At 47.6% G+C, this 144,179-nt stretch overlaps 3 protein-coding genes and 2 long non-coding RNA genes across 6 annotated transcripts in view; 2 read left to right on the top strand and 3 right to left on the bottom strand.

Moving 5' to 3' along the window:
- LOC119381886 (uncharacterized) overlaps positions 1-4,167 on the top strand; it is a 35,980-nt gene extending 31,813 nt beyond the window's left edge. The window contains exon 9 of the mRNA XM_037649638.2: positions 4,090-4,167. Within this exon, the coding sequence (XP_037505566.1) occupies positions 4,090-4,167 (78 nt within the window). The remainder of the gene's footprint in view (positions 1-4,089) is intronic.
- A 74,995-nt stretch (positions 4,168-79,162) lies between these two features.
- On the bottom strand, positions 79,163-79,855 carry LOC119381885 (uncharacterized). The gene has a single exon (XM_037649637.1). It carries the CDS (start codon positions 79,853-79,855, stop codon positions 79,163-79,165), a length of 693 nt encoding a protein of 230 aa, XP_037505565.1.
- Positions 79,856-80,790: 935 nt separating this feature from the next.
- LOC119383674 (uncharacterized) lies at positions 80,791-89,210 on the top strand. The gene is made up of 3 exons (XR_005181703.2): positions 80,791-80,961; positions 84,301-84,423; positions 88,975-89,210. It is a non-coding gene; the product is annotated as an uncharacterized LOC119383674 (long non-coding RNA).
- A 4,952-nt stretch (positions 89,211-94,162) lies between these two features.
- LOC119383671 (uncharacterized) lies at positions 94,163-118,301 on the bottom strand. Of its 2 annotated transcripts, none has more exons than XR_005181700.1 (3): positions 118,257-118,301; positions 108,404-108,579; positions 94,163-94,459 (listed from the first exon to the last, which is right to left on the bottom strand). It is a non-coding gene; the product is annotated as an uncharacterized LOC119383671 (long non-coding RNA). The 2 variants fall into 2 exon arrangements; XR_005181699.1 differs by lacking the exon at positions 94,163-94,459 and adding an exon at positions 106,543-106,641.
- Positions 118,302-124,815: 6,514 nt separating this feature from the next.
- Positions 124,816-142,847, bottom strand: LOC119383672 (scoloptoxin SSD43-like). The gene is made up of 6 exons (XM_049412615.1): positions 142,537-142,847; positions 141,245-141,332; positions 132,430-132,605; positions 128,394-128,509; positions 126,552-126,645; positions 124,816-125,096 (listed from the first exon to the last, which is right to left on the bottom strand). The coding sequence occupies exons 1-6, from the start codon at positions 142,816-142,818 to the stop codon at positions 124,926-124,928; spliced, it is 927 nt and encodes a 308-aa protein (XP_049268572.1). The 5' UTR covers positions 142,819-142,847; the 3' UTR covers positions 124,816-124,925.
- Positions 142,848-144,179: the final 1,332 nt, after the last annotated feature.

Raw genomic sequence — 144,179 nt, 5'->3', positions numbered from 1 at the left:
CGGACCGAGCATGAGGTTATGCCATCAAATACCTCGCTACATGAAACGGCGCATACAGGAAAGCCAAATTCCCTCTGTCGCTGGTTCGCGCCCGCCGATAAGCTTGGTCTTTCGTTGGCCAATCGAATAAGCTCTCCGTTCGCCCAATGCAATATACAAGAAGAAGAATCTAGAAACAGCCGTGATCATCTCCTCTCGCCACAGCCACGACGGTAGCGGGATGATTTCAGCGTGACGGACAGAGTGGGGACGAAGTAGATCTGTGTGGGTTTCCTAGATATGTGTGTCCTTTCTTTGCACCAATACAACAGAGTTATGAGGAGCGCTTGTCGGTCTACTTCCTCCCCTTTGTTTCTGTGCGCGCGGAAATCATCTCGTTACCAACTACAGCGCAATTTTCATTGTAGTACGAAAGCCGCGACTAGCATCGCGCCTCCTGTGGCGCGTCTCGATACCGCCGCGGCGAGGCAAGAACGGCCTCGGGCCACATCTGGGCTGCCCTTCTGCCGGCAGGGAGATGCCTGGCGAGCCAGGGGCACACGCATTCATCAAGTGCGTGAAGATCGCAAGCTTATCGAGCAAGTGCAGTCACCACTTTTCAGTCATCACAAATAAAAAATGGGGCAGCCACGCACTAGTCGTGTGAAGTCTGAGCGAACAGCGGCGCTGGTGGCGTTCCCTTCCTCCTCCACCATCATTTCCCATTTCCTACCCCTTGCTATGCTATACTATACGTGGCTGTGCTATGCTTTCTCTCTTTCGTTACCTCTCTATTTCTTTCTCTTTCTTTATCCCCGTTTCTCTCCATATTTCTCGAGTTCTCTCGCCCATAGCAACGCAATCATATGGCTCAAACGTATGATTGACCTGCTAGCGTGGCTGGACAGCGACTGGCACGAAGCTCCCCCTGCGGAACGTGGGTTCGAATACCGCGTCGCGGAGAAATGTTATTTTCTTTTATCACTTCTCCCGCTCCTGTACTTCCTTACTGCTACGCGTTGCTAGGCGTCACACAGGAGAAGCCTTTCATGATGACGATAGTTCTGTGCCTACCCTAGCGCCTATAGCATCAAACCATTCAACACATCACATCGAATCATGCCTTGATGCTCGTGTTTACGCAGTACCTGTACCGCAAGCCGAATCGACTTCAAACATGTCATATCACAGCTGGCTACGACATGCCTTCAGGTTTAGCGCGAAGGAACGACGCAGGACGACAGGGTATACGGCGAAGAGAATGCGCTTCTGTCGTACTACATAGTTTTCAGGCTAATCCTCAGATGTGCAGTACCAAGGAACAAGCCCACGTGTCTCTTTTGTTCAGCATAACACATTGCTACATATTCAAAACTGGATAGCGCGAAATAAGAGGACAAATCAGGAACACTCTTTGTGCTGTTCGTTTTCGCGCTACCCCATTTCGAAGATTAGTAACCAACTAGCCCAACAAGGTATTTTGTTCAGCTTCACTGCTCTCAGGGCGCTCATAGCACACGCAGAAAAGGTGGAAGGCAAGAAAAACACATTTCCTTCCACGTGGCTTCGTTTGCCCATTTGTCGTGGGCGGAAGGTGTTGCTGGTGGTTCGGCGCATCGCTAAATTCGTCGTTGAACCAATGTGTGTTTAGTGTCGCCGACCTCCCTTTAAAAAATGGCGATGCGCGCACTTACCTTGTGCATGAATGGGCGTCTCGGCATCGTGAGATTCGCGTCGGTTTGGGGGCTGCGAAGAAAAGGGACGTCGTGCAGCTGGCCGGCTCGAAGGGGTGGTGGGGGCTGCATACCTGTAGGATGCAGACGGCGCGACATCTCAGCGGTGCACACTGGCTATTTTTCGTCATTTGCGGTGCACAGTTCACATCCAAGGAAGGTCCTTCCGAATTCAGTGCGTTCTTACTGGCGCCTTTTAGCTCAATTTACGAGGAACGTAAATACTCGCCTTACTGCGCAACCAGCAGGAAAGAAGAAGGGAGACAGGAAAGAGCGCGCTCTTGCACTATTTCCTGTCTCCCTTCTTCTTTCCTGCTGGTTGCGCAGTAAGGGCGAGTTTACAAGTATGAACCAACTAGTTGCAAGAAGTTTTGCTGAACATAAATAATTTTAACGAGAACATCTTTTCGTTTGTGGTAGTTGTTAACGGTTAGCTTCGTCTTGTGCGGGAACTGGTAACGCCCAAGTTGAATTGATGACCACAAATGCGGGGAGGGACGGAGTACACAGGACGCGGACAAGCGTACGCTCGAAACTGAATTTTATTCTTCGAAGAGCTCTGCTTCACAACCCTCAAGCACGCGCCGAGGCCAAATAAATAAAAAAAAATCCATGGAACACCACTTAATCAAATCTATCAACCAGAAAGCTATACTCATTCTGATAATAGTCACGGAAGGAACGCTGATACAACGATCACCAAATTTCTGTATGTACATGGCCTGAGGCAGTTGCCGAGAGAGAGAGAGAGAGAGAAAAACTTTATTTGCAAGTGTGTTTGGACCCCCCCGGGTCCTGGACCACTGCGCGCGTCCTACGCCACGTCTACACGGTCATGCCTCTCACCGCGATGACATCGCAGCCGAGTCACCGCAGCAAGTTGCAACGCCGGGTCCCCAGACGAGAGCAGGACCTCCGAGCCCCTTGTCCTTACACTCTTCTGCAAATGCATGCGGTCTCCAGCAATGGTTCACAGGTGCATTTTTTACAGCGTTACGGCACATGCGATCCTGTCCTATTCTGATAGACAAGGCGTGCTCTGCTCGGCGGTCATTAATCATCGGCCGGTTCAGACGATGTATACTTGCCACAGCTCAGCGAATTTTGCACGCAACACCAGTTGAACATTTCATGAAACGCGTTTTGTAAGTGTGTTCTTTTTCGCTATCAGAACTTAGCAGACGACACTCGAGTACAAACACGAGAGAAAGTGTCTAGGAGCCGAAAATACTACCGGTATGTTATGCCTGGAAGTCACCAGAAAGTGCGTACTCCTCGGAGGAAGCCGCGGATTTCGAAGATAGACGTGTCGGTTGAAGGGGAACACGAGCGAGACGGGCCCGTGCTTTGCTGTGCCATGCTTTGCGCGATTTAGCACACAGACTGCCCTCATTTTCTTGTTTTTTTGATGCCTACGTAAATGAGTTATTTCTAGATAAGAGCATCGATTACACCAATTTATGCCGCCGACATTGGGACAGTGTGTTACAGGATGACGCAGTAAAAATGATCTCGTCAGAGCAGCCAACACATTTTGACATAATCTATGTTCATACGCGTACATACAAACGCGCGCAGGAATATACATGAATTAGAGCTGCTGGCGTAGATAACCCGTACCGGAAGTCATATTGCGGTGATGCAATAACAGAGTTAGCATCAAGGAGGAAACAAGTAAGCTTTTTCTACTATTATCTTCGAGAGAGAGAAGTAATTCTGTGATGCTTTTGTTTTGGCTTGTTTGTGGGACGCACTCATACAGATATCTCGAGTCTGAACGAAAGAGAAAGAAAGGCACGGTCTAGAACAGGACGGGCATTAACAATGAGTTCTCATTTTTCACCGACCACGAGTTTATGAAATCTGCATAAGGACTTCGTTGATGGTATAGTTGATGCTTGCTGATCGTCGCAGCGTAGAGAGAAAAGAGAGAATCTTACGTCCCCGTGTCTTTGCATATGCCTCATTCCGCTACGTTATCACCGAAATTATGCCTTGGTCGTAGTTGCGCACATGTCTGGGCATTTGTCGGTTTTGCTCATGGGCGTGGTACGCTATGCCTTGACGGTGTGGGGTTCTACATGTTGTAATAGATCACTGCTAGATAGTTGGTTATCAATGCGAACGACGTGAGGAAATAACGCTGGAGGCTTTGTAAGGTACAGTTGATTTTCATTTAACGTGTCCAGTAATGAACATGGTATGGGGCCTACCTCATGCTACCAAGGTTTGGATGCGAGATTTACTTTCTCATCGAGACAAAAATGTGCCAAGAGATAATGAGATGTGATAAACCGTTGCAAAAGGAGCAGGTAGTGGAGGGCTTCCACGAGAAACTGACCTGTGCCTGTTTCGACTGTCGCTTCTCCCTGTGCAGGAGTCGTGGAGCCCCCCCGTGGCCATCGAAGGTGACGCATTCATGTGGACGGAGGACCTGCGCCGTGCTCCTCCGTGAACAACACGTACGCCAGAGGGCGTAGGCCACGGTCGTCGCAAGAGCGAGGGCGAACAACCAAAGCAGCACGCCCATCTGGTCCAAACCGGCCGAGATGTGCGATCAGAGCTACTGGTCTATGTTGCTAAAACGATTCCTAAAAAGGAAATGGAGGGTCCAACTACGAGAGCCTCGTGCGGCGTGCTGATGTGATGTTGATGATGACCTTATGAATTGCTCACACCCACTCTGGGGGATTGGCCAAAGAAACGAATATTATAGGTAAAATTGGTCACATATGAAAATGAATTATAGAATAGTTGGAATATATTAATAATGCTAATTTTAAAATTCAGAATGACAAAAACCTGATTCAATTAAGAAATTTTCGTACAGCGGTACAGACATCCCGGGACAATAACCTAATAAGGAGGGTCCCAAGGATAGAATATTGGAATTAATGAAATCCAATCTAATTCGAACGCTGCTTATGGCACTTACCCACTCTGGGCATTGGCCAAGATAGTAACTTCTCTTGATAACTTCATTAAGCGTAATAATGCACGAAAGACGGAGTCTGTGACCCTGAGAAGGCATATTCAGATCTTCTTGCCGGTAAGCTATAGAATTAAAAAAAATGTTTGTACCGCTAAGGTGCGGAATCGACAAAGCAACGTTGGCGCTTCCTGATAAATTACATTGTTAGCACAAACCTGGCAAGTCCCACACACATGCGCAGCGCTTCTCTCTCTCCAACAGAACCAGTGACTGTTTTATAAATAGGGCTGTCCGAGAAACAATATGCCCCCAAATTTCAATATTGGCCGCATGTACATTTTGTACAACCTAATCACGGTGTCCCTAAGTAACCCATATTTTCGGTTACTCAGCCTGCTCAATAAACCCGCTGTGCCTTTGTTGCTAATGCTCTATGTGCGGATTGCAGTTAAGTTTTTCATTGTAGATGATGTCCAAATATTGATCTTGTGGAGTAGGCTACTGTTTATATACAATAGAAACTGAAATTGAATCTCTTAGCGGAAACACCAAGAGGATGTTGCACTTTTGCTACATTTAATGACAATGAAATCGACTGCAGCCATATTTCTAGCATATAATGTACCTTTGCAATTTTTTGATGTCATGAGTAAATGCCACCGTCAGCAGCGAAAAATTCGATATCGTCTGCGTAAATGTCGACACAAACATCCTGACAATTTGGAATTGAGCTCAATAATGTATTAAATAATATTGGAGATAGGACTGCTCCTTGGGGAACTCCGAGATTCTGTTTGAATTTAGATGAGGAGCAGCCATCCTTAACGCAATAAAATTCTCTTACTTTAAAAATTCTGCTAACCATTCAGTTATATCTCGTGGGAAATTTAGGCAGTGTAGACTATTCAGTAGAATGGAGTGTCTACACTGTCATATGCTTTAGCTATGTCGAGTGTTACTAGCGCAGCGTATTCCCTTCTTTTTCGCGCAAGCTGTATTCGGCTTTCTAGCACCAGCTAGGGCACACCAAATTGAACAATCAGTGCCAAAACCAATTTGATTTGCTTGTAATATTAACTTTTAATATTAACCAATGAAGAATTTTGAGGAGATTCTATGGTTTCGAAAGGACTGAATGGCTCTTGGAATTCGCGCTTTTATTGAATGAGGACGGACTGAATACACCACAAACAAAGAGGGCTGTGTTTGTGGTGTATTCAGTCAGTGGTTGTGGTGTATGCAGTCCGTCCTCGTAAGATAAGAAAAAGCGCGTATTCCAAGAGCAACAACCAACTAGCCCTGTAGCTGCTCTTATTGACCGAATGCCGCGTGCAGAACGCGCTATTTCTTCCTTGCTTGCTCGTGCCTGATTCTTGGCTCCTACCCACTACGGGGGGACTCGCGTGAAAACTGGCGGTTAATATAAGGATGGATGGATGGATGTATGCGAACTTTATTTTAAGTCCTGCGGTGCACGACTCAACACGCAGCGGGCCGCTCCCACGTTGGGGATATTTTTTTTAATTGAGACGAAGGGTGAGGCATAAATAGGTTGCCTATAGGGTAAAAAAACAAAAAGAATGAAGAACGACTAGTACAGACAGAAATATAAGAATAGTACAATAATATACGAAAAAAAAACACCAGGCCTGCGCAGAACACGCAGCACAGTCACAGCGAAAGCGGAAGAACGGCCTTTTCCAGAGTCCGACACTCTCTTGAGGGAGATATACAAGGCACATGCAAAGGTACCCACTACGCCATAAACCGCCGTAACTTTCAATGAACTAGGGAAGCACCCACTATGCCATTGGTCATCATTCTACGGATAAGCGAGGTACCCGAACACATCTGTAAGGCATTATGTGCACTTTGTGTGGGCTGATGATGATGAAGAATGGTGGCTGAGCCTTTTATAAAGGGTTGGAAGCATAAATGACCCACTCGCTGCGCAATTCGCATTGAAAGACGCCTGGCTGTGTTTACTCTTCTACGACGCTATATGTTACATAAGGTAACACGATTCCTTGCCCGACAGGGCACCTATATAGGTATTAATGCAAAGGAGTTTCAAGGAGCAGCGTCTGCTGTTGTGATGAGAAAACGTCTCTACAGAGATTTACTTGACGTTATGTTGCCTGAGCCGATCTACAGAGCGCTATATCGTGTTGGTGCTGAAAGTGACTTACTAAGAGGGTAAAAATGATGACCGTAGTACGTGCAAGCGCAAGAACATTCTTCTTGCAGCTGCACAGCGGAAACATTGCCGGTAAAACCGTGGCTGCAAGAAAAGGGCTCTTCATCCCGGGGTCGATAGATTGCCTTATCTGGAAGAAAACCCAAGACTATCAAGCACATTTTTTCTTGACTGTTGGGAAGGTGTTTCTGTGGAACATTTTGCAGCGCACCTTGAAATGGACTTGCCAATCACGCCATACGGTATCAGGTTTTTTATGGAAAGTCAAGATGGTGTGCCTTATGACATGTTTATGTTGCTTGTGCTTCACAACGCGCGGCGAACAAGAATCGCTATGCGTCACATAGATAAAGGTGCCGATATGAGCAGGAGTATTTCACAGAGAAAACATTGTATGCACGAGATGTGTACAATTCTAGGGAAGAACGACCGAATGGGTGTTCGTATTAAAGAAGCTGGCTGCGATGAAATGTTAAATAAAACCAGTCGCAGCTAGGAGGTGTTTTTTATCCTGTTAGAAGTGCTTGAAATTTCTGTGTGTGCAAAGGTAGCCTAAAGAGAAACAAAGGCAGCGTGGCTCTGTGGTGAGTACTCGATCCACGCAGAGGGCCCGGGTTCAAATCCTATCTGTTTGTGGTAATTTTTTCTCATTTCATTTTTTCTTATTTCTTGCGATGGCGGTTACGACACCAGCGGCGGCGGCGCGTATCGGCTCTTGTTGTGATTCATAACAGCTTTCGTTTATATACTAAGGGTCTCAAACACGTCACAGTGACCAGTGGTCACGGCGAGAGCACAGAGTGGGTGCTTAGCCAATGGCTAGTCTGTGGCATAGGAAGGAAGAATAACTATCACCACCTGTGTTATCTGTCGCCAGGTTTGACGTCATCGCTTCATCTTAAAAAGCGAGGTTGAGGTATACGGCACCTTACCCGCTGTTAGAGGTGCTAATACTTGGTAAAGTGTAAGATTGGCCGACGTTTCTATTGTAAAGAAGAAGAGTGGCCTCAGCGGCATTGCTCTGCGCCTCAGCGGCATCACCATCGGCATGAGCCCGTGGTTGCTGCGCTTGGCCGAACGCTGCTGACCGCTGCTTGTTCTTGCCATATTCTTTGCCAATAAACCTCTTAGCAAGTGGTGGAGGCTGCTCGGTTTCGATCGCCTTGGAACTTCGGAATCGCGCTCTACCCCCCATCATGCCCAACGACGCAAGTGCCACTCATCCAAGTCCTCCAACGGCATCGCCCTCTCTACTTTGCGCCTGTTCCTTGCGTCTGCGAGATCCCCCCCATCTTCTCGGGCACTGACGACAAGGACGTGGACGATTGGATCTCCACATACGAGCGCGTGAGTGTTCACAACAAATGGGACGACGACTCCAAGTTGAGCTACGTTTCTTTTTATCTGTCGGACGTGGCCAAACTGTGGTTCATAAACCACGAAGCCGACCTTCCTACGTGGTCGGTTTTCAAGACTAGCTTCACCCAGGTTTTCCGACGGCCCGAGGTACGAAAACTCCGCGCAGAAAACGCTTGCGCACACGATCCATCCAGCTCGGCGAGAATTTCATCAGCTACATCGAGGACATCCTTGACCTTTGCAAGCGGGTGAACGCGTCGATGTCCGAAGAAAAAAAAATCAAACATATTATGAAGGGCATTGAAGACGACCTTTCCAAATGTTACTCTCTAAGAGTCCCCGCTCTGTCGTCGAACTGACAGAATTATACCAGAGTTACGACGAGTTACGACGGCAACGTCTTCACACCAGACGTCCTTCGGCGCCTGACGACTCTCTCGCCAGTCTTGGCATCGGAGACGACCACGCTCCTCTGCTGTCGAAGATTCAGGAGTTCATACGCGCCGAGGTCGCTCGTCAACTCTCTTTGATGTCTTGCGTACCACACCAACCACGCAGTTCGGCACCTACGCTCCGCGACTTCATCCAAGACCAGGTCGCGCAAGCTATTCCGCCAGCCCGTGAACCGCCGCCAGTCACTGCACCACTCACGTATGCAGAGGCCGTTGCCCCACCTCTTCACCAGACGCTCCAGCCACCGCCCATGTATTAACCACCGACCGATGCCACACCGGCCGCCTTTTCCGACCCCCCAGCCGCAGCTAGGAGTCTACTCCAACCAATGGCGGACCTACGATGACCGTCCCATCTGTTTCGCTTGTGGTGGTGTTGGCCACGTGGCGCGTAATTGCCGTCGTCGCACAGCTTCTCCTCCAAACATTCGACGAATGCCGTCTATCGCTCCTCAGTTTTCCTCTGCACCTTCCAGCAATCCGTCCTCTTCATTTGGCCCTTATCGTTCATTTGCACCAACCCGCCGCTCACCATCTCCACGCCGTCGCTCGCTTTCTCCGGTGCGTCGCCGTACCGGACCCACCGAGCAGGAAAACTGATGGCCGCAGTTTCCGAGGCACGAACTGCCTTCCTGCCGCCATGCACAAGTCCTCGCCCCTCTCCAGCCAACGTAATTGAAGTGTCTGTCGATGGTACCGTCGTCATGGCACTTGTCGACACAGGCGCCGCTGAATCCGTAATTTCCGCCCAGCTGTGCCGCGAACTCCGAAACGTTCTGACGCCATTATCCGACCTGTCGCTCCGAACGGCGAACGCGCAAAGCATAACACCTCTCGCGGCCTGCACCTCACGAGTCGTCATCCAAGGAATTGTGTATACCGTGGAATTTGTTGTACTGCCCTCGTGTTCCCATGACGTTATATTAGGCTGGGACTTCCTTGCGAATAATAACGCCGTCATTGACTGCTGTCGCGCCGAACTCGAGCTTTCTGCACTTCCAGACGTTGATGCTGCCGAAACCCCCCTTCCTTGTTATAAACTGTCCGTATCCGACGGCACGACCATTCCTCCGTGTTCTTCCATGCTTGTGCCTGTGTCCTGCGCCGCTATTTGAGATGGCGATGTTCTCTTTACGCCCTCTGACCTCTTGATTCACCGCAAATGTTCTTCACTGCCCGTCGCTCGTTTTACTCTCCACAGTGGCGTCACGAAGACGCTCGTTCACAACACACTGGCGTGGCCCTTACATTTGTTCCATGGTGAATGCCTCGGTCGCGTACAGCCGATCGGCACCGTTTATATTTATCACGCTCCGGCTACTTCACTTTCTACGGGCATCAGCGCACTCACTTCTGACCCAGCTGTTGATCAGCCACTCCTTGACGCTTTCCATCGCTCCATCGATGCCGCAACGTCTTCTTCAGAACGAAGCCAGCTGATCGCCCTACTGCAGAAGTTCCGCGCTTCTTTTGACAGCCATGCTTCTGGTCTCGGTCGCACATCGACCATTTCTCACACGATTGACACAGGAGGCCATGCGCCTCTACGGCAACGTCCCTATCGAGTCTCGGCGTCGGAGCGCCATGTTATTGACGATCAGGTTGCTGACATGCTCCAGCGAGGCATTGTGCAACCTTCCAACAGTCCTTGGGCGTCACCGGTCGTTCTTGTTAAGAAGAAGGATGGTTCCATTCGCTTCTGTGCCTACTACCGACGTTTAAACAAGATCACCCGGAAGGACGTTTATCCGTTACCGTGAATCGACGACGCCCTCGACTGTCTGCAGGGAGCAGAATACTTTTCTTCGCTAGATTTACGATCTGGGTACTGGCAAGTTCCCATGGAAGCATCTGATCGCCCGAAAACAGCATGTGTCACCCCTGACGGATTATACGAATTTACTGTCATGCCTTTTGGCCTATGCAATGCCCCCGCCACTTTTGAGAGGATGATGGACACTATTTTACGAGGCCTCAAGTGGAACACATGTTTATGCTACATCGACGACATAGTTGTCTTTTCCGCCGATTTCAACACCCATTTAAGTCGTCTCGAGCGCGTTCTCACATGCCTCACTGACGCAGGACTTCAATTCAACCTAAAAAAGTGTCGTTTCGGCGCTCGACAGCTCACCATTCTTGGACACGTCGTATTGCGGGATGGCATCCTTCCAGACCCAGCCAAGCCTCGCGCAGTCGCCGATTTTCCTAAACCGAATCACCTCAAGGAGCTCCGAAGTTTTGTCTGCTTGTCATCGTATTTCAGACGCTTCATTCGAAATTTCGCCTCCATATGTGCGCCCCTGACGGACCTACTTAGCGGCGACAAGGACCTTTCCGCTTGGTCACCAGCCTGCGACGACGCCTTCACCAAATTACGCCATCTGGTAACTTCGCCGCCCATCCTCCGCCACTTCGATCCTACCCGCTCCGACGGAGGTCCACACTGATGCCAGCGGCGTCGGACTTGGCGCTGTGCTCGCGCAACGAAAAACAGGCCTTCATGAATATGTTGTCGCCTACGCGAGCCGAACTCTGACGAAAGCCGAGGCTAACTACTCAGTTACAGAGAAAGAGTGTTTAGCCATTATTTGGGCCCTTGGAAAATTCCGCCCTTACCTGTATGGTCACGCATTTGACGTCGTCACTGACCACCACGCCCTTTTTTGGCTATCCACTCTTAAGGACCCCTCTGGACGACTTGCTCGCTGGGCCCTCAAACTTCAGGAGTACGACATCCGTGTTATTTACAGATCCGGTCGCAAGCACACGGACGCTGACGCCCTTTCTCGCTCACCGGTATCGGATGACGGTGCTTGCCTATCTGTCCTTGAGCCTGCACTTGCATCTCCCGCCCTACGCAACATGACGGCGGAGCAACGGAAGGATCCCTGGATCAGTGATCTCATCGGCATCCTTTCTGATCCCGTCACCTCTTCGCCGTCTCGTGCTCTCCGCCGCCAAGCTTCCAACTTTTGCATTCGGGATGACCTTCTTTATCGACGGAACCACCTTTCCGACGGTCGCAAGTGGCTTCTTGTGATACCGCGCCACCTCCGTGCTGTTATATGCGATGCTTTCCACGCGGACCCACAGTGCGCGCATGCAGGCCTCTTCAAGACATACGCTAGGCTTTGACTCCGATTTTATTGGCGCGGCATGTATAACTACGTACGGAAGTTCATTCGCTCGTGTGCTCAGTGCCAACGACGAAGGTTACCTGCCGAACAAGTATATCCGGCATAACCTCTTCCCTGCCCTAGTCGACCCTTTGACCGTGTTGGCATTGACATATAGGGACCGCTGTCATCAACTTTAGCAGGTAACCGCTGGATTATCGTTGCGGTAGATCATCTGACGCGCTATGCCGAAACAGCCGCACTGCCGACTGCCATAGCCCGTAACGTTGCCACGTTTCTGTTGCGACATTTCGTTCTGCGACATGGCACCCCTCGCGAGCTCCTAAGCGACAGAGGGCATGCCTTCCTTGCCGACGCTTTGAAGGCACTACTTGACGAATGCCGAATCATGCACCGCACAAGTACAGCGTATCATCCGCAAACGAACGGCATGACAGAGCGCTTCAACCGTACTCTTGGCGATATGCTATCAATGTACGTCGCCTCTGATCATTCAAATTGGGACCAAGTTCTGCCTTTCGTCGCCTACGCTTACAATACTGCGGCACAAGCTACTTCTGGATTTTCTGCGTACTTTCTTCTATACGGTCGAGAACCGTCCAATACGATTGACACCATTGTTCCATATAAACCTGACGTGTCCGAAAGTACTCCCCTCTCCGAAGCTGACGACATGCTGAACATTGCCGCCATCTTGCCCGCTCCTTTTCTACCGAGGACCAGTGGCAGCAGCAATCCCGTCAACCTGGAGACCATTCGGCACCCACTTTTTTCCCCTGGCTCTTTATATGGCTTCGGGTACCCGCTACCGCACCCGGCCGCTCCGTAAAACTCGTTGCCAAATACCTCGGACCATACCGCGTTGTAGAGCAAACGTCCTCCGTCAATTACCTCGTGGAGCCCATCACACCATCGGCAGATCTACGCTACTGCGGCCGCGAACTGATCCACGTCTCTCGTATTAAGCCGTACTACGACCCAATCGTTCTGCTCTCACCCTAAGCCGCCAAGATGGCGCCTTTTTCTGCGGAGGGCGATTGTAAAGAAGAAGAGTGGCCTCAGCAGCATTACTCTGCGCCTCAGCGGCATCACCATCGGCATGAGCTCGTAGTTGCTGCGCTTGGCCGAACGCTGCTGACCGCTGCTTGTTCTTGCCATATTCTTTGCCAATAAACCTCTTAGCAATATCTTTGCTTTGGATTTCCTATCTGTGGTACGCGCTAATACTATACCCTGAGATATGCTCACATTGCATGAGCTAGTTGTTCCGGATCGCGAAATTTTCGCGTGAACCGAAAAACGATTGAAAAAGTTTCGGTTTCACTCCGGAACGAAATAATAAATAACGTTTCGGTTACGTTCTCGTTCCGGTCAAAAATGTCGTTTTTTTCGTTTTTTGTTTTCGGTTATGGTTCCGTTCCGACACTCTCTTTCTGAGTATACCGAATACATGAAAATATTAAGAAGTATAGGAGAGATACAAACAAGTATAAAGTCGAAAGTTATTTGCTTCTTAAAAAGAAATTACTCATCAAAAACGCGTCAAAATATCGACGCCGAATATATTTTCTAGCATAACGAATACACCTAGATATTCACATGACCGATTTGAGGAACTGTTATCAGAAAAGCCGTTTTAAGCTCAAAAGCAAATTACTCATCAAACAGACGTCAGAAAAACGCTATTCAAAATATTTCTGAGTATACCGAATACATGAAAATATTAAGAAGAATAAGAGAGATACAAACAAGTATAATGTCGAAAGTTATTTGCTTCTTAAAAAGCAATTACTCATCAAGAACGCGGAAAAATATCGACGCCGAATATATTTTCTAGCATAACGAATACACCTAGAGTTTCAGATGATCGATTCGAGGAACTGTTCTGACAAAAGCCGTTTTAAGCTCAAAAGCAAATTACTAATCAAATAGACGTCAAAAGGACGTTGTGCAATATATTTCTGAGTATACCGAATATACGAATATATTAAGAAGAATGAGAGAGCTAGAAACAACTGTAATGTCGAAAGTCATTTGCTGCTTAGAAGGGAATTACTCATCGAGAAAGCGTCAGAACATCGTCGCCGAAAATATTTTATAAGATAACGAATACACCTAGACATTCTGAAGGACGCGAATTGTTTGTGTAACTGTTGCCACAAAAGCCAAGTTAGGCGCAAAGACAAATTACTGATCAAACATACGTCGGAATTATGAATGTTTCAAACGTTCTGTGATTCCGAATAACGACGGACACGGAACTGAGGCTCTATTTTCCTACTAGAATAGTGTACACGTCATCGGGAACTCCTTTTTGCAAGTGGCCGACTTTGTGTTCTTCTGACATTGTAGCGCTGACACCTTGCATATCCTTGATACTGTTTCGATATATGTGGTGCAAGTCTCACCTGGTAGCTGGCCTCGTTGCGCGGTGTTTGTTCAGCGCGCTTCATCTTAGCAAATGAGTCGCAGAAACAAGCTTGAGCTCTTCCACGAAAAAGTTCCCCCGTTGTAGGGGTGTCCTCGTGGTTCTCAAAGCACACGGGTGCGGTGTCGGTCACAGAGAACACCCCGTTGGAGAGTTAGCGGCTGAATCCCACCCGTTGGACTTGCTCACTCGCTTGCAGCCACGCGTCGACATCTTCTCGCGCTTTTCCTTGGAAGGGCGGTGGGACTCGGTAGTATTCTAATGTACTCCATAGCATTCTGGGGGAAGCTGCTGCTCTGGGAGCGTCTTCTTCGGGCATGTCGAAGGCAGTCGCGCTAGATAGTGGGATCCCGTCAAGCCGACGGCTTTGACGAAGCTGCAGCATTGACGGTTCCGTCGTTGTAAGCGCGTATTCCGCACCTCCACTGCTCTGTTATCCTCGAAGTAGACATTTAAGCTTGAAAGCGGCCGTTTATTTGGTCGTGAAGGTGAGCACATGAGTGGACGGTTTCCTAGTGATCACTTCCTCCTCTTCTCCCTTTCTAGCCCAGAGAGTCAAGCACGTTCACATCTCTTCGTTTTCCTTGTCCATACGCACAACAACATTTCTGCGTATACCGAATCCCAATTGAAAATTTATCGATCATGTGGAATGGTGGCTTCCACCATCCATCATTTTGGTGGATTATGGCGCTGGAAGAGGGTAGCATATGGTGTATGCTGGATGCTGGAGAATAAAATTGCGTGAAACGGCTCTGCAGCGTCAGGACCATCGTGCCTAGCTGTCACTCATAAATAATTGTATTGAAGGCGATGTAGAAAGAATTAGTACAAAAAAGAAAAAAAAAAGCTGTATGGAAAAAAAAATCGGCAGATCCCACGCCTTGTGGGAATCGGTTTCATGCGAAGCAGTCAGCGAGTGCTTCTGCGCTCTATTTTATGGTTTTGAGTCAAGCGTTACGTTGTGGATCGACGTGTTCTTCTAAGTGTAGTAGCTGTGTGAACATCGTGGGCTTACCAGGCACGTTGACAACACTGGCGTTTAAAGGGTAACTTATGGTGCGACGTAATGTCAGCCCTCACATTATAGTACATAGGCCAGTATTATCGAAACTAAGTTCACTTTATCCTGCACTCATGTCAATATCATATGTAACCTTCGTTAAGGTATTCTCGCGGAGTCGAGCAATGCTTCCATATAGCTTGCTGAATCATAAGAATAAAAATGTAATGTTTATTAGAATGCTACAAAAGAGGAGCCAACACTGTAACAACAGACGTCAATCTGATATGACGCCGGTATCGTCGGAGTACATATGCAGTGTTTATTGCTTTCTTGTAAAATTAGATATCCAGCACCACAACCACAACTGACGTTGCATCGACATTACGCCTGCATAGGCTGTTAATAGACTTGGCAGGGCTCTGCGGTAGAATGCCTGATTGTCACTCAGAATACTTGGGTTCGATTCCTGCTGGGATCCTAATTTTTATTCTTTCCATTCGTCGGGTCCACGCGGTCCATGTCGGTTTTTCTTAACGCTCTCGCATTTAAATTACCAATGCCTGTTCTCGCCGTTCCTGGGTAGATATAAACTGCCAATCACCTGTGGCACATGCCGGTAGACCACGGCCCGTGGTAAACGGGTATGAACCATACGTGTCTGGAGGAAAGGGTTTGACGACGTAAGCGACAGGATTTTCACGTTCTTAATGTCATGACCCGAGAGACATATTCGTATAATCCTCGTGCCCTACTATGGCAATTTTGGTCTACACCAAGTTAAGGAGGCGACCATCCAGACATAGGCGGCTAGATAGATAGATAGATAGATAGATAGATAGATAGATAGATAGATAGATAGATAGATAGATAGATAGATAGATAGATAGATAGATAGATAGATAGATAGATAGATAGATAGATAGATAGATAGATAGATAGAAGCGCTCAAAGTGCCAAGGGTTCGCTAAGAAATGCTTCGCATAAAAACAACCGCCACTAGGAGGCGAACGTGCGACCTTCGGATCCCCAACCGAGTACTTTACCACTACGCCAAGCTGAATTTTTTTTAATGCCTGCTTTTGACAAGTACCAAACAAACAGAAGAGGAAACGCTATTTACAATACAAACACTGGTTGCGTAAAAAGAAAGAGCGATCGACAGGAAAAAAAGGGAAGGGCCCTACTGGGACTAATGAGGACACTCTAAACGTCCTCCATTTGTAGAAGAAGCTATACACGATCAAACTAATCGGGAAAATGTTCGAGAAGTTTTTGTTCTTCAACAAAACGGGTGTTATGCTTTCTCTGAAGTATTGACGAGCCGGACGGGCGTCCACATCAGTGTGGCGCATGGCCATCCTGCATTTCCATATGCTGTGGAGTGTAATCAACATTATTAGATAAAACGGTGTCCCGTCATCACGTTCAACAGAGAGATGCCGAATTCCAGTGGGGTCTAAGGGGGTCTTTTTTGATGGTACGCTGCAGTACGTCCCATAAAAACACGGCGTCCCAGCTGTCGAGGAACATGTGGTCTGCGTGATAGGACGAGCAAATGTAATGGATGGGAATCGTCAATATTTTCTAAAGCAACTGCCTGTGAGCGATTTTTGGTCAGTAAGATTTGGTATGTGTTCCAGGTCCTTCACTGTTCGAGAATTATTATGAAAAAATTTCACCGTGTTCTTGGAGTGTTCCTGGGGGGGGGGGGGTTCAACATGCGAAAGGACAAGCCGGACTAATTTGTTCTTGCGAGTTAGAAATGGAGGGCTGGGATTGACACACCTCTTTTTGCGCCAGATTGCCGATCGCTTTCTGTTCTTATGCAATGTACAGGACCCTTTTCTGTGCACTGTGTGCCAGCTTCGCCTGTGAAACGGCTGCCGAACATTGTTGCATCTGCGAAATATTTGCCTGGAAGCTTACATGGATTTCTAAAAGAAGTAGTTTAACTAGTAACTTTTTGTCCGCTCGCTTTTCGCTCGATTATCTTTCCACTGTGGCACGGAATAAACTGTACAAAGACCTTTGTGACGTTGTACTACCTGTACCACTGTATAGAACCATGTACCCTGGGGGTCGATGGAGAAATGTACTAAAAAGGGTCAAAAGAATGATGGTACCTGCAGGAATAAAAACATTCTTCTTTCCACTACATTCAGGTACATTTCTAGTTAAACCCTGGCTGGAGGAAAACGGGATGTTTGTGCCATGGAGAACCGATTGCTTAATATGCAGAAAAGTAGAAACGCCACGCTGAAACGCGGTTTGCTTTCTGTCGAACGACTAGTGAACCTACTAATACACCGTTTGCCTTCAGTTTTCTATGACGCGATTTTGACCTCCTACTAAAGTGTCCATAGTTAATAAACGCAAAGACACATGCTGCCGGTAACGAATGGCACGTCGATAATGGCAGCAGCGCTAACGTTCTTTTACAATTCCCAACGTAACTCCAAAAAATATCAAGTGGACCGAGGAGCGGGTATAGTTTACTGGCAGTTACTGCCAAGTTTAATCGCCGTTTCTCGGTTTTTACAAAGGGCGACATGTGCGGAGGTTTTATGTCGACTCTAATCTCATTCAATAAATACGCGCGTACAATTGTCTGAGCGCTGTGGTTTTTTTTCGCGCAACGTGCAGCGCGACCGTGCCATCGCACTGATCTGACGCTGTATCATTAGGTACATTTACATAAGAGCTGGGCCCAAAACGAGTGCAGGGCATGGGAAAAATATATTATCATGTCGGTTCAGTAAGGCGTACGAATCGACAATTCTATGTTCTCGCATATGTGTCAGAGAAGTGCCGGCGAGTGCGACCGGCGGCGGTCGGTGACCGGAGGCGTTTGCTGGAAGCGCGTCGCATCGATGCTCATCGCTTCTTCTCCGGATACCGTACACAAGAAAAAATGCTTCATTTAGGTTAGGCGATGCCACAGCTGTTCTGTAAAGTGATTCGTACTCATTGGAATTGTGTATCCTGAAACCCAGAAGTGCCAATGACACGTAGACGGACTTGGTTGGTACGCTATGCCTAACCATTGGTGGAAATCATGGTGGTAGAATATGATGATGGAACTCAAAATTGGTGAGGCTCATCTCGACGCAGGCCGAAGGTAAAACTTTGCGCATTCTAGTTTCGCATGCATTTTCACTGTAACGTTAATGTGCCGCTGAGGTAAGTGAGTGTGCAAGGATTGCCAGAGTTGCGTTTCTAGCGCGGTGGTATCAATCGGCGGCTGTTTTCTGGTCTACCCGCTGGGAGGGGCAATTGCGCTGCCAGAGATAATTTCCTTGTCAACAAATGCACGGCGATGTAACACAGTTACTCTCGCTGTTTACACCGACACCTCTATACTTGTGAACATCACAATACAGCAACGCATAGCGGATGTAAACCTGATAAGTACGTGCGCAAAATGTAAATGTTCACGGCTACTGTGTTCCACAAAACTTGATGTGGTCATTGACGCCGAATGAATAAAAAAGGCGTGCTAGAAAGTGTAATGATCGGCGTTGGCTTCTTTGAATTCTAAACATATTTTCGGCACAACCAACAGGAAACCATTAGAAATGACAGTGATTTCACATAACGTCACGTGCACTTCCATCACGCCACCATCATCCACCTTGCTTCCATCATGCCACCGTCATCGAGATTGTTCACCAAGCCTTCCGCCAAAACATGTTTCGCATTGCCACCATCAACCAGCATTTTCGACTTAACACCAAAAAAAAGAAAGCTCACCACCACCGTCTGCCACCATTTTTCCACCCTCGCCATCATCAGCCATTATGACCACCACAGCTTCCACCATATCCGCTATTCTTTCCACCATGTCCAGTATTGTTACCACCATGTTCTACAGCAATTTTAGCTTACACCAACCCAGGATTTTTAATAGGAACACATAAAAATATTGCGCATAAAAGAGAAATAGAAATAAATGTAATGCCGAAAGTATTTTCCTGCTTACGAGGAAATTACTAATCGAGAACGCGTGATGACATCGGCGCCGAATATATTTGTAGCATAACAAATGCACCTAGATATTCTGAAGGACTTGAACAACTCGAGTAACTGTTGTAACAAAAGCCATTTTAAGCTCATAAGCAACATTACTCACCAAATATATGCCGGAGGTATGCTGGCCAATATATTCCTGAGTATACTGAGTACTTGAACATATTCCTAAGAATAAGCGAGATTAGAACAAGCGTAATGTGGAAAGTAATGTCCTGCTTTCAAGGGAATTATTCATCCAGAGCGCTTCAAAACAACGGTGCAGAATATATTTCCGAGCATAACGAATACGCCTTTATATTCTGACGGACACGCGCAGTTTGAGTAACTCATAGGGCGAAAGCCATTTTTAGCTTAACAGCAAATTTCTCATCAAAAACGCGCCTCAAGAACGCTGGCCAAAAAATTTCTGAACATACTGAATACATGAAAATATTCAGAAGAATAAAGCCCAGTCGGCGAAAGCTCTGCCGGACCATCAATAAAGTTGTTACCAACCAACCACAAAATAAGGGATATCCAAACAAGTATATTGTGGAAAGTCATTTCATGCTTTGCTAGAGTAACACTAATCCAAAACTCGACAAAAGAACAGCGACGAATATTTTTGCCAGCATAATGAATACACCTAAATATTGTGAAGAAGAGGAGCGATTCGATTAACTATAATAACGAGAGCTATCTTATGATCACAAGAAAATTACTTATAAATTGCGCATTAGAAGAACAGTGACTAGCCTGCATAAAAAGTAAATTAGCTGGCGAATTCCAAACAACTTGTGAATTCGTAGACTGTCTGTAATGGCAATATTTTTTACGTTCACAAGAAACTTACTTTTTAAGAGCTTTTCCCAGCGAGTTTGGTTAATTTATTTTTCAGTGAGCATTGCATTTGCATGAGAAGTTTCTAGGGGAACACGCGATTGATTTGAACAATTGCAGTGCCAGAAGTTATAAATGTTTCACGTCATACTTCTATCCCACTTTTCGAATTCAGGCTTGTGCATACCTGAAGAGAACAGCTTAGCTTAGCTTTAATTGGATGTTACTATGCACGCGTAGCGGCATGCCTACTTTTACGAATGTCATAAATTATGGCACTGACATTCCGTGCTGTCGCTACTTAAACTACATCGTTAAATAATCATGAGAGCGTGAATGCAATTTAACGTATAGCTTCGTAGGGCTATATAAACCTAGAATAGGTACCGACCACGGCAGGTCTCGTGTGACTTCAGTCTATACCAGAAACATTACCAGATATCCCAAATGTAGTCCCAACTATTCCTCACCATGCCGTGTCTTTGTACATTGGCTCTATTGTCGATTATTGCGCTTGACTGTAAGTAGCACTCCTACGCCGCGTCAACTTTTGGAGGGTCAGTTGAGGAGGAACTTTGTATTTCTTCGCGTGTCTACATTTTCTGTTGAAATAGCGTCTTGTATAACTGTACACCGTGAAAACATATCTCCCTCGCGTAGCCCGGACATCATACCTGAGAATACAGGTTGCATATTCAAACAGTCCTAAACTGTTCTTTTTTCTTTGCGCTAACGTGGCGATGACGAAACCCGTGTTTTGTGGAGAGAAGCTAAATTGTATGAAAAGCTCCCTTCACGCACAATTTCTAAGCCAAAACGCAAAGAGTGCATTGCTGTAATGAGAAATGCAGCTTCGAGCGTTGTACATCGATCGCTGGAAAGAGAACCTAAGAATTAAAAGAGAAAAACACCGTAATTTCTCAGATTTTTTTTATGTATCGCGCTGCGCGCTGGTATGCGGCACACTCTGAAGCTGGATACTGTCAGAAAATGGGCTTTTAAAATGATATTGACAATTTCGTTCATGTACAGAACGTAGTTATCACTACGGAAGGAACGCTGCGAAAGAACAAAAACACAAAAAATATTGAGAAGGCGAAGCGGCACTCGGGGCCCTATTGAAGGCGAAGCGCACGGGGCCCTCTTCAAGGCGAAGCTCAAGCGCCCTCGAAGTTTTCGGCATAGGCACCGTACAGTCGAGTTTTCCAGTGCGACTGCAGTGCGAGAACGCAAAGCCCAGCGGATGAAAAAAGAAATAATGAGACGGGGTCGGTAAAAATGGAACGCGATGCGCGCGTCTCCCTCTCTGCATGAGTGGGCGGATTGTGGCCGGGATACAAAAGGGACGCGTGAGCGTGCGTCTTTTCTGCGTGCCCCTAACGGCCAACGTCAGTGAACTTAGGACGAGCCAGTGCGTGCAACGCAGCTCCCTCCGGTCTGTGGACGGTTCCTATTCTTACGTTTCGTGATACTTTAGTTGACTAATGGTGAGCAGTGGGGTTTGCCCAGTTTCTCTGGCACATAAGTTTTCGCCCGCGGACACATCTTCCGTGAAGCAAACGTGGGTAGAGTGCGGTTCGTCCAATCTCTGGTAGCGGCGCCCGCACAATGGCCTTCATGTGTCGTGGTATATTGCTTGGTTTAACATTGTGTTTTGTCGCGCTTCCGAAGCGGACCTCATAGGCCACGTAGAAAGATGCGAATGATTGAGTTGAGATGTAGTCCGCCAGGTTTCGCAACGATCCCAGCTGCTGACAAGAAAACTGTCTACACTTTTAATGAACTATTTCAATTATTTTGCATTGATTATTCTGACAGTTGAGTTGCCCTTACCTTAAAGGTACCATGCAACACTTTTCCAAGTACGCATCGAATGGCTTCTCTAAAGGAGTTAATTGCCTCACAAATCGACCGCCGCATAAATTTTTAAAATCCGTCAGGTACGAGCGGAGTTAGAGATTTGTCGCACGCTGTAATTGCTCTTTCTCTTCTCTCGTCCCGACGAACGCTGTGGAAGCTAAGCAGCGAGGGTTGCCACGGGCGAAAAAAGTCACGTCACGCACGCACACATCATGATATTGCCACCTGGATGATGAACTGCGGCGAGCACGAGCCCGCATCGAGCAAAAGCAAACGAAGAAGTCGTTTGGGACAGCGCGCGCTCTCGCTCAGTCTTTGTTGGTTTTGGCGCGGCCATATTATTAGACCTGCGTCAGTCTTTCTGCCAGCGTGGTATTTCTTGCCCGGGGACCTCCTTTTCGCACGTGACAACTGGTGGAGGTGCTGGGTAATCCCAGCCAATGGTCCTAACACCTCCTGGTAGCCCTGTACCTGCAGTGACAACACCTGTCCACCGGGCCAGCCGAAGAATCCGAGGATTGCCCCCCGAACGTGAACCTCTACCCGAGATGACGTCAACTGCACCACCCGAAAGCGGTATGGAAGGCACTTCAACTGCTAACTACACGCTGCAGAAGCCACGAGTACCGAGGGTGTTCCATGGCTCCGTCTTAGAGGACGTCGAGGACTGGTTGGCTCACTTTGAACGCGTCGCTGATTTCAACGGGTGGACCGACGCCAACAAGCTGAGGAACGTGTACTTCAGCCTCGAGGATGGCGCTCGTACCTGGTACGAGAACCGTGAACCCTTCTCGACGTGGAGTGTGTTTTGCCGTCAGCTGCTGGCAAGTTACGCTAATCCCGATCGCCGTGAACGAGCGGAGCGGGCCATTCAGTCGCGCATTCAAATGCCGAACGAAAGCGTGATGATGTACGTCGAGGACATGACGAGCCTCTTCCGTCGTGCTGACCCGGCTATGGCAGAAGATAAGAAGCTGCGTCACTTAATGCGAGGAGTTAAGGAGCAGCTCTTCGCTGGACTCGTCCGAAGTCCCCCGAAGACTGTGGCGGAGTTTTTAACCGAAGCCACGACCATGGAAAAGATGCTGCAGCAGCGGTCAGCTGTGTACGACCGCCAGATCAATGTCGCTTCACCGATGGGCCAGATTGGAGCTGCCGGCAGTAACATCAATATCGAAGCTCTCTGCGACCTCATCAGATCAGTGGTACGCGACGAGCTACAAAGGATTCACTGCCCGCCTCAACCTCCTGCTGCAGGATCCATCTCCAGCCTCATAAGGAGCGAAGTACATCAGGCTCTGCAAGTCCCGCTTTCCAGCGATGTTACCTCGCCCGAGGTTACCTCGACCCGGACGGAGTCCCGACGTCCATCGTACGCCGAGGCTGTGAGCCGGTACATTCCTACCCCACCGCGCTTTGTACACCCTACGCCGCACGACACACTTCCGTCAGTGCAACCGATCCAGCATTTCGAGAATCGGCAGCCGCTCCCTAGGAAATCGGACGTATGGCGCACACCGGACAGGCGGCCGCTGTGCTATCACTGTGGTGAAGCCGGACATGTATACCGCGAATGCCCATATCGCCGCCTTGGACTTCGGGGTTTCGCCGTCGACTCGCCAAGGCCAAGATTTGGTGAAAGACCGAGAGCGATCGAGGAATACCTGTCCCAGCAGCGCATGCCACTGCCGTTGCGGCGGCAGTCGCGATCACCGTCTCCAAGACGATCTTCTCCAGATTTCCGGAACTACCCAGTGGCGGCGCCAGCGCGTTCGCCAAGCCCTAGACGGGAAAACTAAAGGCAGCGACCTTCGGGGGCGAGGCCGCTGATAATCGACGTGAGCAAGGCCTCCCATCGACGCAAGTACGGACCAGCAGCAATTCGACGGCGACAGCACCTGAACTCGAAAGCCGACTCTCCTTAGACATACCTGTCGTGCTCGACGGCCGCCACGACGCTAGTGCTTTAGTAGACACCGGGGCTGACTATTCCATCATGAGCAGAAAACTTGCGACGCATCTGAAGAAAGTTGCGACGCCGTGGTACGGACGACAAATCCGTACAGCCGGCGGACACGTAGTCACCCCTCTCGGGATGTGCACGACCAGAGTCGGCATTCGTGGACGTACTTTCCTCTGCAGTTGCCTTATACTTCCTGAATGCTCCCGAGACCTCATCTTAGGCGTCGACTTTCTACGGGAATACGGTGCAATTATTGACCTTCGAGAGCGCACCGTCACATTCTCGACAGAAAGAGCAGCAGAGAAACCCGATGACCGTCATATCAGCACGTTTCGCGTTTCTGCCGACAGCATCACGTTGCCCCCGCGTTCAAGCGTCCTGGTTGATGTCGTGTGTGACGAACTACGTAACGGTGAGGCAGTCGCCGAAGGCAACTTGGCACTTTTGTTTAGCATAGGTATCTGCGCTGCCCGCAGCCTCGTCACGCTTCGCGACAGCCGTGCGACACTGCTTGTGACGAATTTTAGTAATGAGCAGCGGCACCTTTTTCCTCGCACTGCCATCGCTTTCGCCTACCCCATAGAAGACGTCGCTGAATGTTTTACGGCTACATCAATGCAGAGTGGGCTCCAATCGACATCGACAGATGCCTCTTCAGTGCTCGGAAGGGTGGACATAAATTCGAGCCTCTCGGAGCAAGAACGAACGGCACTGCATGAATTGCTGCTTAAATTTCAAGGGTGCTTCGCTTCGTCCTCGAAGGTGCGTCAAACGCCCATTACGAAGCACAGGATTATTACGCACACCGATGCCTCGCCCATTAAACAACAGCCCTACCGAGTTTCGGCCAAAGAGCGTGACGCGATAAATGAGCAAGTCAAAGAGATGCTCCAAGATGATGTTATACAGCCATCCAATAGTCCGTGGTCATCGCCAGTCGTTCTAGTAAAGAAAAAAGACGGAACATTGCGTTTTTGCGTTGACTACAGGAAGCTAAATTGCGTGACTAAAAAAGACGTGTATCCTTTGCCGCGCATCGATGATTCATTGGACAGACTGCGACGGGCCAAGTATTTTTCTTCCATAGACCTGAAAAGCGGATACTGGCAGATTGAGGTTGACGAACGTGACCGCGAAAAAACTGCTTTTGTTACACCGGATGGCCTGTATGAATTCAAGGTGCTCCCCTTCGGCCTGTGTTCCGCGCCAGCGACATTCCAAAGAATGATGGACACTGTTCTCACCGGTCTAAAGTGGCACACTTGCCTTGTTTATCTTGATGATGTCGTCGTCTTTTCGCTCACCTTTGAACAACACCTGATGCGTCTGCAGGCTGTTCTGGAAGCGCTCCGCTCTGCAAACCTCACGCTGAAGCCAGAAAAATGCCACTTCGGTTACAAAGAACTCAAATTTCTGGGCCATGTTGTGAGCGCAGACGGCGTTCGACCTGACCCCGACAAGACCACCGCCGTTGCCTCTTTTCCTGTTCCCCGTGACAAGAAAGCAGTACGTCGCTTCCTCGGCCTCTGCGCCTACTATCGCCGCTTCATCGCAAATTTTTCTAAGATTGCCGAACCTCTGACTCGCCTCACACGTGAAGATGTACCATTCACCTGGAATGAAGAACAGGACACGGCTTTCATCAATCTACGGGAACGTTTGCAGGCACCACCAGTCCTTGCTCACTACGACGAGGATGCTGCCACAGAAGTTCATACCGACGCGAGCAATATAGGTCTTGGCGCCGTTCTTGTCCAACACCAAGAAGGCACTGAGCGAGTAATAGCTTACGCCAGCCGTACCCTCTCTCGCGCCGAGACGAACTATTCTACCTCAGAGAAGGAGTGCCTCGCAGTAGTATGGGCAACCATGAAATTCAGGCCTTACCTGTACGGTCGTCACTTCAAGGTGGTGACCGACCATCATTCATTGTGCTGGTTAGCCAATTTACGAGACCCGTCTGGGCGGTTGGCACGATGGAGCCTTCGCTTGCAAGAGTTTGACCTTACCATCGTCTATAAATCAGGCCGCAAGCACGAAGATGCTGATTCGTTGTCCCGTGCACCTACGGAAGTTTGTGATCCCGACACGGAGGACGACAGCGGCTTCCTCGGAGTTCTCACTGCAACTGACTTGATCGCACGACAACACGAGGACGCCAAGATTCGCGCAATCATCGACAATCTAGAAGGACGCAACACTCCCGTACCACGACACCTTTCTCGCAATCTCGTGTCATTCTGTCTGCGCAGTGGTGTCTTGTACAAGAAAAACCTGAACGGCAACGGGAAAGCCTACCTGTTAGTCGTCCCTTCTGACATGCGAGACGACATTCTTCTTGCCTGCCATGACGAGCCCACATCCGGCCACTTAGGTTCTTCACGAACCCTCGCCAGAGTTAAACAGGCGTACTACTGGCCCAAACTTGCTGCATACGTGAAGCGCTACGTAAAAAGTGCCAACGCCGCAAATCTCCGTCACTGAAGCCTGCAGGCCTGCTGCAACCCATCACACCACCTAGGGCGCCGTTCGATCGAATAGGAATGGATTTACTGGGGCCATTTCCGCTGTCATCTGCCGGTAACAAGTGGATCGTCGTGGCGACAGATTACCTAACGAGATACGCCGAGACAAGGGCCCTACAACGAGCTACGGCTTCGGATGTTGCCCAGTTTTTCATCGACCAGATCGTTCTTCGGCATGGCGCCCCGTCGTGCGTGATCACTGATAGAGGAACAGCTTTCACGGCCCAGCTTATTGATGACGTTTTCAAACTCAGCTACACGAACCACCGCAAGACGACGGCGTATCATCCGCAGACTAACGGCTTGACGGAACGACTGAACAAAACCATCGCCGACATGTTATCCATGTATGTGGACGTTCAGCACAAGACGTGGGATCAGGTCCTGCCGTACGTAACATTTGCGTACAACACTGCCATCCAGGAAACAACACGATTCACGCCGTTCCGTCTCGTCTACGGGCGTGAAGTACAAACCATGCTGGACGCTATGCTGCCACACGACTACGACGCTTCGCTTACACCTGAAGCTGAGCAGCTTACTCAATACGCCGAAGAAGCTCGCCAGTTGGCACGACTCCACATCACGCAACAGCAAACTGCAGATGCCCGCCGCTATAATCTTCGCCATCGACACGTCGAATACCACCCAGGAGATCAAGTTTGGGTATGGACTCCGGTTCGCCGCCAAGGATTGTCCGAAAAGCTCCTGAGTCGCTACTTTGGACCGTACAAAGTGGTGCGTCGCATGAGTGATGTGAATTATGAGGTTGTCCCAGATGGAACCATGTCACCCCAACGTCGAAAGCACTACCCAGAGATTGTTCACGTTCTACGACTCAAGCCGTACTTCACGCGTTAGTGCGACTGTGCCTCGGCCTTCTCATTTTTTTTTTACGAAGTGCCCACACTGTGCCCGTTTGGTCTTTTCTGCTTATGCATGTCCGCTTGCACGAGCATCGGGGCGATGCTTTTTTTTTTCAGTGGGGGAATAATGCCACCTGGATGATGAACTGCGGCGAGCACGAGCCCGCATCGAGCAAAAGCAAACGAAGAAGTCGTTTGGGACAGCGCGCGCTCTCGCTCAGTCTTTGTTGGTTTTGGCGCGGCCATATTATTAGACCTGCGTCAGTCTTTCTGCCAGCGTGGTATTTCTTGCCCGGGGACCTCCTTTTCGCACGTGACAATATTGCGCATTTTTAGGGGCGAAGCTCCTTAAGGCGGCACCCGTTCGTCCCTCGTAGTCGTAGCAGTAGTCGTAGTGCGTAACCATTCTTACGCTTTGACCTCCAAGGTGGTGCCGGTGGGAGATTTTTCCTGTGCGTTGTTGAACAATAAAAAATTCGCAGCGTGCGCGTTAACTAAAAGCCGAATTCTTCTGTCTCTCATTCCCCATTAGCAGCCATTGGCATGTTCCAGTAGGAAACGTTAGTAGAAGTAGAAGTGTAAGTGTTAGCTAAAAGCCGACTTCTTCTGTCTCTCATTCCCATTAGCAGCCATTGTTTACCTCCAAGGCAGTGCCTGGTGAGATTTCTCCTGTGCGTCATTAAACAATAAAAATTTTGTTCAAAACGCCGTTGATTGATGAAATAAACGAACGAAAGACGCCAGATGTTTTGTAAAAGCAAAACGAAAGAACGCCACATGTTTCTAAAGCAAAATGAAAAGACGCCAGCTGCTTAACGAAAGACGCCAGATGTTTTCTAAAGCAATGGTTTTCTAAACAATGAAAATTCACAGCGTACATGTAAAATTAAAGTGAGCTGCAAGTCGTCATAACTCATCGAACCTTTAGTATAAACGCGCCCGATCTCACGTCGGTGATGATGTACTGGGCAGAATTCACGGAAGATTCACGGTTTACCGATGAACCTCCGCAGCTTCGCCCACTCATCATCATTCACTCCGTGGATATGCTGTGATTTTTTCTTCTTGTGCTAGAATAGAATGTGCTGAAGTTATCTTTTTTATTAGTTTTTTTAATTTTGAACTACACGCGTGCCTTTTATGGATATCTGTACTGGTACAGAAATAACGTCCGTCAATTGTTGATGGACGCCGACGTTAAATATTCATGTGTTAAAATAATTTTGCTAATTATTATATAACTTTCTTCCGCCGATTACCAACCCTTTCGCCCTAAAAATAGCTAGGACTCTCAGGTACCTTCTCCCTATTTGTACCCTCTTCGCACTGCGTATTGAATCACTTTAGATTACAAATGTAAGTTAGATCAATAAGGATTCGCATGGGGCTAGTTGGTATGGCAGCGTTATTGTTTTGCTGTGCTGTACTGAAACGCCAGGATAAAACGTGAAGAATAAGGATGCCATATCTCGTCTTTCTGCCTCGTGTGATCTCCTATTACTGCATCTTCATTTTGAAACCGTGCGGCAAACTAGTGCCCCGGCATGTATTTCTATATAATCTCAGAAAGCAACGCAGGACGTCCTCTATTGGCTTCGAAATCGCTAACGCTGAGCACTGGGAGACCTTGTTCTCCAGCAAGGCCCCTCAAAGTCAACCATGGGTCATCCAGCTCGCCGAAGAAGAAGCCAAAACCCAAGCGTTACTGGTCGGCATTTAAGCGAGCAGGGCACAAGTCGCCCGTAGCTCTCAGTGGAGCCGAATACAGTTATTTCTCTTCCTTCCCCGCCTCTGTCATTGTCGCTGTCTCTGCCAGCTCTATGTTTCAACGTTGTAAATGTTTTTCAAAAGATACAGATGCAGAGAACTGAAAACGTCCTGAGACGCACTGATAGACAATGTGACAAACATCCTGAGACGTCCTGAGAACAGCCCCGAGGAAAACACTCCGAGAGACGACGCCTCATTCAGAGTCGCGGGCCACTCCAAGGTGGAGGACGTGGCGGACGTCCAAAAATCGGATCTCAACTTCGAGCTTTTTGATTTGCTTGATCCCACAATGTGGTGGTCAGGCTCGGCTTACCCGCGCCCACCTGGGAGCGGGTAAGCCGAGCCTGACCACCACATTGTGGGATCAAGCAAATCAAAGAGCTCGAAGAATGGCATTTCTGATGACGCGACAGGCTCGCCCAATATGCGAGCGTGCTGTTTATTAACTGCTTGAAAATATATTTGCACGAAATCACCTTACGACGCTTGGGTGAGTTGCTTTTACTGAAGTCCACTGTGTGTCACTGGGTTTTTTAGTTCCGTTTAGTTTAGTTCCGGATACGAAGTCATATCCCCGTGCAATCAACGTCCTCGAGGATCAAGTCACCCCTCTGCCTCGCTCTAGGGTCATCATCTCCGTCACCACTGTAAAGTCTGAATACCTTCAAGGCGTCATCGAGAGTGATCAGGGTATGCGGCGCACCGTGACACTTGCGTCGCAAGAGGCATTGCTCAGTTGCATGAAAGAAAAGGATGCGTGATGCAACGAACATCAGCCAAGAATATAGGAAACTGTGTAGGGGCACGGCGATAGCATACATCAAGGAAATCGTGGCTGTCAGCGGTGATTTCGCGTATTCAGATTTTTATGAAGGTACAGCGATGATCCCGATACCAGAACCACCCTTCGACGTCAACTCAAGTCTTCCCGCATGCCAACAGCAACAGCTCTGATGCATTCTGCAGCAATACAAGGACTGCTTCTCGTCGTCATCAAGGGTGAGACAAACACCGCTTGCCAAGCACCGTATCATAAAGGAAGAAAATGCTCGACCACTCCGTCAGAGTACCTACCGAGTTTCGACGCGAGAACGAGAAGCTACAAGGGACAAGGTAACGAATTGCTGCAGGATGACATCCTATAACCACCGAAGAGTCTGTGGACATCATCAGTAGTCTTGGTGAACAAGGATGAAACTGCGTTTGTGTGTCGATTAGCGTCACGTGAACAAGAAGGTCGTATATCCATTCCCGCAGATAGAAGACGCCTTCAATCTACTTTGTAATGCAAAGTACTTTTCGTCGATAGACCTCAAGACAAACTATTGACAAATTTAAGTCGACCAGAGAGACCGTGAGACGACAGCCTGTATAACACCGGACGGCCTCTTTGAGTTCAACGTCATGGCATTTGGTCTTTGCTGAGCGCCTGCGACGTTCCAGCGTGTTATCGACACAGTGCCGGCTGGACTAAAGTGGCAGACTTGTCTTGTCTACCTGGATGACGTCGTCGTCCTCGCTCCCAACTTTCACTAACACCTCCGACGCCTTGAAACAGTGCTTCGGCAATCAGGTCCTCTAGCCTAACACTCATACCAAAAAGTGTCGATTCACGTACGAGGAGCTCCCCTTCCTACGACACGTCATCAGCAACTCTAGAGTCCACCCTGATCCGCGGGACACATCCGCCATAGCTACATTCCCTCCATCCGCCGGCAAGAGCGGTGCACGTCAATTTCTTGGCCGATGTGCCTGCAGGCGGTTTGTCAAAAAATTTTGCACGCATCGCCGAGCCACTTACTAAAGTGACCAATGCCGACTTCGAGCTTATGTAGGAAGCGGCGCAAGTCGAGGGATTTCAAGATCTGAAACGACGCGTGCAGACGCCTCTGATATTCGCGCACTTTGACGAATACGCCGATACGGATATTGACACCAACGTAAGCAGCGTAGGACTCGGCGCCGTCCATGTGCAGAGGAATGACGGACTGGAAAAGGTTATCAGTTATGCTAGCCGGTCGCTATCCCAGGCGGAAGCCAACTATTCGACAGCAGAAAAGGAGTGGCTTGCCATCATCTGGGCTACATCCAAGTTTTGCCCTTACATCTACGGCAGACCCTTCACAGCTGTCAGCGACCACCACGCCTCGTGTTCGCTAGCTAGCTTGAAAGACCCTTCAGGTCGCCTCGCACGATGGACTCTGAGACTTCCAGAATTCGACATTACCATCGTTTACAAGTCCGGACATAAGCTCTCCGACGCCGACTGCTTCTCCCGTGCACGAGTTGATCCGCCACCGTATGACAGTCTCGATGAAGACAGCCTCTTGGGACACGTACCGACGGCTACACCGTCCGACAGCGAAGCGGCCAGGAGCAGAGAATCCTGACAAAATACTTGGTAGGCAAGAACATCGTTCTACCCAAGGCACTCAGGTGAGGATTGACGTCATTTTTCTTGCAGAACGACGTTCTTGTAAGGAAGAGCTTCTCGCCGGACCGAGCCAACTACCTTGTCGTTGTACCTTGGGCCATTGCGAACGAAAATTCTGCAGGCCCTGCACGACGACCCGACAGCTGGACACTTCGCTTTTTTCCCCGCGCGCTGGCGAGGATACAAGAAAAGTACTACTGGCCACGCTTTAGCGCTGACGTCGCAAGTTACGTGCGGACATGCCGGTACTTTCAGCGACGCAAAACACCGCTGACAGGGCCAGAGGAATTTATTCAGCCAATCGATCCACCTCGCAGACCCTTCGCGAAAATTGGGATGGACTTGCTGGGGCCATTTCCGGCGTGAACGTCCGGCAGCAAGGGCGTTGCAGCTCTGCACTACCCCGCCCGCTACGCCGAAATCAGGGCCCTGCCTAAAGGGAGTGCCGCCGAGGTAGCCAAGTTCATCGTTAAGAACATTTTCCTTTGTGATGGCGACCCAGTAGTCCTCATCTCGGACAGAGGTACATCTTTTACTTCTGACCTAACTCAAGCGAACTTGATGTACATCCATACAAGCCACTGCAGTACCACCGCCTTCTACCCACGAGGGGCTAAATAAGACCATCGCCGACATGCTGTTCAGGTACGTCGACGTCCAACAAAAGACATGGAACGCCATCCTTCCGTATATATTATTCGCTTACAGCACCGTAGTGTAAGAAACAACGCACATTACGCCGTTCAAGCTAGTTTATGGATGGAGCCCCTCGACGACGCTCGACGCCATGTTGCTGACCATCAGTGACGAGGACGGCGTGGACGTTGCGCAATACCTTCAGCGTGCCGAAGAAGCCCGACAGCTGGCCCAACTACGCATCAAGGATCATCAGACGACGGACAGCCGCCATTACAATCCTCGGAGGCGCTTCGTGGAATACCAGTCCGGCGACCGCGTCTGGGTCTGGACAACGATACGCCGACGTGGACTCCGCGAAAAAGTCACAGTTTCGCCGCAAGGGTGAAGCAATGAATGTGATAGCAAGAAACTGATTCTATACGAAGTGAGGCTCGCCAATGGATACTTTCAGTTTCAACAGCGCTACTGTTGCAAAGGCGGCCGAAGCAGCGAAGGCAGCGATCATTCGAGAGCAGTCCAGGCAGCTGCAGGATAGGACGGCATTTAACCGCTACCTTGCTTCACGCAGTGCATTCCACGGCAACGTCCAGGGATCCTGTCCGCATCGAGGCCAGTGCATCTATTCCGCATCGCAGCCACAACACGGTGACAGCCTCGCACGTGTCGGCGCATCAGGATACGCCTATCAAGCTGGAAACAGCGCTGGTGGCTGCGGACAACGCCCCCGAACGGAACCGTGACGTCACCTCAGGGCTATAAAAGCACCGAATTTACCGCGGAAAAGCATCATTCGAGAGCAGTCCAGGCAGCTGCAGGATAGGACGGCATTTAACCGCTACCTTGCTTCACGCAGTGCATTCCACGGCAACGTCCAGGGATCCTGTCCGCATCGAGGCCAGTGCATCTATTCCCCATCGCAGCCACAACACGGTGACAGCCTCGCACGTGTCGGCGCATCAGGATACGCCTATCAAGCTGGAAACAGCGCTGGTGGCTGCGGACAACGCCCCCGAACGGAACCGTGACGTCACCTCAGGGCTATAAAAGCACCGAATTTACCGCGGAAAAGCATCATTCGAGAGCAGTCCAGGCAGCTGCAGGATAGGACGGCATTTAACCGCTACCTTGCTTCACGCAGGTATGTGCTGAGACATTTTTTTAAACAATCGAGTAATAACGCACTGTAGCTCTTGGACTGCTCTCTGGGTGAATTTTGTGATTCTTGTGCAAATTTACTGAAAATGAGTACTGTGAAAAAGCTGGCTAAGGCAATGGCTGATTTGACTGCACGAATTGACAGGAATCACGAAGAGTTAAAGCGTGATATCCACAAACTAATTGAGGGCGAAATGGAATCAGTGAAATCCTCAATGAACTTCATTAATCAGAATTTTGAAGAATTCAAACTGGAAGTAGCTGCAGTCAGGTCGGACAACATTGAACTAAAAAAGAGAACAGCCGCCTGATAAAGGAACTGAAGGATGTTAAAAAAGAACTGACAGCTCTTGCGCAGTACAGTCGTAATTGTAACTTGGAAATCAAAGGTGTTCCAATTAAGGCTGAAGAGAAACTCGGTACCACAATGCAGACCATTTCTACCTGCTTGAACGTAGAAATTAAAGACTCAGATATCGATGTGATACACCGCGTGCCAACTAAAAATAACACAACTACTCCAAACATCATTGTCAAGCTCACTTCTCGAAATGTCAGGGACAAAATCCTGAAAAGGCAAAAAAACAAAGGCTAAACACAAGTCACCTGGGTTTTGATGGTGAAGTGACCCCGATCTTCATTAATGAACACCTGTGCCAAGCAAATAAAGTTCTTTTGGGGCTCGCACTGAAAGCAAAACGAGAAAAAGGCTGGAAATTCACCTGGGTATCTGATGGAAAAATTCTGATGAGGAAATCTGAAAACTCGCGAGTGGTCCATATTATGAGCACTGATGATTTTGCTCAGATCCTGTAAGCAGCTATAATAGACACATCTCGTAAATAACATTGTCATAATGGCTTATAACCTTGATCAACTAGAAGATATACATTGTAAGCAAGATCATTTATCACTTTTGCACTGTAACTTACGCAGTATTGGAAAAAATCTTGAAAGCCTATCGGCATACTTATCGCAGCATACATTCAACTACGACATTATAGCCATAACTGAGACATGGTTAAAAAAAGGTGAAACAGTCCAGCTACCGGGATACGTTACTGTGTCGCAACCTAGACCGGGGGCCACCCGGGGTGGAGGAGTGGCGCTATTTATTAAAAATGACATTAAATATGTTACTTTGCCAGTAAGCTCAGTTTGTGAGTCATATGCAGAAACTATTTTTGTTCAATTAAAATGTGGGGCTAGAATAGGAGTTGTGTACCGACCTCCTTCTTCAAGCGTGAATGATTTTATAACAAGCATGGAAAAAATAATTGTTCCCCTTGTTTCTTCAGATGAACCTATAATTGTTTGCGGTGATTTTAATATTGACCTCCTGAAGCAGAACTGTCATGACTACATATTCCTGCTAGAATCTCTCAATCTAAAAAAAGTCATATCTTCACCGACCCGTATTACAAGCCAATGTGAATCTCTTATCGATCATATCTTGTGCAACTCAGAATTTAATGTTTCAGCAGGTGTTTACGATGTTGCCATTGCAGATCACAACCCAACGTTTCTATTCTTACCTCGAAAATATCTGTCTTCTACACCTAATGCACCAGATAGAAGATCAACTTCTGTAAATTATGCTGAAGTGCGACGATTGCTTCAGTGTGTAGATTTTCAAAAAGTATTTGAATTATGTGATGTGCATGCTCAATGTGAAGCACTTATCCAATGCATTAACAATGCCATTAAGCATTCTACAAGAGTGTATAAACGCCACAATTACGAACATCCCATGTGTCCTTGGATAACTAACACTATCCTGGAAACATTAAAACAGAAAGACTATTTTTACCGTAAATTGAAATGCAATAAATCAAATTCTTATTACAAGGAGAGCTTTAAATACTTTAGAAATAGCTCGGTCAGTATGATCAGAAAATCAAAAAAGCAGTACTACATCAACCTCATTAAGAACGACAGTGGGAACACAAAAAAAATATGGGAAATCGTAAAAGAAGTTATAGGCAAAGGCCAAATACAGAGAACCCAACCGGATGAACCATCGACGCAAGTAGCTAATGAATTTAATCGCTATTTTTCTGACATAGGAAGTAACCTAGCTAATCAGTTTTCATCCTGTGAGCTCGCCCCAGCCCTACCTAGGATAGTTGACGACGACTTTCATTTGGAAGAAATAAGCCATGATGAACTGAAATCAATGATAAATAAAATGCCTTTAAGGAAAGCAGCTGGCCACGATGGTATACACACTAGAATTTTAAAAGACAACGTTGACATTCTCTGCAGTCCCATTTGCCAAGTATTTAATCTCGCGTTTGCTACCAGTTCATATCCAGATATATTGAAAACAGCCAAAGTCATTCCTGTGTACAAATCTGGGATTCGAATCAGCCAGAGAATTACAGACCAATATCCGTTCTGAGTGTCATAAACACAGTTTTTGAAAAACTGATTTCCAAGCGATTGAAAAGTTTCCTAAACGAACACAATGTAATTTGTCCTCAGCAGCATGGTTTTGTATCTAACAGATCGACATCTACTGCAGTGTTAACCCTCTCCCAAATAATAAATTCAGCACTTCATGAAAATAAGTTAGTAATAGGAATATTTTTAGATATTAAGAAAGCGTTTGATACCGTTTCTCACTCCATACTACTGCAAAAACTAGAAAGTTACGGTATCACCAACAACTCCCTTGAATTCTTTTCCAGCTATCTATCCTCACGGAAACAAATGGTAGTAATGGGCGACTATTATTCAACATTCAGCACAGTCACTAGTGGAGTCCCACAAGGATCCGTGCTAGCACCAGTGTTATTTTCAATATACATTAACAACCTCCCTGATGCTCTTCATAGCTCTAAAGCTCTAATGTACGCAGATGACACATCTTTATTATTTACAGGTGACACACTCTCTGCACTGCAAATAGATGTAATGAATGATTTAGCAAGCATTTCCTCATGGTTTGCTCAAAACAAACTAACTTTAAATAGCAAAAAAACTAAATATGTAGTTTTTCGGTCGAGGAGAAATAATGTTGACACCAGCAGCATAAGTATTAGCTTAAACAATAGCCCTATACAAGAAGTGGACACATTTAAATATCTGGGCGTCATTTTTGACCAACATATACATTGGGAAGCGCATATTCAGAATGTGTGCAGGAGAGTCGCGTGCGGATGTTACCACCTCATTAAAGCAAGACAATATTTCCCCCGTGAAATACTCAAATCTCTATACTATGCGTTTTGTCATAGCCATATCAGTTATTGTATAGAATCATGGGGCGTAACTTACAAAACATACCTACAATCTTTACAAAAATTACAGAAAAGGGCATTGAAAATAATTAATCCTAACAGTAACAATGATATAATTCACGATATTTTCCAGACACAGCAAGTGTTATCGCTTAAGGCTCTGTGTAATTATAAGATTTCAATTTCAGTTAATAGCATTATGAGCACTAACTTTCCTATTCCTCGTAATGTGTTCTGTTTTCCGACGCGCAGTACGAGACATGCTCTAAAAGGCAATCTGAATTTACCAAATGTTATAATGTATACGGTGAAAGAGTGATCGAATTTAGTGGAACAAAAATCTGGAATGTCCTACCTTTGGAGGCTAAAACCGCACGTAATTTTAAGCAGTGTAGTAAATTCTTTTTTCTTGCGAACCAGGACCTTTAACATATCTGCAATAACTATTCGGGTGCACTTGTGAAAACCATTGTTCGTTTGTTTGCCTGTTAAGATATGTAATTGTATACCTAACTGTAAATACTGCACTGACCTGAATGTTTTATTATTAACACTGGACCGGATACTAGCCTTTCCTGGCTATCGGTCCAGATATCTGTATAAGCATGAATGTAAGAAAAAATGAAAATAAAAAAAAAGCACTTGACTTGAAACTAGCGTGCTTCAAGTGTCGAGCTGTGACACTTGATAGTTGGCGCTCATCTTCTGCTTGTTCGTTTAGCGGCGTCCCTTGAGCTCGAGTGACTTTCGTACGCTCCGTAACATGAGCGCGGACATCAGGGCGAAAACTTGAAACACCACTCTTCCCCTCACCACGGGAAAACCGCGTGAGCAGACAGTGGAAGAGCAAGGTTCTCCCTGCGCAAATAGAAGAAGGGAGGGCGCGAGCCGACGACTTTTAAATGCGCCCGTCGGGCTCCTAGCGCCATCTCGCTGGTAATGAAGAAACGTTTATAAGCGCCTACCGTCTCCGAGTCCGTCCAGCGGTAGAGGGTGTGTATATAACGCTCGCCGTTAGCTATGTGGAGTATCTGCGTTTCGTGGCGTAGTGGATAGCGCCACTCGCTGCGGAGCAAGAGGTCCCTGGTTCGATTCCGCGCTTCGGAAGCAATTTTCTGAATTACTTTTCTTTGGGGCTTTTATAAATATATACATACTTATACATATACGGTGCATGACGGCGACGGCAAAATCCAGCCGAGACTGTCCATATAATTGCTATCGCAATAAAACTTCTTCGGTGATACTTCGGCCCATACAAGGTGCTTCGACGTCTTGGCGCTCTGGACTGCGAGGTCACACCGGACGATATTACGAACTCTCATTGGTGACGCACACGACCTGAAGTCTTTTATGTCGTGCGCCTTAAACGGTTTTATACGCGTTAGCCAACCTGATGACTGTACTTTTTGCTTTATTTATTATATTTGTTTCTTGGTGTATGTGTATTTTGTCCCCTCATGTCGGGTTTTAATCATCGGGACAATGCTTTTTCAGGGGTGGCAATGCCACGTGCACTTCTTTTTCTTTTCTATGTAGGTGAGCCATTACACGTATATCCTCCGTGTTTCTCAAACCGCGCCCGAATGTCTGGGTAGCTTCCAGATTATTTTAGAATCTTGATAACCGTCAGCGCTCAAAGGCCAACAGTTCAGTTTATTCTGGAACTAGCGCAGCCACCAGCGGTAAGACTGGAATGTTCGATGCCACATTTACAAATGCCAGCGCTCCTAGCCGCAGATCAGATTATCGATGACCGACACTGTTCGCCGCTATGAGTGTACAGCGTGTATTGCTGTATTTTGAGTTTTCGTTTCCCGGGCACAGGTTCGCCCAAATAAACAGTTCCATTTTGAACACGCCGACTGCTGACTTTGTCATCGTCACGACCACGTAGCACTATGCTACCACTTCAAAGCTTAACAAATAGTGTTTAAAAAAGATAAGTGATACAACATATCTGAAAGACTTACAAAGCATAGAAACGCGTCAGCCTCACGAAGGGAAGGCCACCAGCTTCGCTCTTTCACCAATCTCCGCGAAGCGGAGCTCGTTGAAATTTTTTTAGCCTGTTTCTTTTCTCGAGCAGCCACAGACAGGACCAACTTTCCCCAGGGTGGCGATCGGAGATCTCTGTTCGTTCCGTGTTCGTTCTGGCGGTGTTACATCACAAAAGTGGGTGGTCCGCAGCTCTCTTCCTCCGAGAGGAAAAGGACAACCAATCGTCAAGCGGTGAGCGGCGAGCTTTCCGGAAGTAGACGCGCATCGTTTGTCCTCGACAAAGGGACCGAATATTTCAAAACGAAGGGTTTCCGCCTTCTAATAAATACAGTTTTTATACGAAAAGATATTGTTTTTCTTTTCAAGCACAAGCAGTTTCTGAAACAGCAATAGCTTTGAGTGCTGATATTTATTGGTGTTAGTTTTTCTAACGTGCTTGCTATCTTAAGTCGCGCACGCGAAAAAAAAAGAGAAAAGTAGCGGTTGGCGCAGTTTTTCACAATGTCGTCCCACCGGAATGTCTGGCTTGGCTCCGGGTGTCAGATCGTCAAAGGGAGCTTCTGCTGGGTTTTATAAAAGAGCACCCACAGATAGCTACGCCGTCACGCCCGCTGGTGCCGTCGTTCACGAGTGAGGACCGGGACGACACATGGCAAGAGCTGGTAGCGCTTTTGAATTAAGAAGTCCCTGCGCGTAAGAGCACAGCCCAGTGGCAGGCCGTTCGCACTGTTCGTTTGGCTCGCCCCTCAGAGACGTGGTTTTTTCCGGCTTCCGCCAATCGCGTGCGCCGCCAGAATGGGTGCAGAACGAACGGCGCAGAACAGAGATCTTCGATCACCCTACTCGTTATGACGCGATATGACGTCACCAAAAAAGAAAAGATCAAGCAAAAAAAAAGAAATGGCGACACCCCCCGGCCTTGAGTGGCACCTCCCGCTTCAGCCAATCAGCGTGCTTGTTCTTCCCCAGGAGAATGAACAAGCGGAAGGAACAGATCTCCAATCGCCCCCCGGGACATCGTTACCATCGCTTCATCATCTGGTTTTGAAGACCTTGTATTTGATCACCTTCTTTACTGAGACAGTCTTCACTGCTTATTGCTAGCCTAAAAACCCACCCCTTATACAATGCCTGATGTGATGAAAAAAAGGAGGCCTATAATTTAATAGGCTGATTTGTACTGCAAAGCAGTGAAATATGAACAGATTAAGCAAAGATGGAAGTGTAACACGTGTCTGATATGTGGCATTAGAGTTTGGTTTGGGCAGAGCAAGTAGAAACAAAATTTGTTTACTATGCTTGCTCATGCATCATGCTTTTTCAGTACTTGGACTTCCTGAAGTCGTCGCTGTGCCGACAAGGCCAAATGAGCAAGCTCCTATCATTATGGAGAGAAAGGGCCGTGAAAATAGCCAGCGCAATCAGCGCCGTCAGCGTGAGTACTGTTCGGAACGTCAAACATATTGTTGTTGGCTAAAAAAATATAACGTTCTGCATAAAAGCATCTACTGCTGTGTATTTCTACACTTTGCTGTTTTAGAAGAGCCTTACGTTTCCAAATGCAATTACATTGATTTTAGAAAACATAAGTATCGTGCTTTATTTGGCACCTAGTTGGCATTATATTAGCAGTGTTTGTGGGCGCGGCAGCCATACATTACTTGGGTTTCACAGACGCAGTTGTGTCGGTGAGCAGATCTCTTTGGAAGTAAGAACGTCTTTCAATATCATTTATAATTGAACTCTAAGAAATGCGTAGTAAACATTGAAATGCTTACCTAACTACAGCAGTGTATGAACTCGCGAATCACGTCTCGGCAAGCAGCCTTCTCCTCGCACCAACAAATCAACTGGGCAGTGGAGACCACATGTGTAGCTTAGAATGAAAAACCGTAGCGTAATATGAGAATATATTTCTCCCCTAAAATTGTGAGCCGACTTGGCCACAGAGCGCTTCACTAAGCCACGCCTGCATCCATGACATTGCAGAGTGCTTCTTTTAGATGTGAAGCATCTTATAGCGGAGTTCAATCCGGTGGTGGTGGTGGTGGTGTGCGGCGTGACCACCCTTACTGCGCATGCGCAAGCCCTCTCCACACAACTCCTCTCCCTCTCCCATCCCTTCTCCCTCTCCACTTCCTATTTCCCCTCCCCCTCCCCTTTTACCTCTCTCCCATCTTTCTCCTCTCCCATTTCCCTCTCTTCCATTTCTCTCTCTCCCCTTTCCCCCTCTGAAACGCGCGTTCTACATGCCGAAACACTGCTTCGCATCGCCTGATCGTCCCCTTTAGCGGGAGATGGTGTGATTTTTCTCACCGTTTAAGAAGGTTAGGGCACTACGCGGGCTCGTTTTATTTATTACTTGTTTTTTTAGCGCAACATATGCTGACGGCCCCGAAACGGTTTTACTTTTCTCCATTGTAGCGTCGAATTTATCATGCTCAAGACAGCAGTGCAGCGGTGTTCAAAGCCATCATAGCGTTAAAGCACCACTCGTCATACTTCTCAGTTTCCTGTTCGCTATACAGCGGACAGGATTAAAGATTTCTTAAGCGTTCTTCAGTAGACGGCAACAAGGCAAGAACATTGCCGACTATATTTAATTGAAATGAAGTAAAATTAGGGAATTTCTTATTTAGCTTTCATTGCGTACTTTTTCCGTTGGATATATTGTAACTGTGATTAATAATATCGAGTTCCCCTATTCATTTTGCTCCTTAACCATTTGGCTCTATAATCCGCTGCAGCATGAACAATTCGCGACGTGTCGTTCTTTCTGAAATATAATGCTTTCACTAAGTGTCTTTGAGGTGTGTGTATGTTCGTATGTGAAGCGGGATCTTATGTTCTTCAGCCAACTGACACGCAACCTATTAGTAGATGTAAAAGCAAAGGTGGCGATCTCTTGATGCGCTTAGCGGCGGCAACAAAGTGTCCTCGTTGGCCATCTTGTCTTCAAGATCGCATGCGAGAGGGTTGCGGTCGCATTCAGCTGAACTTTTCTCCTCAGCTCACAAACTTCACCTAATTTAGATCATTGTTTGATGGCCGACTGTATTTTTTAGTTACTCGGAAGCTTTCTACGAAGTGTGTCATAAAATATCACTTTTTGGGCTTAGAAAACTACATATAGGCGCTCAGCAACTTCATTCCTTACTGACCGTATGCATTTCATTGCATGTAATGGCACAAAGTCTTCCACATTGTCCATTCTGGAGTAGCATAGGCGTCAGCTACTGGTCGTTTGCTCTTCTACGCATATTCACTGCTTTGCTGAGGACTATGATATATTTAAAAAATGAACTAAAATTATGACACTGCCGTCTCAATAGGCACTTTAGCTTATGTATCGAACTTGGGTAACACGCGGTCAAGGAGCTAAATTTGAGTTTGTGAAGAGCACTTCGCGAAAATCCAACTGCCACTACCTCTTGGTGCTATATTATACCAACATGCCGCTGCAGCCTGTTTCTTCTTTACGCTACATTGGTGTTCACATTATCTATGATGCTAATGCGCCTAGCACATCAGCGGTATCCTTGACAAAGCTAATCGCATGCTAACTTACCTTCGCAACTACTGTTTTGTCCATTCTTTCGAATTGCACTTCTGGAAAACTCTCGTCACATGGATGTTTGAGTAAGCGGAATCTATATGAGATCCATTAACTAGAAACGTAGTTAGCGTAACGGAACTTGTTCAGAAGAACGCTGCAAGCAATATCAATAACAATTGTAACCGTTCAGCAGCTGCTATGAATATAAAAAATGTATTTGAGTGCCCTCACGTGCACGCCTCCGCAGTATTTTCAAGCCATAATTGTATCACAAAATCCATTAGCATATACCACGGCTGCAAATTTTGGTGTACTTTCTTTACCCCCTTTTATTTCACACCGCTTTGGCTATAGTAATTAGGACGGTGTCAACGCACGTGGCACTACTCTTGATCTGTTCAATAATGTCTCATAGCCTTAAGTGTTCCCTGTCAATCACACCCATACAAAACCTCCTTCGTTCTCGTTATTTATTGCTTAACAGTGGATAATTATCGATGTTTATGCGCTAACACAATGTTCACACAGTACATCAGCTGTAGTTAATAATTAGGCAGCATTTTATAACCAGACATGACACCTCTTTGTCTCAGTCACAGCATTGCTTCTCAAGTGCTCTTGGGTCTTGACAATATAAATAAATACACGTTTAAATATATTATTCAATTATTTACTTTCTTTGCGCAGGGTACAGCAGCAATGCATGCCGTGACTGCATTAAAAGACATATCCTAATTGAACGCACACTAAAGTGAATGATAGATTAACGCTGGTGGCTTCCAGTCGTGTCAGTCTAATTTATCCATCAGCGCTTTGTCTGCTCTATCGCATCTTCTTCCGCCGCTTACATCGAAAATTTTGCGGTGAGTATTTTACTGGACATTAGAACACAATACTAACTGGTGTACCCCAGCTATAAGTCCCAACTCTGCAAGTTCTAGGTCAAATATTGCAAGTTCTGAGGCAAGCGCATCTCCACGGCAATATGATGCCCCAATACATGAATGACGAAAAAAGCACCCGCAGAACTGCGCTTTACTTACAGGGCGAATAATTCAGAATACAAAACACTGCGCTTTTTCTGTCAATTTTAAATGTCTGTGCTATATTCGCTTGCATTTGGTGGGATCGGAGGTGTTGCAGCACTTCAAGATGGACACGGCGAGCACGTTGGGCGAGAGAATGCAGGAGTGTCATTCGAAGTTCCCCGGTATTCGAATAGGCACTTCGACATTCTTCAAAAACTGATTTTATACTGTCACGTGAATTGGGCTCGAGGAGCACATTGAGAGAAATGCAAGTATCGGGGTTGTTTGCGCGTGCGCGATGAGCGCGAGACGTCAAATATGACTCAAGGAGAACAAATATTTCTCTCCGAGAGATAGAAGGACAAAAGCAACATTTTGTTCGCAAGGGCGAAGCAATGAACGAGTAGATAGAAATTGGAATGCTATAATTAGCAATGCTTGAAGCTAATTCCTTCAGCATCCCACTTGGCATAACCAAACAAAACCTTAGCATAAGGAAATGCGGTCGCGGCAGTAAGCGCAGTGACCGGTGTGCTGTATACCTCTTTCAGTGCGAACTTAGCGGAAATACATCAGCACATACAAAGGCATGAGCTGTTTGCTATACTCTCTCAAGACAAGGCGCGCGCGGCAACGCCCGGTCACTACCAGTACTTCACAGTTTCTTACGGAGCCAGGCAGCACCCTATCTGGGACCCCTCCTTTCGTGCGGCGGAAGATGGCCGGAGCACTTCCTCTCTGTTTGAACCGTTATCATCGGCTGACACTGCGCATTTTTACTTGCGCACACGACATATAAGGCGTGGGGCCTTGTTATCGCCATTGTACATTGCACAGAACCTCATGGCCACGCCGACGCCCAAGGCAAGAATGTGCATGGAGTGTCCACATAATTGCTAACGCAAAAAAAAATGTTTGACATGTGGGAAGCACGCAGGTGCACATTGAATAATGATGTGATTGCGTAGCTGGCGCAAATGGTAGATTTAGTGAGAAGCGAAAAAAGCAGTGAGGATGCTCGATGAACAGATATGTGGTTCAACAAAACGTGTTGCACAAAATACCCCAGTAACTGCGAGCATAGCGGAGTGAATGAACAAAAGCAAAGGAAACTTGAAGTAGTTCGCTATAGGTCGTGCAACCGCAGTTACTGGCTTCGCTATGTGTGTTAATTTCGTATGCATTATTGACACAGGAATGTGCGGCACATATCGACTAATGAATAAGGCAGAATGAGCCAGGGACAGGTGGCTTGTGGTTGAAATGACGTAATGGCGAAAGAAAACTAAGCGGGAAAAAAGAAGGAGTAGCGGTAATTTTTTTTAACTTTTATGTATATTTGAATTTTTTCTTCTGAATGTCTTCTGAACAATTTTTCTACCTTGCATCGCGTACTTGAACTTCGTCTTTATTTTTGCAAGTCATATTCTATGAGTTGCCTCAAGTTTCACTTTCATATAAATTTATAAAGCCGTCCGATTCTTGCTATTCTCCCGTGTCATTGGTATGAGCCATAGTGACTAGGCGAACAAGGACAGGAAGAAAAGTGTCGCTCTCTCTCTCTGCCGTATGGTATTCTTTACGCTTCGAACATTTGCGCTAGTACCTCACTCTTAAAAAATTACACCATCTCCCGCTAAAGGGGACCATGAGGCGATGCGAAGCCGGAGCACTTGCACGATCGCGTTCCGTTGGCGTTCCTTGGGCATGCTAACGACCTCGCGTCGTGGAACGCGAAGAGGGACGCTACGCGCGTCGTATCTTCCATCTAGCCTGGCCGTTAATTCTCACAGGGCGAGCGGGGAACGCGGCCTACAGGCGGGCCAGAGGGGGGCAGCGTAGGAGAGGAGAGAGAAGGGGAGGGGACGCGCATGCGCTCGAGCTCATCGCGGCGTTGAGCAGGGGAGAATTTCGGCATGTCTAGCCCGCGTTTCAGAGGAAGAGTGGAAAGGGGGAGGGGAGAAGGGGAGAGGGAAAGTGGAGAGGGGAAGGGGAGAGGGAAAGTGGAGAGGAGGTGTGGAGAGGGGAGAGGAGGTGTGTGGAGAGGGTATGCGCATTCGCAGTAAGGGTGGTCAGAACGCACACCACCACCACCACCACCACCACCACCACCACCACCGGATTGAGCTCCGCCTTAAGATACTTCGCATCTAAAAATGATGACTGCAATACCTTACCAAGAAGTTCGGCAGATCCCATGCTTTGTGAGAACCGGTTTGATGCGAAACAGTCAGCGAGTAGTTCTATGCGGCATTTATTTGGCTATGAGCTAAGTTTGACCAGGTGGATCGACGCGTTTTTGTAAGTGTAGTAGTTTTCTGCACATCGTAGGCTTACCAGGCACGGTGACAACATTGGCGTTTAAAGGGTAACGCATGGTCGGACGTTACGTGAGCACTCACGTTAGAGCGCATACGTCAGTATTATCGAAACGAAGTGCACTTCACGGTGCGATGAGTTGAGTATCACACTAACTTTCGTTAGCGTCTTCCCCCGGAGTCGAAAAACGCTTGAATATAGCTTGCTGAATTATAGGAATGCAAATATAATGTTTATTAGACTGCTATAAAAGCGGAGCCAACACTGTAACCATGGACGTTGACATGACATGACGCGTGTATCGTAGGAGTGCATATGTTATAGTGTCTATTGCTTTGCTTAAAATTAGATAGCCAGCACCACAGCCACAACTGACGTTGCCTCGACGTTACTTGTGCATAGGCTGGTTTTCCAAACCAGTTTATAGACCTGGCGTGGCTCTGTGGTAGAATACCTGATTGTCACGCATAATGCTTGTTTGATTCCTCATGGGATCCTAATTTTTATAATTTGCTTTCGTCGGGTCTACGCAGCCGGTGCCGGTTTTTCTTAACGCTCTCACAACTAAATTACCAATGTCTGTTCTCGCCGTTGCTGGGTATATCTAAACTATCAATAATCTGTGGCGCATACCCGTATACGATAACCCGTGGTTACGGGTATGTGCCACACTTGTCCGAAAGAAAGGGTTTGACGACTTACGCGACAGGGTTTTCCCAATATTCATGTTATGACCAGACAGTCATATCTGTCAGATATTCTTACCCTCGCATGTCAATTTTAGTCAGCGCGAAATTAAGGAGGCGATCATGAGAGCACCCAGAGACAGGCGGCTAGATAGATAGATACGTAGATAGAAACGCTGAAATGCCAGGGGTTCGCAAGAATGCGTCGCATTTAAAAAAAACCTTGCAAAGAATGAGTAACTCTATCCTCAGTATGGTATTTCGCGCCTTTTCATCAGTCGCGGCGCGGTGCAATGAGTAGTTGAGGGGAGTTTGGAGTTTAAGCTCATCAGCATAAACAGACTGAATGGCTGTAAGTATATGGTAGTTGGAGATATGGCTTTTGATTGACTCGCTGTATTTGGTTTCTTTATTTCAGAGTCCTCATGCAGAAAGAACGGAGGATCTTGCACGAATGATTGCCATGGACTCGCGAATGACCACTGGTCATGCGGTCCAAATAAAACATGCTGTGTGTATGTGTGATAGAAGAATTCTCCTAGTCAGCATAAATCACACTGCTATCGTTGCTATTGTGTAACTGGAGTTATTTCGAGAGCCGATACACAAACTAATAAAGAAACAACTGATGAGAGTCGACTTTTGTACTTTGATAAAGCATCATTGAGCGCAACTTAGATCAAAATCAAGGGAATATGCCTAAACACAATGAGTCTCCGCTAAAGCCAGATGTAGTCTTCGCAAGAAAAACCCCTCCACGTGAAAAGGGCACATTGGAAGGATCTTCGTTTGAGCTTTTGGTTTGAGCTGGTTGGTGAAGATTAATATTTCGCGAAAGCATTTCGCTGCAAACTAAAACGCGGACACAAAGGAACACAATGAGCAGAATGGGCGCCTCTCCTGTTCATTCTGTACCTTTGTGTCCGTGGTGTAGTTTCCACCAGAAAGTGTTCATGCACATAAGAATGTTTTGCGAATGCGCCACTAGGAAGTCGCCATCAAGGGGAAGAGATACGCTGGCAAAATGCTTCGGGAGTCAGTCAGCTTCGAATACAAACCAGGAGCGTTCAAGTTGATTATTGTGGATATTCGCAGATCTTTGAAGCAAACTGCTCATCAGGACACTGTCGGCGACGCCATCATGCCGCAACAATGAGTTATACGCGATGCGCAGCGCCTATAGGGGCGCCACTGCAAGCCGCGTAGCGGCGGCCGTTGGAACCGCTGGCGGGTCGCGTAGCAGACGCCTCCTTTCACTGCAAGCATTACGGAAGTATGCGCGTGCGATTTGCCGCTTGTGCGCGTCCCAAATAACTACTTTTGCGGCGATAGTGTGCGCAAAGGAGCCGCACTTAATAATGGTGGACATGTGTCCGATGTCACAGCTGTGTTGGACGACAATGTCACCATACGCGACAAGTCTTTGCCACGGACAAGCGTCAACAAGCTTCCCTACGAAGTGGAGCTCATCGTAAGTACACCACTTTCAGTAAGACAGATAACAAGGCAAGTTGGTATGGATCCATAATTTAAACTTTTTTAGCGCTTGTCCTTGTCTTTTGTGCGCGCTAAAAAAGTTTAAATTATGGATACACCACTTTCTTTATAACGTCCCCACCACTAATGCCTGCATGCGTCGACGCGTGAACCAACGTTCTTTTCTCGACACAGTAGCTTCGTTTACGTGCCATGTGTTTATATAGTATATTTTGAGGGAGCGCTGTCGCACCGGCGCATGGATTTCACGGGTGCGGCCACGCGAAGGGTCAGCGTTGGTAAAACTTTGAAACCAGCACGATAAACTTGTGAAAAAATATCTCGGCAGCTTGCGCTAGTGGCACGGGGCTGAGTCACTGCCTAGCTGGTGGTCACCTAGCTTGTCATAGCAGCTCGGCTACGTATTAGCTGGGTGTGTTCAGATAAGAACGTCGGTGCATGTCAGTCGACCCCTTGTAATTTCGCTGAAAAAATATATTTCGTTGTCTATAAGTGAAAGCAGGCGTTCTCTTATTATTTCGACCTTTCTTAAGCGAATTGAGCTGGTTCTTTTGTTCTTCCTTTTTTCTTTTTTAGGGAGCGGGCGAGCGCGGTCGGGCTGCAGAAGCGCCGCTTGTGCCGCCACTCAGCGTATGCGTTATCACGTTACCGACGTGCCACGGGATCCTCTCAGTGGATCCTCTCCAGCCACCTCCTTTGTGAGCCGTACGCAGGCACCGGTGATCGCGTTGCAGTGCCATCATTAGGTAGAATCAGGGGCGTAGCCAAGGGGGGGGGGGTCAACCTCCCCCCCCCCGAAATTTTTCAGTTCTGCTTGCGTATATATACACGCACACATACAAACGCACGCACGAACATACATAAAGTATGGATGAACCCCCCCTCCCCCCTGAAAAAAATTTCTGGCAATGCCCCTAGGTAGAATGCAGCCGATTTCGTGCAGCACACGTGTGATTCCACGGCGCTTTTGTAAAGGAGCCGTCACCTGCCCCACATTCTCTGGCATTGCGCTTCGCGCCATTCATTTTTCAAGAGAGCCTAGGCATCGCGTCTTATCAGTAATAACAACCTCATGTGCATTGTAGCGTCTACAATGCAGGCGAGGCGACCAAGTGTAAACGTAGTAGCGTTCGCTGAAGACGTAGCGAAATAATTGCAGACATAAAAACACGGTAATTGTTTTAACAATGCCGTACACAAAGCGCGATTGCTTACCTTCTACGTCGTACAGGCGTAATCCACCGCTGCCGTCGCTGTCACTCATGAAATAGCACCGGAAACCTGTAGAAGTGCGTTCCTGGCGATTTTTTGTGTGCGTTTGAGCAGCCGACAACGCAGCAGCTATTTTCCGACATCGCTGAGGCCCGACAGAGTCGTTAAATCACGATGAAAACACATCCATCCGTGCACTCGCGTAGGCGCTAGCGGGAACACTGCTCGCCGGTACCCGTCAGCGCTTCCGAGCCGTGGCGGCAGATGGCGTCGTCGGCGCTTTGCGCATCACCTATAGCAGTGTGGCGCATCAGTCGCCAACACAGCGATCTAACACTGAGGCAACTTCTGCGTCTGGAAAGCTTTTGGTGGAACGAGTACTCAAAAAGCCCTAATATTCCACGCCCGCTTCTTCTTTTATTTTGATGTGTTCGAGTTTGACCAGCAAGGACGGTTATCAACGCTCGACGCTGGCCGCGAAGCAGTGTTCGAGAAGCTTCACGATTTTAGTAGATCGTTTTGTTAAGATTGCGCGCCGCACGCGAATGTTCCAGCTTTGTCGAGAGATAACGCCGCCACGAGCGATATTGCTGGAAAGTCCATAGTGCCTGTATAAAAGCCGACGCGCTTGACCGCTTGTCAGTTGATCGACGGACGACGCCCTGTTCGCCGCTATTATTGTACAGCGTGTATTGCTGTAGTTCTAGTCCTCAGTTTCTCGGCCACAAGTTCGGCCAAATAAACAGTTTCATCTCAGACGTGCTGACTGTTGTCTTCGTCGACGTAACGACCACGTGACATCTGGTGGAGGAGCTGCTGCTTCCATGATCCGGACGCCCCCGCGAAGCGCTGACCCAAGCCCAAGCCGCGAGGAGGACGACGGCAAAGAAAACCCGGATCGTCGAGCAAGCCGCAGGCAACAAGGTCTACCGCCAGAGCACGGGCCTCTACCTGAAAAGACCCGGCAAACAAAGATCCTGACCTCGACCACAGCGACGATGACAGACGCTGTGCCGCCCGCACCAATCCTTCTCCGGACGCCCAAGGAGCCGCCAACCTTCCCCGGATCGTCGTTCGAAGACCCGGAAAGCTGGCTCGAAGCCTACGACCGAGTCGCCGTTTTTAATGCCTGGACCAGCGAAGACAAGATACGGCATGTCTATTTCGCTTTGGAAGACGCCGCTCGGACCTGGTTCGGGAACCAAGAGCGAAGCCTGACAACGTGGGGCATTTTTCGCGACAGGTTCCTCACCACATTCACGAGCGTCCTCCGCAAAGAGAGGGCTGAGGCTCTGCTCGAGACCCGCGTGCAGATGCCGAACGAAAACGTGGCGCTCTTCACGGAAGAGATGACCAGGCTGTTCCGCCACGCAGACCCTACCATGCCCGAAGAGAAAAAAGTTCGGCTTCTCATGCGAGCAGTCAGGCAGGAGCTTTTCGCTGGGCTGATGCGGAACCCACCCAAGACTGTCCAAAAATTCCTCTCGGAGGCGACAGCCATCGAGAAGACGCTCGATATGCGCACTAGGCAGTACAATTGCCGCGCATTCCATGACAGCGCAGCAGTTCATGCCCTCGGCTCCGACGACTTGCGCGAAACGATCCGAGCCATCGTGCGAGAGGAGCTGCGAAAGCTCGCACCTTTTGCACAGCCCGAAGTGACGTCAATTGCGGACGTTGTACGCGAGGAAATCCAACAGTCACTGGGTGTTCCTCAGCCGGCACCTCCGCAGCTGCAAGCAATGAGCTATGCTACTACAGCCCGACGCAACGCCCCCCCCCCCCCCCCCCGCCTCGCCCACGTCAAGACGCCGCGCCGCCCCAGCAGTTCCGCCGCCAGGCACCACCGCCGCCACCACCGACGTCATACCGCCCGCCAGCCGGTCAGCAATACACGCCGAGGAAGACCGACGTTTGGCGCGCCCCCGACCATCGTCCACTCTGCTACCACTGCGGAGAAGCCGGCCCCACCTGCCGCTGCCATTATCGACAGATGGGACTGCGTGGGTTCGCCGTCGACGCGCCGCGTCCACAGCAGGGGGAACGACCACGTGACATCGCCGACTATCTGGCAAGAACGCTGTGGACCCCTCGAGGACCTTCCCGATCGCCGTCGCCAGGCCGCTACGCCTCTCCCCAACGCCGACCATACACTGGCCCAACCCGGCGCCGGTCACCTAGCCCCCATCCGGAAAACTAAGGGCAGCAACCGATGGAGGTGCGGTTGCTGTACGACGAAATACCGAAGACCCTCCGCCGCCGACGCCGCCGCCACGACGAAGGCTTCAGGGCACGACGCGAACCCCTGACGACGAAACCTCGCGGACCGAAGTAGACCTGACGACGCAACGTGGAAGCAGCGGAACAAACCGACGTAGCCGTGACCCGACGCCACGACGTAACTGCAACGCAAGACGACGAACTAGCGCCCTCGACGTTCTTATCGACGGCCACAGCGTCACAGCCCTCGTCGACACCGTAGCGGACTATTCTGTCATCAGTGGACCGTTCGCCACGAAGCTGAAGAAAGTTAGGACAGCCTGGGAAGGCCCCAAAGTCGGCACAGCTGGAGGTCACCTCGTAACGCCGGAGGGAATCTGCACAGCGAGACTCGCCATTAACGGCCGGATTTATCCCACGAACTTCGTGGTCCTGCCGCGTTGCCCGAGGGATGTCATCCTTGGTATGGACTTCTTAGGCCTTCATGGTGGAATCATCGACCTCAGGTCTAGGTCAATAACACTGTCCACGGAAAGGCACTACCGCCGCACACTCCGCCAAGAAAGCACGCCTTGAATGAGCTGGAAGACCAGGTCACCATTCCCCCACGCTCCAGCGTCATCATTTCCGTCGGCACTCAGAAATCAGCAGACCTGGAAGGCGTTGCTGAAGGCGACCAGCACCACTTGATTAACCGCACGATTTGCGTCGCAAGAGGAGTAGCAGAGCTGCGGGCAGCGAAAGCAACCGTTATGCTCACGAATTTTAGCAATGAGTACAGGCACGTAAGCAAAGGCACGACGGTGGCCTACATCGACGAAATCGTAGAAGCCAGCAATGCTTTCGGCCTCACCGAATCTCCCGAGCCTACTCCGACGAATAAAGCGCCGCAACCAGCTTTCGACATCAACCCCAGCCTTCAGAAGTACAAACAACAACAGCTCGAAACCCTGCTCTTGCAGTACAAGGACTGCTTTTCGTCGTCGTCAAGAATTAGGCAGACTCCCGTGGCAAAACATCGCATCATAACCGAGGAAAGCGCCAGACCACTCCGTCAGAGCCCGTACAGAGTTTCGACGCGAGAACGCGAGGCCGTGAAGAAAGAGGTCGACGAAATGCTACGCGACGACATCATCCAGCCGTCGAAGAGTCCGTGGGCATCCCCGGTGGTGCTAGTGAAGAAGAAGGATGGGTCTCTACGTTTTTGCGTCGATTATCGTCGCCTGAACAAAGTCACGAAGAAGGACGTGTATCCCCTTCCCCGGATAGACGACACCCTGGATCAATTACACAACGCAAAGTACTTTTCGTCGATGGACCTCAAGACCGGCTACTGGCAAATAGAAGTCGACGAGAGAGACCGAGAAAAGACTGCTTTTATAACACCAGACGGCCTGTTCGAGTTCAAGGTCATGCCCTTTGGTCTTTGCTCGGCACCTGCGACCTTTCAACGGGTTATGGATACAGTACTGGCCGGCTTGAAGTGGCAGACGTGCCTCGTGTACTTGGACGACGTCGTTGTGTTTTCCTCAAACTTCGACGAACAGCTTCGGCGCCTTGAAGTTGTACTTCAAGCAATCAAGATCTCCGGACACACCTTGAAGCCCGAAAAGTGCCGCTTCGCGTACGAGGAGCTCTTGTTCTTGGGTCACGTGATCAGCAAGGATGGTGTTCGCCCGGACCAGCGGAAAACAGCTGCCATGGCTGACTTCCCGACGCCCACCGGCAAGAAGGCCGTACGCCGTTTTCTCGGCTTGTGCGCCTATTACAGACGTTTCGTCAAGGAATTTTCACGGATCGCCGAGCCACTGACGCAACTCACGAAGGCCGACGTCGAATTCAGGTGGGAAACGTCGCAAGTTCAAGCATTTCAAGAATTGAAACGACGCCTAGAGACGCCTGCCATACTTGCGCATTTCGACGAATGCGCCGATACGGAAATCCACACCGATGCAAGCAGCGTAGGACTCGGCGCCGTCCTTGTGCAAAAGAACGACGGATTCGAAAGGGTCATCAGTTATGCTAGCCGGTCTCTATCAAAGGCAGATATCAACTACTCCACAACAGAAAAGGAGTGCCTGGCCATCATCTTTGCTACATCGAAGTTTCGCCCCTACCTCTACGGCCGGGCCTTCAGAGTTGTGAGCGACCACCACGCCTTGTGTTGGCTAGCTACCTTGAAGGACCCTCCAGGTCGCCTCGCACGGTGGAGCCTACGACTCCAAGAATTTGACATAACCGTGTTTACAAGTCCGGAAGAAAACACTCCGACGCTGACTGCCTGTCCCGCGCCCCCGTCGACACACCGCCGCAGGACGACATGGAGGATGACTGCTTCTTGAGAACCATAAGCGCCGAAGACTTCGCCGAACGACAGCGAGCGGACCCAGAACTCAGGGGCCTTGTGGAATACCTCGAGGGCAGGACCACCGTTGTTCCCAAGGTATTCACGCGAGGACTGACGTCGTTTTTCTTGCGCAATGGTGTTCAACTTCTCGCCGCTTCGAGCCGATTCCCTTCTCGTAGTGACCTCGACATTGCGACCAGAGGTCCTCCAGGCTCTGCATGACGACCCGACGTCTGGACACCTGGGTGTTTCTCGCACGCTCGCAAGAATGCAGGAAAGGTACTACTGACCGCGTCTTGTCGCCGACGTAACTCGCTACAAGACCTGCCGGGGCTGTCAGCGACGCAAGACACCGCTGACTAGGCCAGCCGGACTTCTGCAGCCTATCGAGCCACCTCGACGGCCGTTCCAGCAAATCGGGATGGACTTACTGGGGCCGTTCCCGACGTCCAATACCGGAAACAAATGAATCGTCGTAGCTACCGACTACCTCACCCGCTACGCCGAGACAAGGGCCCTACCCAGAGGCAGTGCAGCCGAGGTAGCGAAGTTCTTCGTTGAGAACATCCTCCTGCGTCATGACGCCCCAGAGGTCCTCATCACCGACAGAGGTACGGCGTTTACTGCTGACCTAACTCAGGCAATACTGATATACAGCCAAACAAGCCACCGCCGTACCACAGCGTATCACCCACAGACCAATGGCCTCACCGAGCGGCTAAACAAGACCATCGCCGACATGCTGGCCATGTATGTCGACGTCGAACACAAGACGTGGGATGCCATCCTTCCGTATGTAACCTTCGCATACAGCACGGCCATGCAAGAAACGACGCAAATGACGCCGTACAAGCTGGTCTACGGAAGGAGCCCGACAACGACGTTCGACGCAATACTACCAACCGCCACTGACGAAGACGATCTCGACGTTGCCGCCTATTTGCAACGCGCTGAAGAAGCTCGACAGCTCGCCCGCCTGCGCATCAAGAACCAGCAGAGGGTCGACAGCCGTCACTATAATCTTCGACGACGCCACATGGAGTACCAACCCGGTGACCGTGTGTGGGTCTGGACGCCGATACGCCGACGTGGGCTCAGTGAAAAACTTCGGCGATACTTCGGCACATACAAGGTGCTTGGACGTCACGGCGCTCTCGACTACGAGGTCGTCCCGGACGGCATTACGAACTCCCAGCGACGCCGCGCACGACCTGAAGTCGTCCATGTCGTGCGCCTTAAGCCGTTTTTTGCGCGTTAGCGAACCTGGGGACTTTACTTTTTCCTTTTGTAATTTATTTGTGTATGCACTTGTTTTTTTTTCCTTTCCATGTTCTGTTGCAAGCCTCGGGACGATGTTTTTTCAGAGGGGGGCAATGCCACGCCCGCTTCTTCTTTTATTTTGATGTGTTCGAGTTTGACCAGCAAGGACGGTTATCAACGCTCGACGCTGGCCGCGAAGCAGTGTTCGAGAAGCTTCACGATTTTAGTAGATCATTTTGTTAAGATTGCGCGCCGCACGCGAATGTTCCAGCTTTGTCGAGAGATAACGCCGCCAGGAGCGATATTGCTGGAAAGTTCATAGCGCCTGTATAAAAGCCGACTCGCTTGACCGCTCGTCAGTTGATCGACGGACGACGCCCTGTTCGCCGCTATCATTGTACAGCGTGTATTGCTGTAGTTCTAGTTTCTCGGCCACAATTCTAATTTCTCGGCCACAAGTTCGGCCAAATAAACAGTTTCATCTCAGACGTGCTGACTGTTGTCTTCGTAGACGTCACGACCACGTGACAATATTGTGGCGGGGTTGCAACTGTCACTACTGTGAGGTGTGCAAATAATAATAATAATAATATCTGGGGTTTAACGTCCCAAAACCACGATATGATTATTAGAGACGCCGTAGTGGAGGGCTCCGGAAATTTCGACCACCTGGGGTTCTTTAACGTGCACATAAAGCTAAGTAGACGGGCCTCAGACATTTTCGCCTCCATCTAAAATGCAGCCGCCGCGGCCGGGATTCGATCCCGCGACCTTCGGGTCAGCGGTCGAGCGCCATAACCACTAGACCACCGCGGCGGGGCGAGGTGTGCAAAGAAGATGCAGAAGACGTGCCGGTGTTCTCGAAAATAAGAGCCTCCATCTTGACTGTTGGACTATTCTATATTGTAAATAAGTTATAAATATATTCGGAACATTTTGGTGGAGGTCCTGGGTACCACAAAAGACGGAACTCCGCAGCGGACGTGTCCTGGACAGTCCCAATATTTCCACAGAAAGCAACACTGCTGCTGCCGCTTCGACCGTGACTCAGTACAGCCGGTACAGCCGGTTGTATTGACTCAACCGCGCGATCCCGGTAACTTCTGCAGCACTGACCACGTTGATGGCGATGACTGGATTGCGAAGTACGAGCGGTTTGCAGCTGTTGACCGGTGGCGCCCTACAATGATGATCGCCAACGTTGGCTTCTACCTCTGCGGAACAGCAGGCGCGTGGTTTCAGGCTCATAGGCTGACCTAACCAGTTGGGGTTCCTGTAAACAGAAGCTTCGCGACCTATTTGGCAGAGCCGTCGGATGCAAGCGGGCCGCTTCTAAAGAACTCTCCTGTCGGCCACAAACATCGACCGAATCATACGTCTCCTACATCCTTGACGTCCTGGTCCATTGCCGCCCTGTCGACACCTACATGACAGAGGATGAAAAAGTGACCCATTTGGTCAAGGGAATTGCGGATGATGCTTTTAATTTACTCACGTCTAAAGACAGCTCAACTGTGGGCGACATCATCAAAGTGTGCCGCCAGTTCGAAGAACTGAAGAGTTGCCGCATTGCCCAGCATTTCATACGACTTCCGAACACGGCCGCTACATCATCCTGCGAAGATCTTCAGCCGCCATGTGGTCAACCGCCTTCCAACGAGAGCGTAGTTGGCATCGTACGCCGAGAAATCGAGGCGGCGTCACCACCATCTTTCCTGACGCGGCCATCTGATGATGCAGGACTAACGATCTCGTTTATTCAGCAGGTTGTGAGGGAGGAGCTTGCAAACGTCGGACTACATCTCACTTGTTTTTTGGCTATCGACGTGACGACAACCACCGGCCCCTGCGGTCTCCCGCTCGTGATTGTAGACCATACGATGAGGCTCCTGCGACCTCGGTCCGAAGCTCCAGCCGTTCGCCGTCCCCACACGATCGTCGCTCCCGGTCACCTCAGCACCGTCGCCATTCGTCGCCCCGCCCTACTGGACGCCGATACTGGGAAAACGGAGCAATGCAGCTCCCGGAGGTGACGCTGCATTCGACCCCCGACCTGAAAACCCTCTGCTGACCCTCACTACGGACCAAAACTTGCTTGCTGTGGAAGTGGATGGTCCGCCTGTTACTGCCCTCATTTACACCGGCGCACACATTTCTATTATGAGCTGTGATCTCCGTGCACGAATACATAAGGTCCTTATGCCGCCCGAGTTTCTATTTGTACGTGTCGCTACTGAATGAACTCCGGCTGTGCTCGGAATGTGGACGGCACGTGTGAGGTTTTCCGACCGCCAGACGTCCGTTCTGCTTCATGTTCTCGCTCATTGTCCTCATGATGTTATCCTTGGACTCGATTTCTTGTATAACCACTCTGCTGTCATTGACTGCTCAGCAGGTGTTGTATCACTTGCCTGCGCCCGCCGACGTGTCAGAGGTGGTTCAGAACAAACTTTCGTGTGCTGAGGCTGTTCGTCTGCCACCACAAGCCCTAACTTGCGTCGTTCTTGAACCATATCCCAGTGTACCGGATGAGGATTTGGTGGTCCCTCCCTCACCCAGTGTTTTACTGGCCCGCAACGTCTCCTCTCCGTACACAGTTCTAATTGTTACAGCGAACCAGGCGTGCCTTCCGCTTCCGAACTTCGGATTTAGCCAGCCAAGGCATTGCTCTCGCTACTCTCAAGGTCGCACGAGTGCCAGATCTCATCGGTGTCACCTGAACTGCCCGCTGTAGTCTCTCCGAACCCGCATAGAGTCGACGCAGTCACCTCTTCTAAACTGCACAACAACATAACCAAGATGATTGCCTTAGACCTTTTGCCCTCTCATGTTAAAGCCCCCGGGATCTCCTTATGACCTACTGTGGTATATTTGACTTTGACGATAGGCCCTTAGGTCAAACCTCGCATGTCAAGCACCGCATAGATACCGGAGATGCAGCTCCATTTCACAGGTTTCCTAACTGAGTTTCACCATGAGATCGTAAAATTATTTACCAGGAGATCGACAAGATGCTCACAAAAGGCATTATTGAGCCGCCTTTGAGTCCGTGGGCTTCACTGTGGTCTTTGTAAAAAGAAAGACAACACCTGGCGTTTCTGCGCGGATTATCGGCAGTTAAACAAGATCACCGAAAAGGATGTCCACCCGCTTCCTCGTATCGATGATGCTCTGCCTTTGAGTCCGTGGGCTTCACTGTGGTCTTTGTAAAAAGAAAGACAACACTTGGCGTTTCTGCGCGGATTATCGGCAGTTAAACAAGATCCCCGAAAAGGATGTCCACCCGCTTCCTCGTATCGATGATGCTCTAGACTGCCTTCATGGTGCTACTATTTTTCTTCGGTAGACATCCGCTCTGATTACTGGCAACTTGCCGCAGACGACCTCGACCGCGAGAAGACCGCCTTTGTAACGCCTGACGGTCTCTACCATATCAGAGACACGTTGTTCGACTTGTGCAATGCGCCGGCCACGTTCGAGCGGATGATGGACACGCTTATGCACAGTTTTAAATGGGCTATCTGCCTCTGTTACCTGTACGACGTCAGCGTATTGGCCCCTGCCTTTGAGTCTAACCTCGACCGACTTTCCTCAATTCTTTCAGTGTTTCGTGCGGCTGGGTTACAAATTAATTCATCGAAATGCCACTTTGGCCATCGCCAAGTTGCTATCCTAGAGCATCTCTTCGACTCATCTGGCATCCGACCTGATTCCGACAAAGTTCGCGCTGTCCTCGATTTCCCCGTACCAACTTGTGCCAAAAACGTTCGATGTTTTGTTGGCGTATGTTCCTATTTCCGACAATTCGTCAGAAACTTCGCAGATATTGCACGCCCCCTCACTGATCTTCTCAAGAAAGATGTGCAATTTTGGTGGGGTCCTGACCAAGCCAGTGATTTTTCCCGCCTCATTACGCTACTCACCATACCGCCGATCCTCGCCCACGTCGACGCGTCCGCTCCAACTGAAGTCCGCACCGAAGCTAGTGGTTACGGTATTGGCGCTGTGATAGCTCAGTGTCAATCCGGTCATGATAGAATTCTTGCGTATGCCAGCCCGCCTCTTTCCCCTGTCGAACGCAATTACTCTATTACTGAGCGCGAGTGCCTGGCGCTTGATTGGCAGTTAGTAAATTCCGCCCCTATTTATATGGTCGACCTTTCACTGTTACCACAGACCACCACGCTCTATGCTGGCTTGCAGCTCTCAAGGATCCAACAGGGCGCCTAGCTCATTGGGCTCTGCGCCTCGAGGAATTCACGTACACAGTGTTCTACAAGTCCGGCTGTTTACACCAAGGCACCGACTGCCTTTCTCGGTACCCCCTCGACGCTCCAGACCGCGTAACGGATGACACTTCCAACTGAGTTTCCACGCTCTCCGCTTTCGGCAACATCGGTGACGTGCAACAGCGTGATGCGTCCCTACGAGATCTAATCACCAGCTTGAATACTGACACGACGGGCTGTTCGCGTCGCATGTTCGTCATCATAGACGGCATCTTATACCAGCGGAATATGCGCCCAGTGGTACAGGAACTACTAGTTGTAGTACCCACTCATCTCCGCTAGACCGTACTCCAGCAACTAAATGATGTTGCTTGAACGTACGACCGCGTACGCCGATGCTTTTTCTGGTCCGGCCTTTGCCGTTACGTACATCGTTATGTCGCAGCTGCGAGTCATGCCAACGCCGGAAAAGGCCAGCTGTACACCCCGCTGGGCTCCTTCAACCTATCGACATCCCCGCTGAGCCTTGTTTTGGTGTCGGACTCGACCTTCTCGGTCCTTTCCCTCTTTCGAACACCGGTAACAGATGGATTGCCATTGCTACTGATTATTCGACCCGTTTTCCCATTACGAGACCTCTCCCGAGCAGCTACGCTACAGGCGTCACAAACTTTTTCATACAAGACATCATCTTACATCACGGCACTCCTCGTCAACTTATCACGGACCGAGGTCGCTACTTTTTATCCAAGGTATCGAAGACCTACTTCGCTCTTGTGCAACCAAGCACAAGCTTACGACGGCCTATGATCATCAAACGAATGGACTCACAGAACGTTTGAATCGCACGATCACTGCAATGTTCGCCATGTATGTTTTGACTGATCATCACGACTGGGACAATGCGCTGAACTTTGTCACTTTTGCTTACAACAGCTCGCGCCACGACACTGCTCGATATTCTACCTTTTCCCTTTTGTATGGAAGAGAACCGACCTTGCCGTTCGACACGCTCGTACCCACCCCTGCCCACCTGTCCACCGAATATTCTCGCCACGCTATTAGCACAGCCGAAAAGGCATGTCAGATCGCCATCGACGCTTTTTGTACTCGCGATTCCATACATATGACATACATACGACAGTTGCCACCGGAACGCCCGCTTCAATCCAGGTGACATCATTCTCCTGTGGTCTCTGCCTGGGCATGTTCGCCTGGCCGAAAAACTTTAGCCCAAGTACTCCGGCCCCTACTGTGTGCTACGCCAGGTGACATGTGATCTATGACATCGCCCCTCCTGACCCTACAGCGCCCTCTACATCTTCAAACGTCGTCCACGTCGCTCGCCTGAAGCCGTACTTTTCGCCCACCACCTGCTAACGAGCGGCGAGTCGGCGCTTTCGCCTTCGGAGGTCGATGTAGCAGGGTAGCAGCTGTCACTATGGTGAGGTGTGCGAAGAAGAGGCAGACGACGTGTCGGTGTTCTGGAAAAAAGCAGCCGCCATCTTGAGTGCTGGACTATTCTATATTGTAAACAAGCTATACACAGAATCGCAACGGTATCTTAAAGATCGTGGGGATGCCTAAACTTCATAATTTCAAACCTTTGTTGCATGCGTTTGCATTTGTATGGTTGATTCTCTCTTTCAGGAGCTTCTTAGCTGTGTTCAGGCGGTCACCTGCGTTTGATGTACTTGTTCGCATTACATGACAGGCTTTCGGAGATTATTAGTCGAAATCAATGATTAATCGAAAGAAATGAACCGGCTGTTCCGCCACGCTGACCGCAACATGCCTGAAGAGAAGGAAGTTCGTTTCCTCGTGCGAGACGTAGACGAGGAGCTCTTTGCTGGACTTACGAGGAAGCCACTGAACACTGTCCACGAATTTTGCTCGGAGGCAACAATGCAAAAGACGCTGGAAAGGCGCACTCGGCAACTCAATCGCCGCTCGACGCCACGCTACGTAGATATTTAATCACCTGCGCGAAACCATCCGAGCGATCGGGCGGGAGGAACTGCGCAAGCTGTTAGCCTCACCACAGCCTTAAGTGGAGTCGATCGCAGACGTCGTTCGAGCAGAAATCCAGCAGTTGTTGGGTGTTCTTGAACCGCCGCTGCCGCGGCTGCAAGCATGAGCTATGCTGCTGCAACCCGACACAACGCCCTCCCCCCTCCCGCGCCCACGTCAAGACGCCGCACCGCCGCAGCATCACCAGGACGCTACCACTCACCGCTACACCCGCAGTGCAGAAGCCCTACCCGGGGCTCTTCCGCGAGTCCATATTTGGAAAACTGATGGCAGAACCGATGCAGGTGCTTTTGCTCTACGACGACATACCGACGAAACCATGCGAAGACGCCGCATGCCGAACGGGGCTCTGACGAAACTTCGCAACCCAAAGGAGACACAACGTAAAAGCAGTGGGACAAACCGACGTAGCCGTCCTCCGACGCCGTGACCTAACCGCACGCAAGGCAGAGAACTAGCGACCGTTCTCGTCGAACAAGGTCACCGCTCTTGTCGATACTAGAGCCGACCGTTCCTTCATCAGCGAGTCGTTCGCTGCGAAGTTGAAGAAGTTAGGACTTCTTGGGAAGGCCCCGATATCCCGACCGCCGGAGGCCATCTAATAACGCTATCTGGAGTCTGCCCAACAAGTCACCATCAACGAGCACACTTATCCTGCGAGCTTCGTAACCTTGCAACGTTGCTCCAGGGATGCCATAATTTGGCATGGACTTCTTAAACCATTTCGGCGCCGTCGCCGTCATCGACTTAACCCAGTCGATAACTCGATCGCCGGACAAAGCGACACCGCCAGATACGAACCCATGTCAACGTGCCTTCAACGTCCTCGTTGACACCTAAGCAGGGGCGTGGCGATTGCGTACATCGAAGAAGTGTTGGCAGTGAGCAATGCGTTTGCCTTTTCAGATTGTGACGAAGCTACAACGACGGCCCCAATGCCTCAGTCATTTTCCACGTCAACCCAAGTCTTCTGGCTCGCCAACGGCAACAGCTCCGATGCATTCTCAAGAAATACAAGGACTGTTTCTCGTCGTCATCGCGGGTCCGACAAACGGCCCTTGGTAAGCACCGTGCCATAACGAATGTAAAAGCTCGACCACCCCTTCAGAGTTCCTATAGGGTTTCGACGTGAGAGTGGAAGGCCGTTAAGAAACAAGTCGACGAACTGCCACGCGTCGACATCATCCAGCCGTCCAAGAGTCCGTGGGCATCTCCCGTAGTGTTTTACAGGAAGAAAGACGGAAGCCTAGGTTTCTGCGTCGATTATCGTCGCCTCAACGAAATCAGAAGAAGGATGTGTACCTTCTCCCACGGATAGACGACGCCCTGGATCGACTGCAAAACGCGAAGTACTTTTTGTCGATGGACCTCAAGACCGGCTATTGGCAATTCGGAGTCAACGATAGAGACCGAGATAAGACTGCCATAACACCAGACGGCCCGTTCCAGTGCAAGGTCATGCACTTTCGTCTTTTCTCGGCACCTGCAACTTTCCAACGCGTCATGGATACAGTACTGGCTGGCTTGAAGTAGCACACTTGCCTCGTGTACTTAGAAGACGTCGTTGCGTTTGCCTCAAACTTCGACGAACACCTCCAGCACCTTGAAGCTGTACTTCAAGCAATCAAGAGCTCTGGACTCACCCTGACGCCAGAAAAGGGCCGCTTTGCATACGAGGAGCTCTTGTTCTTGGCCTCGTGATAAGCAAGTCCGGAGTACGCCCCGACCCGCAGAACACAGCCGACACCGCTACATTCCCACCACCCGCCGACAAGAAGGCCGTGCGTCGATTTCTGAAGGGATTTCCACGGATCGCCATGCCACTAACTCCCCCCTCGGAAACCGACGTGGAATTCAACTGGGAAACGGCACAAACTGAAGCATTCGAGGAACTGAAACAGCACTTGAAAACTCCTTTGATAATTGCGCACTTCGGCAAGTACGCCTACACTCAAATTCACATCGACGCAAGCCTTGTGTCTCGGAGCCGTCCTTGTGCAGAGGACTGATGGATTAAAAAAAGTGATCAGTTATGTTAGCTGATGACTATCGAAGGCGGAAGCCAAGTATGCCACAACAGAAAACGAGTGCCTTGCTATCATCTGGGCTACATGAAAGTTTCGCACCTACCTTCACGGCAGGCTTTTCAAAGGTGTAAGTGACGACAACAACTTCTGTTCGTTAGTTAACTTGAAGGACCCTTCAGGTCGCCTGTCACGGTGGAGTCTCCGACTGCAGGAATTCGACATTACCGTCGTTTACAAGTCCGGTCAGAAGCACTCTGACCACGCTGATGAAGCTGATGGTCACGCTGATCACGCCTGATCACGCTGATGATGACGTTGTTTGAGAACTGTCAAGATTTTCTTCAAATGCACACGGGTTCGTGAAACGTCCATTTGTTCTGCGTCGTAAGGGACAAGTATAAGCACTACGTATCAGCTTACCGTTTCTGGTGTTGGTAATATCCACGTTGCCGTTATCAGCGTTACCCAACTGTAAACAACTGGTTATATAACACATATGGGGCTCTTCAATATATATGTGTGCGTATAAAATTTATACAAACCTTCTAGCGCCATATTGTAACGTTTCCCTCAGTAAAAAAATTATGCCACGGTTACCTTCCCGCCGCATGCTTCGCATAACATCGACTCCCCCGGTACGTGGAATCTGCGAATTTTTTCTGCGCTAAAGCTCTCGGCGAGCATTACCTTGAGGTGTTTTCAGTACTCCTTCGTTGCCAGCGCGCGTTCCAAAACAATGAACCATGCGTTGCTCGCGTGATTTATCGCGTGCCGGCCACGTAATCAGACGATGAGACGATGTCGCTGCGGCGGGACACTAATGGTGGACTGTCTGTATACGCCATGTTAAACTCTCAAGGAGAATGCGTTTCACACAAAGTTAATAATAATAATAATAATAATAATAATATATGGGGTTCACCATCGCAAAACCAGGATATTATTATGGGGGACGCCGTAGTGCTCGTTTCTGGAAATTTTGACCACCTGGGGTTCTATAACGTGCAACTAAACCTAAGTACACGAACCTCAGACATTTTCGCCTCCATCCAAAATGCAGCCGCCGTGGCCGGGATTCGATCCCGCGACCTTCGGGTCAGCAGTCGAGCGCCGTAACCACTAGACCACGCTGGCGGGGCGTTTCACACAAAGTTGCATTCTTCAATTATTATACTGTGCATTAAAAAAATTGGCCGCGTATCTGCGTGCTTCGCTGCAAATGTCGTGTAAAGACGATAGAAGAGGCGCTGTGCGAGATATGGACGCCATCTGGCAATACGTCGGGAAACATGAGTGCTGTGTTGCGTGCTGGTAGTCCCGGCGCAGCAGCAGGCGAAGACCGGCGGTGACCAACGCGACCGGCGGGGACGCCAGCCAGCCCGAAAACGCGGTTTGGCGCGAAGCGCTGAAGCAGAGAAACGTCCGCACTCAACGAGTACTCTCCACACACTCTTTTATTTACACGTCGCCTGGGTAAAACAGGAACGCCAGAGCGGCGCCCACAAGCGGCAGCCTGAAGGCCGCCCACAACGCTGCTTTTTTCATTTTTTAAATATTTTTTTTTTCACCTTCTTGGCCTTCTCAAAACTAAAGTTTTTTAACACCAACCCATGGCATTCGTACAGTGCAATACAGAACCGAAACCGAAACACAACCATGAGCTCGTGCGAAGGGCACGGAGGAAGGCAAATTTCAGCGCAGTCGCATTTTCAGCTTTGTTGAAACAGCGCTCACTAGACGACGACGAAGTAAAAGAAGGCACAGGACAGGCAGCGCCTGTCCTGTGCCTTCTTTTACTTCGTCGTCGTCTAGTGAGCGGTGTTTCAACAAAGATGAACGCATACCAACTCGCTCAAGCTTCCATTCTGATGCATTTTCAGCGCAGCTTAAGAAACTAGGGTCCTTAAAATTACGTATGTATGCATTTTCTATTAAAGGAACACGCCACCTAATACTTACCTAGTGATGTTGCACCTCACATATGCATGACATTTACTTTTTGATCGACAACTTTCACAAGTATGAACAGCCGTACCAGTTCAAGACGGCTGGGCCTTGGGCAAGTGGTTCAACTTTGGCCGAGTGGCTGAATCGAGGGACGTGCCGACAAACAGAAAGACAGACAGACAGACAGAAAGACAGACCAAAATTTCTGCGTTTAAGTCCCAAAGAAAGACTATCGCCTTTAAAATTGCCCCAATCAAACACGTCTTTAGGTCAAGTAGCCACAGACAAGAATGGTCACTGCGTAGAAGCTCGCATAGGCTGGAAAACGCCGCACTCGGGTCGCTCTGCGCTCGTACGGTACGCTCACTCCTGTGTTGTGAGACATTCGCAACACCAACGGCCAGTGCAGCAATGACGTCACAGGCAAGTGTTTCTTCAATTAGTGAACGCATCACATTCTACGTCACCAAACGCGATACAATTGCATTTCGCGATCTACTGACAATAAGGGGCTAGGTCTGCCAGACAACACAAGTCGTGATCTCTCATCACTTTGAAAGGCCTGCCGTAAAGGTACGGGCAAAACTCCGACTTAGCCGAAGTACTGGCTAGCTAAATCATCACCCTTTCAGGACCACCTGTTCTCTATTCAAGCTCCGCGCCCAGTCCTACAGTGCATGTGTTGGTGTGAATTTTGTTTTCGGGTTGTTCGTCGAAATGCGGGAGAAGCGGTGGTGACTGCAGGCGTCGAATTAGCTCTGTGGCATTCCCCCCTTTCAAGCGACATCAGATTTCCTCAGACCTGTCAGAGGTGTGGCGATGCGGCAGGTGTTTTCATGCCAAGCCTGAAGGAAGAGTGGAAATGGGCGGCCTTCTTTGTTTCTATTTATTTTTTCTTTCTTTCTTCTCCTTCTTTCTCTTTCTCTCTGTTTCTTGTATGTGGTTGTTGTCCCTGTTGGTTTCTATTTCTTTCTTTCTCTCTCTTTCTCGCTTTCTTTCGCTGTCTATTTTCTCTTTCTTCCTACCTCTCTCTTTCAAGTGCTTGACGTGCTCCACATCGCCGGCAAGAATTTTCGTTTAACCTTCGAACCTGCTGTACTCGGTTGCAGGGCTTGCCAAGTTCTTGTGAAGCATACCCACCTGCAGTTTTCTGCTGACACCAAAGTTTTTTCATGGCCGCTTATACAGATCCGCTGTTAAAAATTATGCGCAATTTCAACTGACAAAGTCGCGAAGGCTGATTAAAGAGCGGAGCTGGTAGCATCAGCGCGCGTTTCCTTCGCTATTGCCAACGGTCGGCGCGCTCGTCCTCTTCTCTCACTATCAGCACCTTTGCTCGAGCGCGTGCTACCATTGGTCGACACCTTTCACCGGCACAGTCAATCGTCCTCTTTCTCCTGCCCTTTAAACTAGCTGCTCCGCCGCAGCCATAGCTGCGTATTTCCTCTCCTCCTCACTACCCAGCTTCGTCCTTTCCACGTCGTTACCCTTTATCTACCACGCTTAACTCACTGTACTAGGCTTCCCTCCCACCCTCTTAGTTTTACCCAAGCCTTCGCTCTCGCACATGGGGCTAGAAAGTTTTGGCGACGATACACAGATACTTACCTCGGTTTTAAACAGCTCCGCTCTTAAATTGGCTAGGTCATGTAATAAAACGAGATAAAACGGCCACCTCAGGCCCGCCGGTACGATGTCTATTACGCGTTGGAACGTCGCGGGTTCCGAGCACAGCCATAATTGCATGACCTTAAACTCGAACAGGCCGTATGACGTGATAGAGGCGGTTTTCTCTCGACCCCCCTCATTCGCTTCAATTTGCGAGTAGCTTGTCTTCAAGTACATCGACGAGAAAGGCCTTGCGCTGCAAATCTGGTCCAACGTGTCAACTATCCATGGTAGGGAGTGGACGCCTATCTTCGAGATATTTTTATGACCGCGATAATCGGCGTACAACCAAAGGGATCTATCCTTCTTCATTGATACCACCGGTGACGCCCCAGGACTATTGCATGACTCTATGGTTTCATCACGCATCATTTTGTCGATTTTTAGTTTCATAACTTCGCGTTCGCGTGCAGAAACTCCCCGCGGGCACTGCAGAAGTGTGCGGGCGTATTCTTCGGTTATAATGCAGTGCTTAGCAACAGAGCTTTCTCATATTCTCGAGGACATCGAGAAGCAGTCCTTTCGTTAGACGGGCTTACCCTCGAGCTGTTCTTGCTTGTGCCTGGGAAGGCTCGCATCGATGTCGCAAGCTGGTTCAGGCATGGGTATCATCGGCGTAGGCTTGGCAGACTCCAAGAGGGTGGAAACGCTGCTTGTTATCGCAGTTTTTTCTGTATAGGCACCAGTTGTGCTTTTGTTGATGTTCTTCTATTCGTGGCTGATATTTGTGAGTACCTCTTTCACTTTCCTTCCATGCAGCTCACATGTGCTTCTTTTATAGCAAGCATCATGATTTAACTCCAGACTTTTCAGTGCTACACGTGTTGAAGTATTCCAGTACTCAAGTCGCAGATTTTTTAGTGCCGACAGGCGTGGTGACGCCGGAGCGCGGCAGAATGTGGGCTTGGTTTCCGAGTCCATTTAAGGTGTTTCCTCGAGTTTTGTGCGGCGGTAATGTTTCTCTTGAGGACAGCATTATTGATTCGGATATTATGTCTATATTAACAATTACCTTTCGCGAGCATTGTTTCAAGATGAATATGGCAGGGAAAGTGCGCTCACGAAGAGTGACTCTTGTCGCAGAGATTCCAGTTCGCGTTATTACGTCTCCTCTAGGCATTCGGGCGCCTTCCCTTACACTGCTTTCTTCCTCTCGGGGAAAAACGATAAACTCAGGATGGAGCGAACAGCTTCGGTGTCCACTATAGCAGGGTCAGCGTACTAATTGGTCATGATGTCGATGTCGCTGATTCGGCGTCGAGTGTTACGATTAGGCAGAGGTTTTATCGGCTGTGTCCACTTGTTCCGCTGTTGTTATTGCGTTGCGTGTTGTATCTAGTGCTTGGCTTCGTCTGGGTGCCTTCGTTTCTTCGTTTCGTCCCCGAGAGAAATATTTCAATGGTGTCGTCGGCAGGGAGGCTCTTTGTTTTAGCGACTAACAACAACCACACCTCCATCGGTTTCTGCTCTTAGTTTTCTGGATATGGTTGAACCCGGCCGCGGCCGTGAACGCAACGGCCGACGAGGTCTTCATTTGTTTATTTCGATCCGAGGTAGTCAGCGATGTCGCGTGCCCTTTCGCCACGCTGTGGACGAGGCGCACTGAAGGTGAAACCACGATGTGCCATCTCGAGGTACTGGCAATGGTGGTACGTGTGACCGACTATTTCGCAGTACAGGCACAGCGGACGGCGCATGCCACATCTGTGTCTTCCTTCGGGAGCACCATTGGCCAACAGGCGGGCGGTATGGCGTTGATGGTGGTGGCGTTGTTTGGCGACAGAATTGCTGCAGTGTGGCGTCTTGACGGCGTAGAGGAAGGTGACGGCAGAGTGCACTCAGTGTAGCTTACAGCTTTCGGCTGTGGTGGCAGTAGCTCAGGTACAGCCAGTGACTGTTGGATTTCGTCGCGTACGACGCCAGCAGTTGACGTCATTTGAGGCTGCGGAAAAGGTGAGAGCTTTCGCAGCTTCTCTCGTACGATGACTCGGGTGGCTTCGTGCGGCTAATCGTAGCTTAAGAAGCGAACAGCTGCGCTGTCTTGAATCAAATTACCATTATACATTTGTGTACGGATTTTTAGCGTCCTCAGCCTTTGATACCGCGGAAGGAAATCTTTGGACATTCTTTCTTTGGTTCCGCATAAGTCCTGAGAAGAGCTCCTCTTTTACCCCTCGCCTAACGAATGCCTTGTCTATCAGCATGTCGCTGTGGCAAACAGCCGGGTCATCATTGTTAAGCGCACGACGTGACCATTTGGCAGCTGCACGCGGATTTTGAGCGAAATTTCGTTCCTCTTCTTACCGACGACGCTCGTGAAGGTGGCCAAGATCCTAGGGCGAAAAATGTTATATGCTGCCAGTGTTGGCTCTTATTTCTCGAGCCGTGTCCTAGCGACGACTCGCAAGGCAAAACAGACATGGTACAGCTTGCCTTGGCTGCTCCAACTGCTGCTCCAACTGCGAGTCAGGTTTCTGGATATGCAAGTCATGCATGACCCGCAGAAACTTGGTGGCTCCTCAGATTGCTGAAGCAGGATAGATGTAGGTGCCCCAAGGGCTGTATTTTCTCTTGATATTGTGGTCATGGTCTAGGTTTTTCTAGTCTTGTAAGGAAAGGACTCTTATTGAGGTTGTAGCGCTTGCTGCCTGCCGCTAGTTTGGTGATCCGAAACGGCTGTAGTATTTTCGTGGCAAAGGCTTGGTTCTACAATTCCCGGGGTATCATGTACGTAACAGGTGCCTTCACCAGATGTCACGCAGTTGTGAAGGTGAATAAGGAAGTGCTCAAACTGGTAAGCATGTAGTTCCTCGATTGGTTAAAACCTGTGCCCCAGAAAAAGTTTTCAGCGCTAAGTGTCAACAGCATGTCAGTCATTAGTATGCTTATCGTGCCTTCATGACAATAACAGATCATGGAGGCAACAAAGCTAGAACCAGGACTGGTTTGCTTGTAGGCGCCCATGAAGCCTCCATGTGGCGGTCTCCATAAGATGGAGTATTTGATACGGTTGAGAGCTAGTTTTGAGTGCGACCACACACTGGCGCGTTCTATGCAAGTTCGCCTAGCCCAACCCACCCAATGCGTTCCTTCTATAGCATTCCCCACCGCACCTTTGTTGCTCTGCAGATTCTGCGCTACCCGCTTTATCACAATCTCAGGCGCTCTTCTGACACCTCCACATGACGTGCAAATGCGCCTTGCAGGAGCAGTAATGAAAAAAATGCAATCCTGACCAAATGACAAGGGCTGCACAATGAGATAAGTAAGTTTGCACCAACGTAGGAAGAAGATGACTTTTTAAGGGCTCTTTTTTGTTAGATGCAATATAATGGGAACTAACAGACAACTAACCGAACTAACGGTACAAACCAACGTGAGGTTTGCCTATCTCCGTTGTGACCGCACATGTAGTTGCTGGGAACGTACATTCCAAGTCACGCATGAGCCCAAATCTGGAGGTTTACCGACAATACGGCACATGGTTCATGCTAAGGGGCACGTTTCAGCAGACGGTGACGAAGGTGTGTAATACTAAACACCGGAATTTAGGCTGGCTGTCACCACTACCTCTGAGTAGTTTGTGCAGGTGCATTTCTTCCGTGAACGTGACAGTGGTATTATATTGGGTAAATTATTCGGATAGTCACTACACAAAAGTTCGAGTATATTTCGCATGGGGCGCACGGTCTTCCATGAAGTGAAAGCGTAAAATTAAGTTTATACAATAACAGACACCAAAGCCCTCGATGGACACTTCGTTCGCCTGTGGACATTCCTCGGTAATATTTATAGCTACAATACTGTGCCCAAAGTCACAACGCGCCTGAATACAATAAAACGGCAGAACTCGTTTTCTTACAAAAGCCCTTCAGGAACAGTGGTAATATATGTCGCCGATACTCCAGAGTTAGAAATAATGCTGAATAATTGCAAAATATCGTCTGACTCATCGCCGGCGTCCTCGGTAACGATACGTGTTCCACGAAGAAACCGCAAGAAAAATCGGGCTGCAAGCAACAGAAGGAACTCAGAAAACAAAGCCTTCTTAAGTCGCACTTTGCTATATCAAAGTTTACAAAGCCTTTTTAAGTAGCACTCTCTAATGATAGTTCCTCCATACGTACGAGAACAGCAATATATTTGGCTTTTCTCTTGCTACGACGATATTTTACCAAAGGTGTTTTTACTGAAGTGAAAACGCGAACTCTGCTAATAATTTTCTGAGTAAAGTGCGCCGCACCGTCCGTGAATAATCACATCGACGAAAGAAACACAGGACTGACGCGAAAGATGCTAAACATAAAACTTTTTGTTAGGCACGAAGAGTCTCTTGGACGTTTTACTATGGTTTACTAAAGTTGTACCGAGAGTCTCTTGGACGAAAACCGCGCATGGGCAAGAACTACTATGCCTCTATGAAAATGTGCAATTAAAAGTTGATCATCGCACACTATTATGTCGAGAACCTAACTCAGCAAAATGGTATAGACACCTGCAGGAGCTTTGTTTTGACAAGAATTTGGCACCTATTTTAAAAATGGTGTAATGTGTCAACAAATATAAGATAAAAAGAGTATACGCTAAGAGCGGCTGACATAGTAAATTGAAATCCGAAAGCCATCATCTCGTCAAGTAATATGATTCCCTCCCTGTAAGATGTAGATGTACAGAACGCACACAAATACACATACCACCTGTAGAGTTAATTCTTCCAGGCTCGCTGACAATTGCGACGCGCTGCTCGAACAGAAAGAAAGACGCATAAAAACGCACGTATGTACAAAGAAGCGCTCGTTTTGTGCCCATACGTGTTTTGTTCGTCTTTCTTTGTGGTCCAGTAGCGAGTTGCAAGTGTCAACTATGCACAACAAACTAGGCCTTACTCTGGCTCTTCTGCCTTCCAGCCTAAAAAATGTCGCTTTCCAGCCTGCCCTCACTGCCAATAACCTTGGCATGATCAAAGAAGGCAGAGTACCCCGCACTCTGCAAGGCATCGGGAGGTGAGGACCGTTTCTCTGAGTGTTCAGGAACGTGGAATATTTTATCAACCTGTCATAGAGGCAGCTCCTGGTTTCTCCAATATATTCTTTACCGCAACCCAATCGTACCCTACACACCACCTCAGTGACGCAGGGTAAAAATGGTTTTTCATGCTGTAGCGAAGCATTCGAACTCAGTAATGGGTCGTCCTCTCGAGCACCTTCTAGTGGGTCGCCCTCTTCGGCTCCTTTCTAAGAGAATGCAGTTCGTGCTGAGAGTTGACTGTCACTGCCGTGTATCATCACCGAGTGTCCGTTAATAAACGTCTTTAAAATTTGGTGGAGGAGTTCGGCGTTCACAAAAACTTCGGCCCTCATTCGATGCCCCTGGTTCTTCGATCCCGTACCCTGCCGCCTGCGATGCCTCAAGACGCTGCCCAGCAAACGTGCCCGCCTGCACCGACCTCATGTCTCGGTGTCCCTCGTATCCGCGACCCTCCAGTCTTCACTGGCGCGGATGGTACCGATATGGAGGACTGGCTCGCGAGTTACGAGCGCGTGAGTGTCCCAAATAAATGGAACGAGGCAGGAAAATTGACTAACCTGGTTTCCTACATCGCGGGTGTGGCGGGCCTGTGGTAAAATAACCACGCATCAGATTTTACGACATGGTCCGAATTCAAGACCGCCATTATCAACGTGTTTGGCCGCCCTGCCGTTCGTAAGCTGCAGGCCGAATCGCGCTTACGTGAACGCGCTCATGAAGCCGGTGAATCATTCACCAGTTAGATTGAAGACGTCCTCGATTTCTGTAATAAAGCCGATGCCACAATGTCCGAATCTGACAAGATCAGGCACATCATGAAAGGCATCGACGACGACGCCTTCACCATGCTGCTCGCCAAGAACCCCAGCACAGTAGCAGAGGTGATAACGCTCTGGCAAAGCTATGAGGAGCTACGCGGGCAGCGGTCGATGACATGTCACTATCCATCACGCGACACCGAGCTCGATGGCTTGTTGACCATAACCGACCACTCCGCGTTGCTTGGAGAGATGAAGACATTCGTGCGCGAGGAAATCGCGAGCCAGTTCTCACTGCTGGACTTTGCTCGTAAGGTCGTTTATCTCCTACCTCGAATAGACGACGCCATTGACAGCCTGCAAGGAGTAGAATTGTTTTCGTCGCTCGATTTGCGCTCAGGGTACTGGCAAGTCTCCATGGCTGATGACGTCAGGTCGACCGAAGGCAGCCTTTGTCACGCCCGATTTCTTGTGCGAATTCAACGTCATGCCGTTTGGGCTGTGTAATGCGCCTGCGACCTTTGAGCGCATGATGGATACCGTTCTGTGAAACTTGAAATGGCACACGTGCCTGTGCTACCTCGACGACGTCGTCGTTTTTGCTCCGTACTTCTCCACGCATCTTCAACGCCTGCGGCACGTTTTGACGCGTTTAAGCGACGCCGGGCTACAACTGAATCTAAAGAAGTGCCGATTTGCAGCACGGCAGCTGACAATGCTAGGCTACCTCGTGTCCTAGGACGGAATTCTCCCTGATCCAGCCAAGCTTCCGGCCGTGACAGAGTTCCCCAAACCTACGTCGGTCAAAGAACTCCGCAGTTTCGTAGAACTATGCTCCTACGTTCGGTGCTTCATCCGAAACTTCGCTACTATCATATCGCCACTGACGAAGCTCCTTGGCAGCAATGGGCCCCTCAATTCGTGGTCGTCAGATTGCGACGACGCTTTCGCTAAGCTCCATCGTTTGTTGACGTCTCCTCCCATACTACGCCACTACGACCCTACGGCTCCTACAGATGTACACATGGACGCCAGCGGTGTTGGCCTCGGCGCTGTCCTTCCGCAGCGTAAACCTGTGTTCCCGGAATATGTCGTGGCATATCGAAGTCATACGCTTACTAAAGCCGAGATCAACTACACCGTTACGGAGAAAGAGTGCCTGGCAATCATCTGGGCCCTTACGATGTTCCGGGCTATTTGTATGGTCGCCCATTTGATGTCGTCATCGACCATCATGCACTGTGCTCGTTGTCGTCATTGCAAGATCGTTCAGGCCGTCTCGCCCGGTGAGCACTTCGCCTGCATGACTACGACATCCGCGCGCTGTACCGCAACGGACGTCAGCATGCTGACGCCGACGCCCTGTTGCGCTCTCCCTTGCCTGACGACAATGCCCGCAGCTGAGTGTCTCACTTTGCCGTTTCATCCCTCGACATTCACACCATCGCTACCGAACAGCGCAGCGATCAATAGACTGCCTAACTGATAGACTTGCTGACTGATCCATCGGCCACACCATCATCTGGCGCGTTGCGTCGTCAAGCCCACCATTTCACGGTTCGCAACGAACTCTTCCACCCACGCAGTTACGACGGCGTCGGCCGCCAGTGGCTACTACTAGTACCCCGCAGTCCACGTTCTCACATATGCGAGTCATTCCACTCTGATCCGCAGTGTCCACACTCTGGGGTATCGAAATCCTACCACCGCATTCGCCAACGGTACTTTTGGCGTGGAATGTACCGCTACGTGCAGAAGTTCGTTCGCTCCTGCAACAATTGTCAGCGCCGCAAAACCTCAACGCACCGGTCATCGGCAGGTCTGCAACCTCTACCTTGCCCTGAGCGAGCGTTTGGACGCTTTGGCGGCGATTTGTATGGGCCACTTCCTCTGACGTCCGATGGTATCCAGTAGACCATCGTCGCTGTAGACCACCTCACGCGATACGCTGAAACTACCGCCCTCCCTGCGGCTACGGCGCGCGATGTGGCCTCCTCGCTTCACCGATTCATGCTGCGTCATGGTCCACCCCAGGAGCTGCTCAGTGATCGAGGCCATGTTTTCTTGTCGGAAGTCATCGAAGCCATTCTCAAAGAGTGCAACGTCGTTCACCGCAAAACTGCTTACCACCCGCAGACGAATGGCCTCACCGAACGCTTTAACCGCACGCTCGGCGACATGCTCTCGATGTACATCGCCGCCGACCACACAAATTGGGATGCCATTCTGCCCTTCGTCACGTACGCCGACAATATCGCCCCTCAAAGCACTGCTGGTTTCTCACCCTTTTTCTTAATCTACGGCAGGCACCCGTCATACACAATCGACGCAATCCTTCCCTACAAGCCAGTCGATCTGAATGTGCGCCTATTCCTGCCACAGCCAAACCTGCTGAGGAGTGTCGTGAGCTCTCCAAAACCTTTACTACGCATAACTAAGAGCAGCAGAAGAGCATTCGCGGTGACGCCACCACTTCTGCGCCCACGTTCTTCCCTCTAGCGTTCGCATGGCTCTCGGTCCCTACCACTGCAACTGGCCTCTCTTCAAAACTACTGTCCAAATACGAAGGCCCCTACCGTAGCGTCGAACGCACATCACCGGTCAACTACCTGATTAAACCCATCGAACCATCTTTGGACATGCGCCGTCGAGGGCGCGACATTGCCAACGTGAAACGCCTGAAGCCCTAGCATGACCCGCTCAGGTAATTGTAGCGAAGTGTTCGAACTCAGTAATGGGTCGTCCTCTCGAGCACCTTCTAAACGGGTCGCCTTCTTCGGCTCCTTTCGAAGAAAGCGCAGCTCGTGCTGAGAGTCAGCCCTGCCTTGACTGTCACTGCCGTGTGTCGTCGCCGTGTGTCCGCTAATAAACGTCTTTATAACGCCCTTGTTCAGCCCGGCAGGCTTTCTGCCCCTCACCTTGTTTTCCACTGCCCCCGTGACCGGCTCGCTTTTGACCAAGTGAAAGAGAACGTCATAGCGACGTAATGATGACATCACAAATTCAGGGTACATGTGACGTCATGACGACGTCATATGGTAGCCGCACATGATGACTTCGTATGGTGACGTCATGATCTGATGATCACATTTTGCATCGCTCGTGTCGACACCGACGCCGGCAGTCAATTTTCGTGTTCGGTGAGGCATCTAAGGCATTCGCCTTAATACCTCGCTTGGCGACTTGGAATGAGATGAGCCACAAGGTTAGACACGTTCCTGAGATGACTTTCGGTGGTTCTTCCAGTGGGGTGCCCTTACAGCAAAGAAACTATCCTACTTCAAGAGATCGTGGGTTCGCGAGTTGAACTTACTGCACCGCCCCATCGAAGTGTGCCTGTTGCTGGTGTGCATTTGCCTCCAAGTGCACATGCTACTTTTCTATTTATACTCTGTTCACACCTTACGTCACATGTAAACTAGGCATGAAATCATTGCCAAAACAAACCTTCTGCTGGTATATATACTACATAACATATTTAGCTAACTCGTGGACGTAATATCGTGTTGTGAACAACTCATATCTTTCTTTATGTGATGTATTGCTTTTTGGCTTACACGTAATCCTCAGAGGTGTGCTGGTTACTGCGCATGCGCAATAGTAGCCCGAAGAATTTTTCTTGTCAAATAACACTCAGTTGCAAGTTAAGCGTCTTTCCTAGCGGTCCTCTGTCTCTCTCGGTGCACGTATTCATCGACAGTTCTCCACTGTTCATCGAAGAAATGCCACACCAACTACTCCAGCGGTTCACGCTTCTGCTGATAATGTTGCCCTTTGAAAATGTGCTCTGAAATTTTCTTGGTGATTTCAGTCACCCTCTAATCGCGGAAACATATGTAAACTATACCATAAACGAGTAAATCTTCCTCTTTCTTTGTGTACATGGTCATGTTTCTTGAGCCTGAGAGGCTGAGACCCTTTTATAATTAGATTTTTGAGGGTTTTCGTGCCGCTGCGTATGGCCCGCGGTAACGTCAAAGGAGCGAGCTGAATAGGAGTCGTCTGAGATGCGGCTGGTGCGTGCAGGCGTTCGACGCCGCAGGACACGCAACTCTTGGACTGGGGCTATGGCAATAAAGGTGAGGTGGCTTTCTACTCTCTGCCTCCTTATCTTGTGCGAGAGTGATCGTCTGTGAGAACCGAACAGCCGAAGCGCTTACAGGGAAACACGTGGGAAAGCAACAACCGATGTTGTTGTTACAAAACAATTGCGCTCGACGCAAGTGCGGACGTCACGCATTGTTTAGGCCACAGTCGGGCCTGATTTGCGTTTGTGCCTGGTCTTTTCGGTTATGTTTTTCATCTGTTTTGTGTAAGAGTAACGATATGTAACGATAGTAAGTTGTAACGATATGTTTAGAGCTTTACGTCACCGCTTCTTTCCATAATGCGTACACAAATGTTATTTGTATTTATGTCGCAAACTATATCGTCTCTTTTTCTGTTATGTTTTAAGTGCAAGCCTTCTTTTGTCCTAAAACATCCATACATCGTTCTTCAAGCGCGTCACGTTGTGTGTGAAGCGCGCCAATATCACGGCTAATAGCTGTATTTTCTGGTAAACAATTTGCGCCAATGTCCGCGTTTCGACTATTTATTTAGGCGTTTATGTTCGCACTTAGATATATTTTTTAAAGACGATAGTCTTTCTTGGGGAACTTAAACGCAGAAATTTTGGTCTGTCTTTCTGTCTGTCTTTCTGTTTTTCGGCACGTCCCTCGATTCAGCCACTCGGCCAAAGTTGAACCACTTGCCCAAGGGCCAGCCGTCGTGAACGGCTCACTAGGTTTATACTTGTGTACATTGTTGATCAAAAAGCAAACATTACGCATATCTGAGGCGCAACATCGCTAGGTAAGTATTAGGTGGTGTGTTCCTTTAATAGAAAATACATAGATACGTAATTCTAGAGACCCTAGCTTCTTAAGCTGCGCAGAAAATGCGACTGCGCCGAAACTTGGCTTCCTCGGTGCCCTTTGCACGAGCTCATTGTTGTGTTTCGGTTTGGGTTCAGTATTGCACTGTACGAGTGCCATGGGGCGCCGCTCTGGCATTCCTGCTTTACCCAGGCGACGTGAATATAAAAGAGTGTGTGCAGAGTACTCGTTGAGTGCGGACGTTTCTTCTGCTCCGGCGCTTCGCGCCAAACCGCGTGTTTGGGCTGGCTGGCGTCCCCGCCGGTCGCGTTGGTCACTGCCGGTCTTCGCCTGCTGCTGCGCCGGGACTACCAGACCGCAACACAGCATTCACGTTTCCCGACGTATTGCCAGATGGCGTTCATATCTCACCCAGCGCCTCTTCTATCGTCTTTAGACGACATTTGCAGCGAAGCACGCAGATACGCGGCCAATGTTTTTTTCATATTTATTTGTATTGTAGGCTTATGCCACAGGAGCGAAGGAAAGACACGCCTGAACGCTAATCGATGCCAGCAAGGAACGTGAGCCGTGGCTGGACGTGCCACGCGCCTGGTAAATTCACAAGCCTCAGGAATTGACGTAATTGGCGCAGTGTTGTAGGCTGAGGATAATCCTGAATTGATTTAACGTGGGACCGGAGAGGCCGTATTCCTTGGGATCATATATGATGGTCCAAGAACTCGAGCTCAGATGCGCCGAAAATACACTTCGAGGCGTTCACAACGAGGCCGTACTGCTGTGCACGTTGGAACAGAGCGCGAAGATGGTGCTCACATCCTTCAGGCGTGCGGCTGATAATGAGGACACCGTCAATATGCAAACACAGTAGTGAGGCCTCGTGTGACCTCAGAAACGAACCGCTGGAAAGTTTCAGCCGAATTGCGGAGTCCAAAAGGCATCCGCACGTATTCAAACAACCCAAAGGGGGTCGTGATGGCGGCATTAGGTATGTTGGCGGACTCGACAGGAATCTGATGGTACGCCTTAACAAGGTACACTTTGCTGAAAATTGTGCAGCCGTCGAGGCGCGATGTAAAATCCTGAATGTGAGGTAGGGGATAGCTGTCGTGGACAGCCTTGGCGTTCAACGCTCTATAGTCCCCACAAGGACGCCGGTCACCAGGATCACGCTTTGGCACCAAATGAAGCGGCGAAGCCCAAGCGCTTGACGACGGGCGTATATTGCCGAGCTCCAGAATGTAGTCAAACTCCCGTTTACAAATAGCTAGGCGGTCGCCAAACAGGGGGCGTGGTCGAGGGGCTGCCGGTGGACCCCGGGTGACGATGTGGTGTGTCGCCGAATGTTTAGGCGGCTGAGTGAGGTTGCACGGTTTTGTTAACTCAGAGAAACACGCCAAGATTTTTCGAACGGTGAGGAAGGTATCAGCATACGGATGGCCATTGGAGCGATGTCGGACAGGACTCCCGACATGGAGAGACGAGTCTGACCGTCTATGAGGCGGTGCCGCCGCACGCTGACGTCCAAATCGAAGTATGAGTGAAATCCGAGCCGATCATCGGTTGATCCACGTCTGCGATGACGAAAACCCACCGGAACATGAGGCGAAGGCCGAGGTCGAGGGTGAGAGATCAGAGTCCATACGTCGCTATAGACGAGGCGTTGGCAGCGCGAAGCACTTGCCCCTGTGATTTCGAACGATCAGCCTTAGTCGGGGGCACAACCCTAATTTCCGCACCTGTATCTATAAGGAACCTGGAGCCCGATAGCTGGTTGGTGACCATGAAAAGGCGGCTGGAACGAGAGGTGAGATCACACGCCGCCATCAGTGATCCCGACAGGCGTTTCCCTGCCACGAACAAGGAGGTGTACACTGCGTGGCTCGGTGTCGGAAACGCCGGTGGTACCACCAGAGATGTGGAGGCCTGGGACTACGAGCATGTCATGTGCGTGGAAGAGCTCGACGACCGGAACGAGGCGAACGAGTCTCCTGCAGGGGGCTCCGGAGTGCGGCAATGGAGGCGGCGTGTTCATCGATATGTGCCTCAAGGCGCGAAATCGCTGTGTCTGCTGGTGGTAAGACAGCGTTGACAGATGGGGAGGTCCTTTCATGAACCTCATCGGCGAGCTCCGCCAGGCGGTCCAGGTTGACCTCGCCGGCGGCCGCGAGGACGAGGCGGATTGGCTGAGAAAGGCGTTGGAGGAAGAGCTCACTAAGCAACACTGAGTGGGCAGAGACGTCGTGTTCCCCAAAAAGCTGTCGCATTCGGCGCAGTAGTTGGGAGGAGCGCCTGTCGCCAAGGTCCCCCTCTGCAAGGAGCTGCTGTAGGCGGACGCGTTCCGAAGGCATGAATCGCTCCAGCACCTTGGTTTTAAGGTGCTGATATGGCGTACTGTCCGAGGGGATGGAGATGACGTCAGAGAGCTTGCTGGCAACATCAGGAGGAAGGACTGAGGCTACGTGGTAGTAGCGTGTCGTTTCCGAGGCAATGCGGTACAGGGAGAATTGCGCCTCGACCTGGTGAAGCCAAACTTGCGGATCCTGAGGCCAGAAAGATGGGAGACGCAGTTGCACGGCCGAGACGTCCTGCAGACGTGAGGCTTGTTCAGTTGAGGGTGCATTTGCGTCAGTCATTTTCTTCGTCCTAGGTCACTTGTAGGCTTATGCCACAGGAGGGAAGGAAAGACACGCCTGAACGATAATCGACGCCAGCAAGGAACGTGGGCCGTGGCTGCACGTGCCACAGCTTTGTTTGTTTGTTTGTAGCCTACGCATATGAATGTTTAATCATTGATGAATTTATGCAGGTACTTCGAATAGGTCGCCAGTCAGTGATATGAAAATAATTCGTCCATATACACAGAGTTATTGCTAACACAGAAGTTTGAACCTGTTATCGCAGCATGAAGCTCTTTTCACTAGCCTGGACTGCCCAGCTAAAACCGTTTCATTGTGCATTGCGCTTTTGTGTCTTTTCCGAAAGCTACCACTTGTTCCCTTCTTGATAGCTATGGACAGGAAAGAAGGTGGAAATCTATTATTGTCATGAGATCTGCAGAGAGATAAGCCGAAAAATTATGCACACTGTTCTTTCAAATAGGACTATATACTTTTATATCACTGCTGTAAATAAATATTAGCAGTTGTTTTTTTTACAAGCGCTGGAGTACTGCAATTTGCTGCTTCTTGTTTCTGTTGTAAATTTAGGCTGTTATAAAACGTATTTTCATCAATCAGTCCACCTATTTCGAATAAAAGCGCTCGTATATCCTGCGCAAATATTTCATTTCTGTGAGATAGGCTCGCGTTATGCGAATGCTTAGCAGCCTTTATATGCAGAAGGTCTTGATAACCAAGTACTGAAGCTAGTCCTTCAAGCCGGCCAGCAGTATTTCGAAATAGGGTATTCCAAAAACAATGAGCTTTTGTTCGTTCTCGGCAAGTGTTTTCTATGCAGAAGCAACGGCCGCAAGAGGAAAGGGAACTTGGAGCCAGCCATATACGTTTCCTTATGATTTTCTATGTAATGTGCTTCGGCCGCGCGCCTACACAATCCGCAGGTGGTTGTTGAAACGGGGCTTAAAATAAAAAAAACAATACCAGCAGCAATGCCACGTCCCCGAGGGCTAAAACAGCTCCAGGTATAGTGCAAAGAAAAACAACGAAATAACGCGGCCCGTTTGTCGCCATGAGGGCACTCACTTTACTTTGCCTGTTTTGCCTTATCTTGGATGCCATCGGTGAGTAGTGTTTTCATGCAATGTTTAAACTGAACTTTTGATGTTTGACGACGTTTCCGTCGCAAGCAATATTTGCACATATGGTTGAAAGGAAAAAAATATTTATTTTGTTTTCTAGTTAATTTGCTCATATATAGGCTAATGTATAGTTATGAACTTTTACGCGTGTACTATAATACATGCGACACTTTTCGTCTCAGGGTGGAGCGAAGTTTGCGTGAAAAGTTTCCAGATACGTGCCGCTTATCATGAAGGTAGGCGTAACGCGAAGCATTCTGTATGCAACAGAATATCTGGCCTCCGCTCGGTTTAGCCGTAAGAGACTGCACAACGCGTATGTATAAAGCAGACTACTGTATATGAAATTACCGCAAACAAGAAAGTATAACGACAATTGGCGAAATATGACAACAATAAAAACGATGATGGATTTATTAAGATGGTGAGCGCAAACTGACTGATAACGATGGCAATAGGGGAACCGCGGATACGAAGGCGATAATGGGATGATTGCCGTATTGTTCTACAACGTTGCAACGCGTATGGCTTGTCATACATGGAGAGCAGTAGACCTGGCGAGCTGCGGTCATTCAAAAGTCTGTACGAAGTCGTATGATAGATACCATAGTTGCATTAGAATGGAAGCATAAGTGGGCGCGCTAATTCTCTTTTATTGACTTGGTGTGACAATTCATCGCATATTCAACTCAGTGCACTAGCACAGAAAGAAGTGCTCACATTAAGTTGCTTGTCTTTTTATTTAATGAGAGTTCCTAGCCTTTCTTGTATTTTAAGCAGTCATTGAGTTCATAGCGTACCTTAAAATATACAGCATTTGTAGCACAACAGAACGTCGTGCTGTTTCGAATATAATAAACCATTTACGTAATGTGCCTTTGAAGATCGGCTATGTCGAAAAGCAGAAACACTGAAAAAGAAAATTCGCTTCTCCATTTGGTATTCACATCATATTTCCAGCCCTAAACTAGATGAACTGAAGGCAGCGAAAAATATGGGCTAAAAAGCAAGGCAGGTGCGCCTTCCTTTTTTGTCGCTTTGTCGTTATTTGTTTCAAAAACACAACTGTCATACATTTTTCGCTGTTGTAATATGGTCTATAAAACATACTATTAAATAACAATCTACACGGTGAATGAACAATGGTAATACTTTTACTTTGTCATGCGCAGAGTCGGAGTGTTCTGTCGCAGATCGAATAAATATACTAGGTGTAATTTATAGAGCTTTACACAAAAACATTCAACAATTACATAATAACAATAATAAACACCGATCTAATTATCATAGGGTACCTTGCTTTACACAAACGCTTGCTTTCTGCATTGTATCTGGAACAAATATATCAGGAAGCAGCCACAGAGGGCATGCTCTGTCGTCCAATACTTTAAATAGGCATGTTGAGCAATTGTTCGCGGCGGAAAAGTTTAATTAAATGCTATACACTTAAATATTGCCGCAAACATGTACTCTTCCGTATACAAAGCAATAAACAAAACATCGCAGATCTAGCTCACATTCAGATGGCGGACTGACTAGCCCAAAAAAAGTCACAGTTTCGCCGCAAGGGCGAAGCAATGAATGCGATAGCAAGAAACTAATGCTATACGAAGTGAGGCTCGCCAATGGATACTCTCAGTTTGAAGAGCGCTCCTGTTGCAAAGGCGGCCGAAGCAGCGAAGGAGACTAGCGTGCTTCAAGTGTCGAGCTGTGACACTTGATAGTTCGCGCTCATCTTCTGTTTGTTCGTTTAGCGGCGTCCCTTGTGCTCGAGTGACTTTCGCACGCTCCGTAACAGGAGCGCGGACATCACGGTGAAAGCTTGAAACATTCCTCTTCCCCTCACCACGAGAAAACCGCGCGAGCAGACAGCGGAAGGGCAAGGCTCTCCCTGCGCAATAAGAAGCGAGCGAGCTCGCCGACGACTTTTAAATGCGCCCGTCTGCGCCCGTCATGCTCCTAGCGCCATCTCGCTGGTAATGAAGAAACGCTTATAAGCGCCGGCCGTCTCTGAGTCCGTCCAGCGGTAAAGGGTGTGTATATAACGCGCGCCGTTAGCTGCGTGGAGGATCTGCGTTTCGTGGCGCAGCGGTTAGCGCCACTCGCTGCGGAGGAAGAGGTCCCTGGTTCGATTCCACGCTTCAGAAGCATTTTTCTGAATTATTTTTCTTAAGGGCTTATATATATATATACATACTTATACATATACGGTGCATGACGGCGACGGCGACGGCAAAATTCAGCCAGGACTGTCCATATAATTGCTATCGCAATAAAACACAAATTACTTGATAGAAAGTTGTCATCTCCGTTCTCACTTAAAGAAATGCGCCTGATAAGTTGTGATGAATAAGGTGATGCATAGTCAAGAGTATTACGTGCGGAGTTTTATAAGAAATATTAGGAAAATCGTCAAACGAATAGTATGACAATTTTAAGTTTGAACTTGAAGTCCACCTTTAGTGAAAGCCTTCAGGTGCGCTTAGGGGCTACGCCATGTAGTACATTCTGCTTGCATGTCAGATTTCAGGACTACGTACGGCGTGAAATACCTTCTAGATGCAAGTGACGTTCAGAAGTACGCCCTATATCAATCACGATGACAATATTGTTGCATTCAAACGTAACGGTTTGCAGACTCTATAGGTAAAAAGCCTGCCCAACGCCCTTTCTTCATAATCAGCGTCACCTTCAATACCTTTTCAATAATCTATGTTAAGTGCATAAACCAAATTACTCATTTGGAAGTTTGATTACAAATTGCTGTAAGAGCTCCCAAAGAAAATACTTTAAGGCGAAAGTCTTAGATGCCTCGTCAAGCGCGAAACTAGACGGTCGTCGTCCGGCGGCGTCGGAATCAAGACGAGTGATGCGAAATATCATCACGTGATGATGTACCATATGTCATCCTAACATCACAGATCGCAAAAGTTTGTGACGTCACATTATGACATCATGACATGGCATCGACGCTTGGTCAAAGATGGACCGATGACGGTGGCAGCGCCAAACCACGTGAGTCGCATAAAGCACATCCTATCCGGGAGGCAGTGTTAGGTGCAGAAATATGTAGGAGGGGGGGCCGGCGTAGGATGAATACATCGTCTGAGAAGAAAAAGGACAAGATGGCTTCCTTCTTTGAGTCGTCTTAGGTGAATGCATAAGGGACCGTGTGAGTTTTTTCTTCCTTGGCGATACGCTCTCTTCATCGTGTAAAGGAAGATGTGGACAGAAGCAATCCCTAAGTGTGTCTTTTTTTTTCCAATTTTTTCCTCGCGCACACTTGCAAAGGTAATTGCGAAGTTTGTTTTCTTTTTACAGCATTCAGATTTCCCTTAATATGTCATCTCTTCGGGAACACATGTGTACCTGAAGCCGATTGTCCCAAAGAGAAAAAGTCATGGATTTTTGGCTGTGGAGATAAAACTGTTTGCTGTAAAACAGGTAAGCAAGCTTGATCCTATATACTTGTATGATAAGAACACTGAAATCGGCATTTAAAAAAAATTATATGCCGGACACAACCAACATATTTACGATCGAACAAGTGCTCGATCATAAATATTCGATCATAAATCGAAAATTTTATCGATTTATGATCAATTCATGTTCGATTTATGACGTGTGTGTGTGTGTGTGTTGCTCGATGTCATGTGGAAAAGTTCAATGCGTTCCTCCTTAGAGAATCCCGACATGTTTTCTCGAAACTACAACTGCAGTAAAACGTCAGCTCCGTGATTGAAGCAAACCACCTTAGATGAAAGTACCTACGAGCGATTGCGCATTACCTCCCTGCCTAGTCATGCTTTCTTGTCCTCATTGTATTTACCAAGCGCTGGGGTCAAGCTCCGCTTTGCACGATTCTCTGAGGAGCCATAGATCATGGAGGTAACGCTTGAAAATTTTCTCGTTCCTCTTGATGCCTCCACGAACCAAACCACTTGCGTTTTCTCCAGGCGTACGAAAGCTAAAAAGACCATCGGTTGGTCGCGTGTATGATAAACCGAAACAATGCTGCGTCCTAATATAGGGGTAGCTGAGAACTCGGCGCGGCATTGCGCTGCGGTCGGTAGCGCTGTGCATATTTAAAACATAATAATATATTACACATTTTACGCAGCCCCAATGAAGAGCAACCAATAATCAAGGCAAGGAAGGTATAAGGGACGTTAAATGTACTGTTTTCAGAACATTGTAGTGATTACGATACAGATACGAATGAATGAATGAATGTTTATTTCTAGCAAAAGGCAGGAAATGGGCCTCTAGCGAAAAGTTACAATGCTAGCTAGAGCAGTGCAGGAGGCCCAGCTGAGCAAAAGATAAAAAAATCGGCAGCTCCCACGCCTTGCGGGAATCGGTTTCATGCGAAGCATTCAGAGAGTAGTTGCCTACGCTGCATTTTTTGGCTTTGTGACAAGCGTTACGAGGTGGATTGGCGTCTTTTTTGAAAGCGTACTAGTTGTGTGCACATCGTGGCTTTACCAAGCACGCCGACTACACTGGCGCAGGGTAACATATGGTCTGACGTAACGTCAGCACTAATTTTACAGCACAGACATCCGCATTATCGAAACTAAGAGCACTTTACAGTGCGACTACGTGAATATCATACGTAACTTTCATTAGCGTATTTCTACGGCGTCGAGCAATCCTTGAATATAGCTTGTGGAATCAGAGGAATACAAATGTTAATGTTTATTACACTGCTATCAAACAGAGCGAACACTGGAAACACAGAGGTTAACCTGACACGACGCCTGTATCATAGGAGCACATATGTAGTGTCTATTGCTTTGTTATAAAATTGTGTGTTGCACTGACATTACGCTTGCATAGGTTGATTTTACAAAGCAGTTTCTAGACCTGGAGTGGCTTTGTGGTTGAATACCTGACTGCCACGCAGAACGCTTGGGTTCAATTCGTGCTGGAATCCTGAGGGTTTTTCAATGACCTCGCATTTGAATTACCAATGTCTGATCTCGCTGTCATGGGAAGATATAAACTGTCAATCACTTGCGACATACACCCTCTTATATAGCGGCCCTTGGTAACCGGGTATGTGCCACACGTGTCTGGAGGAAAGGGTTTGACGATGTACGCGACAGGATTTTCACGTTATCCATGCGATGACCAGAAAGTCATATTCGTCTAATCCTCTTGCGCTCCCATGGCAATATTGGTCTACACCAAGACATGGAGGCGATCACTAGAGCACCCAGACGTAGGCGGCTGGGTGCTGTAGTGATCGATAGATAGATAGATAGATAGATAGATAGATAGATAGATAGATAGATAGATAGATAGATAGATAGATAGATAGATAGATAGATAGATAGATAGATAGATAGATAGATAGATAGATAGATAGAAACGCTCAAAGTGCCTTGGGTTCGTAAGAAATGCTTCATATTGAAAAAGACAGAGCGGCAGATACATGTGCACAATCAAAAGTGAAACACATATGAAGAAAGTAAAGTGGACGCAAAGACAACTTGCCGCCGGCAGGGACCGAACCTGCTGCCTTCGGATAACGCGGCCGATGCTTTACCAAGTAAACTACGGTGGTAGCCGCCCCTCGTTAACTTAATCTGGTGTATATGTGCGCGCAAACCTGGGAATGTTAGTCAGCGCCGCTCGTAGCCATGAGTGCCGTTCCGGAAGATATGATGCCTTCAGGTAGTATGCGAAGCCTTGCACGTTGTCTGTCCACGTGTTAAAAGATCGCGTTCTACGTGACTCCAGCTGGATATAAAAAACGAGTGCCTTACACTCGCCGTCATGGCTACGAGCGGCGCTGACTAACACTTTCAGGTTAGCATGCGCATAAATACCCGATAAAGTGGACGAGGGGACGATCGCCGCTTTAGCTCGATTGGTATAGCGTCAGGCGCGATATCCGAAGATTCCACGTTCGGTCCCTGTCGGCGGCAAGTTATCTTTTAAGCCACTCTACTTGCTTCACATCTATATCGTGAATACCGAAATACACTTAAAACAGCACAGTTACCGTCCCCTACACCGTCCTCGGCTTCATTATCTGTGCGTTTTATTTAAGGCTGTATCAAACAAAAAAACGAGCCCTAGAACTTCTCTTCGCAAGCACACTTCACGCAGAACGTTAAAAGTTTTTCTATCAACGAAACAAGATACTTGCGCTAGCGTATCAATGAGTTTGTATTAGATTGTTAAATTTTTTTCCGGGTGCTTTCAGGAAATAAACACTATTGCATTAGGTAATACAGCGTTGCGTCAAAGTGTGCCACCTGCATCAACTAATATCCCATACTTTGCTAAACGAATTTTGCATTAAAATGAAGTCAGGCTGCGAGTCACTGTGTCGAAACACAAAAAACTGCAAGAATGCAAATGAGGTATAAGCACGCGTAAATTATTATTATTATTATTATTATTATTATTATTATTATTATTATTATTATTATTATTATTATTATTATATTCATAAACAAGAACACAGAGTACAGAGGGAGAAAGCAGGCTGACCACTGCCACCTTGATGGGCACAACGCATGCCTATTCTTCGGGGAGGAAGGAAGAGATAGAGGAAAAACAATAAGAAAGTAAAGAAATAAATGACGAACACTTAGGAAAAATGAAGTAAAACCACGAAAAAAAATCGTAAACCGGTGACCAGATCCGTTGCGCCATAAAGTCAGCAGACTCGATGAAAGCTGCTCTGCTGATTTCACATACGAAGTCAGCCTCGATTGTTTACCATTTTTGGCAACGCGCTCATCGAAGCATGAGCCGCCTATACCTCGGAGAGACACCGATCCGATGGGCAGAGCAACACCGCTACCTGAGGGGCACGATAAAGAACACCAGGTGGTAGAAATTTCCGAAGCTCTGCGCTGCGGCGTTCCTCATATATATATCGGGGTTTTGGGACGTGAAACCCCAACAGTTACTACTAACACCGCTACCTGAGCATGATCATCAATGAACGCCTGTCTTGGCGCTCTGCTGTTAACTCTCACATCATCAGAAAAATGGCGGGTATGTTTGCGGGCACATCGCCCCAAAATCAGACAAAACTTGTCCAGAAATCAACTTCGTTTTTCAAGAGTTATAAAGATGGCGTACTAAGTCAATTTTCACTGAGCAGACAAAAAATTGTCACTCTTACGCTTTTTGAGCAAGATCAGTCAAACTTTTCTGTAACATAGAAACCTGTCAAGCAAATGTTTTCTGTATCTCAGATTAGTTTTCGTTGTTTTTTTTTTCTTTCGTGCTGGGGGCATAACAATAAAAATCATCTATGCAGTGTTCAATAATTGTAGATTTTAAAAATAATCTTGCGTACCGTAATTTAATATCACTCGTTCTAAATAATAGGATTAAAAAGTACAATCATTTTCTTTATATTGATATATAATAGTAAACTGTATATATCATATTATTCATAAGAAAATTATTTACTAAAACAAACAAAGTATGGCCAATGTTCCCACAGTCACGAATGAGTTAAGGCATGAGCTTTGTTCTCACATGCATTACCGTTCCTGCTGAGCTGCGTGCATAACAACCCGTTATGGAAGTTATGCGCTGAACTGAATTTACGGTAGACGGCAACCTAAATATGTCTAGTGTGGTCATTTGGCGAAGTCAAAAACGGTGGCTTTCCAGCTAACTTTATCGCGGGTCATAGATATATGATGCCACCCTCTGGCGCCGCCTTGCCCGTGAGCCTGAAGACGTCGTCTTTAACATGGACGTGCGTTAATGTGTGTCCAGCTAAGCTGCACATCTGGACAATATTACCGTAATATGGTAATGAAAATAAGTTAGCAAGTGTGTCCTAACAATTTGCAACGTATTTGTTTTATGATTGACTTTAAAACCACCCTACCTTTTTTTCGTGACAGCTTCTTCCAGCAACACCAATGATTATTTGCGTAGTTGTACAAGTTGTATATTGGAACCATTAAACAGTTGCCTAACTTCATACTTAAAATTCATTTCTCTACCATGCAGCGAAAACCCCATTCTGCTCAACGTTGGGAGGGACATGCCAAGCAGTTTGCGGCGGACATATAAGAAAGAATGTCACCTGCTCTGGACTAAAAACATGTTGCGTCTACACGAGCAAAAGCGAGCATGATACTGTTCATCGCCAACTCTTTGGTCAGAAGGGCAAATTCATCCGCAAAGGTTTTGAGTAGAGTACTTGTTTCCTTCACTGGAGAATACTAATAAAGCATTGTGAGTCCTAGACAGTCTAATTGTAGACTATGCATGCTAAAACAATTTCATATTACACACGGCCTATTAATGAGCCACCAATTATCTGCTAAGCAAGCCCGTTTATTGCGATAACGAAAGATCGAGATACATATTTTGCGCTGAATGACATCAATGGGCAATAAGAGCTCCTACATATTGCGGATGTGATTGAGCTCTTTCGAACGTAATCTTCTTGTGTTTGGGTATTTTTACCACACTTCAACCTATCATTGCACATCATAATATTTGACATTGCGGCGCCGAGGGCCTTTATCTGTATAGGGGCACGATATGTGAGGTGTGTTTGCATGGGCAGGCCCGTGTAGCGATAGAACCGTTCGTGCATTGAAAAGCACATGAAATGATTTTCTAAAGATATGTAAAAACGGTTTGAAAACTTCAAATAAGTAAAGGTCATGAGAGGTTTCCCAAACAACTCGGTAAAGAGGTGAACCAAGATGTATGTCATAATCGCCAACATTACATAAAACTGGTACTGTCGATCTAATCGGGTCTTCATATAGAAAACTTACGAAATTTTCTAGAAATATTACCTAGCAGTGTCGTACACAGCTGAGCTATTTTTTAAATGGTAACTGATACGTCGGCAAGTTGTAATATGATACAATCAAGATCATTGTTGGGCACATTGTTGAATCAAGATCGGCTTTTTAAATCTATTTTTTTTTTTAGAAAATCATACAGTGAGACAGTCTGGTCAGACAACTGAGAACCTGTGAGGCTCAGCACAAAATTCATTAGATGCCTAGTTTAGTGGGAAACGCTCAGTATTTCCCGGTCTAATAACTGGCTAAGCTGTCTGCCTTTACGTTTGTTTCTGCCTCCTCCTCCTCCTTAAGTACTACCAAGGCGATGGGACTGGGCTAACTGGTACGCATAAAATTGGTTAAAAAACAGCGGGAAACACAAAGCACAGAGAAAGAAACGGCGGGACACTGGCACTTACAACTGGTCAAAAGCATGCTTGAAAGGCTAAGTTATACCCATCGGCCACTACCTTGCGAATGCGTGAACAACCATGTGTCGCATTACACGAAATCTTAACTAGGTATCATGGCGTTTAGAAAGCTAATCTCTTTACCAGACAGTTGCGACGTGGCGCTGGCGCAGTTGCTTCTCCGTTTATTAGTGTAGAACGCTTCCAAAATTTCCCTTTGGGGCTTCGTCCTTCCCCAACCTAAAATGCTAGCGTTGTCAAACGCAGGAGTGCACCCGCACTGCCTGCAATGGTTTCGCAGATGAGCACCGTCATTCGCGGGAAGGGAGACATGTGGTCCCTGCGACGATCATTAAGACACCGGACAGTTTGGCCGATGTATACTTTGCCACCTGATAAAGGGATATGATAAATCACATGTGTAGGGCAAGGCACAAATGTCGAAACATTATTTGTGCCGCACGTAGCCCTTGTCTGCGCATGCCGATTGATGCGGCTGCACAGAGCACTCAACTTTCGCGGAGCCGAGAACACCATACATGCGCATGTCATGTTTGATCGCCACCTTCATGATATTGTGCGATAGCTTATGTACATATGGCATAACCACAAAAATACCTTTGACACTCGAACATGCAGACGCAGTAGCTGCTTCCGCGCTGCGCGACCTTTCCTGCTCTTTCATCAGCAATTTTTCTTGAGTACTCTCATTGGGAAACGCCAGTGTGTTTGATGATGTTGTTAGCAAGGCGAAAGCTCATATTTCTCATATTTCTCATGACTCAAGAACTTTTCGCGAATAGCCGAGACATGATGATACACCGCGAGGACCTTGTCGACGGCTGCGTAAACATGAATGATCAAAAAACAACTAGGTAACTAAGGTCCGTTAAATGTGGCGTAATAGTCAAGGAAATATATGTATGCCGTCGGAGTATGTACGTGGCCTCATGTCGCATGACGTCACCATTGACGTCACCCCGTCACGTCATCACGACTCTGGTATGTCAGACTCTGTGATGCCAGACTTTGTGATGTCGTGACCGAGTCATCGTTACGTAATGACATTGTCGTATGATGATGTCATCACACTACAACGTGGCTTGTTCAAATGTGGGCAGATCCCGTAGGCAGGTTCCGTAAACAATGTCAAACCACGTGAGGTAAAAAAAGCGTCAATGCATTCGATCTCGGCGGCGGTGCAAAGCCACATTATGTGCACAAATCTTTTGGGTGGTGGGAAACGGATGAATACAATCTGCAGAGAAGAAGAATAACAAGTAGTAGTAAGCGAAGAAGTGGGCTTCCGCCTTCGAGCCGCCTTAGGCGTATGCACATTGAAACGACCTTCCTGCCTCCATTGCTGCAATCGAAGAATCCGCCACCTTCAAATTTGCAGTTATTGATGTATTGTTGTCAGACCACTTCTCTGTGTAATGCCCTCGGGTCTGAGAGTATGAAAATAAATAAAGCAAATATTGAACTGTGTGATTTTTTTCTTCCAGCGCATCTTGGGACAACGTCCTGCCATAAGACGGCTCTTGTTCGGAGTCACTTAAGCCAACACCTGCTCCGTGACAGGGACTTAGCTTCGCAGACGGTGGCGAGCACGAACAAGCTTTCGTAGTCACAATAACGTTTTACGCTAAATATGCTCGTAATAAAAAACCGCCACTAATCCTGACGCTGGACATATTGTCTAAAACTGTCCATGGAATTGGGGCTGTCCATGGCGCACCACAGCACGGCAAAGACCGAGTCTTTAGGAGATGGAGTTATTCCTTGCGAGTGATAACGAGGCACATGGACGAATAGAGTTAGCGTTCAATGAATAGTTCAATGAATAATTCACACAAATTTATGAGGACTTACACAACTTTTGCGATAACTCCAAATGACGTTTGCGGTAATTGAAGCTCCTTGGGTGAAAGTATCATGAATTTTAGTCAAATAATGTGCTGCACGTCTTCATGCTGATGGTTCGCATTACACGCCACGCAAGTATTGCAGCCCCGAAGGACTTACATGAACTGCCGTTCCTTGCTAGCTCCCTAGCTTCTACGCCTGCGTTCATTTCACAAAATGTAACATTATATTCCTACTCTTCGTGACACTCATTTGTCCTTTCTTATGTATCGGATAGCATTGATCATTCTAAATACGCTGGACATATTTCGTGTGTAATGAAAACATGCAGTGATTCATCGTAATAATCTTCATCCTTTGTACGCGCCCTGCAGGGCAAAGGCCTCTTCAATGTTTCGCCAATCAACCCGGTGTTGTGCTTGCTGCGGCCGCGTTTCCCCGCAAACTTCTTAACGACGTCTGCCCATCTATCTTCCTGTCATCCCCTCGTGCGCTTGATTTCTCTTGCAATCCACTCTGTTACTCTTAATGACAACAGTTTTCTAGCTTTCACGCTACATACCATCTCCATGCCCATTTCTCCTTGTTGATTTAGACTAAAACGCCCTTAACACCCGTTTTTTCATTGACCCACTCTGCTCTCTTCTGGTATCTTAACGCTACCTTATCATTTTCCTTTCCATGGCTCCCTACGTCGTTCTCAATTTTACTTGAACCCTCTTTGTGAGCCTTCAGGTTTCTGTTCAGTATGTAATTACTACTAAGATGCAGCTTCTATATGTTTTTCTCTTGAGGGTTAGTTGGAAACTATCATCCGTGATTTGAGAATGGCTGCCAAGTGAACTCCACGCTATTCTTATATTTCGAGTCACTTTATTTTCTATTTACGGCTCTCCTGTCACTACCTATTTTTAGTATGCGTATCCATTTGCCACTTCGCCCTTTACTATCGCATAGTATTGTTCCCTTCTGAAACTTCTGAGCATTATTCTAATAACTGCGTATAATATTATCCATAATAACTGCATCTATACAACAACGTATAATATTATTTTGAGACCTACTGTTTTTTTTCTCTGTCCAACTCAGTAGTCATACTTATAACCCCCCCCCCCCCACGTATTTCCCGCATTGCTTGAATGGTATGCTTCAATACCGGCCCGTGCAGGACAAAATTTCGTGACTGCGGCCCGCTAGCCGAGGTGACTTTAAGACCCCTGGATTACAGGGGTCTCAGATATGTTCAGCGTCTTTCCACAGAACTGATGTTACCGGATCCTAGCCACAGCGGGTTTCCTTCTTTGAATTCCCTCAGATGCGTTTCTTTACTCCCCCTTTCTTTACTTCCCGTAGATGTCTGATTCCTGTGGGCTACTGCTTTTACTGACATTATTGTCCTGCTTGTCCCGGCTACTGTAAAGTTATCTGTAGAACTCCTCAGCTTAACTGTGTTCTCTATACTGGTGGCGATTTTGCCTTTTTATCTCTTAGTGCATACATCTGGTTTTCGCTTGTGTCCAGCTTCCTCTACACAGATATTAGGCTTCGTCCGTTCTCTACAGAATGTTCTATTCTTATAGCCGAGCAACTGTTCTTGAGCTGCATCCTGAATTATTGTAGTTTCCCTCTGAGCGCTAACTCAGTAATTCACTTCTTTCATTGCCATTAATTGGTAGTGATCCATTTATCGCCAGAACATCTGTTTACTGAGACCGCGTTCGAGGATTTGTGGCCACCAGCACCTGTGATCACGAGCTTCGTTCCGTAATAGCTACTATTGTATAGTGAAGTCATCGAAAATACTGTTCATTTCGTGTAAAACCACTAGATTTTAGCTAATCTTGTATCAGTAATGTAAATCATATTTGTTTCCCCTTCATAATACCTTTACCCCGCAGGTATCATGAAATAAATAAAAATTAGGTCAATAATTGTGGCAAATCTCCAAATGGTCACGACACATTGAAATACACATGATCAGCTATTATATGCCTGTATTTCACGGGTATGATTGATCGTCGCCACCGCTGTATGCTAGCGGGTGAGCAGCATGACGTTCACTTGGGAGCTACAGAGAGCAACCGTCTGTAACATATAAGAAGGAGATAGCAAGGCTATAGTTACTAATAATAGATTTAATAGAGGCCGAACCACAGGAATAACAAATACACGTTACTATAGATGTATAAACAGTCCGCTAGGCTCCTGAATCTTGTAGCAGATAGTAAGACAGGAACGTTCTCACTGAGTTACAGATAAAGCGGCAGTGCCTGAGTTCGCGTACAAATATCCAATGGCTACACCAGTAGCAGCGAGAATACCCAGGAGGCCACACGCCAGTATTATCCATAGTGTCCCGCTGCCGCCGCTGCTCTCCGATTTTCCGTTCCCGTCCGACGCGCCAGGTGTGTGCTGCAGAAACAATTCGCACGATGAATATTTCGCTATTGAACTATAAGTAGTTCGAATGTACTTGGAAGCCAAGCATGTTGTACATGAACTTTCAGAGTAGTCGAAAATTTAGAAAGATCAAGCTGCCTTGACTGTGCGTGTTTGTGTAAGTACATTACAAAACTGCTACATTTCATTTTATATCAATAAACTAGCAGGCTACAGTTTTTAATAAATATGCAATGCTGTGAAACGTGGCACATGTTTACGGACGTGCAATTACTTTTTAAAGCGTTCTTACTTCGCGCGGTCACTTTCACTTGCACACTAAGATGCTGCCTTGCGTTTCTATGGCTCCAAGGTCCAGGATACAAGAACAGCTATGAAAATAGACCAACGCGCTTGGGCCCGTAACGACAAGCATTATTAAGCATGACAATGTATTAGATAACAACACCAACTTAGTTTCCTAGTTTTATCAACCATGTGACGAGCAGTTAATCTTAGCTTACTGTTCAAATGAATATGCTCCTTGATGCTTGCGCATTGGGAAACGGTGATGAACTCTCACTTGATGGCTGCTATCACTTGCTGTAGCAATGCTACAATAGTGAACCCAGCAAGCACAACAGCGCAGATACTTCCTGTGCTTTTTTATCTGAAAGTGTCTCGAAATATTCATCAGCGCATGCAGAGCGGAGTGGTACGACTTAATTCTACAATTCATTCCCATAAAAATCAGCTTTGCCAGTAAGGTCGAAGCAAATAATACGATAGCAACAAATTCGAATGTTATTCGATATAAGGCTAGCGGCTAACTCCTACACGCCCAACCTAGGGTAACTCGAAAATACGTCGGTATAAGTAAACACGACCGCTGCAGCGAGCAAAGCGACCTTCACGCTGTCTACCATTTCGTCGCAAACCAAGTGTTGAGACCAGCAAGTACAAAGGAATATGCCATTTGCTGAAGTTTCTAAACATTAGCGCACGCGATGCCCGTCAGGCTGACGAAATCGCGGAGCTATGCAGCCGCACTACCGCCCTGGTGGCATTTGGAGCGATGAAATATGGTTTTCTCTCCGCTAGATAAGCGTTAGTCGTCTGCGCTCGTACGCTTTCACTCGCACATCGATCATACGACGCGCAATGAATTTCGACTTTATGAGGAACATCGCAGCGGCACAGGCACCAATTCCTATGGCGACGGCAACGGCAGTACGCTCCCAGAGTGTTCATATATTGCGTGTGCAATAAAACATTTTTAACACATTTTAACAAGGGATTTATGCCGGGGTCCGCGAAGACATCAGTGGTGTATTTGCGTCTCGGAAATGCCGTCGAAAAAAGTTACACGATCACATGGCAAATAAAAACTTGGAAAACAAGTTCCATCAACGCTAGTCGAACCCACGTCCTCTCGGTTCGTATCCACTGCGCCACCGTCCCACACTCTGGTTACTTTACAAACGCGCCTTTTATATCTGACACTTTCCTTTCATAGTGATGTTGGTCGGCGTGGTGGGGTCGCCGTGTGGAAGCAGCCAAGTAAGTGATGCATCATGACCGCAGCCTTCGCGATTAGCACTTTCAGCGGGTCGTTGCTACGTGTCCGTCCGATTCGGTGCGTTTCTAATAGAAGTGCAATTATGTCAGTGCCTTAACAAACCGCGAGGTGGCGACCTTAGCGCAAGCCTCGGCCTCACTCATAGCATCCATCCATACTAAAATATCTCTGCGACACGTTACGCTCCCCGCTTACGCTCCCTCCGAGAAAAATTGCAGCCGGGCTAGAGGGGAGACACGACACGCATTGCGTTTCCCTCTAGTCTGGGCGTGGTGTTCTGTATACTCTTTAACATGCCGCGGGATGGCGACCTTAGCCGACGCTCTTCTGGCCATAGGCGTGCGCACAGAGGGGCAAGGGGGCGGCCGCCTCTCCTAATCACCTTAGACGGGGGCGCAAAATCTGCCCCCTATATTGACCCTTCTAGTCACCTAAGGGGGGGGAGGCGCCAAATCTACCCCATACATTGTCTCAGTAGGGTGGGGGGACCCCGCGATGAAGCTTCGCCCCCCCCCCCCCTGATGGGGAGCCCTGCACACGCCTATGCTTCTGGCTGTCACACTGCTTTCTCTAATTACCCTCTCACCGTTAACTATCACAGCTACCACAAAGGTTTGTTTAATCGTTGATAATGGACGTCAGTCGTTGGGACGGAGATGTGCCCCCAAGAGTCAACTTGGGTGCATCCACGTTAAACGGCGCGATAGCTGCCAACACCAATATACATTGTGCAAGCTCTCTTATATCAACGTAGAGTAAACATTCAACTACTTCTGTAAAGACACGTTTTTTTTTCGTGTTATACCGATTCCTGACACGCAGGGATCACGCGCGTTTTTTCTAGACATGTACGCCGCGTTTAACATCACAACTGAGTTCCCTTTTTCACTTTTTATTCTGGATTACCGCATGGTATATTATAATTTGAAATGTACAGGAGATCATTCATCGCCTCTGAGGATGCCACAGTCATTCTAAGTCAGGCTATGAACGCTTGGCTAATGTGCTGCGTACATATGTTGTAACTTTTTGCTGCACAAAATTATCTCTCTTATCATTACCGGTTTAATAATGAAAACGATAATAAGCGTTGTACAGGGAGGCGGGCAAAGGAGTTGGTTATGTGGTTAGCGGCTTACAGTGTTTCTGGGTTTCTCACAGATCGACTTGTGTGACCATGTAAAAAGTTTTAGGCATTCGAAAAAAAAAATTACGCGTCGAGGCTGATTTCTGCAAGGGAGTGGTGTCTGCCGTTCAGCCAAGATATGTAGCGCGTTCTTCGTGCAAAACTTACGCAGAGACCACTGGCAGAATCACAGGTAGTTCCATCTGGGCACGCGCTGCAAGTCGCACCTCGCTTGTACATGGACGCTCCATTAATGTTTCCACTGTAGGTCAAGAGATAAATGAAGGCAAACGAATTGTGTAGAGCAGTCCTGCAAGCACGTGGTGTTAGAAAACAGCCTCAGCGTTACGTAAATTTTCTCGTGAACATATACATGCCAGCTGACGTGCATGCCACAAGCCTGCTTAGCGAGTGAGTGACACCATCAGCGTCTTACAAACCGGCTTTGTTTCTCAGAGTGAGAAATTTTGCACCTCACGCTTATCGAGCGAATGATGCTGCTACATAAAACTACTAAGTAGTAGTGCCACGTGGCAAGTAACTCAGATGAAAGTGAGGTCTGCGCGTAGCAATGAGCCTCGTGGCTACATAATTTGCCTGGGGTTCTATGCTACGTGCTTATACCAGGACTTCATGTCACTGGTGCGGCGGTATCAAATTTCTTTCTCATCTGTTTAGCGCAAGCTTCGCACAGAAGCTTCACCCGATGCCACCGGGATTCATGACTTGTGCCTACGGGGTGAAGCTAGCAAATGTCCTCTCTGACGCAATGTGTTAACCCCTCTGTTTGGAGGAGCCGTACAATATATTTAAGTGCCCTCTTGAACCAGCTCTCACGACGCGTTCCATTTGGGCGAATGCATTATGTGCGCGTTTGTCACCGTCATTGCATACTGCGGCACCACTGACTTTACAAGATGAAGTCCAAGACAAATAGCTAGCACTGTGCAGAATATATATAGACCGATTGTATGATCGCTTTAATGCTGAGGATCCTAGCAGACAGAATACAGTACAATCTTGCAGAAAACAGGAACTGTCTTTTGACAACCAAACAGCCGGCTGCGTTTCAGATCAGTGTATCAGAAGAGCACAAAACGTAGGATAACTTGTCGCCTCGCGTGCATTGCCGCGCTGCCAATAACCCTTGCGCGTAGCGTACTTTGTCAACACGGACACTTTCGGAAGGCAAACGACAGGGCAGAGCTGGATACCGTGATTCGAATGCAATCAGATTTCTCAACACTGAGTCAACTGACGTCATCAAAGCACCCTAATAACAACCAAAAACCAACACATGAATATAACCTTACAATACGCTGAGCGAAATCATGAAACTTATTTAAATGGCACATATGCATTCAATGATAGGTCATACAAAATTTGTTTAATGTTTCAGTAAAGCGATCTAATCGTTGCACTGTTCTGAAGTACGGCATTTGACCTGGTATTTAGTATAGTTATGGTTCCACTTCGTTGTACTGTAGAACACAAGACAAAGCAGCTAGAAATGAGAACAAAGCGCTTGTCTTCTCGACCTTTGCGCCGTCATTTGGATTGTGTCTTGCTGTACGCGAAACACACTTCTGAAAACTGCTTCCAGGTAGCTTATGCTAAAACACGGTATTTACGGGGACGAAAGTGATAAACAATAAAGGGGATGTGCTGGCTGTCATGCAGCATTTTATCTCACAAAACTGAAATATAGACTCAGCTTTCGTACGTAGTACTTCTCGTTTCATCAGCCGCTTGCAAGAAGTGACTCCAGAAGTTACGCACCTGTCCTCCTGTTCCCTTCGAGCACAATATTCCACCTTCTTTATCTGACGTTGAAGTTCGGATGCTGTTTATCTATGTCATAAGAAGAAATTAATTACAGAATGTCTCCGCCGCGGTGAAAACTCTCGCTTAAAGACAATACGTGTACACAAACGCCGTCAACGCTTTAACTGGTGATCAACCCCTTTCTTCGCGACGCCCCCGCGCATGTGCTCTCCCCTAGCGGAAATGTCGCGAAACATCTCATCATCTCGGAGGCTTTGCTTCAGGCGATACCGAATGTCCCGGCCCCTACCAAACCCCTACCAAAATGGCAGAGGGCTGCACAGGAAAATGAAAGAGGCGGATTCACAGGAAGGGTAACATGAGGATCAAAAGGAGAAACCTTCGGCCAGCTCTCCACGCAGAATATGCTGGTGATTATGTTTACTAATATGTTAATAACGCATTTCACAAGCATTCTATTTACTTTTGCTGTGATTTTAAAGGGACACTAAAGAGCAAAACGATTTTTCTCGCATTAGTAGAGTAGTCCTCCACGATACCAAAAACACCACGCTTGCTGCAAGAAGACGCTTAATAAGCGAGAAAATACAGGTGGCGACGCCACTTTGGAATTCCCGCACCATTTGCCGTGACGTCACATATTTTTGACGGCGCCTGCTTGTGCCTACGTAGTTCCTAATCGGTTAAATCGAAGTACATTGTCCTCTGAGGGGGCCAGAGAATTGACATAACGAGTTTGTGGAAATTTTGTCGAGCCAGTGGGCCAAAATACGTTAAATGCTCTTTGAAACCTTTTACGTCACGAATTACAAAGTTCGGCGCGAAATTTAAAAATGAAACTTTGAACTTGGTTTTCTCGTCTAACAATAAACCTATGGTGGTGAAATAAACTACACAAGAGTTCTCCGAGCACACTTTATCAATCTAAATCAGTTCATTGTTTCCCTTTAGTGTACCTTTAAATGGGCGCTACTGGAAAGGAATATTTTGCTAAAGGCGCGAACCAACAGCAAAATGGTTCGTTCGCAACCTATGTGCAATCCACGCAAAGCATCCTGAATGTTATCGCTGAAAGACGACACGTGAACGCAACCGGTAATATTTCGCAACCTGTACATAAAGGGCTCATTCAGGCCTTGTACTTTAAGTGCACACAATTTCTTCGCGTCCACATCGAGCAAATAATATGTAATGGGGTCGCTAGTTATATATGTGCATTTTTCGCCTGCATTCGTAGAACAGCTGTATAGTAAGTATCCATTTTATAAGGATGCCCTGCAAAACACAATGTTAGTACCGGAGGAGCGAGCATCAATGTCGGGCTGCACTGGACATGGCCCACAGCCTGCCTCTGGAGAGGTGCTGCGCACGCCCAACTTAAAATTCTCCAACATTTTTGATCCCTCATGGTGCATTTTGCAAATGACCCTCGCGGACATGGTAATCCAAGCGCGACTGTCACGACAGCGCAGATACCAAGAGATGCTTTCAATATTTATGATTCGGCACGGTGAGCGTCACGTGAAGGCCGTGTACAATGGCACGTACAACCAACTTGAGCCACCCGTCATGGTGGTTTAGCAGTTTTGTGCTTTCGCTACTGATTATTGGCGCGTCAGTTGAATCCTCGGTCAAGGCAACTGCGTTTCCATGGGCCCACATGTGAAAACAACCTTGTGCTTAGATAAAAACTCAGAGAACAGAAGCATAAAGTCTAAAACAATAAACAGGTGTACGCCACCACATTGCGCCTCATAATCGCTTCACAGTTTCCGAACGTGAAGCTTTATTTTATTTGATTAGACTAACTTAAGTCATTATTATTTATAGGCAAACACGTTTGTAGCAGCGAAAGCGCCCTCCCCCCCCCCCCCCCCCAAAAAAAAAAATGTTGCAGTTGCTTAGCTCGGCATTGCCAGGATAACGTAGCGTTAGCAAAGGTTCAGCTTTTTGTTCTTAGCTTTCCTGATTGTCAGGGATTAGCTTGATTATTATGCTTACTGCTGCTGCAATGACACACACATGGTATACATATTATGTGGCACATGTTTATTTATTTTGCCAGACTACTTCGGGATCCGATGAGTTAAGCTTCTCCGCTCTTCCGCGCCGTTGAGTAGCATTTGCGCTCTCCTTCTCCATGGCTATACCACACTGGCAAACGCCAGTCAGAGGCGCTATCAAGCGGCTCCAGCGCAGTGTCAGAGGGCGACTGCACAGCGAAGACGAATAGCTGCGCGCGCGCCGGCGCTACTACGTCTACATGGGCTACGAGGTCACTCCTCTGGCGGCAGCGTGTCGCGTGAGGCAGCGGCGGAGTGCGCGGGAGGTGCCAGCGCCGATGCGCCAGCTGTGTGACATCACTGATCCTCGCGCATGCGGAGCACGGCTCTTGAGGAGCCTCGCGAAACTGGCTCGGCTAGGCCACTGTTTCTAACGCTGCAAAAATCAGCTTCGCCACCAGGTCAGAGCAATGAATTCGATAGCAGGAAGTTGGAATGTTTTACGAAGTGAGGCTAGCAGCCATCTCGTTTAGAATCCAACCTACCCTAAGTCAACGAAGCGCCGGCACGAGGAAACGATGCCGCTGTGGCGAGCCACGCGTTCTTCGTGTTTTCTACCACAGCATCGCAACCACAACGGCGAGTACTGCATGTATACAAACGTATCGACCGTATTTAATCCCTGACTAGATAAAGCGGCCGAGCAAAGTGCGGAGTTTTTGCCGGAGCCATGCATCCCCCCTTCACCCCCGTCTACTTTGCCTTTCGTCCGACGAAAGCTGGCGCGTCCGCTTCCTCTGAGCTTGAGTCTGGATCGTCAGCTGCACTCACACGGTTTCTCTCGCACATACAAGACACGACGCGCTGTTTGATGCTTATGAACTTGGTCAAAAAAGTCACGGTTTCGCCGCAAGGGCGAAGCAATTAATGCGATAGAAACCAATCAATGCGAATGTCACGCAAAGAACGGCAAGCAGCTCCAAACGTGCAGTGCGCTGCTCAAGCATAAAGGATGCACGAAAAGGACACATGCATGAGAGGTTCGGAATAGCAACGTTCACATCTTGACACTTACAGCCCTCCACAAACAGAGGGGGCGCACAAAACGAACCCGCAGGTATATAAAGGTCGACCGCGAACTGACAGCTGTCACAGTTGTTCTGTTGTTCTTTGTGTTTGAGCAGCGCTCTCCTTTCGCAAACGCGGCCGCTGCAGCGAGCGAAGTGACATTCGGGCACTCTGTAACTTCAACGCAAGCTTTCCGGTGAAAGCATAAGGATACCAAACCGCCCCCATCACGAGATAAGCGCAAGCGCGCGTGGTTAGTGGAGCGCGTGCATCACGAGTGTGGCGACGACCTTTAACCCGTCGCACCATCTGTATATATCGCAATATCTGTGGTGTCCGTATATTTTCTATCGCAGTAAAAAAAAAGAACAACCTTTCGGCAGCGTCAACGCCGACCGCAACGACTAAAACGCGCAGACAGCGTCCATGTAAGCGTTATCTCAATAAGTGAAAGCATTGAAACGACAATGCCTGTACGTCAGCCAACACTCGGTTGTTCGTTCAAGCTTGAACGCAAGGTGCGTTTTTGTATTTCGGTAGGCCTAAAAAACGCGAATGAGTGCGACTTTGTTGAATGGGTAAATTTCCCAGTCATTCAGACAGAACGGCACATAAGTCACCATTATATGTAGCACATGTAGCTATTGGTGAATGCTGCCTTGGTTTGACCACTGACCCATAGTGTGATAACTTTGGTGCTCTAAAAACAACAGAACATATTTTATTAGATTGCCAAGCATACAGAGATGAAAGAACTTGTCTCGGCAGTAGAATATGCTCAACTTCCCAAGCACCGCTAGACCTCGGGAATATACTTGGACCTACGTCTTCTCCTTATAAGCAACGTAAAATTTTAAAATTTCTGTTGCGATTCCTCGAGGACATACATCGAATTGATAAACTGTAATTTAATTTACATCAGCATCATTATGTTGTGACATGTACATACCACGATCATATTATCTTCTTCTTTTCTCCTTCTCCTTTTCTGCCCTCCTAGGGCCTTTCTGTCCTCACTCCCCTCCCCTATGCAGAGTAGCATGTAGGCGCCTTTAGGTACGCCGGCAGAATTCTCTGTTTTTCATTAAAGAGCTTTCTCTCTCTCTCTCTCTCATTATATGTAGCATTGCACTGAAGCTAAAAATGAAGTGGACCTCAGTGTTTCAGCTATGACGAGGAATCTTTTAAGAAGAAGTTATCAAGTGATTATTCTATTAGAACGCAAATGTGTGAACGTCGATTTTTTCAACATTTTAGAGGCGAAGCACCTTAGGGTCTTGGCGTGTCGGCGTGCATGGTCGTCTGCTCTCGCGACGGTCCATTTGCTCGAGCGCAAGAAAGGGCAACACCGCCTCAGCGCTCGCCGTGTGGCGAGAGCGAACGGCGCGCGTTGAATATGGAAACGCTGTTTCTGCGATGAACTCTGAACTACCAGCTCGCAAGGAAGGAGAACGCACCCTCGCCCGCCAGCGGCAACGCCGACGCAGGCAGCGTCTGCTAGCGAGTTCCTTAATTAAAAAACCGGCTGTTCGCACTGCACAACCGTTCACCTGCCACCCCGTATATATAGGAACAGGATCTTCACCTGCAAGGTAGTGCCTGTGGGAGATTTTTCTTGTCCGCGGCTGAACAATAAAGATTCGCGGCCTGCACGTTGGCTAAAAGCAGACTGCGGGTCTCTACGTCTAATCTTTCTTCTCTCTCTCATTGCCCATTAGCAGTGATTTTGCTGTGCGAAGTACCAGCGCACACTGCATGCTTCGCCCCTCCCAATGTTTTTTTTTTATTTTTCAACATCATCTCTCTCTTCTCTACAAATCGGTTGTGCCGACTATAGTCCTCCTAGGCATACTTTTTTCGCCCTTGAAACGTGTCACATTTGTCCATGATATTTATTTCATGCTTATGAGAATATAATAAAACTGAAAGTGAAAATTCAACTTTATTCATTTAGCTCCTAAGTTAGATGATGTTGTTTCTAGTCCCGGTCACGGCAGATGCAATTCGGTGAGCGGGGAGTGTAATAACACCGGTGTAATTAGATTCAGGTGCCAGTTAAATAACCCCAGGGGGAGAAAATATACCCGTGGTCCCCGATTTCGGTGTTCCTCAGATTGAATATTAGTACAGTAATATTTTGTGTCCTGTCATTAGTAAATTGAGCAGATATGTGATACAGATGTTACATATGTTCATTAAGAAAACAATAATTTCAAAATACTACTTCGAACTTCATCGCTACATTGCGCCCCCCTAAGAGGGATATTTGCCACTATATTTACTTGATAATAAATCATGCTAGATACAGTAAAACGCCGCTACAACGAACGCCTCTACAACGAAACAGCCTGTACAAACAGGTATATCACATGGCCTGGCCGGATTCTTACCTCTCCAATGTATTGTGGACGCCACTACAACACAGACCACTGCAGCGAATTGACCTGTTTAACAAAGTACATATGCTTCCGGTCACTCAATTGTTGCATTAGAGCGAATACGCTTAGTCCAAAACGTAACACTCAGCACCCAAATGAAACAGATCAATTGGGCTGCAAATTTCTCATGATAGCTTTGAAAGAACAACGAAAAGAAGGGTGATATTGCAGCGGGCCGCTCTTCTGCCTGGACCAAACCCGGTCGGCAGGCAAGCGCGGGGGCACACCGCAACGCGAATGTGAATTTGGCTTTCCGGGCCAGCCTTGAGGGCAGGGCCGGCGCCAGGATTTTTTTTTTTTACTGGGGGGGGGGGGGGGGAGGGGAGGAGGGGAGGCAGGTAGGCGGCGGGCTTATGCGCAGTGTTTTGAATAAGGTTGCTCTTAGGGGGGCAAGGGGGGGGAGGGGACATGCACACCACGCGCTGGCGCCCCCCCCCCCCTTTTTGCGGGGTCGGTGACCAGCTGCAGAAAAACGGCGTTATGAGTAGCCGAGAAGTGGCAGCGGCATTCCACGCCCTCTAGATCTCTCTCTCCTCGCTCCCGGACCTCTCGTCGCAGCACGCCGTGAACTTCGTCGGCGTCAGGTTGGCGGTGGCTGAGCATTGAGTAAGTCATAATAGTCTCACACGCTCTATTTAAAAAAAAAACAGGTTGCAATATCACATAAGAATAATTGTGATTAATTGCGGAACTGCATTTTTATACCTTAAAAGCTGAAGTAGCCTTTTTAAAGGGGCCCTGAAGCACTTTTCTAAAAAATTATCGAATGGCTTCAGCAGAGGGGTTTACTGCCTCACGAGTTGATTGCTGCAAAACTTTCTATAATCCGTCGAGAACGAGCGGACTTACAAGGATTAGGCGCACACCTTAAGCGCTTTCTGTCTTCTGTCGTCCGGACGAGCGTACTGGAAGCTACACAGGGAGGGATGGCTTGTGGGAAATAAGTTACGTCAGCGCGCCTCATGACGTTGAGCGCCTCGTGAAACGCACACACTCTATACTATTATGATCCCTATGCGCGCTGGTGCGGTTACTGTCTAATATGTTGGCAGACTTTGGAGCGCGGCGCCGGTATGTGGCGGCACTCCGTGGCAGGAATGCATGTGATCCCAATTCCGCTGGTAATTTATATCGTCTATTGGCTAACAGCATATTATCTGTTGCGTGACGCCAAACAGCAGGCGTCGGCAGCTCCAGAGAGGGTGAGCACAGGCGTCGATATGAAAAAAGGCGCCTGAGAAATTGGCAAATTCGCACCCCGCTTCTAAAGTCACCTCGCCCCGCACGCGTGGAAGTTTCGCCTCAGCTATTCACAGCGGTGTCTGTTTCCGCACGGATGCGTTTTTCACGAAGGCCGAGGGGTGGTTCATGACCCTTTATTTTCTTACTATGAGGTGGACTACTGTTCCATGCGTAATGGAGAATTGAAAGCTATCACTGACAAACACCAGTGGCCCAGTAGGCGCGAGACAGCAACTGCCACTGCTGTGCAAAGGCTATTTTGTATAGTCCAGCAATCCAGTCCTTGTAAATAACCCCGCCACGGTGGTGTAGTCGTTATGGTGCTCGACTGCTGACCCGCAGGTCGCGGGATCGAATCCCGGTCGCGGCGGCCGCATTTTCAATCAAGTCGAAAATGCTTGAGGCCCTTGTGCCCAGATTTAGGAGAATGTTAAAGAACCCCAGTTGATCGAAATTTCCGGAGTCCTCCAGTACGGCGTCTCTCATAATGATATCATTGTTTTGGGACGTTAAACCCCAAAAATGATTACATAATATTGTTACGGGGAATATATACAGACTCGAAGGACTAGCAACAGATGTATTTACAAGGGGAATATTATTAAACCTTGTAAAAAGACGTTCGAAATGCTGCTTAGTTACAAGATCCAAAAGCGAAGCTACAAGAAACAGTCAAGGCAAAAGAAAATCAGCCAGTGCTTGACACTCGCTGCGCTTCTCCTCTTTGCCCATTGAAAAGTGCAGTGTTCGTCACTGCAAATATAACCTAATGAGGCTAGCCTAACTAATCTCAGCAAAAATAAAGTACATCTTCACGAAAGCAAAGCGAGAAAATACATTCCAAGTTTCGTGACGTACCCTGGCGCATAGCGGCAAGCGAATATCTTTTGAAAAGGAAAGTGTGGGTCCGGGTTCTGCCGAGCCTTGTAGTGTGCGTAACCGCAACCTAGGTAGCTTGTTTCTGCCCACGCCACCTGCAGTTACGTAATATAAATGAAAATAAGAAAATAGGTCACACGAAGTTCAGCATATGACTTTTCAGGCAATCTCTGTTCTTACACGCAATATAAGGTGCCCTCGAATGACTCGCAACTTTTTTTTGGTAAATTCTGTTAAGCAGCTCAATATAATAGCTAGTACAGCTTAATCACAAGTATATTATATTTTAGCAAAGGTTGTCACAGAAGTGTCTGTCCGGTAATCGAAACCACGTCATCTTCCATCTCCTCTTCAGTGCAGCCGCCGTACGGCGGCTCTTCCGTGTAAATATGAGGGATTGAATAAGGCTAACAGCGAAGAAAAAAAAACAAAACGGCATTCAGATGCAAAGAAGGTGAAACTTAAACTTTAAAGCGTCCTCAGCTGAAGCGGACTTCATTTTACTTTTAGAGCGCAGCTCCTAAGTACCTGTTCCAGCGTTCTTCTTCCGTCGTCACCGATAGATCGAGCACTGTGATGAATGAAAGCCAACGCGAAGCGCTGAGAGGATACTGACACGGTATGGAGTGGACGCGACCATGAGCGCGGTTCATTTAAATGTTGTAGAAAGGGTGAGGAGGTCCCTGTAATAACCGCCCCCAAAATAAACGTTGATCGCTGCCTCTGCCGCCGATACGGCGCCACTGTATTTGTGAATTCATTGTATGCGTGGCACGAAGTGTGTGGCAGTTTCTGGAAGCCACGCTATAATTTTCGAAACATCGACGAGTCATGTAATAAAGCGGACGCGCCTGAATCACTTTTCGCCAGTTGTTTCTAAATAATGAGGGACGCAGCTAGGTATTTCTCACCGCTGAAACAGCAACTCATCACCGCCGCGAACCAGACACCGCGAATTGAAAACACGAGTACAACTACGCTCTAGTTTCGCATTAGAGAGTAACATGATCATCGGTCAATTTTTTAGCCCCATACATTTGGAAATTCATCTTTATGCAAAGCAAAGCACCAAGATGCTGCAGAAAGCACTAAGTGCTGTATTGAAGCTGGACACCTTTCTGTACGATGATGTGACATGGTGTCGCTCTTAAGTGTACGTAGGTAGTCCCTGGAAGCGCCTAATGTGTAGGAACACAGATATCGGATCCAAATACGTTAACACCAGCATAACAGCAACAAGGGGTGCAGAGTACCACAGGAAGCCCAACAGTTGTGATATGGAAGGCTTATGGTAGGAAAATCATAAAGATTGCTTAAAGTCATGGAACTCACAATATAGAACGCTCACTAATAGGACGTACATCTGTGTGTATATTATTCTTATGTGCAGGAGCTTGCATATCGCGAAATTGTGTGACAGCTGCCTTACGGGACGGTTATAGGCCGCAGTCGGAAGGAACGTGCCAATATAGTCTGCTACAATAGAATGTCCATTCGTGGAGTAAGGCAGTAAAACATCAAGTAAGACATCAACTAAGACATGAGAACCTCTGTTAGCTATAGCGGTTGGTGCCGTGTAACATTTGGGATGCCCAACAACAATGCCCCAAAATGGGCCTTGAAGGGTTAATAAATGATGATGATGATGCGAAATTGTCGATCAGCGATGTTGATGAGTTGTGAGATGTATAGAAAGCGCAATCGAATTTGTGTCATTTTACTACGCCTACCGTAGCGGCAAATTGCCTACACCTACTGCAGCCTACTGTAGAGGCAAATTTTATCATAGGAAAGTACACATATCGCGACATATTTCAAATATAGTGCTTCGTCACCAGTACAGAACATAACACCAACCTGCGTAAAATCAGTAACATCGACTCCTCCCGTAACGCTGAAAGAATCCACATTGCCCGGATTGAAGTCCTTGTATTGATCAAACCACTCCTTCACGTGACTCGCGCTGCCTGCAACTGGATCATTCGTCGACTCCAAGTTGTGGGCAAAGTTCTGACCCACATTTTGGAACTTAGCTGCAACATTCGGAGAAAAAACAACAATATTTTAAAAATGAAGCTGTGCAATGATAATACTAGTAAGAAAATAGCGCGGCATAAAGCAGTGGGACCTTCTTTTGGGCAAATGCAATAATTTTAGAACTATTGTTCGTTCTTTGCCTATTAGGAAACATAAAATAGTGCTTAGTAGGTCGTATTATTCTTCATTTTGAATTGAAGAATGGAAGTCGTAAACCTAAGGCTATCGAGTTTCTAGTTTTACGCACATTTACGTAATGTCGCAGTAAATATGATGGGATGCAATCAAGTCCTGAGAATTTTATGAAGAACAAATTTTTACTACAAAATCAATTCTAGCCTTGGGGAAGACAAGTTCACTTGACAAAATGTCGGCTCTAGCACCCGCCCCTGTTTACGGATTTTTCGTCGTAAAGTTATAATCAGTAATTTCTAACTTGTATGCACACAGGGCAACAATGGGCCACGATATACGAGAATTACGCTGAGCATTTGTTAACAATGCTCATCCGCTGCTTCATCTCACGAAGGTAGTTGTTGTTTTTGATGATGCAGGGATTCCCTGGAATCTCTAAAACCCGGAGAAATCATTTCCCGCACTTTGCAAATGATACACTATGCACTAAATGAAGACACTTTGATGATTAGTTAAGTTCTCGTAAAATTAAGCATTGTGGCTGCGACTTTGACACACATAGAATAAAACTAATAATATCTGGGGTTTAACGTCCCAAAACCACACTATGATTATGAGAGACGCCGTAGTGGAGGGCTCCGGAAATTTCGACCACCTGGGGTTCTTTAACGTGCACCTAAATCTAAGTACACGGGCCTCAAACATTTCGCCTCCATCGAAAATGCAGCCGCCGCGGCCGGGATTCGATCCCGCGACCTTCGGGTCAGCAGTCGAGCGCCATAACCACTAGACCACCGTGGCGGGGCACATAGAATAAAACGACATCGAGCATTTCATGGTACTACAAGGCTGGCTAGTTGGTGTTCACTCATCGTTAAATTTGTGCGATGTAGACTTTGACACTTCATGGACGACAGAACAGAACGGAGTTGGTAGTTTGCGCTAAACGTCGTGTGTTCTCTTTTTTCGTCTATATTGCCTGCGTGCTCTTAGCGCAACTTAAACGATGAAAATGAAGAGATAGGAATTATCGCAGCTTGACCGTAATTAGCTTCCGCTGTCATCCTCACATTTGTGGTCTTACAGAGATATGCGAGTCATTATTGATATCGAGAAACAGAGAGAGCACATGTTGCATAGGCCATCGATTCTGTTATGCTCGTATTCCTCTTCGCCCCAGCGCGAGCGCCCGAGCCCCGGTGTTACTCTTCCATACAGTCATTCACACTGCAAGCCAAGCTCCCGAAGAAGTCTGGTGGGCACCATTATCCGCACATTGGTGGTTCGTCTTGGCCATACCATGGCTCGTCTAGTGTAAATAATACAGAAAGTTCTGAATGGCGACATTGGCTGTGTCGTAGTGGTCGAAGGCCTGAGCCACGCTGCGACGTAGCTTCGAAGTCTGTCAATATTGGCTCGTGAAGGCCGCATTAGCGAATACGGATTGGTCGCACTGGTCCTATGTCGTCCAGACGGTTGACCCTTCGGGTAGTTGGCAAAGCAGGGTACGAAATTGTGAATGCAGTTGCACCAATTGTTGCACCGAACAGATACGTTATTGATTTTAATGGTGTGTTGCGGCGCATATGATTCTCCTACAAGGCATATGCGGCAACGCAGAGATGACTGCACGTACTGGCTTGCCACACGATTTGAACTCTTGCAGCGTTACCGTTGTTATTCTCCCCGAAGCATATTACATTCAGGTTTCATAATATTGTAATCGCAACTGCATACACACTGCCGGGCCATCTAAGCCGTAGACACGGTATTTCATCGGTCTCGTTTTCTCTCTAATGTTGCAATTTTAGTTTTCTGTAATATTCCAATGGGTTCTTATCTCCTTAAATACATCGTAATCTGAGTCCTCTTTAAAGTATATACCTGGCGCCTCTTATAACGTATCGCTGATTTAGGTGGTTACTCAAGGAATTCGGACTCATGTATTGTGTTTGGAAATATAAAGTACGCTGGGACGACAACCAGCCCTTTACCTCAGGCGCTCTCGCTCAGAGCACCGGAACAGATGAACATGAAGCGAAATTGAGCAGCTCGCTCCCCAAAGGGGTGTTGTATATCAAAATGTTGTACTCTACCTTTGGCAATTATCAAGATCTCAATTTTTAGCACGAAAGTGTTTTATGCCGGCGTCCACCATGGCTCCACTGACGTATTTTCGTGAAGGATATGACGTTGAAAATATACACTAACAGATCGCAAAGAATAAAGCTAGAAGAAAAATTCCGTTGCCGGGAGTCGAACGTACGAGCCCTCGCTCCGCAGCCCGCGGCGACAAAGCGTACTATCTGCGCTTCTGCAAGAGTACTATCTGCAAAGCATACAAAGCGTACCACTCGGCCACAAAGGGTACTATCCGCAGCTTACTAACGGCGAGCTATCTATATACACCATTCACCGTTGGCGGTAATCAGAGATCGGTGGCTTCTGTGTGTTATTGTTATCACTACCGACATGGCGCGAAGAGCGACAGAGGGCGCGCTTTAAAGGTCGTCGCCCCGCGCGTTGCGATGCGAGCGCGCCTCTACAGGGCCTGTCTCTTGTGCGCGCGTGCTTATCTCGTGATGGGGGTGGTTTGTACCTTTTGTGCTTTCACCGCAAGTTTCCGTTGATGTTACAGAGAACACGAAGGTGACTTCGCTCGCTACAGTGACCACGTTTCCGAAAGGAGCACGTTGCTCACAAATAAATAAGTGACAATTGTGACAGTTGTTTGTTCGCGCTCGTCCTGTGTATGTCATTTTCGTGCGTCCTTTCTGCTCTAGAGCGCACTGAAAGCTTCGAGCTGCTTGCCGCTCTTTGTACGACATTACAGTTTGCTGCTATAGCATTCATTCTTTCGCCATTGTGAGGAAACAATGCACAATAAACGCTCAGCTACCCCTGTGAAGACACGTTTCATTTTCGTGTTAAACCGATTCCTATAAAAGGGGGATCAGCCATGTTTCTCTTTCCTCAATCGAGCCTACATAATTCAGGACGCAAAACCTCTCCTCAGGCGAGACGCCGACTTGAACAGCCAGCAATCCACTGCGCAAGTTGTATTCGTGCATCTATCTTGCGAACTTTATAACCATTCACAGACAGGATAACTATGCATCGTTGTTTCTCCATGCACATCGGTGAAAGAAAAAAAAAAGATGCGATCCTATTCAGCTTGTTTCACTGCTACGCAGAAAATATAGTGTTCCGCACAGAGAAGGAGAGTTTTACGGACCCCGCCCGGCTCAATTTAATGTGATTCCGTATGCTATATGACAATTTATTATGCAGTGCACAAAATTAAGTAAGCATAAATAGATACACCGATTGGAGGGCTCTGCCCACGAAATTTCTTGTACTTATGCACATTTATCTAGCTTCCTATTACGATCGCTGTTTCTTAACTTTCCATTTGAGCCAGTATAAGCTTGCGTGGGAATAAAACTCAGCAGGAAAGCTGTGTTAATGTCCTACCCTTACGAAAACAACACTGCGATTTCAAGAGAAGCTTAAGCATTCGAAACTTACTGGTAATTCTTTGTTCCTGTTTATCAGGTTGGCCTTTGCATTGGTCGGCGAAAGCCTGGGCCACCTCTGCTAGCTCGTCGTCCCATTTCTGCGGTAAAACATGCCGACAAAAGATTCATCAAGCGTTGTCGCTACATTCGCCCATATTAGTATTATTTATTCGAATGGCTAATACAATTGCTGATTCAACATCGCAGTAATTTTTTATGCTTGAGCCCAAATGTAAAATCCCACTTAGTGTATTCACTTCTACAGAAACGTCTTGATGCGAATAAAATGCATTGCTTTATTTGTTTTCATATCGTGGAGTAAAATACCAGTGATAATAAAAAAGCCTTACAAAAATGCAAGGATACCCGAGCCCTTCTTGCCTGTTGGGAATGCCAAAGGAAAAAGTCGAATTAAAGTCATAGCCAGCAAAGAGCCCAGCCTGTGGTGCCAGCGCCGCACACCATGGACTTCCAGTGCGATTAAAGAGCAAGGGCGCACCAACGTCCGCCAAGGTCAGCACGTGCATGCAGCAGCTAAAGCTACGCAGAACTAGCTAACTATGGCTAGGGTGTTCTAGAACAGGGGAGTGCCCGGAACGGCCTCAGCAACAATGTACAGAGAGTGAAGCCCAAAGAGGGTCAATCCGCTAGGGGCGCTGCCATCGGTAGTCTACAATGTGTCGTCCTTTAAGAGCTGCGTGCGGCTCCGCCAAGGTGGTGCAGGGGTAGAATGCCCGCTTCCCACTCAAAAGACCCGTGTTCGAATCGCAGCTGTAGATAGTGGGTTTTTATTGTTGGTATCACCTTTCATAGCTCTATTGGGTTTCCTTTGTTTCTTAAAACTAGCTTCTGTCGCTACGTATTGCCTACAAAAAGTAACGTAAACTGAGAAATCTCGTTTCCACTCTCGTATTGGCTAAAATCTCAGTGGCCATACTTTACGTTTTTGTTGAATCCCGGGCGGTGGCACTGCCAATAACTACGCTTCCTGTCAAATTTCTTCTATTTTACTTCACATTTTGCGTTACTTGTTGAAGCAATGCGTAGCAACTGAAGCTAGTTTTAAGAAACAAAGGAAAACCAATACAACTAAAAAGGTGATACTAAGAATAAAAACACACCATCTACAGCTGCGATTCTAACCCGGGCCTTTTCAGTGCGAAGCGAGCATTCTACCCCTGCACCACTTCGGCGGAGCCGCGCGCACTGCTTAAACGACGACACATTGCAGACTAGCGATCGCAGCGCCACAAGCGGACTGACCCTGTTTGGGCTTCACTTTTCGAAGCTCGTTCCGAGGACTCCCCTGTTCTTGTACACTCTACTATGGCTAAACAAAATGGGGGTGAAAGAGAGAGCGGGGGACATGGATCGCACACAGCGCCTCCTTGACAGCATTTCAATGCACCGAGGCTGATCCCCTCGTGTTACTCAAAGCTACCCCCTGCGTGACGAAAGTGGTCACGTCTTGTTGTGAAAGCGTGGTGATGTCATATACCACAGTTCACAAGTCTGCTATCTATAGCATTCCAAAGCAACGTCGAGCGGGGGCACTGTTCGTATCGCAACTGGGGGCATCCACGGCCACAACACTGCCGCCCCCCCTTCAGCGCGCGCGCAGAGCTCTCAAAATGCATCTGTGGTGCGTCACAATGTAACTATTGCTGACCAGCAGTGCTCTGGGCCGAACGAGGAGCGCATACGAACACGTGTCCTTGCCGCCGCCGCTGGCAAATCCGGCGACAAACCGCCTTTGTTGGAAGCGTCTGCCCCTAGTGACGCATAGCTCAGCCGCGCGTGCGTCGCGCCCAAACTTAAGCTTGGGTTCTCTATAGAGGGCACTGGTTCAGCGCTGTGTGTGGGACAGTGAACTTCTGAAAGCTGTATTGAAGCATGCTACCATAAACGTTTCTTTTTTTCTCTAATTTTATTCATTTTTTTCTATACGTTCCCGCCCCAGCAGCATAGCAGGTGAGGTGTCGCACTGTTAAGCTCTCGATTCCGTGCCACGGCGGGCGTATTTTGATGGTGGTGAGATGCGATGAACGAAGGCCCGCTTAGATTTAGGTGTACGTTAAAGCCTCAAGTGGCTTAAATTACTTCGAATTGCCTCTCTGCATCATAGCGATATCGTTCTTTTTGAACGCAAAATCTAGCAATATTATTAATTTTTATACATTATTTTTACTGTGATTACAGAGAAGTTCGAACGCAAGCGAGAGCGTTGCGGAGATAATCGCGCTGATAACACATGCTTCCGAGAGCAATTGTGGCGTGGCGCAATGGAGATGCCCTGTACACCTTGCAAAAAACCAGGTGCGAAAGCACAACACCGAGTCTAACCATTCTCCCCTCCTGAGAATAACGCACCTAATGTGGCGTTGTCACACATGAGAGCTTGGGTACCGTTTCGCTGCGATGAAGGCGGCTGTTTTCAACAATGAGTACTTTGCAGAATGGTGACATTGTTGTTTAAAGCAGCCTGATGGGCTTGCAGGAATACTGAACTTTAATATTTAGTGGATATTTCTTTTTCAGTATTGTTAATGCCCTAATCATGGATATGCGTGGTTTGAGCAGAAAACCAAAAATTAAAACCCTCATCGAGAGTTGATATGTGTGAGCTTATGACGGTGTGTGCTCACTAATAGAGGTTTCCAACTGTTTTCAAAGCTAAAGCTCTGCTGCGCCACGTCTATTAAAGGAATTAATCGCGTCGAAATGATCTTGAGCTACCGGAGCGCAAGTGTGGCATGCGTGACGTGACGCCACGTGATGTGTTGCGGAGAGGCTTCGCAGCTGAGCGCAGTCGGAGCCTCGCTCCAGCGGTACCACGTGACCAGAAGGAGGTTTAAACAGCCGCTTAACCACCAAGAGATGGAAATTTACTTCTGGCGTTGCAGTTGTGCACGAGTTTACAGCGAACGTTCGCGGAGATGTGTCCGTTTGATAATTGCAACGCGATCCTTGTTCGTTTTGCTCTTTCCTTCGCTGCGCTGAGTTTGTCAGCACGTCTCTCTACCTCTCTGAGTACCCCTCCTCACCGTGCGAGGAGAAAGAACATGGAGCGTGCGCACCTGCTAGCAGACAAACATGTTGTTTTTTGCCCAATACACGCCTCCATTCGCGATATAACATCACGATGCCCGCGGGGATAGGGGGAGTCACGGAGAGGAGTACGCCATCGTCTCGGGTGGTTTAAGTGGCCTTTAATGAAACACTGTGTGCATAGCATGTCGGTCGTGGTAACATATATTTCGCTCGTGGTAACAAGGTTTAAAGAGTGAAATCTCAGCCAATTTTTTTAGAGCCGAGCAATGCGTACAATAGCCGTGTTCATCAGTACAACAGGATGTTACTAGTATTCCAGAATAAATGTCTGTTAAAATAGCGGCATTTAATAGCCGGCAAAGTATACAAGCACCAAACTTGTAATTTCACGCAATAGGCTACAATACTCCCATTAGATCGTACTTCTGATTGTAGAAAATGATCATTCCATGCCGATGTGACAAAAAATTACGCCCTCTCCGCTAAAGGGGACCATGAGGAGAGGGCAATGGGGAAGGGGAGAGGGGAAGTGAGAGAGGGGGCGGGGAAGGGAGACGGAGAAAAGTAGGAGAGGGGGTGTGGAAGAGGAGGTGTATGGAGAGGGTTGGCATTGGCAGTAAGGGTGAGTCACGCCGCACACCACACCACCACCAACGGTTTAACCCGCCATCAGATGCTTAGATCTACATTCATAGTATGATGCCCCCAGCGTGAATGCGTACCAAGCGGTGCATGTTCGTAGCCGTAGGAAACCCGGAGAGTCGCCCTTGTGCCACTTGGGATCTGAGGGTCGTTGTGTGCTTAAGCGCTTCGGCTTTGTCAGAAAGCGCTGAGTCCAGTTTTCACAAGGATGCAGTCCGGGTTGGGAGGCTTGCAGGCCGTGTGCACTAGACCACAGGGAGATTCTGGTACTCGGGCCGGCAGATGGCCAGGGTGTCGAGTGGAACCAAAGCGGGGAAGAGAAACAAACTGAGCGATGAGGGAATGCCCACATTTCTCATGACCGTGCGGCTTTTCCTTCGGCGGTCAGTAGGCATTCAGTACCGGTGTACGGAGAGCTGAAGTTGAACAGTACTGCGTATATTAGCGCGTTACATAAGCAAGCATCCACAACTCTCATTAGTAATTCAGTATGAACGCGCTATTGTTTTATAGAAACATTCGAAAGACTTATTGGGCGGTGTGCATTATATCGATAAGTTTAGCAGAGGTCTCAGGTGCCAAAGTAAATTATCTGCACTTGAGTGGATTGGCGGCAACTGCGCAGCTCAGCAGTTGTTGTAATGACTAATTTATTTGCCATGTCGAATATGTGATTATTATTTGAAGCTTCACTGAGGACGCCACTCCGACCCACATCAATCCAAGTCTGCTATTAGATGACTCTTTCACTGCAATTAAATTTTGTCTCACATGTGATTCCTTAGTTGGGGATTTCGAAGTATAATACAGGTAAGTGAAGGCAAATTGACACTCCCCTAAAATTACGCAACCTCTCCGCGCGTGACGGCAGCACCATAGGCTTTGATATAGAGTTTATTCGAACATCGGGGCTCGTCGGCTCTTCCGCCGCCGCGACACACAGAATACTACCACGTGCCCATTTTGTTTGGAATACGTGCTAACACTTGTGACGTTTTTAGTATAGCAAACAAAACCGTACTATCCAGAATGTTTGGTACTCATCATCCTAGTGTCGTCCAGTGCCACAGCAGCTTTTAAAATATGAAAGACTGGCTCGAGCCTGTGAGACTGCATACATTTCCAGGAAATTTACGGAAGACACAAGCGCCGCCGAACAGTAACAACATAAAGGAATGATTTATATAAACGCGTACAGTGTGTTTTATTTTAGCTCTAGTCTATAGTGCTTAAGGAAGATGCTCTGAGCACCACGCCGTAGGCGCTTGCTTTTTCGGTCACCGGCGAAAACGTTCAGGAATGGAATGTGTGCGTTTGTGCGTTTTTAACCCGCAGGTGTGTTGTTTGCTCATCCACTTGTACGCAAAGATAAGCGGCAAAACAACGAACGGTACTTTATCACGGTGAGTGCGAGAAATGTGTGTTACTAAGAACTAAATTTATTTTATAAATCAGGCCTCTCTTCTTATTTTTCATAGTTCCTGAATCGCAGTGTGCGGTTTCTATTCGTAATGTTCAAATGCTCAAAACTCTGACACGGAGCGTTAGATGGTTTTTGCTATAATTATTTTCTAGTGATAGTTTCTTATGATGGTCGAGCAGTGAATCAAGTGGCCTTTAGGAACACATCAAAAAGTTTAATCGACCTTGTAACTATGGGCGCACTTCAAAGCAGAAACATGCTGGAGTAAACGTTCCGGTGTTGTGAAAAAAAGAAAAAAAAAGATGTTATGAGTGATGGCACATTGCGAGACTTCCCAAAGACTACTTTTGATTGCCTGTGATACATAGTGAAATGCGCTAACAGGATCATAAGGAATGATTGTTTCTATTATTTGTAAAAAGTTTGGTCAAGTGGCGAACTACGTTTAGTCACAGTTGTACAAAATATAATATGTCTATGCGCATTTTTAAACGACAATGCGCATAGTCGTCGAGCTTGATTTTGCATTTGGAGAAATAATATTCGCAGCAAGGAGTCACTTACGGCATTGCAGAACGACATGAATATGAAAATATTTCTGTTAGACAGGACACATAGATGATGACGCCGCCACTTTTGCTAGTCTATGTTTGTTTTATACGTTATTGTTTAAGTGAATATTGCTCAGAACTGCCAAGGAGAGTTAAAGGAGAGGTATAGGGAAGTTTACTACTGTGCATCAATTCGTCACTAAGCGTATTCACCAGTTTATGCCGATGGGACGGCATTATGGTTGACGTTCTGCATTTCTTTCGCAATGCTAGTATTACTACAAAGCAGAGCAACCAAAAGTTCACCTGTTGTTTTCCGCGTCGTAAAGAACGCCATTCCAAAGAATGCTCACCTTTCAGCTGTGTGAAAGTCAGTCTTCTTCTTCTTCTTCTTCTTCTTCTCCACCCGAAAATGTTTGCTGCTGTTAGGCCACCAGTTGTCCCCTCAACATGTGGCTCATACCCACTATGACGCACTGGCACATATAAATATGCGTATAAGCTAAAGGGTAATACTAAAATAGAGCATGTGTTTAAATGTCAAGCTGCATGCGTTATTGGACTACCGAAGCAATACTTTTGCTTCATTTTAATACGCCTTTTCTCATCAGGCATTCTTTCATTATCATTTGTCGTGGCATGCATACCTAGGGCGGTCCCTGGCAGTTCTCTTGAGCAAACATTGTTACGATGGTTTTACTAAGACTTACTGAGGTGAAGCGCGGCCTAAGCGATTGTCGATCAGCGAGCCGGCAGGCAGTTGCGGAGCAACATGAATAGAATAATGAAATTCAGGATGACGTTAGAGGGTTGTTAAGCTACCTGTCATATTGGTTTCACACAAAGACACGCCCGTCTCTTATGAACAGCGATTATACGCGAGCGTGCGCGATTGCGCCAATGGCTACGCAGACGTCGCGAAGTCGAAAAACGATTATATGCTTATTTGCGAGCTTTCAGTTAGAGGCTTTAGGACATGCCACATTTTCGCAACGTTTAGCGCAGAGCATTGAGAAACAAATATATGGAAGTCAGTATACGCATGATCTCTCGTGTGTTTGTGTTTTCTCGCTGAAAATTCGTAAAGTCATCCCGTAATTCTCATGGGGTTTTTTCTCCCATGGCCATGTGTATCGCACCGCCAGACTAAAAGCGTGAGATAGAGCAGCCAACAAGGAGCAATTGCATCAACGTCGCTACAGTTTCCGCGTACCGTCACCTTAAGTACTCGTGCTGTAAAGGTATAATCGCGACGGCAGCCGGCAGCATTTTATAAAGAATGCGCTGCGCTAACTCTTTGAGGTACCGCCATGCGGAGGTTGTTCAGGAGTAGGCATTTCACAAGCATATGGTCTTCTGCGGTTATGATCCGTGTATGTTTCTGCTCACTGCATTGACTTCACTGAGAAAGACGAAGAAGAACATCCGTTCTGGATTGAGCCAGTCTCCTTAAGGCGACAAACAAACAAACTGTGCATGGAAGGCCAGAGAGACGCCGCCGTTATCGCGAATAGTGCTATATCAGATTGTGTGTATGTATTATTGCAACATCGCTTCAAGTATTATTTTCAGCTTAATGTTTTGTGAAAACACCGGGACGGTTTCCACAAGAAAACACTTTTCCCAGTCAAGGGATTTTGGCGGCTATTTTATTTGTAATTAGCTAATGTACGTGTTATTGAAAGAGCTATTCATGACCAATTCGCGCTTGACGATTGGTTAAGACGTAAAGGTAAGCCTCCGTTGGAACACAATCTACACATGTAGCAAAGTTAGCCGTGACATCTGCTGAGTAGACTTGCTGAAGCGTTTAATTTTAAACACCTAGAATGGAGCGACAGCTTAGTCATTCACTTGTTAGCAAAGCAGCGCAACCACGAGGTGATCGTTGCGTTTGTGTGGCTAATCAGGTTTGTCACTGTAATGCAATTCAATGCGCGACAAAAAAAAGTTCTCGCGATATCACCGGTATGCAACCTCTACATTTGTGCAGTCGTGCACGCGCCACAAAGTTATTTCAAGCAGAACGTGATTTATACCGGGGCGCACCGAGAACTGGCAGGCGCCATCTCCAGCCCGCGAGTGAAGTTAATAAAGGGGTACACGCATTATGTCACATTCAAAATGCGATTGTGACATTCGCATATTGAATTTGACATAAGCTTTGTGCGCTTATCCTCGGTGAGGGTAAAATGAAGACAGATGGAGGAATCAAGAATAATAGGCGCGACGAAGGATTATGCGGTGGGGGTGGTATATGAATTGCCGCTAAGCTGTGCTAAATCCTACATTGACCAAACGGTTCACAGGTGTGTCAACCAACGGGCCCATGAGCATCAGTTGACGCTTACACAGTGATAAGGGCGCGCATGTTTCTGCGCACTGTGCAGTGTGTGGCTGTGTGCCTTTGTTTGCTCGGTTTCAAGGTGCTGGGACGCAGCAGAGAAACGGTTGCTCAAGAACTGTTGCAGGCGTTCTACATGAAAATGAAGGGCACAGATTGCGTCAGCCAGACATCAGTGTATTTGTGGGAGCGGGAATTTCAATTGCTTTGCCGCAATATGCAGTAGATTTTGTGATGACTAGCTTTGCGATGTGCGCGCATGGTGCGCTTGTGACGTACGCTCTGTATATTTCCCCCAATTCTTTCGTACTAAAATCAGTTGGCAGTTAGCGCCCGTGCCGTCTTCTTGTCTCTTGTGTCCCGTCTTTTTTTGCGCTTTGCTTTTATTTTCAGACAAAATGCGAGTATTCGCGCCCAGCATCGGCTCACGTCTGTACAAAATGGGCGTAGTGTCACAGTAACATTAGGTTAGTAGGCCTAATTGTATCCTGAGAATGCGTAACGTGTTCGTTTCATTAGGGAGTTTTAGCTTGTAACGTATACTTCTTTACGTTACCGTTACCGGATTACGTTTACCGTTTTACCGGAACTCGAGTTTTAGTAAAGCTTTTAGCTGGCCAAACGTAAACCTTTACGTACGTACGTAAACGTTCACGTTTGCGCAAACCACAAAATAGTGATGATAACTGCATTTAAACTACAAATAAAGGGGTCGTGAAAAGAGAATGAAGCTGACCGGTTGTATTTTTCCCTGCTTTAACAGGAATTAGACATGCCGATTGCGAAATATTTCGGCGCAATATTCAGTCTGTAAATAATGACGCCCGTTTGAAATCGCAGTTTAATTGAGCTCCCAAACGACTGTGCGGAACTACCGGCCGCCTTAGGCACTAACTTCTCTTATCATGACGTCACGGTAAGGGAAGTTATAAACACTGCGTTAGCTTTGATTTGCTCTAAAATAATGGATTTATAGAAACCTAGAAAATAAATAACAGAGCAACTTCTGCGCTCTGAGTTATATACTGTGCGGTCCGCCGCGGTGGTATAGCGGTTACGGTGCTCGGCTGCTGACCCGAAGGTCGCGGGTTCGATCCCGGCCGCGGCGGTCGCATTTCGATGGAGGCGAAATGGTAGAGGCCCGTGTACTTAGATTTAGGTGCACGTTAAAGAACACCAGCTGGTCGAAATTTCCGGAGCCCTCCACTACGGCGTCTCTCATAATCATATCGTGGTTTTGGGACGTTAAACCCCAGATATTATTAGTTATATACTGTGCACACTGCATATACAGCACGTGATCTGCTTGCTTCCGCTTTCAAGTACATCCGGGCTCCGTCGCGTGTGTATTCTTGTCTTCGCTCGCTTGGTGCAGCGTGCCGGTTTTTTCTTTCTGGTTGCGTTGTGTTCTACGGCGTGTTTTGGGTGGTTTAGTCCTCGCTATGCCAACCTTGTGCGTCATAAGATCTTAAAGGCGTTACGGTGACGTCTTTACTGCGTATGATGTTACAGTATGATGCTACGAACCTCGGCCAACTTTGGCTCAGCAAACAACGCTGCATCGCCATGTTTTGTCGACGACAGAGACTTTTCATTGGCTGACTTAAAGTGAAGTCACATGTATAGTTGAGGGGAACTTGAGAAGGGAATCGTAACTGTGCTTTTACAGTTATTAAATGAACCCGGATGATGAAACGAGTCGAGGTGTAGTATTGAATGGACGGCCGGGATTCCGAATATACACGTAGTTGAAAATTTTCGGAAAACGTTTCACGACCCCTTTAATTTAGATAATACTGAATTACGCTGAGGCAAAATCATGAGAGGCTTTTAGCGTGTGCAGTATCCCGGCAAGTGTAGCAATACCGGTATTACCGGGCGATGGTGTCGCCATCTTGTGACACTTCGTGCAACCAAAATCATGGACACGCTTGTTTTCCCTTAGTGTTCTTGAGGAGGGAAAATGATTAAAAAGGCAACTTATTCCTAATTATGCCGCTGCAAGGCATTTACATTGGAAGTAGAACGCCCGATGTGTCTGCAATAACAATTTTGTGCTTGTCTGGTACACACATGGCCCCGCTAGATGGCGCCACCTATCCAGCCTGTCGGCGTCTTTAGGCCTCTCACGTTTGCGGATTCGGTATTCTAGGTCGCTCTAGCCTCGGTAACCCGGCTGAAATTAGGTGATCGTAAGTGGCGCTCGCACTTCGGCTTATTTTGACTCGGCGGCTAGAGTCTCCGCGAAGCGGATATCGCGAGTAGCCACGAACGAAGGTGGATTTGCGAGATAGGCCGTGAACGTAAAGCTATCCGGTGAGCAGTTTACGTTCCGTAAAGGTTCGCGCATGCGCAGATTCCATCCGGTATCCGGTAACACGTTAACGTAAAGAAGTATACGTACAAGCTAAAGCTCCCTATTAACGTTTACGCCCCACTGTATTTTTTTGTTTGTGAGAACTTCGTCCAGCAAGCCTAAGTGTAGCACTGATTGAGCACTCATTGAGTTGTACGGCTTGTACATTTGAACGGTTTACCAATTAACTATATTGATACTTACAATGCATTCATCTACCATGCGGCCAAAAGGTCATTTTGCTCTAAATTAAGAGGGATATGTCAAGCAACATGCGGCACAAGTTCAAAAAAATATGACTTGTTCTGGACAAAAGGCATGTGGCATCTAGGCGAGCCCAAGTGAGCGTGGTAATATAGGTCGCCAAACCGATGCTATTATTGTGAACAAATCAAGCAGTAAGCGACGTGTCTTAAGTCTTTGTTTATCTCCCGTAGACAACGCTAATGAAGCACTGTGAATCATAAAAAGTATACTTGTGAAATGCGCACTTTAAGCAAGTTCATGTTATGTACTGTGTAGCAATTAGCCTCGAAATAACTGCCAAGCAAGACGGTTTATTGCACTAAGCAAAGACCGCGACAATTTTGTGTTGAATGACATCAATGCGCATATTATAAGCTCCCAATACTCTGTGCATGTGGTTCCGCTCTTCGATAAATGGTATTTACGAGTTTACCTATGGCACTTGAACTGGTCCTTGACTATCACAATATTCAACGCTCTCACACGGAGGGCCCTTACTGAATAGTTAGAAATATATCGGAAGTGTGCCTTTAGGTGCCGGCTCGTGTAGAAATAGAGCAGTCTATTGAGGAATAAGCAGCGTTTCGGCAGTTCTGCATTGAGCTATTACACGGTGAATTTCTAGGACAGGTAGAACACAACTTCATGGACGGTGACTGACGACACTCTGTTCGTGTGTACTGTTTTTATTCGCTTCATAAGTATGCACCCATTTCACCTCAGTGCAGCACGAAGTGAATTTTGCAGATTGCTTCTTTTCTCTATCTTACATATTTAACCTATCGTATGTGTCCGGCTTCGTGACACCGGGTATGTGCCTATAATGCTGATGAAAAAATCCGTGAACAGGAGGTTGGTTCTCAAGCCGACGTTTCGACTAGTGGACTTGTTTTCTTCAAGGCTTTTTCATCGCAAGCTTCCATCTTCCACTTCCTGCCGTTATAATGCTGATACCACACCAGAATTTCTGTCGTATGGTAGAACACCTAAATACGCTAGTAGGCATGTCGTTCGTATTTCTGCAAACAACTAAGCAACGTCTCGTTTGTAAAGCACATCTAGGTCGACAACGCACACTGCACAGCCTTTTCGTTTTAAGTCAATTTAGCATGGCTTGAGAACAGGGGGCTGCGTGCGTATAACTAGTAAAGGCAACTACACATACTTACGAATAAAGTTAGTGTTGGATAAGTCATGCTTGTAATGACACGTCTCCATTGGCGTCGAGACAACTTTTGAAGTAAAGTAAGCTCATTTAATGAGAGTATCATGAATTCTAGTTAAGAGACGAGCTGCACAGCTTTTTTCACATGGTCCACTTTAATCGTGAAAAGCTGTCGGCATAACTCGTCACGTTACATGGCAATCCGCATGATCAGCTGTTATATCGACATGTTTTAGGAACATCTCGTAGTGGAACACCCTTCAGCGTGTTGCACTGCGAGATTTCGCGCTTCAGGAACATGAAAAACAATCGTCACTGCCGCATGCTAGCTGGATTGCAGCATGGTGTTGATTTAGTGCAAGGTTCTCAAACTCACCTCAGCTAGCGGGCCGCAAGCACGAAATTTCGTCCCGCGAGGGCCGGGACAGTGAAGAAGGCGGGAGCGGGGCAGGTAAAATATTAGCCGGAATCCCCTTCAGATATGAACCACATATATGATATGGAAAGTATATTTTCTCATATAAGATATACGAGTCATTTCTCAAGGGGATTTCGCGCCGGGATTCGAGAAACGTATTGTTACCGATCGCCAGAATGCCTAAAATCTGGATGCGGTTCTGAAATTTGGAGCTTTTCTTTCAGGGTTGTGTCTCAACACTTATTAAGAAAACAAAAAAAGATATGGGACGAAGACAGTGTTATCTGGACCGGGCCGCTAAAAAGCGGTCCCTGGGCCGTGTATTTGAAAGCACTGATTTAGGGGCTTTTGACAATTATATTCACTAGGCTTAACTAAAACTTTAATAGAGGACGCAATACAAGAGGAATGACTAATAAGCGCGATTACAGGTGTATAAGCTGGTTCATTATATTCTTGGACCTTGCAGCAGCTTCTTCAGCCACCACGTCTCTCACTCGGGTTCATCTGGAGCGGCCGTTCTAGTGCGAACGTAAAAATATGCAACGCCGGCAGCTGCGGCGGCTAGTAAGCCGATGAGGACAATCGCCAGTATTGCCCACACAATACTGCTGCCGCCGCCGCTCTCCGATTCCCCGATGCCATCCGACTCGCCGGGCGTGCGCTGCAGAAAGAATTCACATGCGGGCTATATGCGAATTGCAGCGTGTACCAATCTAGGTGGGCTATGAAATCATGCTACTGGTACAGAATCAGTCGAATTCATCGAGAAATTTCAGAGCATGAGCAAAATGTGATGGTTGGGGTCGCTTGTGTCGTACGATACATTACAAACAGCTGTATTAATATTTTCATGAATAAAAGCTCAGGCCATGAATTCACAAACATGGAATTACGCTAAAACTTGCCGATGTATCCCGAGGGCGAATTATTTGTCAAATTATTCCCACTTAACGCGGTCATTGTTGCTTTCATTCATAAATGAAAGAAGAGATATTTGACGTCTCGTTTCCTTTGTTTAACGCATCCTTCACGAAAACCAACAGATAATGAAGGCAAAGAACATATAGAGGACGTTCATTGTATTTTTATAAGTGTATTGTAGTAATTAGAATAGAGATGTGAATAAAGTAAAGTGGACGAAAACAAAACTCGCTGCCGGCAAGGAACTGAGCCTGCAACCTTCGCACAACCCGTCCGATTCTTTACCAACTGAGCTACGGTGATGGTCACCCTCTCGTCCACTTTATCGGGTATTTATGCGCATGGAAACCTGGCAGCGCTCGTCAGCGCCGCGTTTAGCCATGGCGGCACTTTGATAACCCGCATCGAGGGCAGCAAATATTAGCTTACCACTTACAATGAGAAGGTTGGCGTCACTTGCACACAAGGAAACGGTGAAGAAACCTCCACCGGTGACCGCGAACACTTGCTGTCGCATGGCCACGATGATGAACGCGGTAAGCCAAGTACGCAAATGATTGGAGTTGTTTTGCGGTTTAAATTATCGAAATGTACTTCACTACATCTATGACGCGGTGGGGGAGGACATTTCTCCAGTTCGTCGTCTTAAAAAACATTAATTCTCGAGATGCACACTTAGTTTGAGTATCGCATTGGAGTTCTCGCCTTCACTTTTCATTCTGCATTTCCTCATCCTCTAATAGCATTTGAAGCGTACACCACATTTTCCACTACCTTTAGGAATGAAACACTCCTCCTGACACAGCTTAACGATTTTCCCCAAAACGAGTAGCAGCAAAATTATTACATGCTCGACTAATGTGATGCGCGTATACGTTTAGTGTTTACTGTAAACAAATATTTCCGCCTCTCATTTTGGCTTAAAAACAAAATAATCAGTGGTAGGAAGGGAGGCGGCGGAGTATCAAGGGAAGGGTTGAAGATATTGGAGTGGTAGTTCCGCCTTTTGTTTTTTTCTCTTTTGCACGTGATGACATACGGCTTAAAATTAAGAAAACACAATGCGGCTTATGTGGCCATGTAATAATATCAAAGCTTTTCGATACAACATTTCTTACCAGTGACAATTTGTGCCTTGCAAGCCACATCCGCCAATTAAACAAGATTTGTGGTGTATTGTTAGAGTTCAACTTACGCAGAGACCACTGGCAGAATCGCAGCTAGTTCCATCTTGGCATGCGCTGCAAGACGCTCCTCGCTTGTACATGGACATACCAATGGTGTTTCCACTGTAAGCAAGCGAGAAAAATAGATAGTAAGCAAATTGACTAACATATTCCTGAAAGCAATTGGTCTGTGGGAACCAGGTTAAGCACTAACTTAATTTTCTGGTAAACATCTACATGCTTGCTGATGACTGCGTGAGAGGCCTTCTTAGCAAATGAGCTGGTCTTATCACCGTCGCAAAGAATGAGCTCCCAGAGAGATATTCCACTCAGACATATGAGACGAATGATGCTGATATATCAATCCCCTATTTAGCTCAGATTAAACTGTGGTCTGTGGCTGGTAATCAGCGCCTTGGTTATACCATTTGAGTGGTATTTTATTACAGGCGATTTAGTTAGGACTTCATATTAGTGATGTAGGTGCATCAAAGTTTTCCGAATCTTCTCAAGCACACTCGCGACAAAGCTGGCACGAAGTCACGCGTGCTTGTAACTCGTGTCGATGTGCGCTGTTGTAGGCAATCACCTCGTTGACAGGAATGTCGTGTTGGGAACAGTTACGTCTCTTTCCTTTTGCCTCATCTCGGTGGCCTTGTACACATGCCGGAATAAAGTATTATTATTATTATTATTATTATTATTATTATTATTATTATTATTATTATTATTATTATTATTATTATTATTATTATTATTCCTGTACGTGGAGGAATACACACAATAACCGAGTGATGTGCTGGATATGGCGATGCTGTGCGAGACAGGCCATTTGAACGACTGCAGCATGTGCGTATAGGTCACAGCCATGACATTATCTTGCGCCAAAAACCCTTCTAGCCGAAGTCCAAGACAGTGATAACGCTGTGCAGATATAATACATACTTATGTAATCTTCGTTTGGCTCCTGCAATTCTCATGTTACCAGCGGAGAGATTGCGCTGAAGTCTGCAATGTATTAGCTGTGTAACGACCAACCAAAAAGGTAGCTGAATTTGAGAACAGTCAATGTACAGCAGTCGAAGGAACAAGGAAATTTCCAGCATCGCGGACACGTTCAAGCTGGCGACAATCATAGCTGATAGCCTACTGCAGAGCCATGAACTCCTTCGCAGTTGAAACGAAAGGAAAGATGGGGGGGGGGGGGGTGTAAATTGACTGGAAAGCAATAAGATTTCTCAGCTGCTTAGAGGCAGTTATGATAATGGAGCTCGGCGCTTCGATCTGGTGTTCAGTGATAGACTTCTCTACCGTGTTTCCTTCGTTCTACGCGGTGCTCTAGATTACTTTTGTTACAGTTTCAAAAACGGCATTCCTCTTTGAAGGTTACTGCAACTACTTGCATTACGGTAATTTATTTTAGTATCTAACAAACTTATTTCATTTTATAGTGAGGGTGAGAAATTATTCAATGTGCAATTCGAAATACAGCGCTAGTTTACGAAGATCAGTCAAAACGAAAACCAGCAACCGTGCGGGCGCGAGACAGCGAATGACACTATTAGGCATAACCTGTTTGACGCAGTCTTGCTTCCTACAGCTTTTTATAAACTCTGCTAAAGGACGCCAATTTATGGGGCTTATATTAAAGGTCTAGAAGACTGAACTACACGAACCAGTTAGGCCCAAGAGCATCATTTGCTATACCTGAGCAGCAGGACTGCTGGTTTTCGTCCTCTGCTAATTGGACGCTTTTTTTGGTTCACGCTAAAAATGCTACATACAGCGTTCATCACAGAAATGCCCACTTAAAGCAACAGCCGCACGAAAGTAAATAAATGAGGATATATACTGAAATTATCCGGACATACGCTGGCGCATAGTGGCACGCGAAGAGCTTCGTAAAAGGCAGGCCCGGGTTGGGGTTCTGTTGAAGTTTGAAGTGTGTGTAACCACAGCCTAGGTAGCGTGTTTCTGCCCATGCCACCTGCAGTTATGTAATAAAAACAAGAACATTGATATAGATCTTCTAAAGGAGTGTACGTTGCTTTTCACGCTATCTGCGTCGTTTGCATCAGTTTGAAGTGCCCGTGGCTGATCGACTTCTTTAATTATTCTAGTCGTCTCATAATATATGCCCAGTGTAATTTTTAAAAACTCACAAATTCTGTCGTAATTTACAACCGAAATTGTTTCATACTTAGCTAGAATAAAATGATCCCCGCTTTCTGTTCTTCAGGCAATCATCATCATGCATATACATTTTTATGATATGGCGCTCATTCACAGTGTACGGCGCAGTAGCATGTCACGCAAGGTGATATACAAAGCCTGGCTAATATATACCGGGTGTCCCATCTAACTCGGACCAAGATTTAAAAAACAAAACAAAAAACATGCATTCTATGAACATTCTACCTGCTCTATATTAGTGCTGGTCGTATGTACATACAACCTGCATCTTTTCATCACTAAGCACTAATTAATTAAATTTATTAACTAACGCAGCCGGGTATCAACCAGAGAACGCTTGGAAGAGCTTGAGTAGAGGCGCGCGAGCGTGCGCCCATTTCATATTTGACGTGTTTCATGCGCTCTTCCCTTTTATCTGTGGAAACAGCCGCGCAGGTTTCAGCACAAAGTAAACGGTTGATTCCAGGGTTATTTGAGGCGGCCTACATCTTTAAGCTAGTATTTTACCGATTCGAGCAAGAATAAAAAGTTGCTCAACTGACGCTAAAAAATCACACGGTCCCTTCTGCATTCACCTAAGAGGACTCGAAGGCAAAAGCCATCTTCTCTTTCTGCTCAGTCGATGTATTAGGGAGCCTACGTGAACGGCCGGCCATGTAGGCTCCGTAGATGTATTTATCCTGCCCCGCCATCCTCCGAAATCTTTGTGTACCTAGCCTGGCTTCGCATTGCCTCCAGGAACGGAGGCGCCTCACCTTGTTTTGTACTGCCTCCGTGATCAGCCCACCTTTGACCAAGCTACGATGTCATGTGATGACGGTGTAGGCTTATGCCACAGGAGCGAAGGAACGAGAAGGCTGAACCAGAATCGACGGCAGCAGGGAACACGAGACGTGGCTTCACGTGCAACTGCGAAGCGCGGTCTTTATTTCTTCTATTGAGGTCGCACGCTGTCCGGTTATTTTCGCCGCCCAAAGGAGGGCGCTAGAACGGCATTATGTGGCGTAACGTCACTTGACGTCATGTTGACGTCCCAAATTTTTGTGATTTCTGACGTCATGATGACGTCATATGGTGACGTCATCACGTGATGGTGATCTTTGCACCACTCATCCCCGACTCCGCAGGACGCAAAGACGCAGACGGTCAAATTTCGTGTTTAGAGAGGCATATGAGGCTTTCGCCTTAATAACGAATTAGTGCTTACTAATGAAAAAATACAGGTTGTAAGTGCACATGACTAGCTCCTATATACAACAGGTAGAACTTTCATAGAGCAAATGTTTTATTTTTTTAATCTGTTTTAATTTTTTTGTTGGTGGTCCTAGTTGGCTGGGACACCCGGTATACGGCCAAGACGGTTTAGCTTTAAGATTTGCATATATTGGGATCAATACGGATTGACGGTCTTCAATACCAGCAGTAGACATCTGGTGATGATAAAGGGCCAGGAAATACCTAGATTAAGGAAATACAAATACCTCGACATATGAGTGAACGACGGCTGTAGGTACGCGGAAGTACAGAAAAAAAAGACATTACAGCAGATGTGAAAAAGAATGCAGGAATAACAAAACACAGAGCACCAGGGGTAACAATATGCACGACCTGTTTTGTGGCCTCTGGAAACACTGATTGTTCCAGGACACAGGTTTGGATAGCTGTTAGTCTGCTTCAAGTCATTAGTACAATCGGGACTGAATGTGGCTCACAGTAAAGAAAGTTAACAGAAAGCTCAGAAGCAAGTATGCAACCGACAGTGTAACTGATGTGGCAACAAAAAGCGCTAAACACAACGTCAGAGAGCCAGAGAAGAATTATTGCATCGCTGCGACGCAAGAAATCGAAATTGAGTAACAACCGAAACGTTAAAGTTGAACTCAGGCATTCAAGTTCATATTATTAAAAACGCGTCATGGAAAGACGTCGAACACATCTTGCTTAAAGGCTAGCGTAATCTTGGATAATTAAGGAAAAAATATGTTCTTGCACCGTCTTCACTAATTTCACTTCTGTACACATCATACGTTGGTCCTCGCCTAGAGTATGCATCGTCGGTTGCTAATCTACTTGAACCCATAATAATTTACGCAGTTGAACCAGTACGAAATCGCTCTGTCCGTCTAACATCAGCAAGCTATCATCGTACAGCACGTGTAACGGAAATGAAATCCGTTTCTAACGTCCTATTACTAGCTCGCATTTCACGTTTTTATGAACTCTGTTACCATAATTCGATTATCCACTCGCTTTTGTCCAGCCCACCACAATTCACATCTGCCCGCCGAGATATCTGCATGCAGTTGACAAATCCTCTTGTAACACTTAAGCGTACCGATTCATTTCTTGCGTGACCTGAGTATCTACTTGAGAATTGGGAAGCCTACATGTATCTCTGGGTGTCAGGGACAGCATGAGAAAGGTAAACATTTAGAAGATATCTACCAGTAAAGGGTGGCTGGAAGGTCGACTGCAGAAGAATTCGCAGAAAGAACAAAACAATATTGCATCAAAACCGAAGTTACGCTACACAAAGAATGTACGCATTTACAGTTCCTTTTTCGTGCACAAATACATTTCAGTTAGTCAAGGCCTTGTGCCGAAAGAGTAATTGGCTTTGGCGACTCACGTTTCAGTGCCCGATACAAATTGAATGCACGTACACTCATGGTGAGGGACACCAGTGCGCATCCGTTTCGCCAGCTGAACGAACCTTATGTTGGCTACGAACGGTGCCTATCGCAAACGAAGCTGAACATTACGCCTTTCTTCAGGCGGTAATAGCTAACAAGTGCACTTCCAAGCCGCAAACGGAGCCCGAACGCCCATAACGGGATTACACATTGGTGGACGCCTCTTGTCAATAGTATGTTGCGCGCAAATTCAAGCCAAGCAGCAGCAACGTTTAGGACCCAGAAAACGCGTTACATTCGCAGCAGCACCACGAGTTCGCGTTACGAAATATGTACAGCCCTTTCGGCTTCAACTGCACCGTCTTCCAAGGGCTCATATCTCTGCACAAAATGCGTAGTGCTCCAGTACGTGCCTTGCAATGGCTCTTTGGCGGGTATTCCGTTTGCACGTCGATAGATGACACTGACATGTGATTCCATTGTCGTGTATCTATGTGCAGTTATACCGCGTCCGTGATATCTTGTCACAACGCGGCCTTCTGTGTACCATGAGAAAGTAAATGGTCGTGGCCCAAAACGACGGTCACTGGTGTGGCTGTTTATTGTACAGATAAGGTCGTGAGGCTGAAAATAGAGTGCGCATAACTGGAAAGTTCTGTCAGCATGGTGGATACAACTCGCAGTCGCCATGCATATGTATTTATACTATCGTTAGGGCCCGGAGCTTGCTCATAATGAAGCTGAGCCTCAGCTAGCTAATGCATCTATAGAGGGGGGAATCATAACAGGCCAATAGCGTCTGCGATGATCAAAGGTGTCTTCGTGCAGTGTGATAACCCATAGTAGAACAACAAGAGTTTCTGAGCTAAGACTTTTGATCTCAGAAACATTTGGTTTGCTCAGTTGCTCGTTGGTTATGTCGAAATGTTCAGAGACTTCGCACACGAAAGCAAAATATTTTTTTTTCACACTAAAATGGGGCGACTGCACTAGCGGAAGTGTGCTTTTTGTTACAGTAAATTCGTATTCTCTCACATTCTAAAAATGGAGCTCCGTCGTCAAAGGAGAACAAAACGCCTACCTGCGTGAAATGAGTCACGACGGGTCCACGATTAACGCTAAAAGGATCGATATTGCCGGGATGGAAGTCCTTGTACTCGTCGATCCAATCCTTTACGCGGCCGGCGCTGTCTACAACTGGTGTGTTCGCCGACTCGAAGTTCCAGGCGAGGTTCTGACCCACTTTCGGGAACTTAGCTGCAATGTTCAGAGGGAGAACAAAGATATTTCAAGAAATACGTGCAATTATAAGAGAAAATAAAACAAAACAAAGGAAATGAACCTAGGGCCCGCCCTCTGATACACACAGTCACACGCAACCAGCAGACATTCATATCAAGGAAAGCTTACGGGGCGTCTCCTTTGGTATTCAACTAAAGTGCAGCAATTATCAATTACTTGGAAGGTAAATTAAAAAAACAAAACGAAGAACACGCTGCCAGCTGGGGCCGAACAAGTACCAAGAGTACGCCGACAAGTCCGGAAGAAGACAACCCGGTGGAGACCAACCCCTGTCCACGTAAATGCATCTTATATTTATTCTGATGATTACATGTGTTCAGAAAACATAACAGCAATTAGTTCAATAGCAGGTTTCTTTAGGCAAATTACACAATGTAAGAACGATCTTAAATTTCCCCCCTATGAAAATGACAGAAGGGAACTTGGAGAGCTCGTTTCTTTCTTTGCTACAACCTTAATGAAAACCAACAGATATTGAAGCAAATGGAGGTATAGGGGATGCTACTTGTATTGTTTTACGTGTATTGTAATTATGACACGTCTGAAGGTGTGAAAGAAGAAGAAGCTGACGAGTGCACACATCGACACATCGGCTTCTGTTTTCTTAAATGTTTTCGGCCCGCAAGTCACCTTTAATCCCTGACAGAACTGGTCCATTCGTCGCCTAACATCAAGCGAAATCCATCGACGCCTGATTTTTATGGTGGGTGGCCTTTTTCAGAATTTGAGAGGTCTGACTGCGCCGCCGCGCTGCTAGGCCTAACGCTACACCGGCCTAGCCTCTCGACGGAGGTTTGGCGGTGGTGCCTTCGCGGCATTTCTCAGCTATTAGAAGATGGCTACGGCTATGCAAGTCACTGTTGAAGGGGAGGATATCGGGCCCGCGGAGATCAGCGAAAGTGCGGGATGGATTACAGCATTTTCAAGGAGAAAATCGACATCGTCACGCCAGACATTACAGCCCTGCAATGTTCCACGGGGCGCAAACAAGGGAGCGGCTCCGGCCAGTGTCAGGAAACGACTCACCGCGGCCTCTAGGCTCCCTAGGCTACCGACGGAGCACTTTAGGGTCATCGTTCGTCCACGGGGTGGCCTGGATATCAAGAAGACTGGCCATTTCAAGATCGCACAGGCCCTCATTGCGGCGGCAGGACTAACATCCGGAGAGGTGGAGGAGGATGTCATCTGCCCGAATATGATTCAGAACATCATGGTAGCTAGTACACCTTCTGAGAGGAATGCTAAGGCCTACAACACAGTGGCTTCTTTGATCATTGACAATGTGACTTATGAGGTTAATGCCTACATGGCAGCTCCAAACAACACGAGCAAGGGAGTGATTCGAGATATCGATCCTACCCTCGACCAAGATGAACTCACGAGACTCATCGTCCAACCCAGGAACCCTACTGTCATAGCAGCTAGAAGAATAAAGAGTACAAGCTCTGTGATAGTGCTTTTTGACGGACTTAAGGTGCCGGAATATGTAAAGTGTGGGCCTAGCCTAGTGAAGTGCTCGCTATACCGGAGGCAGACTGACATTTGCTATGCATGCGGCAGATTGGGCCACCGAGCCGATGTTTGCCCATCTCCGGAGGACGGGATATGCCGAGGTTGTGGCACCAGCAACCCGGACGATCAGCACAACTGCTCCCCGAAATGTGCGCTTTGCGGGGGTAATCACCTCACTGCGAGCAGGGATTGCAAGCGAAGATTTCAAGTTCCATACGTCGTACGGCAAAGAAGAAGAGCTCGGCGCCACCAGAAATCCCAAGAAGCCCACGACTCCACTGGAGCAGAACCTCTCCCACCCAAGTCGGCCATCAGCAGGAGGTCCCGAAGTTCGGAGACCAGAGGCAACCGCTACCGGGTGCTGGCGGAAGATAACAGCCCGAGCCCGGGCAGGGCTTCCTCTAAGGACAAGGGGCGATCCGTCTCCCGGGGCCGGAAGGGCTACAAACCAGACTCTCGTTCGAATGGACGATCGCCATCCAGGAGCAGATCCAGGTCCATCGGTCGTTCCAGTTCTCGGTCCCGCAAGCTCAGCGTCAGCATCCAGGAACCGGCAGAGCAAGGCACTGGTCCCACTTGGGCCGATCGAGTCAAGGGACAAACCAAAAAGGTAACGGGGGGCACACCGCCAGAGCATAGCAATACTAGAGTAGCGCAGCTCGAGAAAGAAAATGCACTGCTGAAAAGAGAGATGCAGCAACTCAGAGCCGAGATCGCTGAACTTAGGAACGCGACAAAACATAATCCGGTACAACCTCCCGCGCCCCTTCAGTACGTAGAGGATGAGGCTCCCATGGAAGTCCCAGTTGAAGAAGCATCTAGCGAACGCCCCGCCAAAAAGCGAGCCATTGTAGATTCAGCGTGTAGCAGCTCAGCTATGAAGGCCAAATCGGAAATCAAAGACGCCATTGAGTCACTCAGCATCACGGTTGGAGCAATCAAGGCTACGCTTGATGGCCTCGTGGAAGGTTTCAGTTCACTGAGTCTCCGACATGACGAGCTTGAGAAGCATGTATTCTCTATGAGTCAAACCCCAGATCCTACTAAAGGAAAAAAGACTAGTTCCGCCTCGGCCGAACAGACAGCGGCTGCATCTCGCGGCATCTTCTACGACCAGCTAGCCTTCAACCATAATCATGGCAGCAAACCACAAGCAGATTAGAATTTGGCAGTGGAACTGTAGGGGATTCCAGCGCAAGAGGAATGTCCTTCAGCAGTTCATCCGATCGCATCAGGAAAAACCGCATGTCATTCTTCTACAAGAAACGCTCACAGACTCGGTCTCACTACCGGGCTACAAGGCGTACACGATTCACGATAAAGAGAAAAGGGGCATCAGCACCCTTGTAACCAATAGAAGCACTTTTATCTCTCACAGCATTAACGATCCCGTAAGGAAAGTAGAGTACTCCCTAATAGAAATTATACCCGGTAATCTAAACAAGGACAGCATTTTCGTACTCAATATATACAGTACGCCTTCGGATCTCAGGCAGAGATTCGCAGCGATCATTGCCAGAGCGGCTAGTAAAGCAAGGAATTCCCCTCTAATCATAGCTGGGGACTTCAATGCGCCGCATCGGGCGTGGGGATATCCGCAGAATACCCACAAAGGCATCGACCTATGGCAAAGTGCAGCCAATCATAACCTCACTTTAATCACTGATCCTGCTTTCCCAACTAGAATTGGCAATTCGTGCTCTAGAGACTCTGTGCCGGATCTTACATTTGTCAAAAATGTCGATTCGATGACCTGGTCAAACTTATTGACAGATCTTGGCAGCGATCACCATATCTTAGCCACTAGCATGTTTGTGGAGACGAAAAGACTGAGAAGCTTTACCGTCACAGACTGCGACCTGTTTCGAACACTCCGAGAAAAGCGTGGGCAATCCCAACACTCACCTCCTGATTTGGACCGATGGTCTGAACAATTAAAAGAGGACGTCAAGGCAGCCACGAAGTCAATCCAGACCGACCTCGAAGTCGACAGGATGGACAGCCGGTTGGCGCATCTTCTGGAGGCTAAAAAGTCACTCCTCGACCGATGGAAAGGGCAGAGGCTCAATCGGAAGCTTCGAAAAAAGATTTCAGAACTGAACGGGACCATTGAAGAGCATTGTCAGGTACTAGCTAAGCAGCAATGGGACGAACTCTGTAACTCTGTGGATGGTCAGATGAGAGTCGGAGGAAAATGGAACTTGCTAAAACACCTCCTAGATGACACGAATTCTAAGTCTAATCAGAGGCACGCGATAGAAAAGGTCCTTCATGAAGCGATGCGGTCGGAACCCATGGGCGTCATTGCGGATAAGTTGGCAAACAGATATCTTCCGGTTGGTAGCGTGCGTCCGACGGACTATCCTACGTACAAGGGCGAGCCGAACCCAACACTTGACGAACCATTCAGCACCAGCGAAGTCAGGGCAGTATTACATAGCCTAAATGGAAGGTCTGCCTCTGGTCCGGACGGAATTTCCAACAGGGCTCTCAGGAACCTGGATGACGACTCCATCGAGTATCTCACTGAAGAGATAAATCGGGTCTGGAAGCAGGGCTTGGTTCCAGAGACCTGGAAGTCCGCATCGGTGATACTCATTCCGAAGCCGGGAAAACCCCCAGGCCTCGCAAACCTTCGACCCATCTCCCTCACGTCATGCGTGGGGAAGGTTGCAGAGCACGTCATTCACAAACGCATTTCGGACCATGTCGAGAAGAGCAATTTATTTCCATACAACATGGTTGGCTTCCGTCCGGCTTTGTCGACGCAGGATGCGATGAAGCTCATCAAGTGTCAAATAATCGACAATCCAACCAGAGACGTCCGGGCTATTCTGGGTTTAGATTTGGAAAAAGCTTTTGACAACGTGTCTCACGCACACATTCTGAATGCCATATCGGATCTCAATTTGGGCGCATCCTTTCACGGTTACATCAGCTCCTTTCTCAAGGGGCGGAAAGCGACACTTAAAATTGGAGACCTAACAACAGAGGCTTTCGAGCTTGGCCCTAGAGGAACACCGCAGGGAGCGGTCGTTTCACCGCTATTGTTTAACATAGCAATGAGAGGTCTCTCGGAAAAGCTCTCTGCTATAGACGGTGTTAGTCACACAATCTATGCAGATGACATAACTATATGGTGCACCAAGGGATGTGAAGGAGATGTTGAGGCGAGTCTCCAATCGGCAGTCAATGAGGTTGAATCATACCTGGAAAACACGGGACTAAAATGTTCCCCCAGTAAGTCCGAGTTACTCCTTTATAGACCAATCAGACGAGGTCCCAAGCCCAGGGGATGGAAGCCACTCGCAGATGTCGATATCAGGCTAACCACACGTGATGAAAACCTCATTCCTAGAGTCGAGTCCATACGCATGTTGGGCATGGTTATCGAATCCAATGGATCCAATAGGCTTACGTTAGATAGGATTACAAAGAAAACGGAAATGGTCATCAGACTCATTACTAGAGTGTCTAATAGAAGAGGAGGCCTGAAAGAAGACAATTTACTCCGGATTTTCCATGCCTTTCTCATGAGCCACATCATCTACGTAGCGGCCATGCACACCTGGCACAACTTCGAGAAAAAGAAGCTTAACACCCTCATTAGGAAAAGCATCAAAAGGGTGCTAGGCATTCCGATGACGGCTAGCACAGAACGCCTTTCTCAATTAGGTGTGCACAATACGCTGGATGAAATCATCGAAGCACAAGAATCAGCCCAGCTTGCTCGACTATCCTGCTCTTTGGCAGGGAGAAGAATTTTAGCCATTCTGGGCCTCAATCCAGTGCTGGCAGAGGAGAGAAGCCATCCAATCATCGAGGAGCAAAGAGAAAATATTCTTGTCGCACCGATCCCTCGCAATATGCATCCGCAGCACAATGAGGGAAGGCGTAGAGCAAGAGCGATTGCGATCCTGAAGAAGATCAAGGATGATCCTCAATCGGTCTGCTTCGTAGATGCGGCACAATATGGTCGCTCATCTCACTATGCCGTGGTCGCAATAGATAACAGAGCTGAAATAATCTCGTCGGCCTCCCTGACTGGGACCACTTCTTCTAAAGCGGAGCAGGTTGCTATTGCTTTGGCACTCTTGGATGATAACAGGACGCAAATCTACTCGGATTCTAGATCGGCAGTCAGGGCGTTTGCCTCGGGCTCCATAGCGAAAGAGGCACATGACGTTCTTAAGAACCGGACCATAACTATGCACACAATCATTTGGTTCCCGGCACACCTAGGTCAAACTTTGGACTCCCTCACCAACCTCAACGACATCGCCCACTCCCAAGCGCGCGTACTAACTCTCCGCGTGGGAGGAGAAGCCTTGTCACAGAGCAGGGTTCAAGAGTTCCGAGACACTTTATTCACATTTAATGAATTCACGAAGCATTTTTATCTGGAAAGAAGAGTATTTCCTCCACCACACAAAAGCTCACGAGACCACAGGCGATGACCTTTAGGATGCTTCAAACTAATTCTTATCCGAATCTGGCTTTCATGCACTGTCTATTCCCAAGTGACTTCAGCTCACAATGCCCTGGCTGCGGGGGAACGTGCGATTTAGAGCACATGCTTTGGCGGTGCCCCTCGTTACGTGGGGATAAGGACCTCACAGAGCAGAAATGGAGCTCGGCCCTCAAGAGCTCGGAATATCAGCAACAACTTTGGGCTGTCCAGAGAGCCTGCGATGCGGCGGTTAGGCTAGGTCTAACTGTCCCCACGTGGGAGCGGCCCGCGGTGTCACCCTAAGGGGTGGCACTTCTCCGGATCTTTAAATAAAGTTCTTCGTACCGTACCGTATTGTAATTATGACACAGATGTGAACAAAGTGTACGAAAAGACAACTTGCCGCCGGCAGGGACCGAATGCGTTCGATGCTCTACCAATTCAGCTACGGTTGCCGTCGTGCGCTCATACACTTCATCGGGTATTTGTGCTGACTAACAGTCCAACGTTTGCGTGCACACTAATACCCGATATGTAGCACACGCTGCCGTAGCTCAAATGGTAGAGCATCGGGCGCGTTATCTGAACGCTGCATGTTCGGTCCCTGCCGGCGGGAAGATCTCTTTCCGTCCAGTTTAGTTTCTTTAGTACAATACTAACTTATTAGTACAATACACCTAAACTAGTACAATTAACGTGCACTATACGTTCCTGGGCTTCATTACCTGTTGTTTTTCATTAGGTCTGCTTATGAAAAGCCAAATTACTGATTAAAATGACTCGATATTATTAACTTCCGTTTAAATTCTACATTATCATCGTCAGAGGCAGCGGCCTGCTCTTGCCCATAGCAGGAAGAAGTATAACTTGAAAGAGCGTATGCTTGGGCATGTTGGTAATTCATGTTTCACTTTTTGAGCGCACAAATGAGCACAGACGAACAAGGACATCGCTGTGTCCGTGTCGTTTTTCGTCCTTGTTCATTTGTGCGTGAATGAAATTTCAATAGCGCGGGAATAAACACGAATGCACGAAAAGAGAGCTGACACGGACAGCGCTTGCCCATCTCAGCTCTCTTTTAGTGCACTCGTGCTTATTCCCGTGCTGTTGCAATTTCCTTTACGACGAACTACCAACTCGGCCAAACTCTCACGTTAATCGGTCATTTGTGCGCTCAAAAAGTGAAACAGGAAGAAGTAATTCCCAGTGGTCTGCAACTGACGGTAGTTGCGCAAACTGATCAATTTCATTTCTATGAACTTGTTAATTTTATTATCTTTGCAGAACTGAGCTGCCTTACCAATCCCTCTGCATGTGCATGTTCTGCGCATGTGCATGTTCACCATGTCCAGGGCAAAGTTGCGATTCTTCGCTGCGTCATTCAACGCGCACCACATATTATACCTTACGCTATAAGATGCGCCGTTCGGGAGATTAATGACAAATTTCCGCAAAGTTGCCATTCTGCCACTGCAATTTGATCACAAAATGAATGAAGCGATATAAAGCATTATGAGCAATTACTGCAATTTTCTGTTGACTTTGTCGTCCCTCTTAATGGTCCTCTTAGGAATAGAACTCTCGATTGCTGCTAGATATTTATTGCGTCGTTGCGAAGCATTGTGCGGCAAGTATTTCAGCGTACACAAAACCCAACAAAACTACCATGACATCGAGTTCCTTTAGGAACAATTGAAATGAACTGCAGTAAAAACTCAACCGAACGATGGCCAATGTTACGAGCTGTCCCATCAAAGAAACAAAACAAAATTACTCCCCGGTAGGTACCCATAACCCATTTTCATTTACCAAGTTCTGAATTTTTCGTCTTCGGCTGCATCTCCATCGACTTTTTATTCTACCTCTATTTGTAAACCCTTTCGAGGATCTGATATCTGATCACACACGGGATAGCTGTGCATTTTTTTCGCTCCATGTACATCAGAGCAACAGTCGAAGGAGGCATCCTAATTCGCTCCTTTCACTTCTACGCAAAAACATTACCTCACTCATTGCAAGTTATTGATGTGTCACCCCCTGTCTAAGTTAGTAAACTGCTCAGTGCAAAAATTTCGACTCAGTACACACAGAAATGACCAAGTTACTTTGTTTCTCTACAATATATATGCGTACATGTGGCGCTCATTCCTGAAAGTAAACGTAAGTAGGTACACAAATATTACTCCGCCAAATGACATGTCGTGAGAGGATGTCGTACAATGGACAAACGCTCGTCCCTTTCCGAGCAATCTTTAGTGAAGAGTAGCCAGTCGGTCTAAGAACTCGCTAAACTGCCTGCCTCTCCATCTGTTTCTCGCACCTCTAGTGCCGTGCCTGTATTGCTTTCTAATACTCATGTACTATGTAGGCCGTTATAACATCATTGCAAACAACCACACTGATCCCGGGAGGCTGCGCATAATATTTAACGGATTCCTGCTGATTTGATTGGTTTCCAATAAATTCCCCTGTTCTTTAACTTTACAATTAAGGCCCTGTATAGGTTACAGCGAACACAGCGCATCGCACCCTATTTGTTATCCCATCCTTTGTATCTGAGGAACGCCACAATGCCTGAGTTGGCATAACTATTTCTTGTTACTCAAGAGTATGACCACGTTTGAAAACTTACTAGTGATTCGTTGCTCCGGTTTATCGTGGTGGTGGTCGCACTGGTTGGTGAAGGCCTGGGCCACGTCTGCTAATTCGTCGTCCCACTTCTGTAGTACAAAAGTGCCAGGATTACATTGACCAAGCGTCGATAAGCTACTTTCCATAGTTGCTTTTAATTCTTGGGGTAGCCCCGCAACGGTGGTCTAGTGGTTATGGCGCTCGGCTGCTGACCCGAAGGTCGCGGGATCGAATCCCGGCCGCGGCGGCTGCATTTTCTGTGGAGGCGAAAATGTCTGAGGCCCGTGTACTTAGATTTAGGTGCACGTTAAAGAACCCCAGGTGGTCGAAATTTCCGGAGTCCTCCACTACGGCGTCTCTCATAATCATATCTTGGTTTTGGGACGTTAAACCCCACATATTAATTAATTCTTGGGGTACGCTAATACATTTGCAGCATGGAAAATTTTCAAAAGTGGCATGTGCTTGCATGTGTGCAAATGCCAAAATGCCAGTCACTGTTGCGTACATCACCTGAACGTTTTGATCGAAGTAAAACGCAGTGCACTGTTTTATTCATCCATGTGGCGTCATGTATCAGTGATACGAATGTACTCCGACGAAAAACAGGTTATAATTGCCAGTGGCGTAGCCAGGGGTAGTACACCGGACCCTGGCCACCCCCCACCTGAAATTTTTTGGTGCTATGGCATACAGAGGACAAAATGGCACTTGACCACATGTGTCTGCCCGGCCCCACTTCAAATCAAGGAGGTGCCCCCCCCCCCCCAAAAAAAATTCTGCCTATGCCCCTGATGATTACACCATCCTTCGGCCTTTCCTGCATTTTCTCCAGTCGCCATTAACATATATACAAAGCTGAATTGGCTAGAAACACCCTGCGTCTTTCGCAGAAAGGTAATATTGAAAATTGTGCATGCTTCCATGCATACACTATAATACTGATGTACCTGGTTCGGAAACTACCAACACTCATTAGGACTTCATTCGAGAGTTCATGTATGTGAGTAGTTGATTTCATTAGTACGCGTCGCAAACACCGTTTTTATGCCGAATAGAAAGTCGAATTACAGTGTTGATCAATACAGTAAGTTTCCCCCCAAGTAGCATTCCACAAGAAAACTTCATTTGCTTATTCATCAACCAATTATAAAACCAATATATTCCCTACAGCAAACGTTAAACTACCATGCTGCCATAAACTCGTACTGCTGATCAGAGAAAATTAAAATGATCATTACATACTAATGCGCGGTATATCATAGCCCACGCTCCGCGCTTCTGTGTTCGTACCAAGCGGTACATGTTTGTAGCCGTGGGAAATCCGGACAGCCGCCCTTGTGCCACTTGGGATCTGAGGTCGTTGTGGGCCTTAAGCATTTCTACCTTCTCAACCGCGCTGAGTCCAGTCGCTATGAGGGTGCAGTTTGGGTTGGGAGGCTTGCAGGCCGTGTGCACAAGACCACTCGGGAGATTCTGGTACTCGGGCCGACAGGTGGCGCCCACAATAGTGACAGGAACAAAAGCGGTGAACAGAAGGAGGTTGACTGATGAAGCAATGGCCATATTTTTCATGACCACGGAGTTGTCTCTTCGGTGGTCAGCTGGGATTCTGTACCCATCTATCGACACCTACGTTAGAATTGAATGTTGTATTACTGATACGTTATACTATTAAACACTCATCTATTTCATTATATATTTATGCAAGGAACATATCCTTGCCCCTTAGGCAATAAGGCGTAGACATATTCGCAAGTGTACGTTATATCGATGTGTTCAGCAGATTAATCCGTTTGCGAAAAGGTAATACTTTGTATATCAGTTACGGTATTGCAGCTGCGCTGATCTATAGATTTACTAGGTAGGATACTGCAGTACTTTTGACGCCAGGTATGTCATCATTTATTAAAGTTTCGATCCGGACTGTTTATATCTGGATGCATTGTCAGGCGAATCGACATAACTGGTGAGACGACGCGCTCCTTCCGCATGCTTTCCGGAGCGCCGCATGCTTGCCTAGAGGCTTGCTTGTTAGGCCGAAGGTCGCCGGCTCGCCGACTGGTGCGACAGTGCATCACTGTGCGCCCGTTTTTGGCAGAGCGCGTGCTACACGTGATGGCGTTTTGGTGCTAGAAAGCTTCACATCTCAATCCTGCACATTTTGTACGCAAACTTCTTATATCGTGGACACGCCAAACTAATTTGGGAACATGAAACACCAAAACGTGCCTGTAAGGTTCCACATGCAAGTAAAACTCACAAGCCAGACATGCGCCAATCTATATGCAGAGACCTATCTTGATTTTGTGAGTGCGTTGCACGGAAGAACGAATAAACAACTATAGTCGGTGACAGCCTAAGAATAAATATAAGCTCCGCCCACGAGGCCGCATTGCTCATATGTGGCATGCCTCCGCGCGACAAACGAAGTAGCTCCTAAACAATGGCAATACTTTTCACGCATATAAACCTTATTTTGCGATACTGCACTAATATTGAAATAAAGAAAGCAAATCTAGATAAAATAAATTGTGAAGGCACGGAGTTCAGCGTCAGCATAACATTATATGTTTTGTTTAAATCGCACCCCTCGCCGCGTTCATCTCGGAGTCTATACGAAGAAGTGATGTACATCTCAAAGGTGATGTTTGTGAGCAGTACCTATTATGGCATTAAAACAAAAAAAGCTATATTTAACATAAAACTTAAAATAAAGGAATCGTTATTTTACGTTTTCACAGAACAAAACAGGCAGATTAATCACATTTAATAAGGTCGTTTGTAATTTCTTTGCGAAACTCTCGCCGCCAGTTTCTTCACTGTCTGCCGTAACTATGGCAACTGTGACTCAAAGCGAAGTATGGCGAAATGGTCTGAGATTGCCTTTGTGAATTTCGACTCTTGTGTTGCCATAAATACCGCATTCGTGTCCC

This window comes from Rhipicephalus sanguineus, chromosome 2, assembly GCF_013339695.2.
Source record: "Rhipicephalus sanguineus isolate Rsan-2018 chromosome 2, BIME_Rsan_1.4, whole genome shotgun sequence".
Classification (NCBI taxonomy): Eukaryota; Metazoa; Arthropoda; class Arachnida; order Ixodida; family Ixodidae; genus Rhipicephalus; species Rhipicephalus sanguineus.
The sequence above is the reverse complement of the archived record's forward strand: the minus strand, read 5'-3'. Positions and strand labels throughout refer to the sequence as shown.

Bases quoted from the DNA above. Each gene is read 5' to 3' on its own strand.
- LOC119381885 (XM_037649637.1), bottom strand. From the start codon at position 79,855: ATGACTGACGCAAATGCACCCTCAACTGAACAAGCCTCACGTCTGCAG.
- LOC119383672 (XM_049412615.1), bottom strand. From the start codon at position 142,818: ATGAAAAATATGGCCATTGCTTCATCAGTCAACCTCCTTCTGTTCACC. The intron at 128,510-132,429 runs GTAGGCGTTTTG...ACATAACTGCAG, and splicing joins TCGTGACTCATTTCACGCAG to GTGGCATGGGCAGAAACACG. The intron at 125,097-126,551 runs GTAAGTTGAACT...TTCTTTCTGCAG, and splicing joins ATTCTGCCAGTGGTCTCTGC to CGCACGCCCGGCGAGTCGGA.